Source organism: Solanum lycopersicum, chromosome 1 (assembly GCF_036512215.1).
Source record: "Solanum lycopersicum chromosome 1, SLM_r2.1".
In the NCBI taxonomy this organism is placed as follows: Eukaryota; Viridiplantae; Streptophyta; class Magnoliopsida; order Solanales; family Solanaceae; genus Solanum; species Solanum lycopersicum.
The window spans coordinates 81,531,505-81,671,788 of NC_090800.1; the positions used below are offsets into that span (position 1 = coordinate 81,531,505).

At 33.1% G+C, this 140,284-nt stretch overlaps 16 protein-coding genes, 1 long non-coding RNA gene and 1 pseudogene across 36 annotated transcripts in view; 11 read left to right on the forward strand and 7 right to left on the reverse strand.

Moving 5' to 3' along the window:
- Positions 1-525: 525 nt before the first annotated feature.
- On the reverse strand, positions 526-2,194 carry LOC138337617 (uncharacterized). Its single transcript, XR_011210948.1, has 2 exons — positions 2,057-2,194; positions 526-886 (listed from the first exon to the last, which is right to left on the reverse strand). It is a non-coding gene; the product is annotated as an uncharacterized lncRNA (long non-coding RNA).
- Positions 2,195-4,101: 1,907 nt separating this feature from the next.
- LOC101258305 (digalactosyldiacylglycerol synthase 2, chloroplastic) lies at positions 4,102-9,664 on the reverse strand. 2 transcript variants are annotated; one of them, XM_004229871.5, is made up of 5 exons: positions 9,343-9,664; positions 8,384-8,683; positions 7,374-7,637; positions 6,462-6,811; positions 4,102-4,922 (listed from the first exon to the last, which is right to left on the reverse strand). In XM_004229871.5, exons 2-5 carry the CDS (start codon positions 8,663-8,665, stop codon positions 4,442-4,444), a joined length of 1,377 nt encoding a protein of 458 aa, XP_004229919.1. In that variant the 5' UTR covers positions 8,666-8,683; positions 9,343-9,664; the 3' UTR covers positions 4,102-4,441. The 2 variants fall into 2 exon arrangements, with proteins under 2 accessions (XP_004229919.1, XP_010326168.1); XM_010327866.4 differs by lacking the exon at positions 9,343-9,664 and adding an exon at positions 8,958-9,339.
- Positions 9,665-10,988: 1,324 nt separating this feature from the next.
- On the forward strand, positions 10,989-15,141 carry LOC101267268 (uncharacterized). Of its 2 annotated transcripts, none has more exons than XM_004229902.5 (7): positions 10,989-11,195; positions 11,721-12,047; positions 12,128-12,221; positions 13,240-13,361; positions 13,540-13,653; positions 14,237-14,335; positions 14,567-15,141. In XM_004229902.5, the coding sequence occupies exons 2-6, from the start codon at positions 11,967-11,969 to the stop codon at positions 14,249-14,251; spliced, it is 426 nt and encodes a 141-aa protein (XP_004229950.1). In that variant the 5' UTR covers positions 10,989-11,195; positions 11,721-11,966; the 3' UTR covers positions 14,252-14,335; positions 14,567-15,141. The 2 variants fall into 2 exon arrangements, with proteins under 2 accessions (XP_004229950.1, XP_025887622.1); XM_026031837.2 differs by having other exon boundaries at positions 11,754-12,047.
- A 14-nt stretch (positions 15,142-15,155) lies between these two features.
- Positions 15,156-19,713, forward strand: LOC101260376 (uncharacterized). Of its 3 annotated transcripts, none has more exons than XR_003247373.2 (6): positions 15,156-15,744; positions 16,329-16,488; positions 17,774-17,961; positions 18,538-18,661; positions 18,771-19,233; positions 19,446-19,713. XR_003247373.2 is itself a non-coding variant. In XM_004229879.5 (6 exons), exons 1-6 carry the CDS (start codon positions 15,511-15,513, stop codon positions 19,581-19,583), a joined length of 975 nt encoding a protein of 324 aa, XP_004229927.1. In that variant the 5' UTR covers positions 15,156-15,510; the 3' UTR covers positions 19,584-19,713. The 3 variants fall into 3 exon arrangements, 1 of the variants encoding a protein (XP_004229927.1); XR_003247372.2 differs by having other exon boundaries at positions 18,900-19,233; XM_004229879.5 differs by having other exon boundaries at positions 19,103-19,233.
- A 3,232-nt stretch (positions 19,714-22,945) lies between these two features.
- On the forward strand, positions 22,946-33,781 carry LOC101246962 (NAD-dependent malic enzyme 59 kDa isoform, mitochondrial). Its single transcript, XM_010327881.4, has 20 exons — positions 22,946-23,082; positions 23,195-23,332; positions 24,598-24,694; positions 26,495-26,613; positions 26,712-26,879; positions 28,023-28,151; positions 28,628-28,688; positions 29,406-29,509; positions 29,587-29,670; positions 29,782-29,888; positions 30,011-30,104; positions 30,417-30,530; positions 30,714-30,779; positions 31,476-31,548; positions 31,632-31,718; positions 31,886-31,940; positions 32,016-32,087; positions 32,245-32,307; positions 33,122-33,236; positions 33,356-33,781. Exons 2-20 carry the CDS (start codon positions 23,204-23,206, stop codon positions 33,422-33,424), a joined length of 1,806 nt encoding a protein of 601 aa, XP_010326183.1. The 5' UTR covers positions 22,946-23,082; positions 23,195-23,203; the 3' UTR covers positions 33,425-33,781.
- Positions 33,782-34,010: 229 nt separating this feature from the next.
- Positions 34,011-36,639, forward strand: LOC108281193 (carbonyl reductase-like). Its single transcript, XM_019215996.3, has 5 exons — positions 34,011-34,347; positions 34,542-34,785; positions 35,463-35,522; positions 35,778-35,954; positions 36,034-36,639. The coding sequence occupies exons 1-5, from the start codon at positions 34,313-34,315 to the stop codon at positions 36,409-36,411; spliced, it is 894 nt and encodes a 297-aa protein (XP_019071541.1). The 5' UTR covers positions 34,011-34,312; the 3' UTR covers positions 36,412-36,639.
- Positions 36,640-42,014: 5,375 nt separating this feature from the next.
- LOC101260280 (carbonyl reductase-like) lies at positions 42,015-44,706 on the forward strand. Its single transcript, NM_001329555.1, is given in 5 exon segments — positions 42,015-42,075; positions 42,295-42,541; positions 42,634-42,705; positions 43,599-43,778; positions 44,224-44,706. Coding segments are annotated over 5 exon segments (903 nt in total). The 5' UTR covers positions 42,015-42,052; the 3' UTR covers positions 44,605-44,706.
- Positions 44,707-46,377: 1,671 nt separating this feature from the next.
- Positions 46,378-56,541, forward strand: LOC104649154 ((+)-neomenthol dehydrogenase-like). Of its 4 annotated transcripts, none has more exons than XM_069287616.1 (10): positions 46,378-46,688; positions 47,330-47,399; positions 48,153-48,272; positions 52,168-52,300; positions 53,031-53,329; positions 53,803-54,338; positions 54,424-54,673; positions 55,403-55,510; positions 55,627-55,812; positions 55,914-56,541. In XM_069287616.1, the coding sequence occupies exons 6-10, from the start codon at positions 54,157-54,159 to the stop codon at positions 56,289-56,291; spliced, it is 1,104 nt and encodes a 367-aa protein (XP_069143717.1). In that variant the 5' UTR covers positions 46,378-46,688; positions 47,330-47,399; positions 48,153-48,272; positions 52,168-52,300; positions 53,031-53,329; positions 53,803-54,156; the 3' UTR covers positions 56,292-56,541. The 4 variants fall into 4 exon arrangements, with proteins under 4 accessions (XP_069143717.1, XP_069143718.1, XP_025887634.2 ...); XM_069287617.1 differs by having other exon boundaries at positions 53,140-53,329; XM_026031849.2 differs by lacking the exon at positions 52,168-52,300.
- Positions 56,542-59,146: 2,605 nt separating this feature from the next.
- LOC101261456 ((+)-neomenthol dehydrogenase-like) lies at positions 59,147-61,082 on the forward strand. The gene is made up of 5 exons (XM_019216006.3): positions 59,147-59,350; positions 59,456-59,714; positions 59,791-59,892; positions 59,990-60,175; positions 60,282-61,082. Exons 1-5 carry the CDS (start codon positions 59,316-59,318, stop codon positions 60,657-60,659), a joined length of 960 nt encoding a protein of 319 aa, XP_019071551.2. The 5' UTR covers positions 59,147-59,315; the 3' UTR covers positions 60,660-61,082.
- Positions 61,083-68,263: 7,181 nt separating this feature from the next.
- Positions 68,264-74,143, forward strand: LOC109118691 ((+)-neomenthol dehydrogenase-like). The gene is made up of 5 exons (XM_019216009.3): positions 68,264-68,584; positions 68,684-68,942; positions 71,321-71,422; positions 71,536-71,721; positions 73,625-74,143. The coding sequence occupies exons 1-5, from the start codon at positions 68,550-68,552 to the stop codon at positions 74,000-74,002; spliced, it is 960 nt and encodes a 319-aa protein (XP_019071554.2). The 5' UTR covers positions 68,264-68,549; the 3' UTR covers positions 74,003-74,143.
- A 1,219-nt stretch (positions 74,144-75,362) lies between these two features.
- LOC101263847 ((+)-neomenthol dehydrogenase) lies at positions 75,363-78,822 on the forward strand. Its single transcript, XM_019216012.3, has 5 exons — positions 75,363-75,520; positions 75,777-76,029; positions 77,173-77,274; positions 77,604-77,783; positions 78,267-78,822. Exons 1-5 carry the CDS (start codon positions 75,486-75,488, stop codon positions 78,642-78,644), a joined length of 948 nt encoding a protein of 315 aa, XP_019071557.1. The 5' UTR covers positions 75,363-75,485; the 3' UTR covers positions 78,645-78,822.
- Positions 78,823-80,813: 1,991 nt separating this feature from the next.
- On the reverse strand, positions 80,814-84,549 carry LOC101258003 (bifunctional protein FolD 4, chloroplastic). Its single transcript, XM_004229870.5, has 5 exons — positions 83,975-84,549; positions 83,083-83,408; positions 82,091-82,327; positions 81,780-81,947; positions 80,814-81,491 (listed from the first exon to the last, which is right to left on the reverse strand). Exons 1-5 carry the CDS (start codon positions 84,177-84,179, stop codon positions 81,321-81,323), a joined length of 1,107 nt encoding a protein of 368 aa, XP_004229918.2. The 5' UTR covers positions 84,180-84,549; the 3' UTR covers positions 80,814-81,320.
- A 123-nt stretch (positions 84,550-84,672) lies between these two features.
- LOC101246664 (K(+) efflux antiporter 2, chloroplastic) lies at positions 84,673-95,774 on the reverse strand. Of its 2 annotated transcripts, none has more exons than XR_011210956.1 (21): positions 95,492-95,774; positions 93,641-95,303; positions 93,313-93,475; positions 93,122-93,212; positions 92,774-92,910; positions 92,624-92,683; positions 92,390-92,509; positions 91,941-92,009; positions 91,673-91,738; positions 91,376-91,465; positions 90,861-90,965; positions 90,631-90,759; positions 90,067-90,276; positions 89,468-89,617; positions 88,374-88,427; positions 86,336-88,253; positions 86,052-86,118; positions 85,805-85,981; positions 85,521-85,577; positions 85,245-85,319; positions 84,673-85,132 (listed from the first exon to the last, which is right to left on the reverse strand). XR_011210956.1 is itself a non-coding variant. In XM_004229832.5 (21 exons), exons 2-21 carry the CDS (start codon positions 95,233-95,235, stop codon positions 85,010-85,012), a joined length of 3,597 nt encoding a protein of 1,198 aa, XP_004229880.1. In that variant the 5' UTR covers positions 95,236-95,303; positions 95,492-95,774; the 3' UTR covers positions 84,673-85,009. The 2 variants fall into 2 exon arrangements, 1 of the variants encoding a protein (XP_004229880.1); XM_004229832.5 differs by having other exon boundaries at positions 88,195-88,253.
- Positions 95,775-97,352: 1,578 nt separating this feature from the next.
- On the reverse strand, positions 97,353-98,783 carry LOC101260583 (U4/U6 small nuclear ribonucleoprotein Prp31 homolog; annotated as a pseudogene).
- A 9,133-nt stretch (positions 98,784-107,916) lies between these two features.
- Positions 107,917-110,439, reverse strand: PLIM2a (LIM domain-containing protein PLIM2a). Of its 2 annotated transcripts, none has more exons than XM_019214881.3 (5): positions 110,067-110,439; positions 109,112-109,211; positions 108,993-109,018; positions 108,794-108,883; positions 107,917-108,375 (listed from the first exon to the last, which is right to left on the reverse strand). In XM_019214881.3, the coding sequence occupies exons 1-5, from the start codon at positions 110,199-110,201 to the stop codon at positions 108,058-108,060; spliced, it is 669 nt and encodes a 222-aa protein (XP_019070426.2). In that variant the 5' UTR covers positions 110,202-110,439; the 3' UTR covers positions 107,917-108,057.
- Positions 110,440-113,515: 3,076 nt separating this feature from the next.
- Positions 113,516-120,138, reverse strand: LOC101260881 (uncharacterized). The gene is made up of 14 exons (XM_010327916.4): positions 120,014-120,138; positions 119,666-119,732; positions 119,368-119,569; positions 119,144-119,218; positions 118,922-119,023; positions 118,769-118,797; positions 118,425-118,538; positions 117,321-117,435; positions 116,814-117,004; positions 116,591-116,704; positions 115,894-115,974; positions 115,541-115,773; positions 114,551-114,590; positions 113,516-114,337 (listed from the first exon to the last, which is right to left on the reverse strand). Exons 2-14 carry the CDS (start codon positions 119,717-119,719, stop codon positions 113,759-113,761), a joined length of 1,929 nt encoding a protein of 642 aa, XP_010326218.2. The 5' UTR covers positions 119,720-119,732; positions 120,014-120,138; the 3' UTR covers positions 113,516-113,758.
- Positions 120,139-128,005: 7,867 nt separating this feature from the next.
- Positions 128,006-133,510, forward strand: LOC101248139 (acetyl-coenzyme A carboxylase carboxyl transferase subunit alpha, chloroplastic). Of its 11 annotated transcripts, none has more exons than XM_010327920.4 (11): positions 128,006-128,296; positions 129,189-129,641; positions 129,873-129,947; positions 130,212-130,319; positions 130,411-130,571; positions 130,887-131,001; positions 131,098-131,252; positions 131,553-131,604; positions 131,673-131,741; positions 131,878-131,955; positions 132,303-133,510. In XM_010327920.4, exons 2-11 carry the CDS (start codon positions 129,285-129,287, stop codon positions 133,308-133,310), a joined length of 2,178 nt encoding a protein of 725 aa, XP_010326222.2. In that variant the 5' UTR covers positions 128,006-128,296; positions 129,189-129,284; the 3' UTR covers positions 133,311-133,510. The 11 variants fall into 11 exon arrangements, with proteins under 11 accessions (XP_010326222.2, XP_010326233.2, XP_069143731.1 ...); XM_010327931.4 differs by having other exon boundaries at positions 128,010-128,296; positions 129,228-129,641; XM_069287630.1 differs by having other exon boundaries at positions 128,017-128,296; positions 129,189-129,796.
- Positions 133,511-134,407: 897 nt separating this feature from the next.
- Positions 134,408-140,284, forward strand: part of LOC101253227 (DEAD-box ATP-dependent RNA helicase 8) — a 9,708-nt gene continuing 3,831 nt past the window's right edge. The window contains exons 1-3 of the mRNA XM_004229855.5: positions 134,408-134,994; positions 136,821-136,881; positions 138,239-138,473. Coding sequence (XP_004229903.2) covers positions 134,711-134,994; positions 136,821-136,881; positions 138,239-138,473 — 580 coding nt within the window. The 5' untranslated portion in view covers positions 134,408-134,710. The remainder of the gene's footprint in view (positions 134,995-136,820; positions 136,882-138,238; positions 138,474-140,284) is intronic.

Consider the following 140,284-nt stretch of genomic DNA (forward strand, 5'->3'; position numbering starts at 1 on the left):
GTGAAGGAAGAGATATTTTAGAAAGAAAATTTTTAAAAAGAGATATTTTAGGGACAAAACTTGATTTTTTTTGGATCCCTTTATTAAGTTTGGTTTTTTTTTTCATTGTTGTATTTTTTTTTTTTTTTTTGCTCTATTTTGTCTAAGTCGGTGAAATGTCAAACTATAATTAAAAGTTAAATTGTATAATTAGGTCCTTCCCTCTTTAATTTCCTTACAGATCTCCATATGCATTTGTTTGTTAATCTTGATAGGTTTTTCTGAATTAGGAAAAAAAATAGGAACAAGGGAAAGAGAAACGGGAAGGGGACAATTAGGTGCGGAACTGTACTCTTGTTTTTAACATGCGAGTTCAATTAGCTAATCAATTAAATTACTTAGATTTTTTTAATTTTGATAGATTAAAATTTTTTACTCATAATTTTAGTTAACGATGCAAGAAAAAATAAATGTTCACCCACTCCCTAACCCAAAAAAGAGAGGTTCACATTTCCATCACTATATATAATTATAAAAGTATCCGCCTTAAAAAAAAAAATATAAAATAGTGTTCATAAATTTATTGTTGATAATTACATTAAGAAAAATAAACTCTCACTCTCTAGTGAATTTATATTACTAAATAGAGTGTTTAGCGACCTTTTATTACAAATAAATAATGCTCCACTTAGATAAGTAAAAACAATGAGAGTTAGATGTTTAGAGGAACTTTCAAGCCGAGTTCTTTACATTGTTCTTCATCAGATTGTGAGCTCAGAAATCCAATCACCACAAATTGAGCTAATGTTGATGCATCTTCGAGTTTTTTTACTTCAGTTCAGCGATGTAGAGAGAAAAGGCTCTGAAATAGTATTTCTTTTTCTCTCTAAATAAGTGTTTTTGACCTCTAAGAACAATTAAAAAATAAATAAAAATTTGTTTGACATTGCTATTAAGAGAACAAAACTCTTGTTTTGAGAAAAATATTTTTTTTTTTAAAGAAAGTTCATAAAGTATAAACATTCTAAGCAGATCCTGTCCTTAAAAATGCCAAAAAACACTTTAGGTAAGAAAGCAACATAACTTTCTATTTTATGTGGAGTAGAAATTGCAATTATCATTTTTTTCAATTGAATTAGGTGAACTATTTATTCTTGGTAAAACATGTGCTAAATCTATCATCGATCAATTTTGTTGCAAGCAAAATCATCAATTGAGTGTTCTTCAATTGTAGGATGACAATTGAAAGAATTTGTGATCACAAAAACATAAGTTGTCAAATAGATATTGTCTTTTCTAATGTTTTGTGATCACAAATTTTTCCATTCACATCCTATAACTTGCTCAATGATTGTTTTACTTGCAAATATCGATAGACGATCAATCCAACATTTTATTTATCAAAAATAAATGATTCATCTATAAGGAAATAATAATTACAATTACAATTTCTTTTCCACACAAAATAAAAAATTCCTGCACTCTCTTATATAAAGTATTTTGCATTTTAAAGAATGTGGTCTACTAAGAAACTTATATTTTATAAATTTCTTTTAATTTTTTTTAAAGTATTTTTTTTGCATTTAAGAGATTCTTTTGTCATAATTATTACAATAAGATATACACTATATAAACTCTTATTGATGAGTGTTTGAATCCAGGACCATCTTCAAAAGTTTAGGGGCATAATCCAAACTTCATAAAAAAAAAAAATTAGTGCACATATAATTGAACTACTAATAAAATTCTATAATTGAGATCTACAAAGGATAGGATGTATGAAAACCTTATTAAGTAAAGGTATAAAAAAATATAATTTTTTTAAGAAAAAAATAATATATAAATAAAATATAAAACTTAACTCAAAAATTTATATATATATCTTTTGACAAAAAATTGTGGGCACAAAATAACTGAGATCCCAAGAGATTGCTTCGGAGGTTTATGATCGAGATGGTCCGATATAAATCTCAAACTAAAGTGTGTGCAGAAAAGAACATATAATAATACAAGGGAAAAGGAAAATTGAGATAGAGTGAACAAATTACTACACCAGTGGAAAAGTTAAGGGACTCACATATGAACCCCAAAGCCTGTAATAGACTTGTTGGTATTGGTGGATTGCTTCTTCCCATTGTATTCTAGGTTTTGTTTTGTAAATTTTGATATTCTAGGTTTTGTTTTGAAGTGGAGAAATGTATAGAGAAATAGAGAATGTATTTGAGGAATGAAAAATTATGGAACAAAGGAAGGGCTTTTATAGTTGGTGTGAGGTATTTTTTCAAGATAAAATATGGAAATATTATAACTAACTTTATATATATATATTTATATTAAATTTGATAAGAAGTCAAAATTAAAAAAATCTACCAATCTTGAAAACATACCAAAAATAATAAATAATTTTAGCAAGAAAATCATTATTATAAAATAGGCAAATAAATTATTATTATTATTACTATTACTATTATTATTATTATTATTATTATTATTATTAAGTCAACTTTTGTCCGGTCAACATTCAAATACCTTATAGTGGTTTTTTTTAAATCTCTATATTTCATACCATATAGTCCTTAATATTAATCTTGAAAGTTTAGATACTTTTGACTCACATTTTAATTATGATTTCAACATTTCACTGGTTTGTTTTGATTGAATTATATAATACCTTAATTTTAGGAAGACTATATATCTTATGTGATTGTCCTTCTATCTTCTTGTAAATATATATAAGTTACGGAATTTTTTTTTTTAATTTAATGATTGTTGTTCAAATTAAATTTAAAGATAATTAATTAGTAATAAGTTGTTTTTTTGAGCCAAATAATTTATACATATATTGCAAACAATAAGTAAACTTATATGAATAAGAAGTTAATTTTATGTATATATATATAGAGAGAGAGAGATTTTAAAATACCAAAAACCGGTAGAGAGAAGAGAAGTACGTAGGACTTAAAAAGAGGTTCTCTTCACTTCATTCTCTTAATTTTGATCCTTACATCGCTGGAGTCAAATGCCTACCTTTCCACTTTACATGAAATTCTAAAGGAAAAGAACCTACCAACCTCGTGACTTAATTCTTATATTGACCGAGTTGCACTATTTTTTATTGTAATTGATTCCTCTTCATTTGTTTGCATGACTTCTCCCCCCCCCCCCCCCCCGACTTGCAAGTATGCAGTAATCTGAACCACTTAAATAAGCAACACTATTACAACCTGTATCAACTTGATAAATAGAAAAATATAGGTCTTGGTGTTTCTTTTTCCTAAGTTAGGGTTGGGAAGGGGAAATGGGTGAGGGGACTACGTCACTACAATGTGGGGGGAATCGAACCCTCTCACCAATAAGATGAGAGTCGAGGTAGTCAACCAATTAAACAACTAAGATTTTCCGCAATTCTTGGGTTGACATAAACTTACTTTTGAAAGTTAAACAACTAAGATTTTCCGCAATTCTTGGGTTGACATAAATTTACTTTTGAAAGTTAAATTTCTTTCATGGCTAAATTCGTTTGATTTTTTATTCGTCCAATATCTCAAAAATATGTTAACCTTAATTTTTATTCCTTATCAATCTTCATCTGCATTCGTTTGTTAAAAACTCATTCCCTAGCTAGTAGCTCCTTTTTAATCTAGTTAAAGTATTAATCACGATAGGGTTTTTTTGAAATATAATAAGTTAGGGGTAGGGAAAAGAGTAGTGGGAAGGGGATAAGAAGGTGCGAAGTTAAACTCTCACCATTAACATTGAGGTTCATCTGGCCAAGCTACTAAGATTCTTTAATCTTAATAGATTAAATTTATTAACTCACTATTTTAGTTAAAGAAGGAAGAATAACCCACCCTACACACTCACATATCCTCGTCAAAAAAAAAAACATTTTCATCATTAATTATCCACCTTAAGAAGAACATAATAGTTTTTAAATAAATTCCTTGTTCGTCGTTACATTAAGAAAAATATACTCTTTCTCAGGCAAATTTATTCAACTAAACACATTGTCTAATAGTCTTTTATTACAAATTAAAAAAATCCTCAACATGGATAAGTAAAAACAACAAGGGCTAAACATTATCTTGTCAATCTTAATAAGGTAACAAGGTCTCTAAAATGTAATTCCAAAGAAATATTGTTTGCATCTAAACATTCAGTTATCTAACATTGAAGACATCATAAGACCAACAATAATAGTTGATTTGTCCTTTCTCCCAAATATAAATATAAGCCACCTAAATAGTATGTACAAGAGAATAATATTTCTTACTATCAATCGTCAGTGCCTCAAATCCCAAATAAGTTTGGAATCGGCTACTTAATATACAACACCTAACACCTTAAACCCTTCATCCCAACAACAAAAGTTACTCCTAAATTATTCCTGGCAGCCAAACACAAACAGTACTACAATCAGTAACGACGAAATTATCTGCCTTGCCAGACTGTGGACTCGGTCTTAGATCCATTTTCCAGAAGAAAAGCCAGTTCTCTTAGGAGGAACTTTCAAGCCAAGTTCTTTACATTGCTCTTCATCAGGTTGTGAGCTCAGAAATCCGGTCCCTACGAAGTGAACTAATGCTGATGCATTCTCGAGTTTTTTGGTTAAGTTGAGTGATGTAGAGAGAAAAGGTTCTGAAGTAGTAGTCTTTGGTTGATTTGTAGGCAGCTCTGCTGCTTTCAGAAAGCGCTGGGTTGCTGCTTCCCAAGAAAGCGCATGCCTTTGTGCATTAGTCAAGGGGGCAGGCTCATCAGACAATGCCTTGATTATAGCTTTAACAAACCCCTCACCATCATCATATGTTAGACAATTTGGGAACTGCATGAAAAATTCATTTGACGGATGGTTGGCGCATACAACTATCTTGCCCATAGCTAATGCTTCAGCCGAGGTTGTACAAACTACATCTGTGGTACTTGGATTAACGAGTACCCTATAACTAAAACCAAAAGAAGAAAAAAAAGAATCAGAAAACAACGAAAGAAAGAAAATATTAAGCTCCCTACAGTGAAAATACAGACTTTACTAACGAATTTGTCAAATTAACTTATGCCTTGAGAGTTGAGATAAAAGAATATCAAAAAAGAATAGGAACGACAAGACAGGATCTATAGACCGCTGATTTTAGCATGATTCATATTCATCAGAAAGTTTCTGTCCTTTGAATAAGTTCATCTGAAAGTGAATGCATGCCTTTCCAAGTCCCAAAATATGTCATCTTCGTTACTCGGTCATAAAAAGGATGGAGGTTCTAGGTAGGTTTTAACCAACATTCGAGAGATCCTATGATACAAAAGTTAAGGCTCAAAATAATCTTTAAGATGACAAAAGAAACCATGGACTCGCTAAATCATTAATGTATATCCAACTGTCACAGAAAATAATGATCTAACTATATAATCTTCATCTCAGATGTGAATAGACCAGCCACATTTATGTCTCACTCCACATTTCTAAATATTTTTGGAGAGAAAGGAAATAAAAGCTTTACAATAATAACAAGGTAGACAATCATTGACGAAGACCAATGCAAGGAGTGAAAGCTTATGGCTATGCCTTAATTCTTCGTCAATACTTTAGAAGAACAAGGAAACACTAGGGAAATATGATTAGCAGGATGCGGATGTATCCTTTTTCCTAGATTCTTTAGCTTTTCTGATTTTCATTTCTAGATGTATTTATTTTATTAACAGAATTCCAGAAGAAGATTGCTATATTTATTCTTTTTCTAGCTCTATTTTAAGAAGGAAAGTTGATCATTAAAGGTTGTTGCAGTTCTGTTATGTAGTAAGATATACCAGTTAGATATCCAATTCACTACTTGAAACTCGAGGAGGATGCCAAGTGGAAGGTATTCAACTTGTGGGATACACTTTACTTTGTCTATAAAAGAAGCAAAGTAAGGAAAGAATAAATCTGTTAAAACATGCATGACAAAAACCGTGAAGCCTACATTTTTTATGGTAACAAATGCCAACTTCTATCATCATCTTCTTCCATTACGTTAAAGAGGTCCATGCTGTTTCAACTATGCTTTTGTAACAAAGACACATACGATTGATAGAGAGTAGATTAGCAATCAACTTTCATTCACTAAATATTCCATAGCCTATTTAGCTTCTATGAATAATAATTTTTGACTATTCGTTTTATCCTTCTTTTAGATTTTCTTTAGTATATGGAAGGACACTAATTTATCAAAGGGACAGAAAAAAGAAAACGGAATCAACAAAAAGTTGAGTCCACATTTCGTAGGCCTCAAGTCCATACATAATTATTTATGGGGCATGTGCTTCCCTCTGCAAACAGCAAATTGGGTCAGGCATGATAAACTAGGTTCTAGGAACAAGAGATGCACATGCATACCCACCCACCCACCCACCCAGAGAATATTTACCATTCAGGACAAATGATATATATAACAAGTGTGGACAAACAGTTATAACAGTACAAAGTGGATAGCTCTGCAGGTACTTACTCGTGAAACAAAGGATCTGCATGATCACGTCCAGGATGAACCCTAACTGCCAATTCCAACTTCTTAGCTGCCATCTCAATTTCAGCAGAATCCTCACCACTGCCATATAAATCGATCTCAAATCCAGGAAGTTCCTTTTGATGATCACGTAAAAGATCAAGTAGTTCCTTGTACCCTTTGTTCCACAACTTCTTACCAATGTAGTAGACACCTTTGCTGAAAGCTTGGTCATCATTTTGCTGTTTCTCTCTAGTTTTCAGCCCAATCTGAAGGAACTTTGGATTAACTCCATGCACATTGCAGACCACAGATCTCGGTAGATCCTGGGTTGCAGCAGAAAGCCGGATGACCTGCCATTTAATGCAAGCAACTTCTATAGGTCAAGGCATTATACATATAATACCAAAAGATCATTTTTTTTTCCTTAAATCATAAATGATAGCTTTATCTATTACCAGCAATAGGAGTATGCTAGGCAGTATGTATAGTACAAGCTATTATAGGTTTGTGTGAAGAGCTCAAAAGGTCAATCATGGGTTTTACATCATTAAATGAAGTCATGTTGCACCAAAAAAGGAGATAACAGAAGTTTGTGGTTGATAATTATAGTACGACAAATCAACCCAACTAAGTGATTATCATTTCCTATATAAGTCTGAGTGCGCCAAAGCATGTAAAACGAACTGCACAGTTTTCCAACTCTTGAGCTTATCAATGTTTGGAATGGAAACTAATATGTAAGCATGTTTCCACAATTCAAACTTAACACGGTTAACCAAAACAGAGAGGAAACATCACTACATTAAAGTGCCAAATGTTAAAAAGTGTTTCATTTCCCCTCCCCGCAATCAAACTCCCCCAAATAGATCCTCTAAACAAACAAATAATTACCAAAGAATAGTATCATCATACCTTGTGGCAATATATATCGATTACCCAGCCATTAATGTACTTTATCAGGAGGGCTACCATTATGTTCCTCTCTCTCCTGACAATCTCCCAATAATTGGTGTGAACAATTCCAACAACCAGACGAAATTTTTCTTTCCATCTCTTTCCATGATGATACCATGTAAGATGCTCGGGCTCCTCAAGGACTGCAATATCTGCTTCGTCATCTGGTATAATTACTGTAATATCGCCCAAAGCAAGAATGCTCCTTTTATCTAGAGAGAACTGCAATATAGAAATGCAACACTTCATTTCTAATACAGCACTCCAGAAGCATATCCATTGTACAAAATACAAGTATCCATATACTAAAATAAGCTGTGCGATATTTTTCAACATGAGAGGAATGCCCCTCCAAAGACTTCATATTAAAATCTTACCGTTGAAGAAATGACTGTAATTCAAGAAGTAGATTAAAAGAGAGCTGGAAGGTCCTTACGACTGGGTTATCCCTCTCTTTTCCTGAAACTTGTTGTTATTGCACTTTAGAAATGATTATTAATGGAGTTCAGGTTCACCATTCCATGAAAAGGGAGGAAAATATACGAACCATAGTTGGGAAATTACTATTTGTTTTCAACCAATCTAAGCAAGTGAAGACAAAATTGTTATTTTGAGGGATACACAGAACTTTATTAAGTAAATAAATGACATTCTAAATGTATACAGAGCAGGTTCCCTCCGGCACACTACAAATCATCCTGGTGAGGAGGGAAAGTAGAGCAGAATAACTCATAAAAAAAAAAAGCAAAGCATAATTATTTGGTTGATTTCCATAACAAACCAAACTATCAGTAGTCATTGATGGTCAATCGCATAAAAAAATTCAATTTACATGGTATAAATATTTGCTCCTGAAGAATGAACCTCCCATTAGTTGAAGCATGTGATTTGCTACACTCCCACAATTCTAAGAGAAAAGAGTTTTCGGTGAAATAATTTAAGACGGATTATTTTGGAGTTTGAGTTACCTTTCCGGGATAAAAACGTATATTAAAATTTGACTCAAATCCAGTCCTCTCTTCCACCCATTGACGGACATGCTTTTCCTGCTCCAAGTGTGAATCAAACGTGATATTATTGGGAAACAAGTGTTCCTGATCTACCAGCGGCAGCCAGGGAACAACCAACGTGACCTGCATCCTACCATCTTTTGCAAGATAGGCCGCACGAAACAGAGGATTGACAGCTGTTCCAGTTAGCCATGGGATGCTTGCAGTAGTAAATATGGCAATGTGCTGGTTCTTCTCCATCTATGGATGTCAATGCAGCTGTATTCACATAACATTCAGAGTCAGGAAAAGCCACCTGTGCAGACTAAGCTATTTATGAATTCCATGAAATGCATACAGACACATAAAAGTGTTTTCAGACTGTTTGTTGCTCAGATCATCCAAAAATGTCGCAGCACCCATGTCACATCACGCTGCAACATAGTTTTCAAATCGATTTCTTTTTTTTACCGGGGAAATGGGGGAGAGGATTACAAGGCGAGGAAGAATCACACGCTCACCAACAAAGTGAAAGTTTTAGCTAGTCAACTACCTGAGCTACTACCACGAAAAAATTCAACTACAGGGCTTTGGGTATTGATCTCATTATGTTGCAGTTACACATCAAACTCCAGCAACAAGTATCTCAAATCCTAGCAGTACATTTCATGCTTGACATATTTAGTAAACAAAAAAGTTGATAACAGAAACAAATTGAATAAAGTTTAAAAACGGTTCACATAACAACACAAAACACCCATTCACCACAATTAAACTTGCAAAGAAATGCTCAAATTTGAACAAAGGGTGTTGGAATTAACAGTAAAAATTGAATCTTGATGAGTAAAAATGGCAAAAAAAAAAAAACCCAAAAAGTCAAGAAATAGAGAAACCCCTATGAGATTGTTTGAGTAAGCAAAGATTAAGAGAAGGCTAACCTGAATTTTCTCCAACGCTAAGTTTGAAGATTCCACACTTTCTTAAAGAAGAAGAATAATCAGTGCTTAAATAAATAATTATAAATGCGACTAATTCTCATAAAAGGGAATAATCCATACTCAATAGTAAGATAATGATGGTAATTAATGAATAATATTGCACTTAAAGACTGTAATGTGCTGGAAATGGGTTGCAAAGCAAAGATGAATCATATATAAAACAAATTTGTTTTTTTTTTAAATTTTTATGATTATTCTTATTAGTAGTTCTTTTATTTTCATAGTTGAAAAAAAAATAAAAGAATATAAAGACAATTTTGCTAGCGAATAAACACTTGATTGGTTAGTTGGTATGCTGACGAGGTTCTGGAAGCTTCCATTGGCTTAAGCAATAGTAGGCCCCGCTGAGTTGCTGGATTCATCCTTTCTCGTGTGCTAGATTCCCTCTGTATTTTCTTAAACAATAATTTAAGATCAAATTAGTAAAGATTAGTGAATTTTTTAAATCAAATTATTAATTATTGTTCAATTTGCATAACTTAAAAGGTATTATGGATCCTTTTCCCTTTAAACGATTATTTCACCCAATCATTTAATTTAAATTTAAATTAAAAACAAAAAGGCCAATAATATGTTGTTAATATATTCAAAATAGGTTATCTAGTTGCGAAGCCAAGATTTTCAATAAGAAGGTTTAAAATTCGTAGAAATAGACACAAGGAATAGCCGAGGGGAATTTGACATCTACATAAAATATTATTTTAATCATGTATAAATAGTATAATTTTCCGTCGAAGGGGGTGAGCTTATCAATACCCTTTATTATCTTCTGATCAATAAATATTTTTTCTCATTTTCTTTGCGTTATAAATATCCTCCAAAATATTAGGTGATTTTTTTTTCATTTATTCTAGTTTTGATGGATACCGGTATATGGTATATTTGTTGCTAGTGAAAGATAATATGTAGAATTCTATGAAATTAATTGAGATGCTAAAAAGTTTTTCTCAATACATGACCTGAGACCATTTTTTTTTAAAAAAAAGAAAAGGCTCAAATATGTGATCGAACTTTCAGAAAAGACTTATTTATGATATTCATTAAAAGTTTGGCTCATTTGTGTCATTATCTTTTAAGAAAAAGCTCGTTCATGTCATTATCTTTTAATACTAGTTTTGCAAAAACCCTTTGTGACACATGACCAATTATAATTCGGTAAGTCATCAATTTTTTAATTAAAAAAATTGATTTTTTAATTAAAAAATTGATGATGTGATCGAATTATAATTGACCATGTATCATAAATGGTTTTGCAAAATCACTGTTAAAAAATAACGACATGAATAAATATTTTCTAATATAAATAAGCCAAATTTATAACTGATAGAATAAATGAGCCAAACTTATAACTGATAGCATAAATAAACATTTTCGCTTTAAAAAAAAGTACATGATACATTAAAAAGCTTGACACGTGTAATTTTCAAAATTAAAATTTTGTAAAAAAATAATTCGGCCTTCTCTTAAAACAGTATTTAAAGCTGAGTCTAACCGATCAACTAACCCGAATAGCAAAATAATCGGGTCGGATCATCCGAATAACTTTTTTTTTTTTTGGTTGCGGGTGATTTGAATGTTCGGTCAGTGTCAGTCAGGTGCAGCAATTTTTGGGCACACTGCGAATTTTATGAACAGTTGCAGCCAGCATTCCTAAAATCAAACCCTAACAAATTGGATCAAAAAAATATACATTAAATCACATACTCTTAGCAAAATTACTTACATTTGTACTAATTCTGTAATCTGAAGCTGCGATAAAGGAAGAAACTTTCAAATTCTTGTGTATTACTCAGGTACTATAAAGTATTATGATTCATTTCTTGTCTGTGTATATGTTACCTTTCCCCGACCCTAATTGTGTGAAAATTGGTTGTATCTATCATAATAAAGAAAAGGAAAAAAAAAATAGTTTCTTTGTGTGAACATTTTCTACTAGTTGCAGAATTTGTTTTTGTTTTTTTGAACATCCTCCTGCTGTACACTAGACAGCAATAAAATTTTGTTGGTTCATTGGGGAACAAGCGAGAACAAGACTAGGAAATGGAAATGCAGCTAAGAATGAAGGTCTTTGATTGTCTTTTAGTAGTTTTAGTCATTCGGCTTTACTAGAACAATAAGAGAAATGAAATGAAACTGATTATCCATCTTAACGTAATCTTTTCTCATAAGACATGCATTTCACATGACCCTAAGTTCTTTGACGTGGCGTCAAGTTTGGTGACTGAGTGTCGTGGATTAATCATTGTAATGGAAGCTCAACTTTGACTTGTGTTGTATTTGCTGGCATGTTTGTGTTTATGTTTTTGAACAATATTCAGGCTTGAACTGGAAAATGTTGATGGGACATGCAGAAGGGGTTCCAAAACTTGGTTCGTCGACAAAGTTGTTGCTTTCTGACCCTGAATTAGATTCAGATGGAGATGAAGAAGTTGATACTCCTGAGAAGATACTATATATGGCTTCTTTTGATGAACTTGGAGAGAAAAGTGTTCAGTATGACACTATAATATGACTCTCTATATCATTGCTTCTGGTTTTAGCTTGGGGAATTGGAATACTTATATATGCCGATGCGAAGATATGTGCTTAAAAAGGAAATTTCATCACGCAAACTTTACATTACTCCAGATGAAATAGTTTACAAGGTATGGATAGCTTGATCAAGTCATGCTGTTTCCTTAAGAGAGAATAGAGCTGATACAGCTGCTTTTTGTGTCAATTGTAGGTGTCAAGACCTTCATGCATACCATTTTGGAAAGACATTAAATTTGAAAAGCATGTTCCTCTTCCTTTTGTGATAGATATCATTATTGAGCAAGGTATCAATTGCAACTTCTCATATCCAGTATCTTAACTTCTTTTTGGTTTTTTTGGGTACAACCTCATTTCAAATTTTTGCATTGATCGGCCATCCATTGCTAAAGAGGCTGTAATGTAGGGACGTATGCTGGACATGAATCAATTAACTACACCTCAATTCTGAAATAGAAAGCATAACTTTCAAATGATTTGTGTTCCTAATTAAAGGTGGAGTTTTCCATCCAGAGTTTTGGGCTAAATTCTAAATAATACTATTCTCCAGTTTCATTGAACGCTTTTTACCCTTCTAGTTGCTACTATTATCTATCTATAGGCAGCCAAAATCACATAATTTCATCTCTTTCCTTTTCCTCAAAAACTTATAGAAGTGATATGGAGCAGCAACTTCTCAACCTGTTCTTTCTGGCAAATCTTACATTATCATGAACATCTACTAGTAATTCATGAAAAATATGTATCCCTGTTCAACTGTCAGGTTTGGATAAGCAGATCCTTGTTGCCACATCTTTGAGAAACAATTTAAACTTGTCATTTCGAGTTTCACAAGAGTTGAGCTTATGTATGTCTTTCTCTGATGTAAAGAGCTGTAGAGATGGTATAGTATCCAATCAGGAAAAAATAATCTTTAAAGAAAAAAGAGAATTACTTGATAGCCTTGTGGTGTATAAAGTAGTTGATTCTCTTTACTGCAATAGTAAACAGTTCCTTAGAATTTTGGGTAGGAAGAAATGGAAAGCAAGTTTAGACATAAGCAGATGGGTATTAAGCATACCGTAATGCAACTAATAGACACTAGATTGGCAATTCTCTTCCAGTTTATAACAGTCACTATTACTTCCACCTGTTTTTGTGTTCTTTTTCCAATTCATTATCTTCTTGAAATCCATTCATTTAAATAATTTTTCTTTTGTTCTTTCAATTGTTTTACTTGATAACTTTTTTTTTATTCTTTGTAGTACCTCATGATGATCTCTTGTGCCCTATTGCTGTTAAAACTTTACCAATTTAATTTTATAGGTTGCTTGCAGTCAATGCTTGGACTGCACACCTTCAGAGTTGAAAGTATAGCACGTGGAAGAGCTGCACCAGTTGATGAATTACAGGTGCAAGGTATGCATAACCCTGGACTCCTAAGGAAGGTAAAATATCTGTTATGTGCTGTGAAACTCCCCCTTTGTTCTTTTTCTCCTTTTTGCATTTGGGGTTTGTCACTCAGTTTATTAGTTTCGCTGCTCTCTGATTTACTTTTTGTGGGCTCCTTGGCAGACGAGAACATTGATGATTCTGAAGTCCTAAGTGTCATTACATTATTTTCAGGTCATCGTAAATGAAGCATCAAAGGTCATACATGTTGGAAGGAGTTGGAGACCTGTGGTTCAAGGTGGTGATGGTGCTCCAGCTGTTTCGAAATCATCATCTAAAACTTCAAGGGTAAGAACGATTACCAACATTTTAGCATAATCAAATCCTTAGAAGTAGTATCTCTATATTTCTTTTTGTCACCAATAAATATTTCCCATGGGGTCTTTTTGAGATGTCGTTTAGTACGGGTTGTTTTCAGGAGGCCACTTTGTTTAATATATTGTTATGGGCTTAATTCATTAAAAGAAAAAGGGAAAAGTTACTGCTATGCACTCAACTTCTTTTCCAAAAATCTCTAGACTATTTTTTTCCTTCGAGTGCATGATAATAAAATACTAAGTTGTACTAAAGATCCCGATCACTATAATGTACTGCAGAAGGGAAAATTTGATTCTTTGTTTCGGGCAATGTTGTGTGGAAGACATAATCGAGAAGCATAATGAAGCAGGGTCACCATATCTTGTTCTTTCAAATGATGTCCTTTTTGCCTATTTCATTTCATCTGAACTGATTATATGCAGAGATTCAGTGTTACACAGCATCAATGATCCATCATTATTATGGATGGACGATGTAAATCAAATCCTATCAAAATGCTTCATTCTGCCTCATTTTATTTTAATATTTGAACTTGCATCTATCTTTTATGCAGCTGACAGGCCCCTGACACCATTCTTCACTGGAGCACAGGGGTCTTGTACCTTCTGATTTTCGGCTTCACAAGCTTGACGAAGTTAATAAATCAGTGAAGGTGAATACACTGTCTATTGCTGATTGTTGCTTTCTAAATACTTGGCATTTATCTCCTTGAATACTGTTTAAGTTTTTAAGATGTTCTGCTAGGCAAATGAACTGGTTATGATCTTATTAGAAACTGTGAACATAAAAGCAATGAGTTAGATTTCCATTTCATTCTAAACATATTCTTTGTGCCATGTTTTTTAAACTCTCACACATAACAAATCTTCTCTTACATGATCAGAAAATCGAGTTGCTTATTGAGAAGTCCCCAGCCACTCCAGGAAGCAGCTAACGGAGTTTGATATATGTCTTGGTCTCAACTACATCACAGCGCTTATATGAACCAGAAAAAGTTGCTTACCTAGAATCTTTAAAGCAACCCAGATAACAGCTATGGGTGGCTGGTTTGTGCCTCAGTGGCTTTTCTTCTCAAGAGTCTATGTATTTTGAAAAGAAAATATGGCATGCAACTCCAGGATGCAACTATTGCCTTTGAGCCATAAGATGTCATCATTTGTAATGTACATAACCGGTTTACTCCATTGTGTGTGAAGCTTCCCAGCAGTTTTGGTCGATGCATATATATAGTGGGGCATTCGAAACATGAGCCTACATCAAAGTTTTATGTTATAATTGGAGGCCAGAAGAGGCTTGTTGTTTGTTATAATGAAATAGTACTATAAAAATTCATACTTTGTTGTTAGCTATATATCCTTTTAGAAATTGTGAGTATTTACCAACTCTTACAAATGTTATGTGGGATATTGAAGATGGTATATTTTATTAATTATTAATTTAATAAAGCTTATTCCTCAACTTCTGTAGAAACTACACAATTCGTATGTAGTTTTAAATTGTTTTGTAATACACAAAACATCTACGCCTTATTTGGATGGTTATTACATAGTTTTGACTTTAGATAAATATGTATTGTATGATATTTCACCGTTGCGAATCAATAATTTGAATAATAAACTTGCATAAATTTTAGTTACTTAGAATATCTAAATTTTATTTTCAAGATCTCACCCTGTCCAGTGGCACGCTGCAGTCCAACGAACTGTGACTCTCATCAGTAGGCACAGCAAACTCCTTGGCCCCATAAAAACTGCATTGCTTTTCCAAGATACGAATTACGATTGTAGAAATCAGTGGAGAAGCTAAGAGATCTCACAGAAATTGAAAATGAGTAGCAAGAAGATATTGATAGTTGGTGGCACAGGTTACTTGGGTCAGCATCTTCTGCAGGAATTCACGGCAACCCAAAATACTCTTCCATATGCTCTCTCGTTAGCCTTTACCTACCACACCAATCCCCCACCTGAGCGCCTACTGGAAGCCATTCCTCATGCCCTACCCTTTCATGTAGATTTACGAACCGGCAATGGCTTTGATGACATCTCACAAAATTTTGGGCAGGTATGAATTTTACACTACAAAGTTACTAGAGATTCCATCTTTCTCTTTTAGGGTTTCAAGAATTGCAATTATTTTGCTTGCATTTTCAGTTTTGGTGATTGATAGCATCTTACGAATTGTTTGTCTAGTTTTTTGGGGTGGAAGTGTAAAACTTATGGTTCAAAGGTTCAACTAGTAATAGATTTTGAACACATAAATCCAATGGGTAATGGTAGAATTTTGATTTCGAACTCGAACTCATGAAGTTTACATTTTGAATTTCATGGTTTGCATTTTACTGTACACACTTACTAACGATTACGTTTTTCTTTTTCTCACTTGTATTTTGGTGATTGAGATTTGCATCTTCATATATATGTATATAAGATTTGAAGAAAGTTTTGGTATTTAATAAGAGAACTTATGTGTCGACTGATATCACTCAAGGCTGTGAATTTATTTAGGTGGTCTTTGCTGTCTGTTTGTTGTAATCTCGGATAAATACCTGAAGTGGCTGGTGGATTGTATAGTAGGTCAAATTTATTACTGAACCAGTTAAAATGACCATAATAGCTAATACCAAGTTTTGTAATGTGAATGAGCAGCCTGATGTTGTGGTTAATTGTGCTGCACTTTCTGTTCCACGTGCCTGTGAAGTGGATCCTACTGCTGCCATGGCTATTAATGTGCCTTCTGCTCTTGTTAAGTGGTTGTCAAGTTTTAGCAATGGCGGTACTCTTCTGATTCACTTGTCTACTGATCAAGGTAACACACGAGGAAATCATTGTAGTGACAACAGCTAATTTTTCACAAAAGTTAGAGAGTTTCTTGCTTCTGTATTGAGCTGGTTATGCTTCTTAGGCTAACTGTGTTGGTTTCTAATGTGGAGGAGAATGATAAAAGTCGACTTACTTTCATTGGTAGGGTTTGGTCATTGTTTCATTTATTTGGTACCGTTGGAAAAAAGTAGATGATGAAAATAGTAAAATGGACGTACTTCATTCCTCTGTAGGACTTCTGAGAGTGAAAAGTTGCATAGCTGATTACACAAGTCCTCAGCTATTGCCACACTCCACTTCTGCTTGGTTACCTGGCAGCCAATTCTTCCCTCATCTTACAACTCAGCTTCAATGTTGCTTTAGAGCCTTCGAATCCGTCTCCCCACTGATCTCCTTTTTCTTTTGTTAAAAAAAGGATCACCTATTTCATCAGATTTTAAAGTTTATCCACTCATTTAACTTTTGAGTTAGACGCAAAGATGCAATTTTTGGCATTTCTTAACAATTGATATAGCACTTTGCCAGTTTTATTTGTTATTTAGTTACACACTCTTCAAGATAATATAGCCAATGGGCAATGAGGTGCATGTCTTAGAGCTTTTGTGCCTGCCCGTAAGTGTCTCCTAAGCGAGATGTTGCGCCTAACCTGCCCTGCACCTAGATTCTTGGTGTAAGCGTACCTCAATTGAGTATTTAACAACACCACTGGCTATTAATATCATAGGAGCTAAACTCTATATACTTATTAACTCCTTGTGTTACCTCTGCAACTCTTGCCTAACAAACTAATTCTGGCACAAGGATGAACTGATCCTTCTAACACATGGGTAAACTTTTTAATGTTAAGGAAAATATCAGTAGGTTTATGGTATTTTATAACTCCTTCAGGTAGGTAAAGGTAAGATGCTTAAAATTTATAGCCACTTGGATAACGAAGATGCTGACTTGATATCTGGTGCATAAAATTTTGAGAAATAGGATGTTAGCTTATGTTCAGCAATTCCCCTGATATATTTGTTGGTGAATGCTTCATAATATTTATTGGCAGTATTCCTCTCCATGAAAGATTTGAAAAAGCTGTTTACAACCTTAGCATTTATAGATCAAGCAAGCTCTCTCACCTGTGATGTAATTTTATCAAATTGTTGAATGTTCTCATGTGGCTGTATGGACAACCATTTAATTATTGATTGTTCTCATGAGTCGTATATTTTGACTGATGCAAACAATTTTCTTGAGACTATGTGATGCTAATTAAACTTTTATCTCAGTTTACGAAGGGACCAAATCCTTCTACAAGGAAGATGATGAGACCCTTCCTGTGAATGTTTATGGAAGATCAAAGGTAGCAGCAGAGCAATTTATATCTGCAAATTACTCAAATTTTGCAATTTTGAGGAGCAGTATTATTTATGGACCTCAGACTGTCTCCCCTGTCCCAAAATCACTTCCAGTTCAGGTGAATACAATGAACTTCACCTTGTACTTGCACTTGTCCGACTTCATTAAAGGGCTGTTATTGTTCAGTAGAATGAGTGGGGGCAATAGTAGCCTCCGTGCCTTTTCTTTTGTGTGATTTGCAATTTAAACACGATATATCTTTTTTTTTGAAGCTTAACCTAATCACTTCATATTATGTCACGCTTTCCTGCTGTTTGGCCTGTATCTAGATTTAAACTTGATGTTGACTTTATTTTTTTTTAAAAAAAAAACAAAGTTGATATTGAGATGTATTCATGCTTGCAAATTATATTTAGCATTCTATATGCGATTACTATTGAATTCCATCTATTTATCCCCTTTTTTTGGACTCAATGGTCATACCATGGGGGTGAGTGGCTCTATTGAGCTTTATAATATAGTACTGTTGTTACATCCAATTGAGCATAAGATTGAATGTTACTCATGATTCTGTTATGATACAACAACAGAAAAAATTGTATCTAAATCCCAAGCAATTCTATTATGATATATGACACATTAAATCACTCGACTACTGGGCTTTGAGCTGATGTTTCACATGAAAATCATGCAGTGGATGGATAGTGTTCTTGCAAAGGGAGAAGCCATGGATTTTTTTCACGATGAATTCCGTTGTCCTGTCTATGTGAAGGATCTTGTGACCATCATATGGACCCTGACAAATAAATGGATCTCAGGTTTGACATGCTTTGACCCTCTAGACTGATTTGCCTTGATCACCCTCTGTCTGCATTATCAAATACGGGATACTTAACAACCGTCTGAAATTTCACTATGATCTTCTAGGATTGGTTCTTTCTTTGTGGTAGTTTTCCACATATTTAATACAACATTTCTTGCTGCGTGAGGATTTGATTCTTTTGAAGTATTATGATTGAGTTAACTGGAATATAATCCAAAAAACAAATAATTCAGCTCAATGTTCAATGTGGTGGTTCACTATGACTCGAGATAAGTTCTACAATGTGACTCTATCAATGCTCATGACCGGTTTATAGTTGAAGTTATGTCAGACTTTTTCCCTTTAAAGCCTCTAGTAAAGTTTCTGATACAATTTACCTGATTTTCTATCTCTCCTTGACTTTTCCGTTTTATCACATGATATGTGTTGTTTCTAGAGAAGGAGCCAATGCAGTTACTTCTGAACGTGGGTGGACCTGATCGAGTTTCCAGGGTTCAGATGGCTGAAGCTGTTGCACATATTCGAGGTTATAATTTGTCATTGATCAAATCAGTATCCTCATCAACTGTAAGTAACATTGGTTTAACATTACATTGACATTTGCATGCACGCGCACAAACAAATTTTCAAAAAAAGTCTCTTTACTTTTTTCATTTACCTTCTAGCTTCTGTTGTGTTACACTACAAGCACAACAAAGTCCAAGAAAGTATCATCACTACTGTTTTTTTCCTTAAAACCACATACCTAACCTATGTGTGTTATTATCTGAACATTATAGGTTAACCGCGGCGTTAAGTCTCCAGCAGATATATCCATGGATACCAACAGATTAATTCAGACACTCAATATGTCACCAACTTCATTTAGGAATGGTGTTAAGTTAACACTTGAAGCTGAATTTGCTTCTGCATCATAGTAGTTTTTGTCTTGCTCTTTTCCAGAATGCTCATCTTCATATGTATTCGTTTTGTCAAATTATGTTCATTTTTTCAAAAATATAATTTGACTTCAGAATTTATCAAAAGAATTTGGACCTTCGCACTCAAGGGCATGACCTAATGGTTTAGAATCATGATGTTTGCATTCAAATTTAAGTGGCCGAGTTACAAACTGGCTCAGACATCTTCTTTATCAAAAAATAAAATAAAGTTTAGCTTCAGACACAAATGTATCATAAAATGTCAAAGATTACAAAATCTATATTTAGTGATTTTAATGTCAGTAGAATCTTAATTTTCGTAGAAAGTTAAAACAACCGACGCACATGTATGCATTGGAGGATATTGTCACAAACTCACAGTATACTCGCCGTCATTGGTTCTAATCATTTTCGAAAAAAATCATGGGTTTTATTCTTATCATGTGTCTTGTATTACGATAATAACATACTGAGTGAAATTCGACAAACTAGGTTTGCTTAAGCTAGAGTATATATAGACCTTATCCCTATCTCGTCGAGGTAAAAAAACTGTTTTCACGGTTTGAATTTTTATGATTTTTTTATCACATAATAATAACTTTACCAGTTATTTGAAAACTCGTATTTCAAATTGCAGCTGAAAAAGTAGACATCAAAACGCGAAAGAATCAACATTTTACGCGGAGAACACTGAAATTAATGGTCATTTTCCTTTTAGAATCAATTCCAAAAATCCAATTTGTGTTGATGACTTGTCAAAACAGAAATAAAAATCAATTTCTATTCCAAAATTTCACTTATTTGGTTGCATTTGCATGTCCACCATTCATAATAATTGTGTGCTGCTTTAATTTATTCTTGTTCTGTAAATAATACACTACGTACGAAAATAAAATTATTCCATATAATATATAGAAAACTTTATTTAACATGATAAGTAAATGCTAGCTCCACTTCGACTAGTACATATGTCACTGTAATTTTGAAGAGATTAAAACTATACCAGATAATTAATATCAAATTGAATTCAATTTAATGATGAAGTAATTTAGTAACAACAATAATATCTAGAACAATTTACGCGCAACTTGACTGATTTAATATAAGGGATATATGCTACCTTCCAGCGTTGCATATATTATCTGGTTTATGTTGTTCATCAGTAATAATCGTAAATATTTAGAACGATTTCATTAGTATAAAATTAAATTTCTAAAAATATTATAAGTGAGTAATTTTTAGAAGAGATTTTTAATTATATCCGTTTGCTGGTCATAGGAGAACTCAATAAAGAATGAAGTGTAAGAAAATAGCATTTTTTTTAGTTATTGTTAAGTTTACTTATGAGTTATGCAAAGCATATTTGGAGAATAAATTCTCGGTGGCAAAAGAAATTAAATAGAAATATTTGGAACATACAAAGCATGTATCTATATTGAAATTAAATTAAATTTGAATTTGTATTCAAAAATTTCATATTATGACTAAAGGCAATTATGTACCCTAGATGACTCGAATTCAAAACTTTAAATTAAGAATGAATGAATATTTATCACTTTACCACTATCGGAGTCTGATTAATATAGAAGGTAGTACCTTCACCAAGTAATAAGTATTGCAAATTTAGCCTCTCAGCAGAATCAAAATATCCTTAAATTTCCAAATTATTCGAGTAAATAAATAAAGTACAATTTAGCCTCACACTTCCAAAGGAGAATCTTCATAAAGAACATGGGCACATATTAGACCTACGTAGGCATTGGACTAAATATTTAGAAAGTGAATGAAGCAATATTTTCAATACTATCATAACCAACTTTTGAATTTAAACTCTATCAATAAATTTATTTTTTGAGATATTTTATGATTAACGTTATTATACTTTTGAGATTGTGAATTCATAATATAATAATTTTGATATGTTGGTGATATATATACAATGTATATCAATATATCTAAATTGATGGGTTCATTTGAAACCATTAACTTCAGTACGCATTTGCTTTTAACCATCGTTTATGATTTACATCATATATATTATGTGTGTGGAGTAAGAAAGAAAATTATTTCAATCTTTTTCATGTTTGATTAGACAAATTTGGACATATTTTTTTTGTAGAACAAACTTTCTTTGAAACGAGCAAAATATTTCCCTAGTAAAAGTAGGAAAAACTTCCACAAATAACATTTCACATTTATTGTTCCACCCGGGTATCCCTCTATCGACCCCCACCCTCAATCTCACTTCACGTAATAATTGTTTAGATTACATAAAAATATTTTTAGTGTAATATGTAAAAATGTATGTATTTTTTAATTGTACTTAAAATGACATCTACGCCTTCAACTTAGGTGTAGACAACATAGATTTGAACAAGTGAAAATATACATGCTACGTGAGATAATAAATGTAAGATTCCACATAGACCATTAAATTTTGTGTATGTTATATAGGATGTGTCTATTCGTTTAATTTTATACAAGTTAAAATATTTATTTATGCACATTTAAAGTTAAAAAACATAAATATTAGTTAAAATTATATTAAATAATACATTTATTCAATATTTCTCGTTTACATACTCAAACACAAAATATAAGTAAAAAAATTCTATTATTTTTCATGAGCAATTAAATTTAATAAATAGAACTAACCCAAAGTACTTTGAAGAAAATAGGAAAGACAAAAAAAAATCCAAACAATAAATTACCAAAATTAAATGTTGTACGGCAATGTTTACTCAGATTTGGCTTACTGCCCAATGAGAAGCAATAATCTATTATTGGCTTACTCAAATTTCCCATTTTACCCTCTTACTGCCCGTGTGGCAGTATACTGACCGTTCACTAAAAACTCTCCAATGACGGGCGGGCAGCCCCCTCTTTACCCTCTGCCCGTCAACAGCCTCCAAAAATAAAAATATTTCTAAATTTGCAAATATTTGAATTAATAATACCAACAAATTTAATGTGCTTTAAACTTATGATTGACAATGAGAAATTCACATATTATAACTTATATATTATAGGCATTGCTAACATTTAATAAAAGGAAAAGAAAAAAAAGTGAATAAATCATTCTTTATTTCGCATAATAAAAAAATAAAATTGTGTTTAATTGGACCAAGTTTAATATGTTAATTTAGTTTATGTATTACATTGATAATTACGATAGAAATCATAAATTAATTTCAAAAAATTAGAGAGGTGTTTGAATTAGCATAAGTATTGATTAAATCTACTTTTAAATCAGCTTTAATTTTAGAAATGACCGATAAATTTAAAAATAGCTCAAAATAATTAAAAAAATTCTATTAATATTTATTGAACATTGACAAATATGCCAACAACTAATAAGACGATCTTAACCTTAAAAGAATGTTATAAAGATTAATATAAAGGGTGTGAAAATTAACCCTTTAAAAAGAAAGTGTCAAAAAAAAAAAAAGTAGAAGGAATATAAGCAGCAGCATTGAAGGAGAGTATAAATATCTGGGTACTTGACTCTTTCACATATTCATGGAGTTGTAGTGTTCTTCATCTTCAACTCAATTCTAAGTTTTTCTGATTCAATTTTTACTCGTTTTTTTTTTATTTATTTGTATAAGGAGCGTGCAATGTGGAGAGTGGCTCGATCTGCGGCGTCGACTTTCCGCCGTACGCGGCGGTTATCGACGGCGATTTCAGCTCCATGTATCGTACACAAGCGCGGTGCTGATATTCTTCATGATCCTTGGTTCAATAAGGTAAGTTTTTTTATTAATTTTGTTTTCAACTGTTAGCTTGAAAATTAGCGTGTAGTCATGATCTGTTTTTTTTTGTTTTTTTTTAAAAAATTATTCGAGATACTGTTTTGGAAAGTTATTCAGCTACTATTAGTTGAAATTATTGCAGTGAAAAAAATAAGTTTTTTGGTTAATCTAGAGGTACACCAATTTGTTTGGGACTAAGGCGTAGTTGTTTTTGTATGGAGGTTTAATGCTATACTGGATTTGCCAAATACTGGTTACATTTTGTTGGTTTGTGTTGATGTACTCTATAAACTGGGATTATGTGATATGAGTCACGATATGCTACTTTTGAAGTACTGTGTCCACCGACTAAATTTTTCACCTAAATTTTGATGTCTAGTTGGGAATTTTATTGAGGAAATGGATGTAGAGGGTTCATTAAGCCAACTGAACTATGGTTTGTGACTTTGTGTTATTACTGGTGTAGTAGATGGGGTAATTATTAGTTAAATTTTGCTTGTAAATTGTCCTATAAGTTACTCTTTAACAGGAGAAAATGCGGTGCTCTGGCAAAATGAAAGTTGGTGTGATTCCAGAAACTGAAAGGAATTATACTGAAATTTCATAAGCCAAACATAGAAGCAGAATAGAACACATATTACGGATGACCTCATTAGGATTTTTAATCTTCTGTGTGCTGTAGCATGAAATTTTATGAGTAAAACATTATATAGAGATATATACAGTGTCATGGTGTTTAGGCTGTCCAAGACTGTATTTTTCTGAGCATCAACCTTTATATGGAACATGTGGTAATAAATTAACCACAAGATAAAAAGTAATTTACGTTGTACCTTCAGAGTCCAGAATTATGCTTTATGTTTCTCGAGAGACCATGATTTATACAACCTTAGTAAAGTTACCAGGATTGATACAACCTTAAGAATAGTACAATTTTCTGATAATGGTACATACGAAGGAAAAAAGATTACAATACGACTGATTCCTATTAAATTGTGTAAAATATCTTATCTAAAAGCTTAAACTGTAGATTCCTTTTTCAAAGGCCAAGTATTTGTACAAATTGTTGTTAATGGGTAGTATTGAGACAGGAACCCAGAATCTCTGCCTAACTCTAATACCATGTTAAATTATGTGTACCTTCTCATCTAAAAGTTTTAAATGTTAGAGAGAGCAGACTTTATTTACTCAATTATGCTTCCAAAGTTTGTAATAGTTGAATGTTATTGATGTTATTATCTGCAATAAATAAAAAACAGGACACAGGATTCCCAATGACAGAAAGAGATCGATTGGGTCTGCGCGGTCTCCTCCCACCTCGTGTAATATCATTTGAACAGCAATATGACCGCTTCAGTAAGTTGGCTATTTTATGTTTGGCCCTTGTTGCTTGCATGAAAGTTAATATTCGACTCTTTATAGTAACAAAAGGGGACTATGCTCAATTTATTTAGAAGAAATTTCTTGTTCTATATCTCTCTCTTCCATTGTTTTTGGCTTCTAACTTAGATAGAACCTGGTTTTAAAGTACTTGTGGGTTTGGTTCGAAGTACTATATATTACACACAAGTACTTCGAAGTATGTCGAGAACCAATATGGACAATGAGAACTGCCATGAAAATTGATGAGAACATCAACTTAGTTTGGTAGTAGTATTTGTGGGTTTTTTCCATTATCAATCTTTTGTCCTTTTTCTTTGGCAGGGTGGAGATTTCAACCCCTTAGGAATTTCCTAAAATAAAATTATGGTTGTTATTAGTTTTCACAAGTGCTTTTAGAGCGTACCGTGTTGGTGAAGATTCTTGAGCATGGGTGAACGGTTCTGTTAGTCTTCACCAGACTATCTAGTAATAACTAGAAGAAAATGCTTGATTGAATGAAGTGCTGGAAGAGCTGTCTAAGTTGGTTTGACATGTTTATTACCTACCAGTGTTTTTTATGAGGTGTCAACATTATGCTCTCGAATTCCATATATTCCAAAACTTGTGGTGGAATTCGTATGAGGCTTGAATACACCATCTATTTTGACTTCTTTTTTCCCCTAGCGCTTTGGTTTAATGGAAAAGGTAATACGACATGGAATGTATAGTTGACGCACATCATGAGTTTGGATCCTATTGTAAACCAAGTCTGGTGTTTAAGTTTACTTATAAAAAAAAAGTCTAGCATTTAAGTGGCCCAGTGTTTTGGGCTTGAGACTTCCATGTTGGAGGTCTCAAGTTTGAAACCCCTTGCCAGCGAAAGCAAGGGGTTGGACTTCTAGGTCGAGCTCGTCACACGAGGCTTTCCTAGTGCGGGTTACTTCTCCTATGTGGTTTGTGAGCTATTGCATAGGAGCGGGGGTTTTACCCAGTGCGCACCCAAAAGATAGCGGTTGCGGGTTTCCCTTGTCATAAAAAAAAAGTCTGGTATTTAAGTGAGTAAAGGGTGAAGCCATTATCTACTGAGTTTCAAAACTGGAAGCAACAGATTTCTTGGTTATTGGAAAAAGTAGTTTTGAGATGTCAGTGTATGGTTCCTGCTGCTATTTTTTGGTGCATCTGGAATGAAAGGAATTGTAGATGTTTTGATGGGATTTCAATTCCTAACCATATTCTTAAATACAACTGTTTCGTCTTCTTATCTAGCTGGTTCAACCAGGACCCTGTAACCACTGTTGATGTTTTTTTGAACTATGTTTGCTCTTTAGTTATTTAGTAATTTCTTGTACAGGAGCAGACCCCTTTGCCTTGCATCTTCTTGATGCCTTTTAATGGAATCTCCTTACTTCATTTTTAAAAAAAGGCATGTAGCGTGTCGGCACCAACATGTATTAAAAACTCTATATTTAGTTCCTCCCTGCTGAAAAAGAGAGGAGGAATTTCTGGAACATTTGGATCTTCCTTTTTGAGAAAGATTTCTGCAACATTTAAATCTAATCTTGCTGAGATTAAAATATTTAACTTTCTGTTCCAATCATCCATTTGACTGCATTCTGTCAAATCTTCTAGAAAGCTCTTTATTTTTTTTGTCTATTCATCTATATATGTATCATACTCAAGCACGTTATATCCATCAGTGTAATGCTATATCTTCTGTTTAATAAGTTTGTTGTAAGATATACTTCGCGAATTGTGTTGTCTGATACCATATTCTTTCTTTTGCTGTACCTCTAGTGGAGTCATTTCGGTCACTTGAGAAAAATACTGAGGGTCAACCAGAAAGTGTTGTCTCGTTAGCAAAATGGAGGATCTTAAACAGGCTGCATGACAGGAATGAGACACTGTACTACCGAGTAAGTCTGGTGGTTGCAAATCATGCTTGCAAATGCTAAGTAGCAAATAAACTATTTCTACCTGAAGACTGAAGTTAAATCCTGAACTTGCTTCTCAGGTTCTAATTGACAATATCAAAGATTTTGCTCCCATAATATACACTCCAACAGTAGGATTGGTTTGCCAAAACTACTCTGGCTTGTTTAGACGTCCACGTGGCATGTATTTCAGTGCCAAAGATAAGGGAGAGATGATGTCAATGATCTTCAACTGGCCTTCCACTCAGGTACTATGTGATTTCACAACTTTCTGATTTTTCAGCTGTCCCTTCTGTTGTTTCAACTATCTCGAAGTTTCAGATATATGGAACCCCTGTTTGTCTTCTGCATTCGCCTAATCTCTGTGTCATTTACAGAAACAAAATCTCACAATAGTACATCTTCTTTTTCTTAAATTGTATGCTGTCAAAATAGCATTTGTCACTTTCCATTAAAAAATGGCCTTCTACCTTGGCACCTGGAGCTCTAAGTGACTATCGTACGGGCATTTAGTCACCTCTATGAGATGACTATAATGTGACTTCACCATGAAGCATTTCAAGGATGACCCTTTCAAAATCAGGACACTTCAATTCCTCGATAATATAAAGTTCTCCTAAAAGAATTTTTGCTACGGTAACAAACTCATAAACTTTTTATTTGTGACAAAAATAAATTAGGTGTCACAAATAAATTAGGGTAGTCTTCTCGCGTGTGATACTTTTTTTTCCTTGATAAAAATAAAGTACCACACACCATAGTCAAGCCAAGAGCGGATAAGGTCCCCCCGAGAACCTCATGAATTTTCACCAATCTGTTTTTTCCCCTTCAAATCCTCTCTACAAGAGCCATGTGAAGCTTTGTCACTTGCACAGAACCATCCATATTGATCTGCACCGTGCTTTACTTACTTTACTTTCAAATAACTTTCTTCTCGTATGTGAATTTCTAGAGCCATATTCCCAATTTCCCATCAAAACATGGTTGTATTTGAATTTTCAGATACCCAATCTGCCGAAATGTGCTACCTCCTTTATGTCTTCACAGGAAATATCTCATTAGCCCTATGAGTTGTGCAGGAATTTGTGATGTTTTGTTTGGATGATGAGGAGTTAAGTTACTGGTCATTGGTTTATTTTTAAGTACAGTGACAATTTCAGACCCAAGTTATATTATTCCTTTCAATTTTCCTTTCAGAAATTTCTGTGAAATACTTGGGTACAGAAAGTTAAATAGTTGATATTTCGGAATAATGCAAAACTTAAAGCATAGTGTAGCTGAGAAAATCTTCCTGACTTTAACCTCTTTGATATGGATTCTCTTTTTTGAACAAAAACTCACAACTTTGTTGAAATAGAATCATCCAATGCATTCTCTTCTTTTGTTTGCAGGTAGACATGATTGTCCTGACAGATGGAAGTCGTATTCTTGGCCTTGGCGATCTTGGAGTTCAGGGGATAGGTATACCAATTGGAAAACTTGACATGTATGTAGCAGCTGCTGGTATCAACCCACAAAGAGTATGTATGAGAATAACTGTTTGTTCAGCAATTTGACATTCATGAGCTATTATTATCAGTGTGTGGGTTGCATATGTTTTGTATCTTTTGCATATGCTGCTTTGGAAATCTGAAGTGCTATGACACATAGACGTTTCTCATGGATTTGACAAGGATATCAATCTGACTAACTAGCCTATCCAAAAAGACATAAAACAATATTAAATAAAGATGTGACTCCAGATTTAAAATGAGATTTGGTTTAAGTGTTAAGTAATGACTGCTAACACTGATGTTTGGTAAGTCTGCCTATGTCGTTTCTTATTAGTGTCTTGTACAGTTTAATCAAAATTGATAACCACTCAATCTGTTCTTTGAATAATAGAACTGGTGATTGTTATACTTCCCAAAAAAACAATTAACTCTTCCGTGTTATGATGTGCCTTCATGTTTAAAATATGATGTCTGCCAGATTTACCTATGCCTATGCTTTACAGGTGCTCCCAGTTATGCTTGATGTCGGGACAAACAATCAGAAGCTTCTAGAAGATCCTCTTTGTGAGTAAGATTTTTTAATGCATAGTACTTCATCCAAAAAACGTATCAGTAATTTAATATGCTCACACCTAATTGTTTTTGGCTTCTTACATGCTGGTGGACTTTCTGGTCCTTGCAGTTAATCCTAAAAAATTATTGTCTTATAATTGCTAGCTGTCTTCTATCTGCACATACTGTTGACTCTCTAATAATTACTGTTCTGTAAGTTGCAGTCTTTATGACTAAACGTATCAACTCCAAAAACTTGCTTCACCTTCCTCTTCTCTTGGGGGAGTTCACATATATGATCTTTGAGATTAAGTCAGGGCAAGGTCCATTTTCTTAACATGTCATCAGAGTTGGGCCATACTTATTCTTGGCTTACCCAATGTTGGGTCCCATGTTATATTGTCCATGCATCAAATGTTAAGTTTTGGGCGTGTAAGAGGGTGTTAAGTGTCTTCGAAAGTTCTCATCTTATGAGTTAGCTTTTGGATTGAGTTATGCCCAAGGGCCACTTTCTTAACACCAAATACTTGAGTTAGGTCCAATGTCCATTTTCTTAACACCAAATAGCAAACGACATAGTGGCTCTATTCAATTTATGTTGAGTAAGGATGCAACTATCAGATGATATACAGTTCTAGTTTTGAAAATCAGCCCTTGTCACCCCTCCTCATTCTGTTCTCCAAGTTGGGCGCAGGGGTTTCTGCTTCTTACAGGATTTTGATTTTACAGATCTTGGACTGCGACAACCTAGGTTGGAAGGGGAAGAATATTTGTCAATAGTTGATGAATTTGTGGAAGCTGTTCATGCTCGTTGGCCAAAGGCTGTTGTGCAGGTCCATTTATTATTAAAGAAAGATATGTGATACTATTTTATTTCTATTGCACTGATATATCTTAATAATGCTAGTAGTTTGAGGATTTTCAAGCAAAGTGGGCTTTTGAGACGCTGGATCGCTATCGGAAAAAGTTTTGCATGTTCAATGATGATATACAGGTAGTTTGCTTGGTCCCCTATTTTTTCTGGAGGTTATTTGTTGGCCCTTGTTCTCCTTTCTGCAGCCACCACTGACGGAAAGAATTATCTTCTGCTCTTCTTGTTCAATAGGGAACAGCTGGTGTTGCTCTTGCTGGGCTATTAGGAACTGTTAGGGCACAGGGCCGGCCACTGACTGATTTTGCCAACCAAAAGATAGTGGTAGTTGGAGCAGGAAGGTAATGGCAAAATTAATTTTGACAATCTATCCTAGGTTACTAATAAATTCTTGTCTTATTTAGATGCCTGTTTGAGGTGACTTAATTGTGCGTTCTCTTCTTTATTAATTTATGGATTTCAGTGCGGGGCTTGGTGTTCTTAAGATGGCATTACAAGCCGTTTCAAGAATGGCTGGACCATCAGCAGATCCCCACTTTTTTCTTCTGGATAAAAATGTGAGGTTTTGTATATATACAGATTGTTTATATTCCATGTTGATTCAGAAAATGTAAATGTGTTCCCTCTTTTTGCATGTGTCTTTTATCAAATATGTTTAACCATGCTAGCATTTTAGATTGGGAGACAAATCAGCATCAAATATAACTGTATTATAGGTGAAAACAATGTTTCATTCACTAATCACATGAATGGGCCTCTGGGCTTTGTGACAAGTACCATATGTTTTTCTGTCCATGACATCAGTTGGTGTAAAAGATTTGCTTCCCTCCAACATGATCGGTAATGGTCATTGGTGATTGTTGATGCAGGGTCTTATCACAAAGGATAGGAAAGATATTGATCCAGCAGCATTACCATTTGCTAAAGCCCATCACGAGATTGAGGGGCTAGGACTACAGGAGGGAGCAGGACTTGCTGAAGTGGTAATGTTAATAGAATCTGTGGGATACAAAACTAAGTTGCTCTTAGTAGAAGGATTTCCGTGCTTTGTTAAAATTTGTTGACCTTCTTGATTATTGGGCTGTAGGCGACTAATAATTTCTATCTTCGTCTTAGTTCTTTTTATGCTTTCCAAGACAATAAGGCTGGCGTTAAATGTTTGTCAGGTCAAAAAGGTGAAGCCTCATGTACTTCTTGGTTTGTCAGGAGTTGGAGGCATATTTCATGAGGAGGTGGGTCATGTACTTTGTTTTTTTATTCTTCTTTAGCATTTATTTACGACGCTCAGAGATAAGAACCGTGTCATTGGATCAGCTATTTTCAATTGTGACATCTAGCTTATCGTGAAACTTTATGGAAATGATTGGATCTTTAATTCTCTAGCTGGCCAAAGTTACTTAGCACATTTAATCATTTACTCTATATTTAACATGTAGGACAGTATGTTATTTGAATTTTTTTTGTCATATATCCACATCCGACTCCTTTGCTCTACCATAAATTACATCATGAAGTTATAGCATATTTATTCCTTATTTTCTGATCAATTCGCTTGCTTCATTACATACTTGTGAAGCTTATGCCATTGACAATCATATCTAATCTCATCTACCAATTTGCTTCCTATTCCTTTGCCTACCTTTAAGCAGGTTCCTTTCAGACATTTTTTTCCCCTTTTTCATCCCTTTTCAACAAACTAGTATTTCAAGAGTTTTCTAGGATAAATCATGAGAAAGAGATACATGCGACTGTTGAAGTGATCTCTTATTTTCTGGAATTTTCTTATTGAAGTATGATGTGGGGTGTTATTTTCTCTTTGGATGAAATCACTTGAACATTCTTTTTGATCAGTTAAGTCACTTGAAAGTTTCTTGCAGTTAGTCTGTTCCGTCGATATCAACTTGTGTTTGTCTTGGTGTAATGTTCAGGTGCTGAGGGCCATGAAAGAGTCAGATTCTGTTAGACCTGCAATTTTTGCCATGTCAAATCCTACAAACAATGGTTTGTCTTCTCATCCATCTTTTGCTTCCTCAATCGGCTGTTTGTCTTGATCTTGCATTTAAATTGTATATTCTGTTCAACAGCTGAATGCTGTCCTGTTGATGCTTTCAAGCTTGCTGGAGAAGATATTGTTTTTGCTAGTGGGAGTCCCTTTGCAAATGTTGATCTAGGTAGTTTCTGGTTCCTTGAATGCATTTTTTCTCTGTATCCTTTATGCACTTGTTGTAGTCGATGAGCAACTCCTCTTCATTTGTTCATCTCCCCTTCCCAGTTTAAGCCTCTTTTGTGCTTATTGATGACGTATTACCTCATGAATCCTATTCTAATATGTTCTCAGGGAATGGTAAGATAGGCCATGTAAATCAAGCGAATAACATGTATCTCTTCCCTGGGTAGGTGCTGATTGTAAACCTATGTTAACTGTTTGAATGTGTTGCACTCATCTAAGATTATTGTTGACAATTCAGCATAGGGCTGGGAGCTCTTCTTTCTGGCGCTCGAAACATAAGTGATACAATGTTAGAAGCTGCTGCTGAGTGGTATGATCTGACAATCCTGTCTCCTTGTACTTGATTTGACCATCAGTGGTGTGAGCTTTTCAGTTTGTATTGTGTGTTTAGTTTAAAGCATGTGGTGCAACAGAAGCTTTTCTTATCTATACATTTACTGATTTGTATATCTATTTTGATCGTGCAGCCTCGCTTCTTACATGTCCGATGACGAAATCAATAGAGGAATCTTGTATCCATCCATTGACGAGTAAGTTCTTGGTTTTGGAGAAAGTATTCTTTGCTCATAGAGTTTTATTTGGAGATGTGAAATCTTAAGCACTAAAATTAGCTCCACCCTGTCCCTGCAATGACTAGATATGACTTGACTGATTGTTGCAACTTACAAATTTGATATCATTTTTTCATTCTGTTAGTTGAACATATTAGCAACTGGTTTTGGCCTTATAGGATTTCTAGGTCACATGCTTTTTGCTGTCCCCCTTGTTACTACACCATTTAACTGTAATATGCATATTTGAGGGAGTCAAATTAACAATGTACAAAATTTTGATGACAATGATGCTTCAATTTCAAGGCGCAGCTTTATAAAGCACAAACGTCTAGGTTTATCTCTCCTGATTTTGATTCTCTCTGTTACATGACAAGGAATGCACACTTACTTTGCTGCTATAATGCAACATTAACAGTAAAGTGACCACTCTGATGAAATGCTGCTACACCCGAATCTTGTTAGTTCACATGGGCAACACTTGATCACTCAGCTCATCCTTAGTTGCTCTTTTATACATTTGTTTATCTTTTTGTACACATGCATTTAGAGATCTAATCTTTGAGGCTATGAATACGTGCTACTAGTTAACCATATAGGTTGTGGTACTATTGATGCTGAATCATTTTGTTTTTCTTTTCCCACGCTTATTAATTTTCAGACTTAGTGAATAACCTTTCTGAGGGCATTTTGGATGTAATTTGCACTTTCAAAATGCATTCACTTAGATGTGGCAAAGGAAAAATTGCTTCCTACAGGTAATCGTATCTAATATCTCTTTTTGTGTGTGCAGTATTCGGGATATTACAGCAGAGGTGGGAGCTGCTGTTTTACGGGCTGCTGTGGCTGAAGACCTGGCAGAAGGTCACGGTGACGTTGGAGTGAGAGAGTTGCAGCATATGTCAAAGGTACGAAAATGTTACTAGAATCTACTAAACGAAATGAAACAAGAATCATAACGTTATATACAGTTAAGAAAAATGTGTTTCCGCCTTTTTATTTCAAGAGCTTCATTCGATGGATGCAGGAAGAGACCATTGAACACGTGAGAGAAAATATGTGGTATCCTGTCTATGGCCCTCTTGTTCACGAATAGTGAAGCACTTCCTGGGTTGAGATCACAGGTCCACGAGAAGTGGAGTATGGTCTGGTGCTCCAAATTGCCTGTAAAGGTCAAAAAGTTTCACAAACTTGACTGTATTAGGTGTACAATTACAAGGACAAATGTTGCTGAACCACGAAAGAGTCTAGGGCTCTTCAAATATTTCATTTTTTTGTTGTAAGCCATTCTTGTTTATCTCATGAAGCATATGTAACCTTTAAATTGAGGAGTAGGAGATGTATTTGTTATCCCTGAATAAAAGCTGATACTTTCTCTCAGCAGCACCGCCTATTGAACTGTATTCATTTTTTGTGGTTTTTTCTTCTTAAAATGAAATAGCATTTGAAACAATTTGATTTTGGCTCGAAGGAAATCGGCACAGAACGGAAAATTCACTTTCTCATGTTTGATTGGTCAAAATTTTTGAAAAACTTTTTCTATGTTTCGAGTACAACTCCCTACCGGAGGTGGAGGTGTCATTTCAACATTCAACACACCTCAAGTTCTCTCCTTTTCATTGCATCATACTCCATCTCCCATGATATTTATCTTAAAATTATATTCAAATACTTCTGATATAATATTCTTTTTTTGCTAGATACCGAACAAAAAATATAAAACATTGCTAATAAGACTTATGTGGTCCTATGAACTTATGGCTATCATTTCTCTCATTTAACAACCACACTTGTGTTTCTTGACAATTATTTTCTTAATTATTCAATAATAGTGACGCCTTCTTTTTCTTTTTTCTTTTAATTATATGACAAAAACTTTTCTATCAACATATAAATATATTCAACTCTCAAGTCTCACCTATACACTAGTGTATAATTTTTCTCTCATTCTTTTACACATTAAAACACACAAAAACTTCATACCATGGCTGAAGCTTCCAACTTCCTAGAAACTCAACGGTAAGTACTCAACTTCACTACTTTTTTAAAGCAGAATCTACCACACCAAATTTGGATTGATTTGTTACATGGTCACTCAACTAATAATTATTATCTTATTACCAGCTTTTTCTCTTTTGACTTTTTAAGATAATATAAGTATCGGAGAATGAATTAATTTCTTATGATTTGGATTAATTTGTTGTTATCATCAGGATTGCAGTTGTGAGTGGAGGCAACAAAGGGATAGGATTAGAAATATGTAGACAACTAGCATCAAAGGGAATATTGGTGATTTTAACAGCAAGAGATGAGAAAAAAGGGAATGAAGCTGTTATTAATATGGATGAACACTCTAATTATAATATCATTTTTCATCAACTTGATGTGACTAACATTTCTAGTATTGTAACACTCAGAGATTTCATCAAGAATAGATTTGGCAAACTTGATATCTTGGTATTTCCTCTTCCACTCCTTTTCAATTTTAATTCTTTCTATAGAATTGAATCCAAAGCTAAAAAAAAAAAAAAAAAAAAAAAAAAAAAAAAAAAGTCTGTCGCTAATCCTATTTAATAACGAATTCACGATTGAAAAATTATATAACTATGATGTGCTATGAAGAGACAGATAAAAAAAAGTGTTTTCTACCGGCTATTTAGAGATGGATTAGTGATTCATTTTGTATTAAAGGAAATTTTTCGTTTGAAAAATGTTTTCTAGAAAAATAAGTGGATATTTATTTTTATTTTCTCGTCTTTGGTTGATTAGCAAACAATATTTCCTAAAATTATTTGTAAATGATATTTTAAACAAATACTATATATGGTGGGAGTGAGGTGTAAAACCATTTGTGAAATTTGTTTTCCTTACTTTCATTAGAAAAATTAATTTTCTTTTTCTTTAAAGAGTTCTTTTTGGCATAAAAAATATTTTTAAAATTATTTGACCACTCGAATATGATAAAACCCGAAAAAGGTTTCTTTAATCAAGCTTTATGCATTAATCATAATTGATCTCAATTTTCTTTATAACTTTGTGTTTGCTTAATAGATTCATGAATTTGCTTAACCGTACTACGTGATGCAAATATAACAAATCATTATTAATTTGTAAATAACATATAATATAAACAGGTGAATAATGCGGCAATTCTTGGAGTGCTTTTAGATAAAGATTTCATTATAAACCCACAAGTAAGTCACTATATATCACATGGATTTCTCATTTTTTTTTATTTATTTTTTCGCCCTACGAGCTCCCAATTTTTTACTCCCTTTGATATAACTCAAACTCAGCACCCTCTTGTCATCGCGTCCATTCTTTCGTTCGTTTATATTATCAATTTTTCTAGCTTTCACTTTCTTTAAAAAAAAAAATCAATTTTATGGTTGTGTAAATTTTTTTGAGTACATTTGAAATGAAATAACGTTGTGATGGTCATGTTGTAGCAAAATTTATTCATTGAGAAGATGAAAGTAGCAACTCAAACTATTGATATAGGTGAAGAATGCATAAAAACAAATTACTATGGTGCAAAATGGATGATACAAGAATTATTACCTCTACTTCAATTATCCGATTCGCCACGTATTGTCAATGTCTCCTCCTCTACTGGAAAGCTCCAAGTACGTACATATTTTATCCAATCGTTATATTATGAACATCTATTTTTAATACAGTAACTGACACGATGTTTTGTTTCAGCATGTACGCAATGAATGGGCTATAGGAGTCTTGAATGATTGTGACAATCTAACAGAAGACAAAGTGGATGAGGTTTTGAATGTTTTTCTCAAAGATTTCAAAGAGGATTTGTTAGAAAGCAAAAATTGGCCTCTAATAGTATCTGCTTATACACTATCAAAAGCAGCATTAAATGGTTACACAAGAATATTGGCTAAGAAATATCCAAATTTTCTCATAAATTGTGTTTGTCCAGGTTATGTAAAAACTGATTTATGTTACAATTCTGGCATATTGACTGTTGAAGAGGGTGCTCAAAGTCCTGTTTGGCTTGCTCTTTTACCTCAAGGAGGTCCATCAGGGAACTTCTACAATAGGAAAAATCTCTCACCTTTCTAATGAAATTAAGAAATCTTGATCACAGCTATGTTGCTCGAATTTTTCAAAAAATGTTATTGTATTTGTGTTGGATTTTCAGTAAACATATAATACATAGTTTGCAGAGAATTCGACCATATTATAGGTTCATGGACAAAGTTCCTATTATAAGGTATAAATTGTAAATTGTAATACATAAGTTAATAATTATTGGATTATCGTCTATGGCATATGGCTTGATTTTGCAAATGTTTGGCTTATTGTATTTTTTTTAAAAAAAATGGATATATAACATATTATATAAAATTTTATAATCTTACCCTTATATTTGAAGTAAATAAAAAATATAGAATGATGTACGATATCTTTATATTTTGACTCAGTTTGTCAGTTGGATTTTTATATATATCTTTGTCAATTAAACATTTAAACTCACTAAAATGCAATACTGTAAGCCCTTTCTTATTTTATATGTGTGAGTGTAACACAGCCGCTCACACATGAAATTGTACATTATTTTATGAAATTTCATGTCATTTTGAATGCCACATAAGAAATTAAATATCACCTAAATTTCAATCATTCAAAAATAAAATTCAAAAACCTAAATGTTAGAAGTGTATAAATCGACTAAGATTCATAAAGAAGAATTTGAATTACAAAAATTAAAGAAACTAAAATGATTTGGGATAAAGTGATTTGGTTGGGTGAGGGGTGGGGGTGTGAGTGAAGAAGAAGGAGAAGAAGGGAGTGGTGTAGGGTGGTGTGGTGCGGGGCTGTAGGAAGAAGGAGAGGGTGGGGGGCACAAGGAAGAAAAAAGTCATGGGCGAGGGAGGGGTGAGATAGTGGCTGAAGGGTTGAGAACTTTTCGTAAAATGGAAAGACTAGTTTTGTAAATAAATAAAATTAAAAAGAAAATTTGATTTGTGGTGGCGTCAGCCGTCACGTATGCAAGCATAAGGTATTCAGTAATATTATTGCTACATAAGCTCAGTTAATGGTTATATGTGTTCAAGATATTATGTTTTAGTAAGTTTAAGGATTCAGTTGATGAAATAGTGAGTATAAGAGTTCAACTGACAAATGAACCCAAGTACAAAAACCTCTTAGACTATTCCGCCAATACAGAATATCTGAACATCGTTTCAGTTTCACAACTGTTTTTATGAAATCGCAGCCCGCTAGGGCGACCTCCTTATGCATGGACATAGAGACAACTAAAGGAACACGAAAAAGAAGTCCCTTTAGTTGCCGGGTCTGTTCAAACAGACCCCGCCAAGAGAATTTTTATGTTCTTTCGACCGCACTAAAAAAATGCATTATTATTTTCATAATAGTGTTAATACAAAAAATAGAAAAGATGATCCCAGTAAAGTTAATTCATGGTTGTTGTTTTTTTAATGAAATGAAAGAGTATTTGAAACAATTTGATTTGGACTTGAAGGGGAAAGGAGTTTTGCTTTTTTAGAAAAAAAAGATATGTTTGGTATAGAAAAAATTTCAACTTTCTCAGGTTTAGTTTAGTTAAATTTTTGGAGAATTTTTTAAGTTTCTTAAAGTGGAGAAATGTGACTTCTATAGGGGAAGTAGAGAAAAATTTCACAAGTGTCATTTCATATTAACTGCATTTTCTCCGACATTCAACACATCTCATGTCCATTCCTATTTTCACCATACCACATTTTATCTCCGACAATGTTAATTGAGATTATACACAATATTATATATATATTTATGTGAATGTCCATAAATTCAGGTGTAATTAACCATAACGTATAGCAACTCCTACTACCTCCTTAACTTTCCCCCTTTAATATTCCTTCATTACTTGGATGGTTAATGTCACGTTTATAACTAACTTTTTGTATGCCTCTAATATTATAAATAGAGACATAAGGTTCATATTAGATATTTGAAAGAGTAAGAAAAATTTTCATTGTCTCTCTATGTCTATTGCTCTCATCTTTTATATTTCTCATTCTGTTTTGTTTTAATTTTTCAATATAAATAATTTTAAGATAATATTTTTTTCAAAAAAAAAAGAGACTTGTATGCTCGAAGAACTCATGGCTGGCATTAGGCCCAATAAAAAGACTTGTATGGGCCAAGAACTTATGGCCGGCATTGGGCCTAATTTTCCATGATGGTGCAAAAAGTGGACTGGGCTCTAAGTTCAATAATAGTGGTTCAGTGTCAAATTAGTACACTGTTTCAAAAAACGTTTTTGGGTGAGTCCTGAAGCGAGCACACCAAAAATATTTTGATACATAAATTAAAGACGTAGATTCATAAGGTATAAGCCTTAAAATTTAAGGCGTAATAGTATATCCAGGCATTTTTAATTTATTTTTAAATTCTGTTTTTGCTTTAAATTATATTTTTATTATTGGTGTAACGATTTTTCTCAAATAGTAATTATTATACTTTTTTCTATATTATTTATTATGAATACTTATCTCAAAATAAAAATCATGAATCATGAAAAGGTTTACTTTTACTTATTTTCTTAGTAATAAAACTACTGAACATACATGAGACTTACTGTTTCTCGAGGCTTACACATCGCTTTTTACTATAAAACGTCGTGCCTATGCCTTCGCCTTTTGATACACTCTATTATTTCACTATAATTCATTAATATTATATATTTTTAAATCATGTTAAATCACTTGACAAATATAAATTAAATGAATTAGTTTATAGATACCGATAAGTATTTACCTTCTTTTCTTTTACGACTATACGCCAAAAACTTTTGTATCAAAAATATAAACTCTCACCTATATATACTTCATTATTTATTAATGAAAATACTACTACATAGTTTTTCTCACATTTAAACGCAAAAACACTTCATACTGTGGCTGAAGCTTCCAACTTCCTAGCAACTCAAAAAATCTACTTTCAATTTTATGGTGCTGAGTCTCACATTTGTGGGATGAGATAGACTTGAGTATCCTCCTCTCGTCATGAGCCAGCTTTTGAGGTTAAGTTAAATTAAATATTGTTGGATTATCTATTGAATATCTTGTTTTTGTAATCAAAATATTTAGAAAACATATTTTTCTTAGGAAAGTGCATGACTTTTCAATTGAAAGTGTTAAAAAAAAAGTTCCACTATTAACATTTCATATTGATCTTCTATCAATAATTATTCAGTCAATATGAGTCGATTGGAAGACTAGGTTTATATCTGTTGTATTTGTATAATTAATTTTATTATTTCTATTTCGATTATCGTATTATTTATTATTACTTTTATTTATTTTCTTACTTTGTTTGTAGCATGATTTATTTAGTACTGTATACCTGTATATGCTTAGGAAATAGAGCCAAATAGAAACTGAACAATCGAACTCCAGTGGACACTACTTGAGCCATCATTTTGCAATAATTAAGAAAAATCTCAAAATTAAGGTAATTTATTTAACACTACTTGAGCCATCATTTTGCAATAATTAAGAAAAATCTCAAAATTAAGGTAATTTATTTAACATTTAAATATTATCTTATACTTTATCATGACTAATTTATTATTATATTTCTTTTCAATACTTTTTATTATGCTTCTCTCATCCTAATTAATATCGAGACAAACTGCATATATATTATTTTTTCAAATTTCATTCAATACATTATCATTATTTACGTTTATTTATGACTTTCTGTCAACCTGCTTGTAGTTGGGATTCGGTTGCGCTAGGGAACTTTTTGTATAGTTTGTAAGTAATATTAATAAACTAAAATAAGAAGTAACTTTATGAGTCCCACATTACAATCATGATTATAAAATAAATTCTTTTGATCTTATTTAAATAGAAAAATGGTTAAATATGCCGCTAAACTATTTAAAAAGGTCTAGATATACCTTTCGTTTAAAGTTTGATTCACTCATGCCCTCACCATCCAACTTTTGGTCTGAATATGCCTTTATGGGTTTTAGTTGCCATGTTGGACATATCTTACTCATTTTTTCATTTGTTTAAATGTCACATGGAATTGTCATGTTATTTTGACCTAATCACACGACATTTATATGAAAATGAAAAGATATACGGACTCATAAAAACCTAATCCGACCCATAAATCAACTCGTTTTAAATTTACTATTTGACCCATTTTTGACAATTTTGCTTAGTTTTTATTTTTTCGGTAAGTCCCGAAAATGAGTAATTGATTTAATAAAAAATAGGAAAAATACAAAAAAAAAATTAACGCAAAAAAAAATTCACAAATAAATATAGTAACCTTAAATCTAACATTTTAATATTTTTTTTAAAATTTTTTATTTTTTCGGTAAATCTCGAAAATGAATAATTTGATTAATAAAATAATATGAAAAGTATGAAAAAAATATAAATTAACGCCAAAAGTTCACAAATAAATATAATAACATTTCATTCTACAATTTTTTTAAATTTTTTATTTTTTTTGATAATCCCAAAAATGAGCAATTTATTAATAAAAAGGGGAAGATATGGAAACAAAATAAAAAATTTACGTCAAAATCCACAAATAAATATAGTAACCTTAAATCAATAATTTCAACATTTTTTTTTATTTTATATTTATTTCATATTTTCCTATTTTTTATTTTGTGAATTTTTATGTAATTTTTATATTTTTTCATATTTTTTTTGTTAATAAACTCATCTTGGGATTTGCTGAAAAAATTAAAAATTAAAAAAATATTGAAATTGTTGAATTTAATGTTAATGTATTTACTTTTTAATTTATGGCGTTAATTTATATATTTTTTTCATATTTTTTATTAATCAATTACTCATTTTCGGAATTTATCAGGAAAAAAAATTAAAAAAATGTTTAAATTGAATTTAAGGTTACTATAATTATTTGTGAATTTTTGGCGTTAAATTTATCTTTTTTCATATTCTTTCTAATTTTTTATTAATCAATTATTCATTTTTGGAATTTATTGAAAAAATAAAAATTAAACAGAATTGTTGAAAATCAGTCGGATAATTTATTTAAAAGTGGGTTGATTTATGGGTCGGATTAGGTGTTTATGAGTCCAAATATCTTTCCATTTTCATATAAATGTCATGTGATAAGGTCAAAATGACATGACAATTCCATGTGACATTTAAATAAATGAAAAATGAGTTGGATATGTCCAACATGTCAACTAACGCCCATAAGGACATATTTGGATAAAAAATTGAACGGCGAAGCCATGAGTGAACCAAACTTTAAATGAAGGATATATTTAAATCTTTTCGAATAGATTAGGGGTATATTTGACCATTTTCCCTATTTAAAATGACAACTTCCTACATTGAAACTAGACAAGAATGTGAAAAGTATCTTTAAATTCCTATCCATCATTTTCCCAACCTATTAGAAAAAAAGTACTTGAATACAATGACTCTTTATTTACCCTTTATTTCATTTTTGGACATAAATTTATAAAGGAATTGAATTTTTTTTTAATGAAAATCAATCTAAGTTAAATTTTAATTCTTTACAAGAACCTTGTTTCATTTTTTTTAAAAATAATAATAAAAATACTTTACCAAATTTCTGTTACCTAGATATCTACGTGGATATCCATTTTGCCATATTTTTTCAGATATATAATAAGCTCACTGGAACATAATCCCAACAAAGCAATTAGCTAAAAAGATAACCAAAATTATTATCGATGGCAGAAGGCAGAGCAACAAAGTAATTTACTATACCCTATTATCTTATCTGATTTTATGTGTTATATTTTCCTTTTATTTGTTTACTTTATCTTATAGAGAAAAAATATATATAGATGTTTCTAAGTTTCAAATAATTAATTTTCATTTTCTATTTTATCATAACCTAGGTTTTAATAACTACATAAGCAATTTGAGTCGATTCAAATTATGTCACATAAATTGATCGATATGCGCGCAGGTATGCAGTAGTTACAGGGGCAAATAAAGGGATTGGATTTGAAATATGTAGGCAGCTAGCTTCTAATGGAGTGTTGGTAATTTTGGGTGCTAGAAATGAGAAGAGAGGGATTGAAGCTTTGGAGAAACTTAAAGGCTTTGGTTTGGCTGAAAATGTGGTGTTTCATCAGCTTGATGTTGTGGATAATTCTAGTATTGATTCTTTGGCTGAATTTATTAAGACAAAATTTGGCAGGCTTGATATCTTGGTATAATGTTCTTGATTTTAAGTTTCTTGTTTTATGACCTAAACAATATTTGGTAAAATAAGCTGTTGATGTTTGTGGTGTTTTTTTATTAGGTGAACAATGCAGGAATAGCTGGAGTCAGTGCTGATGCTGATGCCTTAAGAGCTAAACGAGAGTCCAGTGGGGTAACCCCTTATAACTTGAATCAATTACTCCATCCGTTTCAATTTGTTGCGCTGGTGCTGCACCTGTGTTGGGTTCTCCAAAATTACACAACTTTTGGAGAATCCAACTCGAACTCATTAACATTGTTAAGAGTTTGAGCAACCTAGCTTAGCTTATGATGGAGTTTAAGAAAATAAAAAAGACTTTTGAATCTTGTGGTCTTAAACTAAAGATACTTAGAAGGTACCAAAATGACATTGATCTTGTGGTTAAACATGTCACATGGAAAATTAAAATTAAAGAGCTGTCAAACTATGAAAAAGAGCAAACACATTGAAACGGAGGAATAACTATATATGTCTTAATACATAATTGATTGTTGTATGACAAATATGAAGTGTAATATAGCAGTTTTGTTACCATTTTCATCAGGCTACTAATTGATGCTTATCATAGATATTTGCTTGTAACTTAGTGCCTAATTGATTGTGCAAGAAGTTATCAATTGATGCTTATTATAGAGATTTACTTGTAATTAAACTTCCCTGTAATTATAGTTACCGTCATTGCATCATATCATAATGTATGTTCTGTGACGCGTCTAAGAGAATTCACAACCCCGAAAGTTTCTTAATTAGGCACGCAATACGCTCAAAGCAACTATACCAGATCTTTCATTATACTACATGTTTGATCAATTTATGTGCAACTTGATTTGGATTGAGGTTTCTGCTGTAGCCCTGTACATAGTGATCTAGAAACAGAACAGGTCCTGTTTAATGAGTCTATTAGGTTCAACAATCAAGCAAATCAGTAGCCATAACTCTCGCTCGTTCTCTCTTTGTGGAAAATTAAACTTTTGACACGTAACTTCATCATTAGCACGCTTTATTAATCTTTCTCTGTGCTATAGACAGGAGGATCTCAAGTCAATTGGAATGAAATATTGAGTCAGTCATTTGAGTTGGCAAAGGAGTGTCTTGAGACAAACTATTATGGTGCGAAGAAAATGACTGAAGCATGTATTCCACTCCTCCAATTATCTAAGTCGCCGAGGATTGTGAATGTATCATCCTCTATGGGAAAGCTAAAGGTATTAACCTGGCAACATTTCTTCAGAGTTTTGTAATTTTTTCAGTTTACTGTGATTTAACTTCTAGATTTTTATGTTTATACATGCTTGACTGGTGCAAATGATATATTCTGAAGTAAAAGTATTGATTAAAAGTTTGAAACTACTCAAATCTGCAATTGCGTACTAAAGAAATGCCGTTAAAGCAATTGATCCAGGAAAAAACTTTTCAGATGTGGATAGGAGGACCAGAACATGTTTACTAAGCCTTAATCCGACATCCGGAGGATAAAAATTATGAAGGAAATGTTTGTCTGCGGAACACTTAACAATCCCAGCAAACTTAATATACATATCTTAAATGATTAAGGTTCTTTATCAGCAAATTTGATAATTTCAATTTTCTTGTATGTTAATTAGATAATATCCATGAGTAGTGAGTGAAAATTTCTGTTTGCATTTCCAGAACTTGAAACATGAATGGGCTACTGGAGTATTAAATGACAGCGAAAACCTGACAGAAGAGAAAATAGAAGAGGTGATAAATCAATATCTGAAGGATTTCAAAGAAGATTCACTTCAAGCCAAAGGCTGGCCTTCTTTAATGTCAGCTTACATAGTCTCTAAAGCAGCAATGAATGCTTACTCGAGGGTCATGGCAAAGAAGCATCCGTCTATACAGATCAATTGTGTCTGTCCTGGTTTTGTGAAAACAGATATCAATTTCAATAGTGGGATATTGTCTATTGAAGAAGGCGCGGAGAGTCCTGTAAGGCTTGCTCTACAGCCTGATGACGGTCCGTCTGGTTTGTTCTTTGATCGAAATGGAGTTTCATCATTCGAATGAGAGTATGTTGTTAATTGTGAACGCGCAGCTGATGATATAAGCTTAGAATAACATGTACTATGAATAATCTTCAATGAAATGCAATTGTGTGTTGTATCAACATTTTGTATGGATTATTCGTAATTCTGTTTTTAGCTCATTTATCATTATCATAATATATAATATATTCGTCTAGTATTTGAAAATTTTTATATAATATATTCGTCTAGTATTTCAAAAATTTAGTCGAGTGATACTAATACTGAACGATCCAGATCAAAATGTATTAGAAAAAAAGATTTTTTTTAAGACGACCATGGAGGAGATGCTGTACTTGTTGAGTTGTTTGAATTCGATTATCAGAGAGAGAATCCTTTTGAAAATCAAATTGATATGAAAATTATAACGAATTATAGAGTGAAATCAGGGAGAGACAAAATGAGTGAAAAAAAGAAAGGGGAATCGTGGGTTAAGGTGGGAGAATGAATCTGGCTCACTTGAGATTTTGGAAAAAATAAGAGATCTCTAATTTTCCCTTCTTTTTTTAAATATTACATAATTCCTTTTTTCTAATTTTAGTATAAGTTTATAGATACATAACATTCTCTCTTCTATAATACACAATTATCCAATGCCTATTTTTTCTCCATTAAAACACTCAACCTTTTAAATCAGTTTTTGGATTTTAAATTTTCTCCATTAAAACACTCAACCTTTTAAATCAGTTTTTGGATTTTTAATTATTAATTTTAATTAATTTTAAATAAAAGACCCAATTTTGAATTTCAAAATTCAAAAAAGTTGAAATTTCAAAAATTTGGACAATTTCTCTCTTACTCCATCACGTTTTCAGATCTTCTTTCTCCATAATCGTCTGCTTCTTCTTAACCCAACATATTTTATTGGTTTCTTCCTTTTCATCTTAATCCATCATCGTCTTTTTCTTCTAAATCCATCATAGTCTTAAACCAGCATCAGGTAAATTAGCTCAAATGAAGTATTCTATTTGCACTGCAACACTTCAACAAAATGGAAGAGTGAAAAAAAATGATTATTATGAATCAACGTGGTTGCAACGCAGTAAGTTTGATGATTATCCCTAAGATTATTAATTATCCATGGTCCATCAAATCGATTATTTTTGGGAAAAATAAATTGATGATACATATACAATCAGTGTGTACAGTGTTTAGTCGATGTACTGATACATGTATTAGTTATGTATCCCATGTTATAATGTTTAGTCAATGCACTGATACATGTAGTAGATATGTATCACATGTTTTTCATGTAGTATGAATTTCTGAAAACTGATATAATGTATCAGTAAGGTATTAGTTGTTTAGTTGATGTACTGATACATGTTTTGAAAATTGATGATATAATCTTTGATTTTTAAAATTTAAAATTAATATCCGTGCTGATTTTATGCTGATTAATGATCTGTTATCGTAAATTATGCTGTTTTAGTAACAACATTAAATGTACCGTTTTTTCCCCTTTTTTTCCTAACAGTTTAAACTTACTATGTATCATTTACCATATATCACTAGAGCCTAAAGTATCACGGCACAACAAATTTAAGAAATTTTTTGTAGATACTAAATTTGTCGGAACAAAATGTAATTATTGAATTACACTATGGGATTCCTTAAATTTTTACTATAAATAATCTGTGAAAATAAATTAGCTTTTGTGTCTTCATATAATTGGTCCTCTGAAGTCCAATTCAAACAGGCCCAACCTTGACCGCTCCTAACGGATATCTAAATCGAATCTTGAGGTATATGTATTACTTCAGATTCAACATTTTTCACAATAACGACTTTCTTCTTCTTCTTGTTTTCTTAAGGAAGAGGGTGATGAAAAATTGTTGATTAAAGGGTTAATTTTTCGATATTTTACATTAGAAAGAGGAAATGACGGTCAGTTTCGAGTGCGGTGACGAAGAGACAAGCAATGGTGGCGAATTCATCTGGGTTGGAGAAATAATCAGGCCGAAAAATTGAATGCTGGAGCGGCCAAGAAACGACTGAAACTTTTTAACATCTCGAATTCATACAACTGTATCTGCTCGTAATGCGATTTCTCACTCCTCCAAATTTGTGAGTGTTTCTCTGTTTTGGTCTCTGTTTATTAATGTAGGAAAACAATTGAATTATACTGGGTTTTATCTTCTTTTTTTGATTACTGGTTAGATAATTCACTTTTTTTGTATGATGGGTATGAGTTTTCTTGGTTAAATTTGTGTATGTAAGGGAAATGTAGGTGGGTTTTGTGATTTCTTTTTGGGGGTTTTCTTCTCGGTTCATTAAATAAGTAAAATGGTTAATGTTTCATGAAAAAATGATTGCAGATAGTGGTTAAGAATTTAGTGATATGAGGGTTTTGCGGGATTTTTTCTTTATTTGGTCAGACTTAGTGATATTTTGGAAGTTGAGTTCTTTGTTTATTGACTTCCCTTGTATAAATAAGTTCACTAGCAGGGAATGATTTAGTTATCAAGGGATTTGTTTAATCTTTTTTATGGTTAAAGAGTATTATGAATGAAAAATTTGGAACAACTTCCCCCAATTCCTGCTTTTTTGGTTTTTTCCTGTATTGTACTGTTCCTTCTGTTTATAACTTGAGTTATAATGACCTTAAAATATATTCATTTTTCACTTCAGTATGATTCATAGGACTGCCTTTTATGGTCTTAGACAAAAAAACTAAAGAGTTTGGTTGTGCTGTTGTTTTTCTCAAGAAATACGGAGGTTCCAGATGCAATGGAGATGATATTTCAATCTGCCCTAGCTTTGGGTAGAAAGGGAGTTGTAAGTGTTCTTATCTTGGTCTATCCTGGTGTTTTTGTTGAATCGAATTCGAACATAAACAAAGTGACTTTATTATAGAATTTTAGGACAGAAGAAATCACATAGTGATTAGTTTGTACACTTGAATCAAGTTAAACTTTCTCAGCATCTCACCCAAAGAAGTAGTGAACGAGAGCACAACTTTCTAGTCCTCTAGCTCTCATGCTTCAAGTGCCTGATAGTTGCAGCCACCCGAGTTTCTCTCAAATCTTCCAGTCGTTCCCTCTTTTATCTTCTAAATGTATTCCTACAATAATCTCTCATTCACTGGTGTGTAATTATACTCCAGTAAATGACAGTAGATGCCTGATTCAGCGACTTTTTGCCACAGAAAAATCCAAAAGGAGGATATATACTTCTCTAATTCTTCTGTTTTTAAACTAAATAAGGGCATCAGTCTGACTTGTCTAGTGCACATACTCGTTTTGATTCACTCTATTACTTCTGGTACTGTCAAAATTTTCAGCATTGCTCACAGAATAGTATATCAAACACCCAGGAGTTCACATGTTTTCTTCCTTCCTTTGTTTACAGTATCACTCTTTATGGTGTTCTCTTCATCTTATTGACAATTCAGCAGTCCTGTTTGTTTGAAGCTCTTCTAGTTCAACAAATTTTTGTCTGCTCTACTAAAGGAAATTTCTGATAAGTTTGCATGTGGAGAGAAATTTTTGTTTTTATATTGCAGTTATATATGTCAAACCTTATTTGCAGGTACATGCGTTTGTTGCTCCCAAAGTTATAGATGGGAAAAATACACCCTCTCCAGTTAGGGAACTTGGAACGGGAGAGATAACCCAGGCTCTGGAACTAATTGATGTTTGCTATGAGCAGGTTTGATAGACTTCTTCTTAAATTTTTCTGATTATGTGCATAGTAGATGCATGTTTTGCTGTTACTTATCCTCAACCACCCCCTTCACCCCAACAAAATAAAAGAGGGAAAGAGAAATGCATTTAGTGCTGTCTGGTCTCCTTAGTTATGTAGTGTGTGTACAAGTTACAAACTGTGCATTTTTCTCCTTTTGGCCTTGTCCAAATTTCTGGTGTTTTCTTATTTGAGTGTTGTGCATTGTCTTTAGTCTTGGTATCCTTTCTGATAAATCCACTGAAGTATAAAAAAAACCCTTGGTTTTTCTCAATGTTCGATTAAACTCCCTTTTATAGATGCTAATTACACTTAGTCGTTGAATGTTGTTGAATATCAGTAATTACAAGAAGTACCCAAACTTGTGTATAAAAGTGGAGCACAAAAATTGACCTTTTCTAAGAAGATGAGTCACTCCTATAGTCCTTTTAGGTTTTTAAGTACTAGCAAACTCAGAAATTTTAAAAAGTTTTCATGTTGGTGGAAGACTCTGCATGTGGAAGTTTCACAAAACAGAACGATATCAAAGTCAAATGAAGTAAAAGGCTGCAGTAGGTTAATGGCTAGTGTGACATAGTCTAAGGTTGATGAATCATTTCAACTGAATGTACTCAAAGGATTCATGTAGCCGACCTTAACTAATTTGTGATTGAGGCATAGAGAAGATTATTTATGTTGATTCTTACCTTTAAGGGAACTTTAGCTATCAAAATGGAATAAGTTAAAGAAAAAGCAGTCAGAATTTCAGCTTTGTAACTTCTGTCTCTTTCAAATAAATAGCTTAAAAATAACTCCGTTAGGTTCCTCATTCAATGACCATGTGCCCTATGCTTGCATTCCAACTACACTATCTTTCTTTCTCAATCTCTCCTTCACTTGGTAATGCTTACATTCACTTCTGTTAGTGTGTAAAGGATTTTGTTTAGGTGTTTTCACGCGCAAACTTTCGCACCCTGTTGCTATTCCGAATTTTTGAACTCTTTTTAGCTACTGTTGGGTTTACTAATAAGCTTGTTTCATGCAAGTACCATGGGGGGCCTCGGGGCACAGCGCCTTGAGATCTAGGGGTGGGTGACGGGCCTCAAGGCACGACTCATCGAGGTCTGGGGGTGGGTGACGGGCCTCGGGGAATGGCACCTCGAGTTTTTTTTTTTTTTTGGGGGGGGGGGGGGCGGGCTCGGGGCACGGCGTCTCGAGGTTGGGGGGTGGGGGACGGGAACAGGCCTCGGGGCACGGCGCATCAAGGTTCGTGGGGTGCGGGGACAGGCCTTGGGGCACGGTCCCTCGAGGTTCTAGGGGGTGGAGGGGATGGGCCTCAAAGCAAGGTGCCTCGAGGCTGGGGAGTGGGGGAGACGGGCGAGGGGCACGACGCCTCAAGGTCCGGGGGTAGGGGGGACGTACTCGATGCACGACGCCTTGAGGTTAAGGGGGAGGGGAGGACGGGCCTCGAGGTCTGGAGGATGGGGGGGAGGGGCCTCTGGGCACGACGCCTTGAGGTCCGGGGGGAGGGGTTTCGAGGCACAGCACCTCGAGGTCCGGGGTGGGGGGTGGGCGGAGGGGTCTCGGGGCACGGCGCCTCGAGGTCCGAGGGGAGGGGGGATGGGCCTCGGGGCACGGCTTCTCGAGGTCCAGGGGTGGGGAGAGGGGCCTTGGGCCACGGTGCCTCGAGGTCCCCGGAGGTGGGAGGAGGGGTCTCGGGCACGGCGCCTCGAGGTCCGAGGGGAGAGGGGGATGGGCCTCGGGCCACGGCTCCTCGAGGTCCCGGGGGTGAGGAGAGGGGCCTCGAGGCACCACACCTTGAGGTCCGGGAGAGGGGGCGGGGGGGGGGGGGGGGGAGGGGCCTCGGGGCGCAGCGCCTCGAGGTTCGGGGGAGGGGGCGTGGGGGGGAGGGGCCTCAGGGCGCGGCGCCTCGAGGTCCGGGGGGGGGGCCTCGGGGCGCGGCTTCTTGAGGTCCGGGGGGGGGGGGAGGGGGCCTCGGGGCGCGGCTTCTTGAGGTCCGGGGGGGGGGGGAGGGGCCTCGGGGCGCGGCTTCTCGAGGTTCGGGGGAGGGGGAGGGGCCTCGAGGCGCGGCGCCTCGAGGTCCGGGGGGGGGGGGAGGGGCCTCGGGGCGCGGCTTCTCGAGGTCCGGGGGAGGGGGCGGGGGGGAGGGGCCTCGAGGCGCGGCGCCTCGAGGTCAGAGGGAGGGGGCGGGGGGGAGGGGCCTCGAGGTTCGGGGGAGGGGGCAGGGGGGAAGGGCCTCGGGGCGCGGTGCCTCGAGGTCCGGGGGAGGGGAAGGGGCCTCGGGGCACGGCGCCTCGAGGTCCGGGGGAGGGGAAGGGGCCTCGGGGCACGGCGCCTCGAGGTTCGGGGCGCGGCGCCTCGAGGTTCGGGGCGCGACACCTCGAGGTCCAGGGGAGGGCGCCTCGAGGGGGAGGGGCCTCAAGGTCTGAGGGGAGGGGCCTCGGGGCGCGGCGCCTCGAGGTCCGGGGGGAGGGGCCTCGGGGCACGACGCCTCGAGGTCCCGGGGGAGGGGCCTCGGGGCACGGCGCCTCGAGGTCCGGGGGAGGGGCCTCGGGGCACGATGCCTCGAGGTCCAGGGGGAGGGGTCTCGGGGCACGACGCCTCGAGGTCCAGGGGGAGGGGTCTCGGGGCACGGCGCCTCGTTGGGTGGCGGGAGAGGGGCCTCGGGGCATGACGCCTCGGGGCATGACGCCTCGTTGTCTGGGGTTGGGTGGCGGGAGAGGGGCCTCGGGGCATGACGCCTCGAGGTCTGGGGTTGGGTGGCGGGGGTGGGGCCTCGCACGGCGCCTCGAGATCTGGGGTTGGGTGGCGCAGGCGGGCCTCGAGGCACGACGCCTAGAGATCTGGGGTTGGGTGGGGGTGGGGGGGGGGCATGACGCCTGGTTTTTCCTTGAGGAAGTTTTAAATTTGATGTTTTATGGTTATAAAGTAGGTGCCGTGTTGGGCAAACATTTTAAAGAAGTGGTTTAAGGTCCCTTTTCCTTGTATTTTCTTGACATGAACGGGATCAAGAAAATGCTTGAGGGTTTTTTAGTTGACAGCTATTGCTACATATAGATAGTGTGATGCTTAGGTATACAGAACTCTGGAGGATCCCATTTACACAAACAGTGAGAAATATCTCCTAGTGGACAGAGATGATGCATCCACTTTCACATTTATGACGAAAATCTAGGTGCATCGGTTAGCCAGCCACATTGGAAGCATTTAGTGTTTGTTGGAAAAAGGCACCGACCAATGTAGAGTAGGAAATACAGAGCTTTATTGACTTTTGCAAAGTACTGATAATTGCCTTTAGTTGCTGAGGCAGACTGAATGATTGAGAACTAGTTGAACTCTCCTAACTAAATAAACTGTGTTTCTTGTCTGATGCGGGTTGTGCTCAAGTGGTGGCTTGATTTGGCTGGCATGTGTCTTATCTCCTTACATTACAAATTCCTTTAAGCTGTTAAGTTTCTCATGTTGAGGTTGATGGTTTTATAGTTAACAACTGTTGTTAAGTTTAGCCAATAAATGTAATCATGTCAAAAATATTCCACATGAAAATTCTGGAGGATCCCATTTACACCAACAGAGTAAAGTATCTCTGTGGTTGATGAAGATAAATCTGTAGGTGCATGTGTGTAATCAGCCATGTTGAAATTGTTTACTGATGGAAAATGAACATTGACCTATGTAGACTGGAAATGCAGAGCTTAATTGGCTTTCCAATATACTTTTTATAGCATTTGCTAAGGTAATCTGAATAGTTGAGAATTAGTCAAGTCCTCCCAACTAAATAAACCAACTCTTCTTCTTGTCTAATGTGAGTTGTGGTAATTTGGTAGCTTGATTTATCTGGCTTGTGGTTATTCTTGAATAGAGATGATGACAGAGGGGATCGGAAGGCAGGACAAGGAGGAGGACAGATTCTTCTCTCGTTTGATCGGGGGAATAATGAGTTACATGACTTCACTGTTCTCCTTCGAAGAACAAATCTAAATAAGCTGTTAATAGTAAGTCTTTAACCAAGTTAACTAAGAGAAATGAGATTCCAATTATGTTTTCTTAGTAATTATACTACTTTAATCCATTCAAATTAATATCTTAAGAGAAAACTATTTATTTAATCAAAGATAATTTAAAAGTATATAGATAAATGAGAAGGGACATCCAAATTTGTTCCGTTTCCATGAACCGAAAACTTATCCATGATTAAGTTACACCACCTGGATAGTGGCAATTAGAGCTGATAGTTGTAAACAAATCAGAAAACTTGATAAAAAATGAGGTGTTTTCTTAAATTTGTAACCTTTTAAGTTCCTTTTTGATGTTTAGTTAATGCTTATGCTAAAGACATTTTAAGCTTCTGTCTAGATTGTGAAACTGGTGAACACTTGACAGTTTAAGAATTCAGATGTTTGGGATGAAACGTTTTATTGAAATGTTATCATTTGAAGAAGTTAACCTGATAAATCATGCTAGATAATTGCTCAGTCACCTCTCACTTCTCTGAAAAAAGACGTTGACCATTGAATGTCTTATATCTAACTTGAGGATGTGAAAAAAGTTCATCTGCAAGTCCCCCTTCCTTCATTTGGGAATTTCGTTTTTTCGAAATTGAGTATATTTAGCGGATTTGCCTTTTGCTCAATATAACTTCTCCCTTGCCAAAATGATTAATTCTAGTTTTTATTTTTCTTTGGTTGTGTGTCAGATTAGTCTTGACAGACTTTTTTTTTGCAGGATGTCAAATCCCCAGAGTCAACAATATTGCAATTCATTTTGTTGCATATGCCTTATTTGTCACTGTGCATTTTCAAAGGCAAAGCTTTTCTAACATATAATTTTACAGATATTTGATGGTCAGAGGCTGCAGCTCATGTGAGGAAAATTGTACTCTCATTATTATTTACAGACACCAATTTTCCTGAGACTTCAGAAGTTGATGATGCATTTCTAGAAGGGGTGGAGAGTTCTCTTAGTAAGAGGTTTCTTCTAGCTGACCTCGCTTTAGCAATATTAGCAGCTCTTGTGTTGGGAAGGTAAGATCGTGATTCATCGTGATGCACCTATTATAAGATTAAACATTTTATTTTATCATTAATTCGCTAAAAGATTGTGGGAGACAAGGGAGAATGATTTAAAGAATTAATGGTAAAATAAAATGTTCAATATTATATTTTACTAAATTTTAATGAAAAAACAATTAAATAGGTTGAGTGACTTTCTATGCAAAATGACGTTTGAGTTGAAAATGAAAGTTGAGTGATTTTCTGTGCAAAAGCATTCATAGTTGAGTGACTTTTAAGTTGAAAATGAAAGTTGAGTGACTTTCTATGAAAACAATCGAGAGTTGATTGACCATCCAAGTTATTAACTCCGACTATTTCGTAACCATTTCTACTGAAAATGAAGTAAGACAAATTATTTCATTTTCAAAAAAAAATTATCATATATTTGCGATAACATAGATTAAAGTTGATTGATACGTAAAATAGTTTAATTAATTGTGCAGGAAGAGGACGAAAGTGTTGTGGAGAAATCAATTGATGGTATCGTTACAAATTATGAGTTGACAAAACAATGCATAGAGACAAACTTCAACTCTTATTCACCAAGGATTGTTAATGTTGCTTCTTTCTTTGGAACTATGACCCTTAACTATGAATGTGCACAAGTAGATATTTAAATTTGTATAAAATTGATTAAGTAGACACACGTGTTCTACATGGCATGATACACTTTTGACGCAAATTTTCCATGTAGGACGAATGTGGCACTTTGTTCAATTTTATACAAGCTCAAGTGTCTACTTGTGCATACCTAAAGTTAAGGATCATAACTGCTAACTGACGTCAAGTTAAGGATCATGTTTATATATTATGCCAGAATAAAAGTGATATGGGCAACTTGCTTTTATGTAAACCTAGGAGTAGTATATATACAATATATAATGGTCCTAGTCGCACTAAAAACCAACCCAATACACTGTTGGACAAAAAATATCCTTTCAATAATGGCAGAGAAAATCACCAGCCTCCAGAGCACAAGGTAATTTTAACTAATAACTATCGGTGTATATGACTTAAATTCTCGTGAGCGTAAAATCGATCTAAGAAATATGTGGTATGATTAGGTATGCAGTAGTGACTGGAGGGAACAAGGGAATAGGATATGAAACATGCAAGCAATTAGCAAGCAAAGGAGTAGTGGTAGTGTTGACATCAAGAGATGAAAAAAGAGGGATTGAAGCTATGGAAAGGCTTAAAAAGGAGTTAGACATTACTGATCAGATCTTGTTTCATCAACTTGATGTTATGGATACACTTAGTATTTCTTCACTTGTGAACTTCATCAACACAAAATTTGGAAGGCTTGATATTCTGGTAACTACTATTCATATCACTGATGACTTATTTTTATTAAGATTAAGATGTTTAGAAGAAATGATATACCTCTAGTTTGAGTTACGATTCAAATATATTCCTACATTATTAAAAATATTTTAATGAATTGTCTAGTACAAAGATCGATAATGTAAGAATTAGTAAAATAGAAGTTAGTAATGCAAAGATTATCTTTTAATCAAATGTTGATTCGGGAACCACATACGATAAGCAATATTTTCAATAAGTAAAGTCTACCACAAGAAATACATCCTACCAAATTAAACATGAAAATACCAAAATATCTCTTGCGTCGATCCTCAATTTTGTGGTCCTTTATAGTAATTCCAAAATTAATACTCCTTCCGTTTTATTTTATATGAGATAATTTAACTCGATACGGAGTTTAAAATAGAAAGGAATAGTTTTAAAACTTGTGATACAAAAATGACTCATAGAAATCTATGTGGCTGGCTGTAAATCATTTTAATTAAGAGTATGAAGAATATTTTATAGCTAAATTGTTACTTAATATAAAATATGTCATTTATTTTTAAACTGACCCAAAAACAATAAAGGAAAATTGCATAAATTAGAACATAGAGTATATACATCAAACTCTCCCCTAATTTGAGGGGACATGTATGATTGGAAAACGTGTATTCTTTTTTTCTTTTAGATTTTTTGACTTTCAAAAAAATGAGAATTTATGAATGCTTTAATTTGCAGGTTAATAACGCTGGGGTTGGTGGATCAATGATGGAAGAAAATTGTAATATTCTTACAATAAAAGATTTAATAGAAGGAGATTTCGTAACCATTTCTACTAAAAATGAAGTAATACAGATTATTTCATTTTCAAAAAAAATAAATTATTATATTTATGTTATAACATAGTAGTACACATAGATTAAAGTTGATCGATATCAAAAATCGTTTAATTAATTACGTAGGTTGTGGACGAAAGTGTTGTGGAGAAATCAATTGAAGGTATCGCTACAAATTATGAGTTGACAAAGCAATGTGTAGAGACAAACTACTATGGTGCAAAAAGAATGATTGAAGCATTTGCTCCTCTCCTTCAACTCTCTAATTCACCAAGGATCGTTAATGTTGCTTCTTCCTTAGGAAAATTGAAGGTAATTAACTAAACACTTTATCTATTTATTTTTACTCATCTACTATACTATTTTGATATTGTACGATTGGTATTGAGTAATTTTCGATTTCCTATGTACAGTTATTGTGTAACGAATGGGCTAAAAAAGTGCTAAGTGATGCAAAAAGCCTAACAGAAGAAAGGATAGAGCAAGTGTTAAATGAATTTCTCAAAGATTTTAGAGAAAACTCAGTTGAATCCAAAGGATGGCCTACTTACTTTGCAGCTTACAAAGTGTCAAAAGCATCGTTGATTGCCTACACAAGAGTTTTAGGTTCAAAATATCCGAATTTTCGCGTTAATTCGGTGTGCCCTGGCTATTGTGGTACATACATGACTGCATATACTGGAAGCTTAACTGCTGAAGAAGGTGCTGAAAGCTTGGTGAAACTTGCTTTGTTGCCCAATGATGGACCTTCTGGAGTCTTCTTTTACAGAAAGGATGTCACCTCTTTCTGAACATTTGGCTAATTCAACTTTTAAGTAATAACTTATTATCAATCAACTGCTCCATAAGAAATAAGTCGAGTTGGTTATATGAATTATTTGTCTATTCAGCTAGATTATGTTTTATTCTTAATTGTACTACTTCCATTGCAAACAACAGGCCTACTATAAGTGTCATGTTGCTCAGACACTTCTAAAGAAAAGTTGAACTTGTGTCAAAATCCAAAAATAATAGTATGGTGCTTGTGTTTGATACTCAAAAGATATTATACTATTGTGCTTGTGTTTGATCCTCAAAAGATACTTATGATCGTGTTAGAAAAATATAATCAATTTGTGCTCTAAATTATTTTTTAGTCCAATCAAAACATAACTATTCAAGGTGTTCCATAAGACTGCCACATAAGACAAAAGTTATATAAAATTACAAAAATAAAGTTCCAGGGGAATAGGACCTTAGTTTAGTTAAGTTGTGTCCTCGGTAATTTTGGTCATATAGAAGATACTTGTGCATTTTTCTTAATATTTATTAAGTTTTTTTTCAACTAAAAGTATAAATATCTAAATAGAAATATTAGCCTAATTGTTTTGATTTTGGACTCTCTTTATTTGTAAATTTTAATATTATATTATACTTTTAAATTAATTTTTATTGGTCCACGCCGGCCCTACCAATATTTCTTAAGCCTTCCAAATGAGCAGACTTATTCAGACCGAGCTAAAAAACTTTTTTCTTAAATGAGATTCAAAATTCTTAATTCAATCCTATTAAATTCTGAATTAGATCAGGCCGACCTAACGAACCTTGCCCATATTGACGGCTCTAGTAAAAACATATCTTCCAAACCTATTTAGAATTAGAATAGCTAAAACGTGTTGCTATTACCTGTACCACAGAATTTTGTCATATTTCAGAATATTTCAGAACAATGAGTTAACAGGTGGAGATATCATTGATTACAACATCTTAATTAACACCAACAGTCAAGTTAAAATTTTGTGAATGCGTGGCTTGTAGCCATTATTACTCCCTCAATTCATTTGTAGTTGTTATGTTGTATTTTTCTTCTTAATTTGGTTGATTTTTAAAATGAAATTAAATTATATTAATTTAATATTTTTTTAAAAATTAAAAAGAAAATTATGATAATATAAAATAATAAGAAAATATGATTTAAAAGTAGAAGTAACAGTCTTCTTGTTCATTTTGCGTGCTTTTAATATTAATTGATGAGGCTGGGACCTGGACCTAACATATATAGTATAGCTCTTCAAGAACAGGAAAATAATTTAAGTATGGAACCTGCAAACATATGGATTTGGCCTAATTCATTGGAGGCTTTCTAAAGTTGGTATTAATTTTCAGTTAGATACCTTAACTAAGTTTTGTTTATTTTAGACATCTCATCTCATCTCATATCATTTTTTTTTGTGTCATTTTGACACTTTTTACTGACATGACATAGTGAATATAATATACTCAATAGCAGCGGTGAAAGACTTATTTAATTATTTTTATTTTGTTTTATTTTCATTTTCTTTCTCATTATTCAATCACCATCTCTCAAAACTTGAACTTCTTCAATGGAGAAATAATGTTGACGATGCTATAGACAAAAAAAAGCGAATTTTAACATGAAGAGAATTCACAAAAGATAAATTTCAACCCGTTAGAAAGTCATGATTCATGTTGTCGCAAAGAAAAAAGGACAATGAAAAACTTTAAAAAGACCACGGGTGGGATGGGAGAGGGGTAGAGAAGACGATATGGGTGGGGAAGGGATTGGGGTTAGGGTGGGCAAAGATGTAGAAGATGTTGGGTGGGTGGGGAACAATAAAGAAAACGATTTGAGTGAGTGGGCAGAGAAGATGACCTTGGTGGGCTTGGTTTTTTTCTTTGAATTTTTTGTGTAAAAAATTTCACATGTCATTAGTCATTAAGATATGAGTCTTCTTTTTAAGTTTGTTAAGAGTATGTTACAGCTCTGATTCATTCAGATATATTTAAATTCATTAAGAGACTTATAAAGAAATAAAACAAACAAACTTAATAAACTGAATCTGAAAAATAAAATTTAATTCTCAAAAATTACACTCTTTAATAAAATAAATTTGAATGACTAAGATTCACACTCGGTAATTATAAACACCGGAGGCCTAACACAAACAAATGAGTAATAGTCTAAGAGCATATAGTTTGAAAAAATTATTATACATTTATCTAAAAAGGAATGTCTGACTTGTCAAAACAAAACTCTAACCAGTAGTTGAGTAACACCAACAAGTTCTACTTGGAAGACTTGGATATAGAATTCATCTAAGTGACGTAGGGTTAGGAGTTTAAAGAAAAATATTACAAGGTACAGTGGGTTCGAACTAACAATAATAATGCGAAAATATTTTTACCGTCAACTTTTATTATTAAGTTGACAATCAATTTTATTATGAAATTTATAAAATGCTTGTGAATTTTGTCCAAACCCATCAATCCCTATCTAGCTCCATGTTTACGTGCTGATGAAATATCCTTTGGAACATCATATTTGACTAATAAATTCTACGATTGACATGGACATGAGGAATAGAGCAAAACATAGTTAGCTGGCCTCTATTATTATATATTATAGGGATAATGCCCAAGTACCCCCTCAACGTATGCCCGAAATCTCAGAGACACACTTATACTATACTAAGATCCTATTACCCTGAACTTATTTTATTAATAATTTTTTACCCCTTTTTAGTCTACGTGGCACTATCTTGTGGGCCCAGTGATGGTTGACTTTTTTTTTCAAACTAGTGCCACATAAGCTAAAAAAAGGTAGAAAATTACTTATAAAATAATTTCAGGAGGTAATAGCACCTTAGTATAGTATAAGTGTGTCTCTGAGATTTCGAGCATAGGTTGAGAGGTACTTATACATTTTCCCTATATTATATAATTGTATCTTCTGCACAAATTGTACCAAACCAATACACTGTTAGACCAAAAGGGTAAATATCAAGAATTTAGAACTAACAATTATCCTTTAAAAAATGGCAGAGGAAATCAGCACCCTCCAAAGCAAAAGGTAATTTAAATTATGAGTAGCTAATCTTTTTACTATTAGTGTATATAATTTAAATTTTGTTACGCATATCTGAGCAATACTAATACTGGTATATGGTATGATCAGGTATGCAGTAGTGACTGGTGGAAACAAAGGAATAGGATATGAAACATGCAAGCAATTAGCAAGCAAAGGATTAGTGGTAGTGTTGACATCAAGAGATGAAAAGAGAGGGATTGAAGCTATTGAAAGGCTTAAAAAGGAGTTAAACATTACTAATAATAATGATCACATTTTGTTTCATCAACTTGATGTTATGGATCCAGCTAGTATTTCTTCTCTTGTGGACTTTATCAACACAAATTTTGGAAGGCTCGATATTCTGGTAAGTAATATTTATCACTCCATCACTTTCGTATTCTTTAAAGAAATGAGAAATTGTGAATACTTCAAATTTGCAGGTTAACAACGCAGGGGTTAGTGGATTAATGGTGGAAGGAAATCTTGTTATACTAAAAAATTTAATTGAAGGAGATTTCGAGACCATTTCTACTGAAAATCAAGTATGAATTTTAATTTCTATTAATAAAATTACGTTTTCAAAAGTTATTAAAGTTGATCGATACGTACAATGATTTAATTAATTACTTGATTGCGCAGGAAGAGGAAGAAAGTGTTGTGGAGAAATCAATTGAAGGTATCGTTACAAATTATGAGTTGACAAAACAATGCATAGAGACAAACTTTTATGGTGCAAAAAGGATGAGTGAAGCATTTATCCCTCTCCTTCAACTCTCCAATTCACCAACGATTGTTAATGTTGCTTCTTTCTTAGGAAAATTGAAGGTAATTAACTAAAATACTTTATCTGTTTATTTTTACTTGTCCGCTGTACTATTTTGATATTATTTGTACAATTGGTATTGAGTGATTTTCGATTTCCTATGTACAGTTATTGTGTAACAAATGGGCTAAAAAAGTGCTAAGTGATGCAAAAAGCCTAACAGAAGAAAGGATAGAGCAAGTGTTAAATGAATTTCTCAAAGATTTTATAGAAAATTCAGTTGAATCCAAAGGATGGCCTACTTACTTTGCAGCTTACAAAGTGTCAAAAGCATCGTTGATTGCCTACACAAGAGTTTTAGGTTCAAAATATCCGAATTTTCGCGTTAATTCGGTGTGCCCTGGCTATTGTGGTACAGACATGACTGCATATACTGGAAGTTTAACTGCTGAAGAAGGTGCTGAAAGCTTGGTGAAACTTGCTTTGTTGCCAAATGATGGACCTTCTGGCCTCTTCTTTTACAGAAAGGATGTCACCTCGTTTTGAACATTTGGCTAATTCAACTTTTAAGTAATAACTTATTATCAATCAACTGCTCCATAAGAAATAAGTCGGGTTGGTTGTATGAATTATTTGTCTATTCAGCTAGATTATGTTTTATTCTTACTTGTACTACTTTCATTGCAAACAACAGGCCTACTATAAGTGTCATGTTGCTCAGACACTTCTAAAGAAAAGTTGAACTTGAGTCTGAATCCAAAAATAATAGTATGGTGCTTGTGTTTGATACTCAAAAGATATGATAGTATTGTGCTTGTTATGTAGTGGAGCCTGATTTATTTTAGGTTTTCCTATTTATTCTCTATTTTAGGTTTTCCTATTTATTCTCTGTAACCAAAATACTCTGATTTATTAATATAAATATACCTCACCGCCGTGGAAGTTTACTCACGGGGTTTTACCACGAAATATTGGGTTTTCTCTCTCTCTCTCTCTAGATTTCTCATCTCTTTCTCTAGAAAGTTCTTGTGTTCTTCATTCATCTAGTGCGTGTGCGTGAATTCGATCCTAACAATTGGTAAGGAGATTCAACATGATCACTGAAGATGGATAGTTCAAAGCTTGGAATCGAGAAGTTTGATGGATCCGATTTCAGTTTCTGGAAGATGCAGATCGAAGATTATCTATACCAGAAAGATCTTCACGAACCGTTGACCGGGGTGAAGCCGAAATCCATGACGGAGGAGAAGTGGAAACTCAAGGATCGCCAGGCTCTAGGGTTGATCCGGTTGACTTTGTCAAGAAACGTGGCGTTCAACATCGTGAAGGAGAAGACTACGTCCGGTCTGTTGAAGGCACTGTCAAGCATGTATGAAAAACCATCGGCTATGAACAAGGTATATTTGATGCGTAGATTGTTCAATTTATAGATGTCTGAAACTGGATCGGTTTCTGATCATATAAACGAGTTCAATATGATTGTGAGTCAACTTAATTCTGTGGATATTAATTTCGAAGATGAAATTAAGGTGTTGATTTTGATGTCATCTCTGCCCGATTCTTGGGATACTGTTGTTGCTGCGATTAGCAGTTCCCGTGGATCTGAGAAACTGAAGTTTGATGAAATCCGTGATGTTGTTCTTAGCGAAAGTATTCGCAAACGAGAAGTGGGAGATTCATCGGGCAGTGCTCTCAGCGTTGATTGAAGGGGGAGAAGTAAGACGAAAGGGCAAAATCAACATGGTCGATCAAAATCAAAGAATCGAGAAAAATCCCTGAACAGATCAAACGTGACTTGTTGGAACTGTGGAGAAAAAGGGCACTTTCGGACGAACTATACAAAGCCAAAGAAGAAACAGAATCAGAAATTTGGAGATGACAATGATTCTGTAAATTCAGCAGAGGACATTGGGAATGCTCTAATACTTAGTGTGAACAGCCCGGTTGAATCATGGATTTTGGATTCTAGTGCATCTTTCCATTTGTCTCCAAGCAAGGAGTTGTTCAAAAACTTCAAATCTGGAAATTTTGGAAAAGTATATCTTGCTAACAATAAAGCCTTAGAGATTGAAGGAAAGGGGGATGTTTGCATAAAGACCACCTCAGGAAACCAGTGGACATTAGAGGATGTCAGATATATTCCTGGGATCAAGAAAAATCTGATCTCTGTTGGACAGTTAGATAGCACGTGATATGCAACAGAGTTTGGGAAAGGTTCATGAAAGATCGTGAAAGGTGCTATGGTAGTAGCTCGTGGCACCAAATCTGGAACCTTGTACACCACTGTCGGGTGTATAAACATGGCCGCTGTTGCTGAAGGTGCTTCCGGTTCATGTCTGTGGCATAACAGACTTGGACACATGAATACTAAAGGAATGAAGATGCTGGTTGCAAAAGGAGCATTAGAGGGTCTGAAGTCTGTTGATATGGGTCTTTGCGAGAGCTGTGTTATGGGCAAACAGAAAAGAGTAAGCTTCACAAAGACTTCTAGAGAGCCAAAGAAAGTGCGGTTGGAAATGGTCCATACAGATGTATGGGGACCATCTCCAGTATCATCACTTGGAGGATCCAGATTCTATGTTACCTTCATTGATGATTTCAGCAGGAAGGTATGGGTTTACTTCTTGAAGCATAAGTCAGATGTGTTTGAAACTTTCAAGAAGTGGAAAGCTGAAGTTGAGAATCAGACCGGTTTGAAAGTAAAATGCCTAAGGTCTGACAATAGAGGAGAGTATGACAAATTAGAGTTCAAGGCATTCTGTGCAGCTGAGGGAATCAGATTGATGAGAACAGTTCCTGGTAAGGCAAGACAGAATGGAATTGCTGAGAGGATGAACAGAACATTTAATGAGCGTGCAAGGAGTATGAGGATACATTGTGGGCTGCCCAAAACACTTTGGGCGGATGCTGTGAGCATAGTTGCATACTTGATCAACAGGGGACCATCAGTTCCTTTAGGGTTCAAGATTCCAGAGGAGGTGTGGACAGGAAAAGAACTCAAGTACTCACACTTGAGGACTTTTGGTTGCACTGCTTATGTTCATGTTGATCCAGAAAAGAGAGACAAAGCTTGATGCCAAGGCTGTGAAGTGTTACTTCATATGATATGGTTCTGATTTGTTTGGTTACAGATTTTGGGATGACAAGAACAGAAAGATCCTGAGAAATTGTGACGTGACATTTGATGAGTCTGTCTTGTACAAGGACAGAGAGCAGAAGGTTCTAGAGATTACAAAGCAAGTGTGAGTTGAGGTTGAGTTGGAAAAAAGTAACCCCAGAGATGTCGAAGCAGATACTCAACCAACTCCTACTGAAGAATCTGAAGTGCAGCAAGTTACACCTGAGCAGGTGTTAAGGAGATCATCCAGATCCATCAGGGCACCAGATAGGTAGCACCTTCATTACACTATGTATTGCTGACTGATGAGGGGGAACCAGAGTCTTTTGATGAGGCCCTACAGGTGGAGGATTCGATCAAGTGGGAGCAAGCCATGGATAATGAGATGAGGTCACTTGAGAAGAATGACACATGGGTGTTGACTGAGTTAGAGCTTTGCTGAACAAGTGGGTGTTTAGAATCAAGATTGAACCAGATGGCAAAAGAAGGTTCAAGGCTCGTTTAGTGGTTAAAGGATATTCACAAAAGAAAGGTATTGATTATGCTGAAATATTCTCTCATGTTGTGAAGTTAACCTCTATTCGAATTCTATTGAGTATTGTTGCATCGGAAAATTTGCATCTAGAGCAAATGGATGTAAAAACAGCATTTTTACATGGAGATTTGGACAAAGAGATCTATATGCAGCAACCGGAAGGATTTGTGGTTCCAGGCAAGGAACACATGGTGTGCAAGCTCACCAGGAGCTTGTATGGACTAAAGCAAGCACCAAGGCAGTGGTACAAGAAGTTTGACTCCTTCATGACCAAGAGTGGATTCTGCAAAGCTGAAAAGGATCCTTGTTGTTACTTCAAGAAATACACTGATTCATATGTCTTTATACTCTTGTATGTGGATGATATGTTGATTGCAGGATCTAGTATGAGGGAGATTAACAATCTGAAGACAAGGTTGTCTGCAGCGTTTGAGATGAAAGATTTGGGTCCAGCAAAACAGATTTTGGGGATGAAGATTTCTCGGGTTAGATCTGCTGGCACTTTAAATCTATCTCAGGAGTTGTACATTGAGAAGGTGCTGAGCAGATTCAGGGTTAATGATGTTAAACCCAGGACTACTCCATTGGCAAATCACTATAAATTGTCAAAGGAGCAGTCACCTAAGACTGCCGAGGAGCGTGATCACATGGCACTTGTTCCATATGCTTCAGCAGTTGGTAGTTTGATGTATGCTATAGTCTGCACTAGACCTGATATAGCACATGCAGTGGGAGTAGTTAGCAGGTACACGGAGAACCCTGGGAAGAGCATTGGGAAGCTGTGAAGTGGCTTCTGAGATATCTGAGAGGTACATCCAGTACTTCACTTTGTTTTGGCAAAGGCAAGGTGACTCTACAAGGTTTTGTGGATGCTGATCTTGGTGGGGATGTTGACTCGAGCAAGAGTACATCCGGGTACATTTACACCATAGGTGGAACAACAGTGAGTTGGATGTCCAGGCTTCAGAAGTGTGTTTCTCTTTCATCTATTGAAGCTGAGTATGTGGCAATAGCTGAAGCTGGGAAAGAGATGATATGGCTGGCAGATTATCTTGAGGAATTGGGCAAGAAGCATAGCGAGAAGATTCTTTACTCAGATAGCCAGAGTGTCATACAATTGGTGAAAAATCCAGTCTATCATTCGAAGACAAAGCACATCAGAAGGCGATATCATTTCACTCGCAGGGCAGTGGAGGATGGTGATATGTGCTTGGAGAAGATAGAGGGTGCAAAGAACCCGGCAGACATGTTGATGAAATGTGTCGATGTTGGGAAACTGAGGTTATGTAAAACCTCGGTTGGTCTTCTGTAATTGTTGCTACAGATGTTGCGGTGGGGTAAAGATTTTGATGATGAAGAGATTTTTTTTGAGAATGTATTTTTTGGATGACTGAGTCAGTCTCCAAGTGGGAGAATTGTTAGGTAGTGGAGCCTGATTTATTTTAGGTTTTCCTATTTATTCTCTATTTTAGGTTTTCCTATTTATTCTCTGTAACCAAAAATACTCTGATTTATTAATATAAATATACCTCACCGCCGTGGAAGTTTACTCATTGGGTTTTACCACGAAATATTGGATTTTCTCTCTCTCTCTCTCTAGATTTCTCATCTCTTCCTCTAGAAAGTTCTTGTGTTCTTCATTCATCTAGTGTGTGTGCGTGAATTCGATCCTAACAGTGCTTGTGTTTGATCACTTTTAGAAGGATCATGTTGGAAAAATATAATCAATTTGTGCTCTAAATTATGTTTTTAGTCCAATCAAAATATAACTATTCAAGGTGTTCCTTAAGAAAATAACACATTATATGAGATAAGACGAGTGTTGAATTAAAATATTCAATAAAAAATAATAATGAAATTGTATGAAATAAATATTATAAATTAGTAAGTTATAATATGAAAATGATCATAATTTAAAAATAGTAAATCATGCTAAAATAAGTCTAGTAAGTATTGTTTACATGATTAGACATTAAAGAAAAAATAAAATTAGGTTATGTATATACAATGTCCAAACCATGTGAAATTAAGGATCAAATATTCAACAATATTGTCATCCTTAGTGTTGTTTTTTTGGTGTTAGCATTAGTGTTGATTTCATTTTAAATTGAGCTTAATTAGAATCACATTATGGACTATATGTAACATTTATTGAACCATACAAAATTTTAAGTCTTAAAAAAACTCAAAAAAATATTTTTGAATATAAAATAAACTATAAAATTATATATAATATATCGGATTGATTTGATCTCAAATTAATTTTTTAGTCGAATCAAAAGGAATTCAAACATAATCCTTTTTTTTTATTATTAATTTGTGAACTCGAACAAAATTGATTGACGGTTATGAACGAAATTTAGAATCCCCAAACTCTTAATCAAAAGGCCGGCCTAATCATAATTTCGCATATGATCATAACAACTAGAAGTTGACGGGAAATATGATTTTAAAATAGAAATAACAGTCGTCTTGTTCAATTTGTATGCTTTAATGCGTCGGTTGATAAAGTTTATAAAAATAATGGTCAATAGAATATATTAGCATTACTTGCATGATTAGTAATGTTTGCATTAGTTATACTTGCGCTAGATATGCATAGATTATTTCTTACGTATTGTTTGATTTTCTATGTTAAAAATGATATGCATCGCATAAAAATATTTGTTTACAAAAGTATTTTCACGATTATGATGGAAAAGATATAAAAATGTTTTGAATGGTAATTGAGTCTTTAACCATAATAATGCATGTATTATATCCTGTGTTCTAATACTTAAAAATCCATTTAGTAATACACTCCTTAATATACAATAGTAGCATGAAAAGATACACCAAACAAAAAACTACTAATACGTATAACTAATGCATATATTATTTTTGTTAATATACTCTATCAAATGATTCCTTAATATTAATCGATGAATTTGTAGCCTGAACCCTACCTAACATGCCTATTTTTAAAATAAAAGAATTCGAGCAACAAATATAACATTAATAATTAAGCATAAATTAATGAAATTTAGTCAAATTGTGCTTTAACATGGCAGAGCTCTCCAAGAAAAAGACTTCATGTAGGCAATTAGTATTTATATTTAAAATAATACTCCGTAAACGTAAACCGCAAACACATGCATTTTGAAATTTGTGAATAAGCATGTTAGAATAATAATGGTAACAGAAAATAGTGATTTGGTCAACTTGCTTTTTATTACTCTATATGAATAAATAATAGTCAAAGCGTATATAGTTGAAAAAATTAATAATATATTTATTTTATCTAAAAGGAAATATCTGGCTTTTTCACATCGCTTAAGGCTTAATTAGTAGTTGGAGTAACACCAATATAACTATAATTAAGGTTCTACTTTGAAGACTTGGATATAGAATTAAGAATGTGAAAAATATTTTCACATTCTTTTTTTTATTATTAAGTTGTTAATCAATTTTGTTAGTGAATTCACTAGTTTTTATATATAAGTTTCTATAATTTATACAGTCTATAGAAAAGCTTGTCGGTTCATCCAAATCCATAACCTCCGTCTAGCTCCAAAATCTGTATGAGTGAAATGTCCTTTAAGGCATTTCCAACTCTACCCTCTATTTACTCTCCAAATATAGAGTTCTATATTTTACAGAAAATCAATTTTAACTCAATTTTCTATTTTACTTTTTTTTAAATAAAAATTCTCTCTTCTCAATATCATAGTATTATTTCTATTTCATAATATAATTTTTTTTCTTTTTTTTTCAAATAATCACTTTGTATAATTTACATGTAAAATAAATTTTATTTTAATTTTCAAAATTTTTATTTAGTTTAAAATTTTATTTTTATTCTAAATTTCTAAACAACAGGAGTTGCAAATAAATATTAATAATATATAAATTAGTGGACATAAATTGCAACAAAAATTGATGTATAAAACTATCATATTATGTATAATTTAGATGTAAAATAAATTTTTATTTTTAATTTTCAAAATTTTTATTTAGTTTAAAATTTTATTTTTATTCTAAATTTCTAAATAACAGGAGTTGCAAATAAATATTAATAATATACAAATTAGTGGACATAAATTGCAACCAAAATTGATGTATAAATCTATCATATTATGTATTGTGTTATCTCGTATTTAAATTATTATATTATGTATTATATTTTTAAATAAAAATTTAATCTTATCATTTTAATATTGTGCATTCATCATAGTGACAATTAATAATAATATAAATAATATTTAAGTGACGAAATTTTTGTAAAAAAAAAGATAAAATTTTATTAACTCGAAACGAAAATAGTATATGTTAAATAATATAATTTCTAAATACTATATTACATTTAAAAAACATATATTAAATTTTTAATTAATGGTCTTATATGAAAAATAATATATAAATTATAAAATAATAAAAATAATAATAAAATAATCATGAGAGTGTGAATAGTATTTCTCCAAATTTAAATCTATATAAATGGAGAATAAAGAGTGAAATAGAATGTGATCGGAGAGCTCAATTTATTTTACTCTCTAAATATAAAAAATGGACAGTAATATAGACGTGGATCAGAGATGGTGTTAGAACATCATATTTGACTTGCCTCAAACTAATAATTGTACTATTGTTAATCTAGACATAAGAAATAAAGTAGAATATAGTTAGCCGGCGACCTCCATTATTATATAATTCTATCTTGTACATTACTTGTACCAAACCAATACACTGTTAGACCAAAAGACTAAATATCAAGAATCTAGATCTAACAATTATCCTTTCAACAATGGCAGAGGAAATCAGCACCCTCCAAAGCAAAAGGTAATTTAAATTATGAGTAGCTAATCTTTTTACTATCAGTGTATATAATTTAAATTTTGTTACGCATATCTGAGCAATACTGGTATCTGGTATGATCAGGTATGCAATAGTGACCGGAGGAAACAAAGGAATAGGATATGAAACATGCAAGCAATTAGCAAGCAAAGGATTAGTGGTAGTGTTGACATCAAGAGATGAAAAGAGAGGGATTGAAGCTATTGAAAGGCTTAAAAAGGAGTTAAACATTACTAATAATAATGATCACATTTTGTTTCATCAACTTGATGTTATGGATCCAGCTAGTATTTCTTCTCTTGTGGACTTTATCAAAACAAAATTTGGAAGGCTCGATATTTTGGTAAGTAATATTTATCACTCCATCACTTAGACAGACGACTTACTTTTAAAAAAATTAAAGTGTTTGAATTTAAATACATATATTCAAATATTGAGATATACATTAACATATAAGTGTCTGGATGTTAAATAACAAAAAGTATATACTTTTCATCATTTGAATGTATAAAACCTGTTTTTATTCGAAAATTAGGAAATTTTAAAATTAAAATAAGCTACTAAATTGATGTGATACTAATTCAATATTTTAAGGAAATTATATGAGCAGTGGTGATGGTAATTGCTAGCCGTGGTGATTGTGGGTATGATAATTGACTAACCCATAATAATAGTTAACAATGGCTCATATTGATGAATAAAAATACTAGTGAATTGTGACTATGATGATTGACTAACCCATAATAATGGTTAACAATGGGTAATATTATATTGATAACTAAAAATACTAGCAAATTGTGACTATGATGATTGACTAACGTGATGTGTGCTTGTGATTGAGATTATGATAGTGATAAATGATGAGAGTTGATAATAATAAATCTTAACAATTAAAAGAGAAAGTATCATTAAAAAAAGTGAAAATAAATGTAATAGTGATAAACGATTTGAATATACATCTTAATTTATAATATCAAAAAGTTGTTGTAAATCTTAATTATTCATCTTCATTGATTGAGCGGGTTGGGAATAAAAATAATACAAATATAACCACATTTATTTATTAAGATTCATAAAAATTAACAAATTCAAAGTGGAATGATAGTACGAATATGGATAAAATTGGAGAATTTTTAGGGGAATCAAATACTTAAAGTTGAGGTATGGATAAAATAGTATTAATATTATCCCCAATAATTTTTTTTATTTTTTATTTTTGGATGTGTCAAGTCAATAGTGAGAATATCTCATAATAGTTGTTCGTTATTAATTTTTACATACTTCTTAAAAATTATTCTCTCCGTTTAAAAAAAATGTTCTAATTTAATTTGTCACGGAATTTTAGAAAATAAAAAAATTCTTCATTTTTGTGGTTCTAAATTAAAGTTATGTCAAAATATATAAAATTGTCATTTAATATTGTGATATTAAACATGTCATGTGAAAAATTGAGAATAAAGTATTATCAAAAAAGGAAATAAATCATTCTTTTTGAAACAAGCTAAAAACAAAAGAAAATCATTCTTTTTTAAATGCAAAAAATATAAATAAAAGAATAATTTTACTATATTACCTTTTAATATATAAATATATTATCTTAAAACACGTAAGAGAAAAATTATTATAATTAATAATAAAAATAAATTATAAAATTATTTATTAATTTAATAAAATAAACAAATATTATTAAATATCTTAAAATAATATAACAGACCACTAATATGGAACGGAGTGCGTATAATATTATTTTCCTGATAGGGTGTAAAATATATTGTCCTTGTCCTTGAGATCTACAAAATTAAGTGCAATTTATTTTAATAAACATTCTTTTCCTAGTGGAGATCAAGCTCATCGCATGTAACACAAAAAGACAGTCAATTTTTTATATAGTGGCGGTAAAATATGCAACCAAGATTTTTTAATATTATTCTCATAAAACTATGTCATGAAAATTTAACTAATATAAAAGTTTTATATAACTGATTTAATTTAATCTTTTCAATTAATTTTTACTTAAAATTTAAATCAAAGTTATTATGCCAGTTCTAAAATTTTTAAATCAAATAACTAAAAAGAATATCAACTTCTTTAATTTTCTTTGAATTGATTTGGTCTTCTATTTTATTTGATTTTTTTATTTCCTATAACACCCTTCAATAGTAATTGTCATTTTCTTATCTCTCATTTGTCTGATAAATTGACTCTATTTTAACCACATAAAGAAAAAAGAGAGATTATTTATTGTTTTCTCAAAATTCTACTTACATTATTTAATGTTTATGATAAAACATGAAAAAATATAATTATTTTTTATTAATATAATAAAAGTGACAAGTAAAAATGAAAAAATATATATGTTAAAAATAAATGACAAACAAAAATAAACAGAGAGAGTTACTTCGGTTGATGAGTATTGGTTGGAAAAAGTATTAATCTCTTCTAATTTAGAAATACTCCCACATTTAGCGACATTTTCTCGATAAAAAATTAGACCAAGAAATAAATTTTTTAGTCCTAATTAAACAACAAAATTAATATGGAGACTACTTATTATAAAAATAATTCAGAAATCTATATGAATTATTTTACCATGATAAATCGTGAATTATTCCACTAGTTACACTCTTTCTGAATTAAGTTCTTTAATTTGATTCCTTTCGTTTCATCAATCAATTTATATTCGTTAAAGAAATGAGAATTTATAAATACCTTAATTTGCAGGTTAACAACGCAGGGGTTGGTGGATTAATGGTGGAAGGAAATCTTGTTATACTAAAAAATTTAATTGAAGGAGATTTCGAGACCATTTCTACTGAAAATGAAGTAATGCAAATTATTTCATTTTAAAAAATAATAATAATTATATATATGTTCTAACATAGTAGTACACAGATTAAAGTTGATCCATACCTAAAATCGTTTAATTAATTATGTAGGTTGAGGACGAAAGTGTTGTGGAGAAATCAATTGAAAGTATCGTTACAAATTATGAGTTGACAAAACAATGCATAGAGACAAACTTTTATGGTGCAAAAAGGATGAGTGAAGCATTTATCCCTCTCCTTCAACTCTCCAATTCACCAACGATTGTTAATGTTGCTTCTTTCTTAGGAAAGTTGAAGGTAATTAACTAAATATTATATCTGTTTATTTTTATTTGTCTACTATATTATTTTTAGATGTTCAATGATATTTATCTAGTATATAAAATCAACGGATAAATTGTTATTTTGTGTTTATTTTGCCCTTACTATTAAATAGGAGTATTCATTTTTTAATGCTTAGATGACCTATATTTAAAAAGAGAGATTTGGTAAAATTACTCTTAAAATTTACTGCTTCTTAATTCTCGTATCCTGTTCTTGATTTATAACAACTGATTAATTTCCACTATTTTTTGACTTATTTAATATTCTTTGAAATTGCCTACCCTATCTTACCTTTGTTAATTAGTTTTTGTTATTATTTCACTAGATATATTCTATTCTAGTTTTTTCTAATTATTGTTTTAGAATTTTTTTTAATTGAAAACTTGACATCGAAATTAGTTTGTTTTTTTTCTATTTAAAAAATGTGACGAGGTCGACCTTTTAAAGATTTTAGCAAAAAATTTATTGTGCTTTTAAAATAATTGAATTGACATCATGACATGTAATTCTCAAGATACGTCTTGATGAGTAGGCTATAAATTAATCATGCCAATGAAATAATGACATTAAAATATTGAATTGACATCATGACATGTAATTCTCAAGATACGTCTTGATGAGTAGGCTATAAATTAATTATGCCAATGAAATAATGACATTAAAATATTGAATTGACATCATGACATGTAATTCTCAAGATACGTCTTGATGAGTAGGCTATAAATTAATGATGCCAATGAAATAATGACATAATACATGTGCTGGATCTTAAACTTGACTTCAAATTTTAATTTTGACTTTTAATTTTCATAATGTACAAACAAACACTTTAATTATTCAACTTTTAAATAAATAAATACATGAGTCCTACATGACACAATACACGTACTAGGACACCACGTAGGACAAAAAATGACATGTAGGACATATATGTCTATTTGTTCAACTTTATATAAATTTAAGTGTCTATTTGTGCATATCCAAAATTGAAGAATATAAATGTAATTTGAAGTCAAGTTAATGGACATATTTATATATTATGCCTTTAATAATTGGCGTTGAACCTATATCTTTGTCTATTCAAATTTGCTGATACTTTTTTGTTGACTTTGGGTTTATTTTTACATAATGAATTATATACTTGTTCTTAGTGTATACGAGTTTCATTAACCCCAATTAGAAATAGATTTAAATTTCATTTTTCATATACTAAATTGTCTTATATATCATAAATACTCTCTTTTTTTTTCACTAGCTGCACTAAAATGATATACACACTGCTTTTTTCATATTTTTTTGAAAAGTTACACTAAATATACTGTTGTAAACGAGCTTATATCCAACTTTATTGTAGCCTAAATTAATTGACACTCATCTTAAATAATTTATCTCTGACAACACAAGATTAGGTATTACTAAACACAATAATGTAATGACTGAAAAATCAACAAGATCACCAACAACCTTACACATGATAAGCTATTTAATACATTTCATGATATCAATCTGAGATCAAATAATAAAGTGAATCTTAATTTAATATATCTCTAGGGAATTCATTTTCATATTTCTAACTACTATATTATATATAATATTGGGGATTTGTACTTAAATCACTATTAGTTCTTACAATTATTTACTCTATGTTAGTCTTAAAAGTGAAAAAAAAATGCACTCATCATCAATCATGTAATTTTAGTATTATTTTCGAAGGGGAGTATGATCGAGCGTAACTGGTAAAATTGTTTCATATGATTAGGAAGCCACCCTGTCGAGCTATGTATTAGAAATATAAGATTGTGGACAATAGATCATTGAACAGAATTGCTAACTATAATTAACTTAGTGATTTTCAATCTCCTTCTTTTCTCTACAGTTATTGTGTAACGAATGGGCTAAAAAAGTGCTAAGTGATGCAAAGAGCCTAACAGAAGAAAAGGTGGAGCAAGTGTTAAATGAATTTCTCAAAGATTTTATAGAAAATTCAGTTGAATCCAAAGGATGGCCAACTTACTTTGCAGCTTACAAAGTGTCAAAAGCATCGTTGATTGCCTACACAAGAGTTTTAGGTTCAAAATATCCGAATTTTCGCGTTAATTCGGTGTGCCCTGGCTATTGTGGTACAGACATGACTGCATATACTGGAAGTTTAACTGCTGAAGAAGGTGCTGAAAGCTTGGTGAAGCTTGCTTTGTTGCCCAATGATGGACCTTCTGGCCTCTTCTTTTACAGAAAGGATGTCACCTCTTTTTGAATATTTAGCTAATTCAACTATCAATAATTGTATCGATTCAAAAATCATAACGTTTAAATTCTTGTCAAATTTTTTTTCATCGTAACATTGTATTGCACACATTGAATTTTGTGAAGAAATGTTTGAAATTTTATGCTTTTAGCAGCGTGCTTTTGTCAACGCGCGCAATGACACTAAAAACAGGTTCAAAACTAAGAATTACTTCCTTCATTCGGTATGAATATTTGTCATTTGTACATTGAATTATTATATACAAAAACTGATCAATGTATTTGTGTTGTTATATTCATATTTTAAGTTTTTGAATTACTTTAATAAAAATTGATACAATTATTTGTATAATAATTTATTTAAAATCACAAATTTTCTGTATTTTACATTATTATATACAAAACTGCTTGAGCAATTTGTGTATATACAAGTACTATATTTTTATTTTTATTTGTACATATACAAGTAATTGTATATGTATATAATAATTATTTTACAATTTGATACAAATCAAACAATTACATTCGTATATAAATTTGTTTATACATATACAACATTTTGAATATATTTATATTCATTTTATTTACATTCGTATATAAACTTTGTTTATGCATATATAAATTTTTTTATATTCAACTAGTTATAATATATGTATATAATTGATTATTTTAAAAAATGTGATACAATTATTTGTATGATACTTTGTTGTTTTTTTTGTATTTTACGTTATTATATACAAAACTGCTTGAGGGATTTGTGTATATATAAGTACTATATTCATATTTTTATTCATACATATACAATTATTTGTATGTGTATATAATAATTACTTTACAATTCGATACAAATTAAACAATTTATATTCAATTTATTTACCTTCGTATATAAACTTTATATACACTAAAGAGTTAAGTTTTCCGGAAACAAGTTTTATGGTCTTTCAGTCGCTATAGAATTCTTTTTTGAGAAAATATTTGATTTTGAATGTTTTTCTTAAATAATGGGATTATGTAAATGTTTGTTACCGTATTTAGGGCTACTGTTATTATTTAATAGAAAAGTAAAGTATAGTACAAATTAAAAATAATGTTACGAATTAAAAGCTACATAACAAACTAAACTATACTCATAGAATGTAATTATCTAACTATACCCATATAATATTATTTCATAAATTCAGTTTGTCATAAAATTTTCCCTTTAGGAAGATGCTTAGTGTGTGCGCGCATAAAAAATACGGAGTAATTATAATCATAATTATATATATATATATATAGCAAGTTGAATATATAATAGAGTAATGATTAAGAAATGCTTAATAATAATTTTTAGGCTTTTTAGTAACGTGCACTAAAAACAGGACAATACACTAACATTTCATACATATATAAATACACACACTCCGCCTAAATAAAAAGAACACAACATATAGCAATTAGCAAAGAATCTCCACATCTAAATTAGCTAGCTACTTATACTGCAACTTCCAACAATGGCAGAAAAAATCACCAGCGTTGATAGCATAAGGTATATATATAATCGCGTAGTTATTTTTTTCTGTATGTATAATTTTTTGGTAAGTTCTGAGAGCACAAGGTATATATATAATCGCCTAGTTATTTTTTTCTATATGTATACTTTTTTGGTAAGTTCTATGTATTTGATGTTGTAACTAGGTCATCTAATGTGTCATCGATCTATAAGATCTACATTGTTAGTGTAGAAAATATTATAGTATCGATGTATATAATTTAAATATTTTCGATATATATGGTATGGTCAGGTATGCAGTGGTGAGTGGGGGAAATAAAGGACTAGGATATGAAACATGCAAGCAATTAGCAAGCAAAGGAGTAGTGGTAGTGTTGACATCAAGAGATGAAAAAAGAGGGATTGAAGCTATTGAAAGGCTTAAAAAGGAGTCAAACTTTACTAATGATCAAGTTTTGTTTCATCAACTTGATATTATGGATCCAGCTAGTATTTCTTCTCTTGTGGATTTCATCAACACAAAATTTGGGAGGCTTGATATTCTGGTAACTACTATTTATACGAGTTCGGTAAAATTCATTAGCTTCAACACATATTTTATCGATGTTAAAAAAAATTACGATATAAATAACTTATATAAAATTTCGTAGCATAATTTTTTTTAAGAGTTTGTAAAACTGATAAACTCAAAATCTCATCATCCAATTTGTGAAATATTAATTAAAAGTATGATTTATAATGGAAATATTACATATTTTGGAGTATTAGTTAAATCATACGTTTAAGAAGTAAATAAAAATACAGACAAATAATCTTATAATTAAGTTTATTAAATGTCTTTCTAAGAAAATTGAACATTACAAGTTTCATAGCCGTGTTGTTAATTAATCAAGTTGCAATGCATTTAATACTCTCTCTGGTCAATTTTACTTATTGTTTTTATTAAAAATAAATAGTTTAAAATCAACAGATAATTAACTAGTATTATTAATTTTCGTATCTTTTCTTACTCAATAGACGTGAAAAGAAAAGATTAATATAGTAAAAATAGAATAGTATTAAATTGAAATCAAAGAATAAATATGATAATCTAAGCAAATTTATTCATTTAATTAACATCTTTTGTAAGGGACACGTAAATGTTGTACACTATTCAGTTTTGTTTAGGTCCAAAATGTTTATTATGTTCCTTGAGATCTTATAACATACCCAACCATATACTATAGTATTTTTTAAAAAAAAATAAAATAATTTTCCTGGTGAGGAAAAGATATAATATCTTTAAGATCCACAAAAATAGGTAAATCCATGTGCAATATTTTTAAAACATATTGGTCAAGTTTTTAGATGGGTCGGGCATGAATTTAAAAAGAGAATGGGTTATGAATTTTGGTTAATTTAAGTCAATATGGATATTTCCATCAACAGAGGGGCATAAATGATGAAATTAGTAACGGCAGGGGCAAAAATAACTTCATTTTAACAGCGAGGGCATAATGAACTAATAGATCAAAGGTAAGGGATATTTTTTACCCTTTTTCCTTTTATAATATACGGAAATGATACTGACAAAATTATATTCTCAATTTATGTATATATTAAAAAAAAAATTAATCTAATAACATTTTTTAAATTTTTTCCTAATTATTGTTGAGAGAAATAAGAAATTATGAATTTATGGTTTGCAGATTAACAACGCAGGAATTGGTGGATTAATGGTAGAAGGAGATGTCCTTGTACTAAAAGAGATAATAGAAGGAGATCTCTTTACCGTTTCTACTGAAAATGGAGTAAGATATATATTTTCCAATTCTAATATATTCTGTTACTCCCTCCGTTTCATTTTATGTGACATCATTTTTTTTTTAGTCAGTTTCAAAAATAATATCACATTTTCTTATATGATAAGTATTTAAAGGCTTAAATATTACTTTAATACATTTATGAAGATAGAGAAAAGTGAGTCCATTTTTAAAGAATAATTTGATAAACAATTCAAAGTCTTCATTTATTTCTTAAATTCCGTGCGAGTTAAATGGTACTATATAAAATGAGACGGAGGAAAAATTTAAATGCTAGTCACAATATCGATCCTTATTATTAATTAATTACTATGCAGGAAGATGGAGGTACAATGAAATCATATCCTGAAATTACAACAAATTATGAGTTGACAAAACAATGTGTGGAGACAAACTACTATGGTGCAAAAAGAACGATTGAAGCATTTGCTCCTCTCCTTCAACTCTCTAATTCACCAAGGATTGTTAATGTTGCTTCTTTCTTAGGGAAGCTAAAGGTAACGATAGTTTCGCTATAATTTTATGGGAAAAAATAACAAATATATCCTCAAATTATTGTAAATGATATGTATCTTTCGTTATACTTTTAGGACATTAGTGCTCCTATCATTCAAAAGCTAAAGCATATGTGGCCTTCACTCAACTAAATAGGGACACGTGGTGCAATCTTATTCGTCGATTTGATATTTAATAAATGTCAGGTCGGTGGATAAGATTATGACAAGTATCTATCCGTTAGTATAAAGAGTATATATATATATATATATATATGCTCTAGTCTTTTAAAGACAGAATATCAATGTCCTAAAAGTATGACGGAGGATATTTGCATATGATTTACGATAGTTTGAGGCTATATTTATCCTTTTTTCCTTAAATTTTGTTCTTATATTCTTCTTTTGGACTGTTTTTCCGCTAAGGTTTATTAGAAACAAGTGATCCAATTTATTGTTTTGGATATTAATTGTTATTCTCTACAGCTATTGCGCAACGAATGGGCTAAAAAAGTGCTAAGTGATGCAAAAAGCCTAACAGAAGATAAGGTGGAGCAAGTGTTGAATGAATTTCTCAAAGATTTTACAGAAAATGCAATTGAATCCAAAGGATGGCCAACTAATTTCACAGCTTACAGAGTCTCAAAAGCAGCCTTGATTGCCTATACAAGAATTTTAGCTACAAAATATCCGAATTTTCGCGTTAATTCGGTGTGCCCTGGCTATTGCAAAACAGACGTAAATGCTAATACCGGGAATTTAACTGCTGAAGAAGGTGCTGAAAGCTTTGTGAAACTTGCTTTGTTGCCAAATGATGGACCTTCTGGCCTCTTCTTTTACAGACAAGAGGTCACTCTTTTTTGAACATTTGATCCATTCAAATATTTTTAATTGTTCGTGGATTCGATAGAATTCAATATTTCGATATTTAGTCCTTAAATAAGGATAGGGGTTCACCTTAGAACTCACTCTATTGTTATGTTTAATTTGGTTTTAAAGAATTGCATTTCTTCTTTCTAATATATGGGATTACTTATTTTGATATAGCTTCTTATATATTATTATTTCATTATGTTTTTTTAGGGATGATAAGTTAATTAATTCCACTAATACTATTGATTCGGTTTCGAATACATTTTTCAATTGGTCGATCTTTCACGAGTGGTCTTTAAAATTAATGAATGTGAGACCATTGTATTAAAACTCTGTTACGTTATGTTCTACTTCTCACACTAATCAACTTTTTAAATTATGTTTTTTATGAAAAATTTTACGATGAGTAAGGCGTAACTATGAATATAATCTTTTTTTAGATCCACATTATCTCAAAAATGAGACTCGTAAAATCTTTTTTCGATACAAAAATTTTTGAGTCACGAAAATTTAGAAAGTATTAGAATATTGAGTTCAAATCTTCATAATAATATATTATTTTTTTTATATAATATCCAAGGTAATATATTGCACATACATTACTAACATTTTATTAAAATTTTATGATTATAAATAATAATGTTACTTTAACGATAAATGCAGTAGGTCTATAAGAATACCACACTAATAAAAATAACAAAAATAAAAACTCTAAATTATAATATTTATAATTATTTTGATATTGAGTACTCTTATAGTAAAAAAAACATCATTTATTTTTTTTGTGCTAATTTTTTTTTATTTGGTTATGCTACGATCGCTATGAATCAAGAACTACATTTTCCTTAAGGTTGCTCAATCTTTATTCGAGAATAAATGCATTAAAAAAATTTTAAAAAATGAAATTGTTTAAAATTTTATTAACATAATCAATAATAAGAGCTTTGAAATGTGAACTATAAATATATTTATATTTAACTATGTAAAGAAAAGTAAATGAAATTATCGTGCCGAATATTTTGTCAATACAACACTATATGAGAAAGCAATAGAAAATTGTATGGAAGGAGCATAGCCCATAACATAGGCCGTAAGAGGGCCTTGTACAACATATATATCTACACAATATGTTTGTCCAATGAAGAATGTTGAAGGGAAGAACACATTGGTTACATTTTAAATCACAAACTCACTAAATAGTAGAACACATTGATTACATTTTTAATGACACTTATTGTAAAGTAACTCTACAATAACAAATGAATGTGTAAGCAAGTGAATTCAAAATTCTTAAATTACTATCCAACCTAATCAAAGTTTTAAGTCATCGACATTATGAGATATGAGTCCTAAATTGTCTACATTAGCTCGGTTTGAAATACCTTAAAAAAATATTTTAGTCTTATCAACTTCTTCATACATGAAGGGTATATTTGTTGGCATAATATGTTAACTATCACAAATTGAGTAAAGTACGACAAACTCAAAAGAGATCTTGTTTTTTTATATTACACCCTCAATATTTTGTTACATCGACTATTTGTATTTACGCTACTATAATTTTACAAAAGCCTAAAAATTATATATTCAGTTCCTCCCAGTCAAAATATGATGTCTAGACCGGTTTTCTATTTGGGTATGATATTAGATGGCACCTTTCATTTCCATGTTTCAGAGTTTTAAGTTCGAAAAGAAACAGAAAAAAAATTATGCTTGTGATGTTCGAATGAATTTTGAATTGGTAATGTCAATGATATCTGTATGTAATATTCAAAAATTATATTTTACCTATCTGAATTAGATTTATAACAAAAACACAGCAAATTCACTATAACCAGAAAACAAACTTTTGAATCAGCTGCACCCCTTTCATTTACTATTTATCCTTGAAAAGGACATAAGAAATACACATTAAGGAATGGGTACGTCAATTTTTATGTTCATTCTATGATTAGATGTAATAAATGTAACAATAATATCAATTGACTCCAACAGATACGTATGTTGTGCTACGCACTAATCGGATATTCAACTCGGAAAAAGAAAAAATGCATGTTAAATCTGATCATAGGTGAAAATATAGGTAAAAAATAACAATGAACATCCCTATCATATATCAGTAGAACATTTTACTAAAGGAATAAAAGCACTGCAAATGAATGGATGTAAAATTAGTCAGCGTGCCACATTCTTGAAAGTTGAAAGAAGCGTTTTTACCAGAATCATGTTATGCTCAACTGATATGAATCTGCATATATGTTGAACAAACCTTACAGCTAATAGCACATATACAATTGTTCCGAGTACAAGAGCTTCAGACAGACCACTCAACAACTGAAGACAACATTCCAAAAGGAAAAAGGGTTTAAAATGTGCAATCAAACCATGGTGGGCGAGCTTGTTTCACCTCAGACTTGATTTCCGCCATCAGACCTTATTCCCTACCAAACTCTATAAAGAATGTCATGGCATCCAGCTTTGACTGCACCTCTTAGGTAGCTTATCATTGTCCCTCGAGTTGAAGATTGTTTAGATGCTTTGTTCCCTAAAGTTAGTTTTTCACGCTACAAGTTCATAACAGCAGATACATGCTGACTAAGGGACAGGAAAGACAGCTGAGAAGCTCAACAATATGGCCCACCTGGTTAGACTACTGAACTTCAAATCTCACTTGAAGTTATTAATTCGTTTTGCTGATAACAAAGTATTGGAGAGAAGCATTGCTATAGTCATGGGCCCAACTCCTCCAGGAACAGGAGTAATAGCTGAAGCAACCTTGATGGCCTCCTCATAACAAACATCTCCAACTAGTCGATAGCCTCGAGGATTTGTAGCATCCTGTTGGACAGAATAAAAATCAGCAATCAACTTGGTAAATCAGAAGGCAAACATGCATTCCACTATACGGAAATTGTTTCTGTTTTTTCTTTCTTTTGGGGATGTATCACTGTGATTGGAATATTGTTAAACAAAAAATAATAATTACTACATTCTTTAAGTGGTCCTTGAACTAGCAATTCTATCATATTTATTTGAAGAGCATGCTGGGAAAGGCACAATGAGACACAAATTACTGCTTAATCACGAGGATGACAATTAGAAGAAAACAGTATATAGCTTTCACACCTCCACAGGATTAATCCCGACATCAATAATTACTGCCCCAGGCTTGATCCAGCTACCTCTAACCATATTTGGTTTCCCTACAGCAGCGATTATGATATCTGCTTCTCTTGTGATCTCCTCTGGGTTAGTGGTTCTGGAATGAACTATGCTGACGGTGGCATCTTCCCTCTAATATAAGAATAGGAAGAAACATTGGAAAGAACAAAAGCAATAAACAGAAAATTATAAGAGATGAAGAGCTCAATACAATGCTATCAGAAAAAAAGGCTCTATCACAAGAAGAATAAGATCATTGTTTATTAGACTATTACCTGCAGCAGCAGGGCAGCAGGCATTCCAACTATATTGCTCCTGCCAATGACAACCGCTTTTTTCCCCTTAATTTCCACATTGTACCGATGAAGAAGCTCAATGCATCCTTTTGGTGTACAGGGGATAAATAAGGGCTCTCTACCTCGCATCGCAAGCTGGCCAATATTTAGTGGGTGGAATCCATCCACATCCTTCTCAATGCAAACAGCATGTAGGATTTTCTCCTCATCCATATGCTGATCAAAAGTTGATGAAGACGCAATTCAAATTAGAAGATAAAGGTCTAGAAAGATATCAACTCTATCAGAAGTGGAATAGCTTTGAGATATATCATTGATCTATAAACTCATCCATAACAACAGCACTAGTTGAGTAGAGTACTTTCTCTTATCATAAGGGAACATGATCGGATAACTTTGACTACTCTTACTTCAAGGGATCATATCTGTTGGTGATTGGCTTTATGAAGCACCAAATTAACAATCTGATTAACTTTGGTTATCTCTTAATATTTTTCGAGACAGTACTTGTCTTTCTCAATATAAGCATCATATCTTTTTACTCTTGCATTCCTTTCAAATCATGTTCTTAAAAATGATTTTCTTCAGCTGGGGTCTATCGAAAACAACCTCTCTATACGACAACAGTTAGGTAAGGTCTGCGTACACCCACCCTCCCCAAACCACACTTGTTGGACTATATGGGGTATGTTGTTGAATAGCAACCACAAATGATGTCATGATGTACTATCTGATAAACTGAACCGATATAGACCAGTAGTTTCTCTCTCTTAAGATCCAATTCATTCAACAGTAACAAAAATATGACAAGGGAGATCCAACGACCAATAGTAACAATTTAGACATGATTCTGGGAATATAACTCATTCATATCCATCTTGGATAAAACTAATCCAGATAAAGTCACACGTTAAACATTCTTAACTCTATGAAAATTCAGCAATAAAAAACAACAAGGTTTAGTAGCATACCGAAGGCAATGGTAGCTGAACAAGAATTCCATGAACCATAGGATCATCATTGAAGTCTGAAATATACTTGAGAACTTCTTCCTCTGTTGAGTTCTCAGGCAAACACACTTCATAGGATTTGATCCCAGCAGTTTCACAAGCTTTTTTCTTGTTGCGAACATAAGTTGCAGAATCCTTCCTATCCCCAACAAGTATAACTGCAAGGCCAGGAACAACACCAATCGAATCTTTCATCCTAGTTATTTCAGCATTTATTTCATCTCTAACATCTTTTGCAACTTTTTTCCCATCAATCACTTTTACCGATGCCTCATTAGCCATCGCAGCTGCACAGCAAGGCGAATAATTCAAAAATTCTTAAAAGGTAGGTCTGTCAAACCAAACCAACAATGCCACAAAACCAGACAGTTGGGGAACACGCAAGAAAAAATCCAGAGTGAAACAATTACATTAAAAGGAAAAAGTCCCAATTGCGAGCCAAGGACCAAACACTTCAAGTCCACGAAATTCTCAACCAACTTACTTAAGAATACTGAAGTTCAGAAAATTGTAGACATATCACTCTGACCAATTTAACAGCTTACAGAGATGGTTTTTATAGTAAAGCTCTGAACTTTTAATACCTATACCATCAATTAATCCCATTTTAGATCTCTGAATCCTTGTTTGGTCATCTTCTAGCTAAAGATTCTTAACATCACGCCTAAAACAGCTTGCCAATATTATAACTTTACTCAAAACATAGATTTTATGTATTGTCAATTACTCAATATCTAGTTCATTCGCCAAAAAAAATATACTACCTTCACCCTTTTTAAAATCCATATTCCATACAAAGATATACTTACAAAGCAACTTAAAAGCTTGGGAATTGCAAAGTAAAAGAATTTACCGGTGATGATGGAGGAGGAGGAAAACGTTGGACGAGTGATGATGGTTCTGGGGAAAGATGGGTTGTAAAGGGGAGCCACAGAGGAACGGAAGCGAATTTGGTGGGGCCCAAGAAGTGGTAAAAACCGAGCTGCGGCTGCGGCGGTTGACGGCGGTGAGCAGTTGTTTAACTTCATCTTCATCATTGTTATCGGAGATGACGCCATTTTCCGACAAAGAAGATGAAGTTGAGCTCTAAGTCTCAGCCCTATGCTTGCACCGTTTTTTGTGTTTGGGGTTTAAGATTTTTTGCCGTAGGGTTTTGGACTATTAAATTTTAAACAGAAAAAAGGAAATTCATTTCAGATTTGGCTTAATTGTACTGTTGGTCCCTCAGTTATAGGTAAATTTAAATTTAATTCCCATCATTTTTTATCAAATACAATTAACTTTGATCTTTCTTGCTTAATATTTTGAAAATGTTTGATAAGGCTAAAATAACTTTAATTATTTAATCTGATTACCGGAAGAAAACCTATGATAAAAATTAGGTTTAGGAAACTTATACATCTATAAGGTAAAAAAAAATTCAGAACATAAAGCAGAACAAAGTTAAAAGAAATCTAAAGGCTAATCTCCTCCACAATTATTTTGGACAAAAACTTTTTTTCTTTTAAATTTTCAGTGGTATCCATCATATACTTGCTTGAAAAAAAAATATTTCAGAAAGGCATCCTTTCTTTTTCATATGCAAGAACATTCCACGTAGCTTTTGCATACATTCAACTATATCGATGCAAACTACCTGGATGACCTTATATCCTGAAATGCAAAAACAACAACTTTTCGAACCAAAGCAATTAAAAGGTCTATCACCTAGTGGTTATTATGCCATAAAAAAAAATTGCTCTCCTGCATAGCTTCTTGCTTGCTATAATTCTGTACATTCTTTTAAAAATGGGGTTAACTAAAAACACTATACACTTATAAGGACTATCTTCCCTTCGTTTTGGTTGTAGGTCCAAGCAATGCAGATTCGTGTTTCTTCTAATGGCTATCATATTGCTAGTGTTCCTTCACCGATTTGGTTCTCATCCGATGAGTCTGAGGCCTGAGCTTTGGCTTTACTCACAACACGAGAAAAACCATAGCCTAGAGAACTTCCGCTAGTTTCACATAGCTGCAAAACAAAATCAAGTATTATTTGTATTAAATATCTAACAAAATCTGAAACGGATGCAAACTCTAGCAACACTCCAAAACCAAAGACAAGTAGTGCAAGTATAATTTACCTCAGTAAGCTCAGAGAGGTGGCGGGACCTGAACTCGTTGATTGTTGCTGCTATCTCCGACATTGGCAGCTTAGCCTAGAAGATATAATATATACTCAGAATTTTATTTGCTACACTCAAGGAATGGTTGAAGAATGTCAAAAGCCAACTACAAGGAGATCGAGATGCAAAGGTAGCGTGCAGCTAGATTATTGCATCAGAACATCCAACAACCCATCAAGAATACTCAAGTATACAGTAGAACAGATCTCTGTCCAATCTATCAAATCTACTTACTTGTGCAAGGACAGCAGCAGCCAACTGCAGGCTTGGTTCCAAGGTCTCAGGCACAACCTGTAAAAACATTTATCCATTGTTCATCATTTATCCACCTTTTCCTCTTTCATGCATAATATGTTACAACTAGAAATGTCACGGTAGCAGAATGCTAATACAACAGCAAATGTATAAATATTTCAAGGCTCAGAATCCTGATTTTATCCAGAGAATCCTAAGTGCAACCAATATGAACAAGTTCCCAACAAAAAGATCAATAGCAAACATTAGAATAAGAAAGATACCGCTGTTGCTCCAGCCTTCTCTAAATTAAGGCCATGATCCACATCATGAGCACGTACAAATGTTTTCACATTGGGAAAGTACTTGTTCAAGGCCCAAACAGTTCTGTAATTTGCACCAGGAGTGTCTAATGTTATTGCGGCAGCACATGCTCTTTCAGCTCCAACTTTATGAAGAACCTAGAAATCGAGAATCAGAATGTCAAAATAAAATACACACCATATTTGTAAGTTCAGAAATTTGTTTTACCTCTCGGCTACCAGCATCACCAAAGTATACAGGAAGATCAAGTGCACGACCAACTGCAACACGCTCACTGCATTTATTGTAAAAAAACATTTATTAAGACAAGCATCATGATAATAATTGGATAATACAAGTGAACAACACCTCTTGCACACCCCCTTCCCAAGATTTCTTTAGATACAATAATAAAGTTAAAATCAGCTTGTTGATGCTCTTATAATCAACTACTGAAAATATTCAAGATCCAATCACAATCAAAACTCCAACATATAAGGAAAGTGTAATACCCTTTTATATTTGCTCAGGGACAGTTGCTTCTACATCTTCTTTCATGGTGGTTTTAGTTGTGGAAGTGAATTTTTTTTTTATTTTCATATCCTCTCATAGACTTACGCAGTTCATAAATTCATTGAAGGAATTCAAGGATTCGTTGGTAATTGACTTCAGCCACCATGGTATCTTGGTTGCTTTGTTTTTGCTCAATTAGAATCTTCAGCTTGTAGCCTCAAATCTCCTTTACTCTCTGGTTAGATTAGATTGGTTTCCATTCAAGGTAATGATAGATAATTTTGGTTGAAATTTACAGCAGAATTGCTCAAACCAACTCTGACGATCTCTATTCTCCCTTCTAACCTCTCACACTTCTTTTCCTTTTTTAAGTTTCTTTCTCATGGTGGGGTTTGGTTGCAGCCGGTATAGTGAGGAGAGAAGGCAGAACGGAAGACACAAATCTGGTGTGGAAGTGGTGGCAGAAGGGGAAGGGGAAGAGTAAAGGCATTATCGTGGTGCTGGGATGGGGGAGGAGGTGGTGGCAGGGAAAGAGAATGAAGAAGAGATTTATTTTTATTCAAAATGCCTTTCACGCTCTTAAATATGGATCATGCCATGTCAAAATGCCTTGCACACACCATGTCATGTCAGCAATGTGTCTAATAGGACAGTTTAAACATGGATCAAATGTTCAATAGGTACAATTTTACAAGCCTTACTCCAGGTGTCTTATGAAAATTTGTGACAAGTTTTAAGGGGCTATCTGTGTGGCCTTTGATTAACATTCAAATAATCAAATCTGATTTGTAAAATAATCTAATAGTTCAATAAAAGACTACTACAATCTAGTTCAATTTCCTTAATTCTCCGGCTTGGCACTGCGGCACTCTTTTGGGAAGCCATCATCCTCTTCTCTTTCATTGTTCTTCCTTTGATGCATGCATGAATATGAACATGTATATATATACAGAAAAATAAACTTTTACATTCAAATCCTAAAAGCGGATGATGACTGATGACTCACAATTAATAAACTATATAGTCAAGTCAACTGCTTGCTTTCATGACTGAATTGTTGTACCACCTAACAAAACTTCCTTCTACCTCATTTTGTATAATGATGTCTGATAGGACACCAAGTTTAACAAGTCATTTTTACATGAGTAACAACAACATACCCGATGTAATCCCACAAGTAGAGCCTAGGGAGAGTAGGATGTACGCAAACGCTACCTTTGTGGGGTAGAGGTAAGATGTCATTTTTACTTGAGTATTTTAACAAAATAGTCAAGTGGGCAGAAAATTAGTTTGATTAATAAAATATTACATCAAGGTTTAAAATTTAACTAGTGTATTTGAATTCCTGAAAGTTGTATAGAGTAATAACGGAACATATCAAACAATTTGGAATGTCCCAAAATAGTAATATTGTCATATAAGCTGGAGGGAATAACAAATTGCAAAGAATAAATATTTTTAAATAACAATTCTAAAAAAAAATAGGCATCTTCTGATTTTCAGTTGTTCAGTATCTATTTCCACATTGCACTGAGATGCTATATCATAAAAAACTTGCAAAAGAATATCACGACTCATATATAATGAGAATAACACAAACCATTGGGAAGTCATGAAACTTGATAATAATTACTCGCTGGCTCTGTTTCCTCAGGGGTAACATTCTCTACAGTATAATATCTTATAAAGGAAAACCATTTTCTTGCATCTGGTTAGATATAAAGGTTGGTGGCTTTTAAGAGTAGTTGATAGTGGAGGTGCTGTAGAGAGATAAGTTGTGAAAATATATAAAATTCTAACCTTCACTGAACCCACAGGAACTGAAACCAGTTCAATGTGAGCAAAAAGAGAATCATACCTTCGCACATCAAGTGCAACAAATGGAATCAGTCGCTCGGAGAGAAGTTGGGCAATGATCTGTTAAGATGAAACTAACTCAATAGACAGAAGATGGGATGGATAGCTTCATTTTTCCAGAGTTTGACAATGATTTGTCCAATGATCAATTAACTAATTTATGAAAGCAGGGGGCAAAACCTGGCCAACGCGACCAAATCCACAAATAATGATATGATCTTGCAAATCATCTGTCTGGAAAAGAAAAAGGGAACTATTAATTTATATTCTTTTAAGCAACTGATTGAAGTCAGTGAAATCTTCTTTACATTTATGCAGGTAATAATCCATAGAGATATCATTACATGATGTAGTCCTTCAAGTAATGAACTTTGGTAACAAAACATCTGTTACTTCTCATACCAATGATCTCCATAATAAATGCTAACGATAACAACTTACATAGAGCAAAGCAGCAATGAGTTAAAAAAGGTCAGAAGGAAAACCAAGTGAGGCATTAGATTCAGTTGAAACCTAATCAGAGATGAGATGGATCTATAATTCCATAGATGATTACTTTTCAAGGCAAGAATAATTCCTTGCAAAAAATAAAATTGTGCCAAAAGTAAAACGGCAGAGAAACTAAAAGGGTTCAGAAGGCTTAGTACCAGTACCACAACACTGAGGCACGAAACTTAAGTAGCAACAAAAAGTACAGCACAAAACTTGAGAGATGAACCAGGATAAAAGAAATGCATTGAAAGGAGAAATTTGAGAAAGGGAAGGACAGCCAGGGATGAAGAAATTTGGGAAAGGGAAGGGGAGTAAAAGGAAATGTTTTCTAGCACCGAAATTCCAGCTTTCCTCGTCTCCAGAAATACGTTATGGTTTTCTTAACAACAGTACTGTGCCCCTAAACCTTAGCCCTTTAATTTATACCCTGTAACTATTGACAACCTGAATCCAAACTATTTTGTGTTAGCTTGCAAGGTCCTGAACCTGAAGTACAGGTCTAACTGTATTTTTCTGTGATCAATTCACAAATCTAGCACCACAACAAATAATCATGTGACATACACCAATTTTTGGCAGCTATATTTTGCTTGAAGTAAGATGTAATCAAGTAGGATATACTAAATGTTCGAAAATTTTAGAAACGAAAACAGAGGCTTTAGTGTGATCCGTCTTTAGGTGTCAAAATATAAGAATTGGCAAACATCTACACGGTTCATTAGTTTCATCCTTGCTAAAAACCACAGAAGAAAACTAGTGCCACCAAAAGTAGGAGGCAGTACCTCACTTTCATCAGGCAATAAACTTCGCACATCTTGCAGCTCAAAACGAGATGCTATTAATTGACCTCCAGCAGCTAGATATGGTGTGAGAGCCATTGAAATTCCAACCACAAGAAACAGCAGAGATGACAATTCAGGAGACATTATTCCCTGGAAAAAAAAGGTAAAACCATGAGGAATCATTAAATAAGCTGATACTTATCCTAAGAAGATGTATTTTTTTCATGGGGCAAAATTCCTCATAGATCTTAGCACTGCACTGTCCAGATAAGTTGCAGCTTCAAATTTATTTAAGGGTAGATAAGGGCGAACAAGCCTCATGAAATAAGAGAAATGTAAGTAGATATAAGATGGCCGACGTAGATAGAAACTGGAAGGATTGATGGTAATTAGTCTCCACTTGCCCAACAACAGGATCAGATAAGCTCCATATTTGATTTCAGTACATAGGTCATTTGTAAAATAGGTCCACAATTCCGTGACAAAGAAACAGAAGCTGTTTAAACAGCATCGCAAGAGAGGGAGAAAAAATGGAATAAAAGAATTTTATTGACGGATATGAATGCTTGTGAAAGGTTAAAGCTATCAAAGAAATAAACCTGATTGACAGCTTCACCAAAGGCTACGAAGGCAAACTCTCCACCCGGAGCAAGTAGGAGACCCACTCTTACTGCCGATACAATTGAAATACCAAACAGTTTACCAATTAATGCAACCAAGATAGTCTTGCCACCTAATAGAAGTCCCAATGAGCCCATAATCACTGGAAAGTTTGAAAGAAGAAGCTTGGGATCAATGGACATTCCAACCTGCAAGCCAGATAATACTTGTTCAGTTGTAAAGACGCAAAGCACCCAAAGTCATAATAAATATATTCATGGAAAACTCTCATTTCAGCCTTGATAAAAGTTGATTAAAATAGATAAAATTTTGTTTGCTAAACAGCTGAAGTGGTATTACAGAATGCAGAAGTACAGTCATTCAATGAGAACAACTCAGGAGAGACAGTTAAGCTCTACAAGCTGGCGAGAACACTAGAGCAAGAATTTTAAAATGTAAATAGAACCTTACCAAGACCTATCCTACCTTAACTCCAATTGACTAGTTGTAGGATCACAAAACTGCATTCACATTGTACACCAAACAAGATAATTATCACCTACCGTCATGAAAAAGAGACCCAGCAGGAGTCCACGATATGGAGCAATATCTGATTCAACTTGCAACGAAAATTCAGTTTCTGCCAGAAGCAGACCAGCTAAAAATGCACCCAAAGCCATTGAAAGGCCAGCCTGCATTAATTCACGTCAGTTAACACATCGTAGACTCCACAAATTAATGGTTCTAACAAACATGGGCAGTACAGATGGACCCGTAAGAGTTTTGTAAGTACCCTGGCAGTCAGAAGACTAGTCCCTAGGATAACAAGGAGCGTATTTGCCGAAAATATTTCTGCATTTTGATTCTCTGCAATCTGCTTATAAATAGGCCGCAACAGCTGAAATCAGAACAGAGAATGAACATATTAGTGTCCTCAGATTTAACAGCAAAATATCTTACGAGACTTGTAAAATGAAAAGTCTAATTAGTACCCCAATCAATATTGGGATTTTTACACTAATAGCCGGACAGATTTACTGTTTACTCTTTTCTAACCGGTATACATAGAATCCTTGGATTTAACAGAAAAATATCTTACAAGACTTGCAAAAAATGAAAACTGGATTTAACACCCTAATTACCTTTTGTAACAGTCAAAAAATTAATTTTAATAATCTATAGACAATAGAAAATGGAAGACCACGGTCAAATGTCACAAGAGATGCAGTTTGGACTTAAAAAACTATACACTATTAATCTGAAGCATTTATAATATTGGAAGAGATTCTACACGAACAAACAGCTTACCAGACGTCCTCCGGCAATAATGGCAGTGATAGCTACAATTGCCTTTACAGCAGCCAAACCAAGAGCCTCAGCTATTGCTCGGAAACCAACCTAATAAGAAAGTTCTGTTAGAACAAGGCAATTTGGAAAATGGCAACAGTGTGTACTCACAGCTATCAAAAGGAAAGAATGTTGTTTTTGCATGTGATTTGAGGTCCAGAACCTCATATAGCTGGAATCGTAAGTATAAAAAGTTCAAAACAAACAAATTTCAAATTATTTTTAGAAGACAGGACGGTAATGTAAAAGATTCTATACCCCTCCTTTTGATGAATTTGGTGAAATTAGTGGTATCAGTATGAGTAGAACAACCACCGCCAGATCCTGGGGGATAAAAGGAAAAAAATTATTAAATCATATCACAAGGAAAATTCTAAAAGTGTCACAGCACAAGTATATCATTTCAAGTGCATAACGGCACCTATACGGTGATGGAAAGTACATATATGTGAGTTGTGTGTATGCCTTGATCACACCCATATCATGAGAAAGATGTGACAGCTTTGTACTGTCTATATGCAGATACCTGAAAGAGTAATACAGAAAATGTAGCTCGTCCATGTCGTGATGTGCTCTCACCACGCTCCTGCAATACCTGCAGATATGCAACATAATCATTAGTTACTAAAGTTTCATTTTACGATGAGCAAGAGTCACAGGCACATAGACAAACCATATATAGATAAACTACAATGCCTTGGATTGTAGAAAACATGTTGAATCAACAAGGAAAATATCAGGAAAACTCCAATGCTGATTTGATGTCTCAGCATAAGCCATTATCAAGAATAACTGTTTCTGGATTTGGGGGAACATATCATAATAATGTTCCCTTTTTAAGCATTAACTTTGATTAGAGTGTTGAACTGGTCACCAAATCAACGTGCTTAATGAGTATACAAAACCATTTAACTGCCAAATCTTGCCCATCATTCATTAGCAAGGAAGACCTGCTAAAGGTATAGAAGGATTTACCTGGAGGACGACAGCAGTGGAAGATAAGGCAAGCCCATTTCCAATCACAATTGCAGCAGGTCCAGCCTGCCCGGCAACCAAATTAGCAATTAACCCGACCACCACAGCTGTCACTAAGACCTGCATTCATTTATTGAAATTACTAATTAGTGTGAAAAGCTTATTCGTTGAGAACCTCTACTAAGCAATATGGTGTGGGTTAATAATACCAAGTGCTCAAACTTTTGCAATTACCTGAGCACTGCCCAATCCAAAAACGTATTTCTTCATAGAACTTAGTCTCTCAACAGATAGCTGTCGAAGAAAATACAAACAGAAGTTATTAAGGCAGTACTTGTAACACATTCAGAAAGAAATAAACTAGTCAATTTTCCTAGAGTATACCTCTAAGCCGATGTTAAATAGAAGGAAGACAACTCCAAATTCAGCTATAGCCTTGGTCCCATGTACATGACGTATGATAGAAAGACCATAAGGTCCAATCAAGATTCCAGCAGCCAAATACCCAAGGACAGGACTTCCTATACGTTACAGCACAGAGAAGATGAATCATTAATAAAAAAACGGGAGTACGTCTACAGTCAAAGATCATGTTTCAACCTTTAGAACATGTTCAAGAAAAGACCTAGCAGGAAACTTTTACATCAAGAACAAGTTTGGTGAAATTATCATACATAATAAGCTACAAGTCACTATCCTCATGCAATAAAGAAGGTAGCAAAGTTCAATTACCTCCTGGAATTTTCTGGAAGATGGGCACAAAGATAACACTTGCAAGCAATAGCCATAACATGTCAAAAAGAGAAGCTTCTTCCTCATTTATCTGAAATGAGAAACAACACCATTAGCAAGTAAAAGTAAAGCCCCATCCTAACAAAATGGTGATGGCAGGCATTAAACTAGTGGGAGTTTAAGAGGCATGCCTCTTGATGAGGAAGCATCTCCATTAGTGTCTTAAGTTTCTTGGGCAGTTTTCTTATTTGTCGAACCAGAGGTCTTGCATTTGTCGAGACCTCATCAATGCTTGTGGTAATTATGTCTGGCTGCTGAAAAACTCGCTCTGATCGATTGACGTAAAAGGCAATTCTGTGACAGATGTCAGAAGCATATCAAATGCCATAACCACAACAAGCTATATCAATCTAATGATACAAAGATTGTATCCTAACGAGGCACTTATACATGCAGCTACTGAGATTAGCTTCATCTTCTAAAAGAAACAAAGAATGGATAGTGTTATAGTAGTTGTACCCTGCTCCCATCAGTAATGAGCCAACCACCAGCTTGGGCAATTGATTCCTTGCCGACTCAATGAGACTCTGGAAAACTGAAGCAGGTGTGAACTCTTCACCATCTGAGGGAAATGAGAAGAAAGATGCAGGCAAGAAACGGGATGATTTCTTCAATAATGTTTTGGGAGCACTAAGCGGTGAACTGTCCCTGGCTGATTCCTTGTTGACCTCCTGCCTCACAGTTTGAACACTTTTTGGTTTTTCTGCATCAGAATCAGAATCTTTTGAGGAGTCTAGAACTAACTTTCTATCTTCATCGTCACTCTCATCAGACAAAGGCCCACTGGCCACCCAAGCATCCTCCAGTTGTACCTCCCGATCTTTATCAATAACACTCTCAACTGAATTTCTAGGGAATACCTCATCCTCACAAAGTGTCCCATCAACTGATACTTGGCCTAGAGCTGATGATCCATTCTGTACGACTGAAGTTTCTGCAGTGTCAAGAGGTGATACAGCTAGGTTCTTCTCAGCTTTCTGCAAAGCAATCTCCGCATCATTCACCCGTTGAGTAGCCTCGAGCTCATAAGCAACAGCTTGTTCGGCTAAAAGCATTATGTTTGAAACATCTTCCTCGGCTTTTAAAGCATTGATTTGTGCTTCCTCAGCTAGATCATTCAACCTGTCAGCCTCTTTTTGCAGCTCTTCTTTTTTGTTCTGCAGCCGCCTCAATATAGCCTCACAATTTTCCAACCGGTCCCGACACTCCTCCATATCTTCCTGAGCAGCTGAAAGTGCTGTCTCTTCCTCCATCAATGAAGTTGATTCTTCCCCTTTGCTTTCGTCAGAAGTTTTTGAAGACATACGTCCTTGTTTTGCAGATTGTATTGAATCAAGAGCAACTAGAAGCCTTGCCTCAGCCAAAGAAAGGGCCATTGTTGCTTTTTGAACTGCATCTTTAGCAATCATCTCTTCAACTACCATCTCTTCAATGCTTTCAAGTTGTTTGTTCACATCATCCCATGCATTAGCAGCTTCATCCTTTAATGCTATAGCAGCTTCTGATATCTTCTGGGCTTTTTCCTCAAACATTGTGCTGTTGAGCTGTGCAACTTCCAGATCCTTGAGTGCCTTCTGCAACAACTCCCTTAGTTCATCCAAATTATCCCCTTCCTTTTCTTCTCCTTTGTCTTCCTCCAATTCCTTAGCGCTGCTAATTTCAGCGATGCCATTAGCACTAACACTCACAGATCCCTCCTCAGCACTCTCACTGGACTCCACATTTCTACCATTACCATCAATGAAAGCAAGTGAATCATTCTCCTGACAGCGAAGCAACTTTACTCCCCTAGAATCCTTCACACCCGCCAAATTCCCACTCGAATCAGATTTCCACAAAGCACAACTCAATCGAATCCTCGAATATGCTAAACTACTATTACTACATCCCACAATCCGTTTCAACCTTCTCCCCGGCCGATTCCTACAAATAACCCTAGCATTTCCAAGCAATTTATGCTTCAATCCTACATCACAGCTGCTTTTCTTACTGTAGTTCAAAGTTTCACCACAATGCGAAGCATTCGGCTGCCATAAACAGTAAGCAAATCCCATACTCCTCTCCTCTAATTCACTAAACGTCAAAAAAACACCAAACCGTAATTCTCATTACCTCAAATCACCTAACAAAAAAAAAAAAACAAGTTTTTATTCCAATCAACAAACAAATTTTTAAAAATCAATTCACACTACCACAAATAATAAGCTAAAAATCACCATAACAAACTGAAAATAGATTTCGCAATCAATCAACATTCCGCTTCAATTCACATATTCAACAAAGAAGAGTTAAAGAGAAATTTGAATTTACCGATACAGAGAAGTGACAGTGAGAGAAGATATCGATATCTTCAGTACGGCGGAATTTGAGAGAAAAATTAGGTCAGATAATGATAGATTGACTTTGCTATTGGCTCTTCCTATCGATTTTTTATAGCTTTGTCCGAAGAAGAAAGAGCCTTTCGTTTAGCGACTCTGTGCTTACTTGAAAAGTTGAAATGATGTGAAGAAATATATTTTTCTTCTTTTTTTTCTCATTTTCAGTTGCTATTTATTTTTTAATTTATTTTCAGGTTTTTGTTGTCTCCCTCCCATTTGGGGAATATGACAAAATTGGATTAAAGGGTTTATTGGTGGATATTCCAATTTTCTGCATTTACATAATTATCCTTCTTGCTATTGTTTGATGGAAAATTCATTTCACAAATAGATATTTAGTCATGTGATAAACAATGGGTAACGTACCTACCTGAAAGTATTTTCTAACTTTTCTATAAAAAAAAAAAGTTTTCGATCCGTTACTCTTCGAAGTTCATATTAAATAATCTGATTGGAGTTGACGTTTTTCTCCATATTTAAGACTTGAACCCAAAATTACTGATCAACTTTATGTGAAGTTAATCAATTATAGGAAATTATCTCCTTTTTATATGAATAATAATTTTTTAAAATTATTAAACCAAATTAATTGTCTTCAGATTTTTAGATTTATAAATTAAATAAAACCAAACAAAATTAGGATATGGTCGATCGTCTCCTTCCGTGCATGAATCCTCCATGGACCGAGTCCACTGGACATCAAATTGATCCCTTTGCATTTCAAATGGGCCATAAAGGCCCAAATCTGTATGGCCTTCAAGTTTCTTTGCATTTCAAATAGTAGGCCACAGAGGCCCAAATCTCAATGGAATTCAAATTAATCCCTTGACTCTCACTTTATACAAACACATATGCATAAATTGTGTTTTGTTTTTATAAAGTGAGAAAAAATTATATATACAAATACGAATACATATATTTTTGTCTTATACACTTATAATACAAATACAGACCTTCCTCTGCCCAGTTTTCTTTTGTCTTTCTCTCTTTCTCTGTTTATACAAACACAGGGTATACAATTGATTCGTATATATATACCAAAATATACATATTAATAACCATATTCGTATATGTACATTGAAATACACATGTTAATAGTCATCCATTTATATATAGTGAAATATACATATTGATAGTCATTTATATATGTATAGGGAAATATACATATCATAGTCATAGCAAACATAAAGTTTGTTATGAAGCACAATTATACAAACTATAGCTATAATATACAATGTAGTGACATGACTTTTGCAGCTTGAGAATATTATCTACATCATAATTAAGTGTTGCACCAAGATGAAAGAAGTTGACATTATTTTCCTTCCATATGGAACTTTGAGCACAAAAAGAGGTAACAGGTTTATTCTCCAATATTTCTAGAGGAAAGTAGGTTTTGAACGAGGAATCATACTCCTCTGCCTTCGTTTATATATACTAGGAAATATTTGTGTGATTATCCTTTCCTAATGTTAATGAAAAACGGAAAAGTAAAAAACATTCAAGTTCTTAAATTGAACGAAGAGAGAAATGTTTTATTATCATCAACTTGGTTGTGTACTGAAATGTTTTATTGTCATCTACTCATGCTTTCAGACTGCTGTCTTTAACCTTCAAGTGTGTTTCTGTTGTTTTCTCTATATCTGTAAGCTGTGTAAAAGATATCCAACCTAAAGAAGAGCGCTTTTATTAAAGAATTGACATGTAAAAATGAAAAAATTGTTACATTTATTCTAGGAGTTAAATATCAGTAGTGAATACATCTAAAGAGTATTTGCAAGAAGGTGAAAAAGTTATATTCTCTGGTGCATTCTGCTAACTTGTATAGTAAATGCTCGATAAGTCCAGACAATTCACATCGCAAAAAAAGAAGAAGCTAAAAAGGCAAGAAAATTACTGGACATGAGTGGTTTGCTTCATTTTTTCTTAATCTTGGAAAATGTTGCAGTTTCAGAGAAATAATGACTTGTGGTTGCGTGCTTGGCCTGATCAGGATTTGATAGCTCGATCCCTTGAATTGGGGTGAAGGCCAAACTTGAAGTCAATCCTGAGTATACACGAGTACTAGTAGTGCTGCTTTTGAATTTCTTCTTAATAGCTGATAGACGTAACTTGCCAATTCCATCTGCTTGACTAAGCATACCATAGCCCTGCCCTAATCCATCCCCCAAGGAGCTACTCCAAAATTAATCCTATTTACTAGCTTTTGCCTCTCGGTGATCTCATATCTCTTATTCATCTCTCTTTTTCTTATAAGCATTAGAATCTAATGGAACTGGAAGAGGCTTTGCTGGAGGTAACTCTTGCAGTTTCTCCATCTTCTTAAGAATAATACAATACCCTTGAGAGATGTTCCATATTGCCCAGTTGGATCTCCTCTGGCTGAGTCCACACGGGCTGCTAATATACATTTATCTGCCAACAGTCCATAGGCTTTCTTCCTTAAGGAAGGAGGTGTACTCTGAATTATATCAGTTTCCTCAATAGAACAACCTCCTATATGATGAAACATGGCTGTGGAGAAGGAGAACCCTGCTAAATTATTAATATTCGTTTTGGCACCAAGAAGGTTGATGCAATCAGCGGGGATGTTTACCAAGGACGAGAGAACACCAGCAGTAGCTATAAGTTTAGCAGCAACCGCACTCCCAACTACAGCAGAAAGATTGGGAGCGATAAATCCCATTCGACTCTCAACAAAATCAACTACTTTTTTCTTTGCTGAATCAATAGAAAGAGCTCTGTCACATGCTTCCAACGTCCTGTGGCAATGGCTTGCCACTGGTAGTAGATGCGGTAACAGAGACAACCATGATAACAGCTGAAGGTAATAATCCTTCCAAATCAACTAAGGTCATGTCCATTGCATTCCCAATCCTTTTAACTACCCCGGCATAATCAATTGGGTGATTAACAAGTGACTCCAATTCAGGAAATTTCAATCGGTACTGGTCGCGTATAAAATTGTGGATTGTAGAAATTTCATTCTCAATATCGATTAATAATGCATTACAGTCCATTATCAAAGCATCATATTCTGAATCACGCTTACGATCACAACTTCTCAAGGCATCTTCAACTCTGTGCATAACGTCAATGTAGCCATATGAATTTTGCAGTTTGAATATATCATCCAATTCTCCATCATGTTCCTCTATTATCCATGATGGACTCTCTTCGTTATCGGACAATTCTGCTAAGAAAGAAGCAGCAAGAGTAGCCATAAACAAGACTACGATCGATTCTGCAAACAAAGAAGAATGTTGTAAGTTGAATAGTATGCTGCTGCGGCCGTATACGGTATATATGGGGAACGTCTCTGTGATTATTCTTTTCCTAATCAAATTAGGAAAACCGAATAAATTAATAAATCCTTTCCTTTTAACTTCAAGGTAGTAGTATAGATAAATAGTTTTGATTTTATATTCTACATTAATAAATTAATTGGAGAAACTCCTTAATTTTCGTTAGCTTAATTTCAGAAAGTAACATTAATTGATAAAAAGGAATCCTAATAAGGAAAAAAGTTGTAAATCATTTTTTTTTTTTTTGATAAAAAAAGTAACAGAAGTTAGTAGACTGTTAATCTTTTTGAGGTTGGGTGGAAAAAAATAATAATTTAGCAGCTCTTTCTTGGTTTGCTTTTTCTTCTAGCGTACTCTTGTATTGCTGCTTTTGTGGTTGTAATTTTTTTTTTTTCCTCTTCAAAATCTTATTGGAGTGCATATTTGATCTTGCAAATATTATATATACCATAGGCCGCGTAGTAGTTATACTAACAACATTTCGATTACATAAGCATATTTTTTATTACCATTAGAGTTACAACTCTCCGACTTCTTTCAACGGAATAGGATTTTGAATCGATATGGAGACTTAATGGGTGAACATAAAATAAAGTTTGAATTGATTTTATTATAAGGTCATTCGATTATAAAATAAAATTACATATTTATTTATTAGGTCATTTGATTTAGAGTGAAACTTATTTTATAAAGATGTCACATGTAGAATGTGCTTTATTAAAAAAAGGAGTCCGGAGCCTAAATAGTATAAAATATTAACAAAAATTTTAAAACGGTATATATAAAATTTTATATTAATCAAAACGGCAAAATCGCTCGAACAACAGCGATTTCCTTCACCAAACTGCAGCGATTTTGCAAAATGTAATTTTTTTAATTTTTTTTTTCAAATCGCTATCTACGCATCGATTTTCAAACTTTTTTTTAGAAAATCGCTGTCTAGGCAGCGATTTTCTAAAAGAATTTTTTTTTAAAGGAAAATCGTAGGAAAAACAAATTTTATTGATTTTCAAATATTATTTTGAAATTCAAATATATAGCTTATAAGAAAATATGCATTATTTTTTTAAAAATAAGAATAAATAGGGTAACAAAAATATTTTCTTTCTAAAAAATTAAGAATAAGTAAGGTAACAAAAATATTTTCTTTCTAAAAAAAATTAAGAATAAGTAATGTAACAAAAATATTTTCTTTCTAAAAAAAGATACTATATTAAATTTAAATTTAAATGATGTTTGAGTTCAAATAGAATTCTAACTTTTTAACCTCTTTTATTTATATTTGCACAATATCATATAATGTTAATCATCATATTTTTTTCATCACCGATCATTAGTTTCATTGGTGTGTTTACTACCTTCTTCATATTTTTTATTTTATTATAGATCTTTTTGAAAATATTTTTATTTCTATATGCAAATGAGAGATTGTCCATTTTTAAAAAAAAAAAAAATTAGAAATCGCTGCTAGAAAAAAAAAAGAAAATTGCTTAATTTTAAAAAAATTGAAAATTGTTGCCTAGGTAGCGGATTTGAATATTTTTTTTTTAAAAAAAATTACATTTTGCAAAATTGCAGCGATTTTGCTTTTTTCGATGGAGAAAATCGATGTTATTTCAGTGATTTTAACGTTTTGATTAATATAAAATTTTAGATACCATTTTAAAATTTTTGTTAATATTTTATACTTTTAGCCTCCAAACTCTTAAAAAAATTACTTGCCTATACAAGTCATTACTGCCGATTCCTTTTTTATACAATGTAATCTAAATTCATGTACGTAGTCTCTCTTCTCTAGGCCACAAAGCCTTATTTCAATTTTCAAAGTAACGCACCTATACCTACAAAGGTGTGGATGACATCTTCGCGTCATAATGTATCTACATGTGATCAATATATGCCTTTCCTTCCACTTGGCAGTCTACTTTGTTTCACATTTTAAATTATTTCTTCAAATCATTTTATGTTTGAATAATTTTGCTCTATTGAAGGTGATATTACTATTTTAGGCACTTACTCATTTGCAACCGCAAAGTCCTACACCCTTAGGCGTTAATGAGATGCTCGATGGATGAAAATGCTTGTGTGTTGTTGAAAATGCTTCCAGTTACAAAAATTGCATTATCAGCAGTCAAGTGACACAAAATGCAATGATCAACAAATTTATATTTTCGATATTGCATTAGTATCAAAGCGGACTCTTACTCCCCATTATCGGGATCTAGTGATGCCAACAGGGCGGGATGTATTTAAGGCTATGTGAGGTTTAAAGTTATGTAGGGTGGGTTGAAGTAGATTTTTTTAAAAAAAATTATTGGGGTTCGGGGGAGGGGGCGAGCGGGTATATGTAATTTTATGTTGGTTCAAGCTTTAAATTTATACATTTTACATGTTATTAGTTGATATGACATTATTTATTAAGATAATTTCTTTAAAACTATCAAGATAGTAAAAAAATGACTCAATAAAAAATAATATAATTTCTTACCTGTTTTTCAATTGACCTCTAAAAAATAAATTTTCAATTCACTATCTTATTAAATTAATACAACTTAATGAAAAATGAATTTATTTGTCTAAATTTTATATTTAGTATCAAATTTAACTAGAAAACTATATTATAAAATTATGCCGGACGGGTTCATGCGAGGTAGAATGAGACGGGTTGCAAAATGAAAAAGAATATTTATGTGAGGCGGGGAGGGACTGGGCAGGACAAACTAAAAATTTTACAGATTAAGCTCAACTCACCTGATCGCCATTCCGTACCACTCCATTACCATTCCTATTAGGATTGTTATTGTTGTTATTATTATTATTATTTTAAAATTAAAAATGGATCCCGGAAACACTTTATTAGAAGAAAAAGAAAAGCAACAAAATCAGCTCATTTTGGTCCAAAAAACAAACACTCTGTCCAAAACAAAATACATAAATGAAAAAATAAAAAAGAAAAAAAGAGGTGTCGTGTTCAACATTTTAGGTTTTAGGCGTAACTTACACTCCAAAAGCTAGCTCAAAGGAAGGAGTATTGTCCAATCTGAGTCCGCCATCTCATTAACCACGAATGTGGTATTTTTGTCATTCTTTAACAAACATTGAGCTTCCATTGAAGATGACGAGGAGGTGCTTGCCTTGGAGTGAATCAAGTCATCACCTTTTGATATTTCTTTATCATCTATCTCTGGTCGTTCTTGTTTGTCTCAATTATTCAGGCCATGTACGAGTTCCATCTCGGATTGTTATTATTATACATATACTATTTTGTTTTTTATATAATTATTGCCTTTTTTATTGTTATCATATTGAAAAGAGGAGTTCGAGATCAAAGATGGAGCCGAATAGAACTTGTGTATTGCTAAAAAACTTCATTAAACGAAAATAAAAATTAAAAATATATTTTATAATATTATTGATTAATGAGTAATTTCTGAATAGGAAATCTTTATGATATCACAAAAAAAATATATATATATATATTCTTATAATCTTTATGATATCATAAAAATATACATAGATTCTTATAGTATCATTGACTAGTAAGTAATCTCTGAACAAAAATTCTTAATAATACCAAAGTATATATATACTAATTTATATTAGTTAAACGAAAACATCCGTCTTAATAATATCAATATAATATATGATACTGATTTAGTTCAACGAAAATAATCAACCTTAATGAATGGAGTATAAGTAGTGATTATTTATGAGGAAATGGTATTTCAAGAATTACTTTGACTTTTTATTATAAACTTATAATTATTTTAAATTTTAGTCCTATTTATATAGTTCCCTCAAATGAAATTTAGATCCTAAAACTTTTGAGCCACATCTTTATATTTAACAAAACTACATACTTTCTAATAGAAGTATAAAATTTTTGAGTTAAACTACACAAATCTTCGATATAGTAAATTATATTTTTATTATAACATCCAAGGTAATAAATTGTAAATACATGACTAACTTTTTATCAAATTTTTATGATTATAAATATAACATTACAAGCGAAAACTAATGCATTGTGTCCATAAAAGTACTACACTAAAAATAATAACAAAAATAAAAACTCTAAATTATATTATTTATAATTATATTAAAAAGTATCTAAAATATTTTGAACTATTAAAAATGATAGGCGGTAGATGAGCGGAAACTATGCCTGTTTACTAACTATATTTATATGTTGTGAATTTGGTTTATACCAACGTTTATTTATTGTAGATTAACTTTTTAATATTGCTAGTCCTTTTCTTTTGGTAAATTTCCATGGGGCATAGTTGGAGTAACAATACCTATCTATAAAAAAATTAAAATCTCATATTATTTACTATTATTAATATATATAGCGTTTTATTTTGAGTGATTATTAGAGCAGATTGTTAATCGATATTGTTTAAGTTACATAGTATAAATCGTATAATGACAATTCTGGTTGATTCATTCATGGCAGATTTGGAGGAGTTAGACAAATTTTCGTGATGTTCACAAAAAATCGTTTACTTGTGATGATATTGATGATCCAAATGATGCTTGGAAGTTGCAAAATGTTATAATTTTCACGAGAACTCAACTTCTCCATTACTTTTGTTTTTGAATTAAGATTTTATTGAGAAATTTGTTTTTTTATTGAATTTTTACAATTAATTAATTAATAATTGGCCTTTTGATTGATTGGAATTTGGAAATGCTTGTAAATTATGCGAATCTCTTGAAATTTAACCTCTTATTAATATAAAATAAATTTAAGTTTTATATTAATACTATTTTTTTATGAATATTAATCATTATTAAAAAAATTGATTGGTCTCATTATTCCTTATTTTATTTTTCTTCACCACATTTATGATCTCTCTATAATTGTTAAAGAAAGAGTACAAATTGAAAAAAAGAAGATTAATTCTCCCTTAATTTTCCAAATTAGAATGACAACTATTATTTTCAATTAAATGTTTATAGTAATTATGACAAGTAAATAATACTTAGGAATGAGTGTCAGTGGCGTTTATTGTCGACGAAATTTTTTGAATGCCCTAGGTTTTGTTTGGTACGGAGGGAAATAATTTCCATTTATATGTTTATAAATCTTTTTATGTTTGATTATTTAATTTTCTTGAATAACTAAAAAACATGTTTTTAAAAATAATGAATTAAAGTGTAATTCTATAACATGTGTTCTTTTCGTCCTCCAACACACCCATTCAAAAATACTTATTTATTTAAGAAAACATTTTCATTTATATTAAACATCCTAAGTTACTCCGTTTTTGACAAATCAAATAATCAAATAATGATTTTCAATAATTTTCAAACGATTTGTGTTGATTTATTAATTTGAAAACACTATCTATATTCTTCAACTATTGTTCATAGCTAACAACACTTCCATTGAAATTCTTAACAAAGACTTTTTCCGTCTTTTTGAATATAATTGACCAATATATTTACTAACTAATTATTTTATTGAACTAAATTTAATTTGTATTAACTCAGATACAATATATACTCGTGCAAAAATGCAAATAACTGGAGTTATTGACTATATTACTATTTTCCCAGTAAGTGTTGTTTTTTTTTGTTCAGTGACACACTTATATTATACTAAAGTCCTATTATTCCTGAACTTATTTTATTATGAGAGGGAAAAAAGAGGGAAAGTGATGATTGAAGTGAAAAAAATAGGGATGGGTGGAGGAAAGAAGAAAAAAGTGAAAGAAAAATAAAGATAAAATAACAATAGAGTGTGGATAAGAAAGAAAAATAGGTTGGGGTTGGAATGACTGAAAAAAGGTAGTGTGGGAAAAAAGATGAAGTTTTTTTCCTTTTTGAACTTATTTTTTAAAAAATAATTTTAATAACTTAAAAGTAAAAATTGAAATTTCAAATATCATGTTCACTAGCCTTTGCAGGCGTGTGACTACACTTCTTGCCAACTCATCTATATTAATGCCACATAAAGATGATCAATGGTCAAAGGGGTTTAATATATTGTTTTATGTTGAGTATGAGGGTCCAGATGACAAAAGGCTAAGTAGAAGAGTTCATAATACAATTCGATACAAGTACGAGGGTTCATCTGACTATTCTACCTTATTAAAATATATTGATTTACTGCATTTATATCTTTTATTTATCAAGAAAATATAAACATTTTAAATTTTTATGAAACGACAGTCGTTGAAAACTTTTTTAAAAAAATCTTCTCGGAAACCTTAATAGAAGAGCTAAGAATATAAGATATAAAACGCTATCTACCACTCTTTATGAGTAAAAATTCTGGTCTTCTAATTTATTGTCAAAATTACTAAATTACCCATTTTTTTAATTTTATTTGTCCACTAGTTTAAAAATATATATTTATTTCATAATATCTTTTATTTATTAAAAAAATATAAATATTTTATCTTTTAAAAAGGGAAAAATTATGCGGATAAGCAAACTTATACTATTTAATTACTCACCATAGCTATAGTTTGTTATAATTACCACTCGCGACTAACATTATACATTAATTACGTGGCTGACTTCGAGTTTGTATAATTAGTCATGCTTGTATATGTATAATTCGTCTAGATATACAAATAAATATGTATAATATACAATTTTTTTAGCCTTTATACATATACAATTCACCTCTCTTCCACTCTCTGCCCTCTCTCACTCGCCTCTCTCCTCCCTCTCTCAATCTCGCTCGCCTCTCTCCTCCCTCTCCCAATCTCGCTTGCCATTTATACATATGTATATGTATAATATACAGTTATATACAATTATATACATATACAGTTCACCTCTCTCCCACTCTCTGCCCTCTCTCGCTCGACTCTCTCCTACGTCTCTTGATCTTTCTCGCCACTCTCCTCTCTCTCCCAGTCTCTCTCGCCTCTCTCCTCCCTCTCCCAATCTCTCTTGTCATATATACAATTACATATGTATAATATACAATTATCCAACCATTATACATATACAATTCACCTTTCTTCCACTCTTTTCCCCCTCTCTCTCGCCTCTCTCCTCTCTCTCCCAGTATCGCTCGCCTCTCTCCTCCATATAACATTTAGCTACAAATTGTAATTATCAAACTATACCTATGGAGAGTAATTAATTATTTTTAAGTGGCTATATGTGAAAGTTTCTCTTTAAAAATGTCATGCCGTTGAAACTTGAAAAAGAAGCTTCTCAGATACCTAAATAGAAGAGTAGAGGATATAAGGCATAAAACGCCATCCACATATGAGTAAAAATTTTGTGTGTTCTAATTTATTATCGAAATTACTATATTATCCCTTTTGTTTGATTTTATTATTCCACTAGTTTAAACATATATTTATTTATTTCATTTATATCTTTTATATATCAAGAAAATATAAATATTGTATCTTTTAAAAAAACGTCATGTTGTTGAAAACTTTAAAAAACGCTTCTCTGATACCTAAATGGAAGAGTAGGGAATTTAAGTTATAAAACGATATCACCAAACGCGCTTTATGAGTAAAAAGTTTGTATCTTCTTATTTATTATCGAAATTACCATATTATTCTTTAGTTTAATTTTATTTGTTCACTATTTTGAATTTATATTTATTTCATTTATTACTTTTATAATATCAAGAAAAGATAAATATTTTATCTTTTATAAAAGTGTCATTTCGTTGTAAATTTAAAAAATTGCTTCTGAGATACCTACATAGAAGATGAGAGAATTTAGGCATAAAATGCAATCAACATATGCTATTTATGATCAATATTATGTGGTTTATTATGTATTATTGAAATTACTATATTACCTCTTCATTATAACTTTATTTCTCTATTATTATTAAAATATATTTATTCATTTCATTTATATCTTTTATATATCAAGAAAACATAATATTTTTATCTTTTATAAAACGTCAAGTTGTTTGAATTTTTTTTTTTAAAAAAACTTTTCTCAACTACTTTAATAGAAGAGTTGAGAATATAAGGCATAACACGCTATCTCAAACACGCTTTATGAGTAAAAATTCCATGTCTTCTATTTATAGTCGAAATTATTATATTACCTCTTCTGTTTAATTTTATTTGTTCACTAGTTTAAAAATATATTTATTTATTTCATTCATATCTTTTATATATCAAGAAAATATAAATATTTTATCTTTTAAAAAACGTCAAGTCGTCGAAAACTTAAAAAAAAAATTCTCAGATACCTAAATAAAAGAGTAGAGAATATAATACATAAAACGCTATCAACAAACACGCTTTATGAGTAAAAAGTTTGTGTCTTATTATTTATTGTTAATATTACTATATTACCCCTTCTGATTAATTTTATTTGTCCACTATTTTAAAAATATATTTATTTATTTTATTTATTAGTTTTATAATATCATAAAAGACAAATATTTTATCTTTTAAGAAAACGTCTTTTCGTTAAAAACTTTCAAAAAATGTTTCTCTGATACCTATTAGAAGAACTAAGAATATAAGGCATGAAATGCATTCAACCCAATGTGAGTTATGAATAAAATTTTGTGTTTTCTTATTTATTATTAAAATTACTATATTATCCTTCGTTCTAATTTTATTTATCCATTATTATTAAAATATGTATATTTATTTCTTTTACATCTTATATATATATATATATATATATATATATATATATACACGCTATAATTATAATTTGATGCTAAGTCACTACCAAAAAAATATCATCTTAATTATCGCTAAATATTTATTTTTAACGTCAATTAACATTTTTTATATATGTTCCTTTAGCTACATTGGTTCTAATGATACTTAACTAATACGCATAAACATTTTAGCGCTCTTTATTAATATCAATAGTTATTATTGTTAAAAGTTATTTTTGTTGTAAAGAACGTAGCTCCTTGAAAAAATTAAAATCCAATATTGTTAATGTGAAATATACATCTTGACACAACATTGCACAAAATGTATATATATTATATATTATATTAACAAAGGAATATTGTATCCAGACAATAAAATATAATTAATTACAAATGAGGGGTTGCCCTGGATAACTATATATATATATAAACAAATAGGAAAAATTTAATATATTATAAACACAAACATTTTAGCTACCAAAATAGATAGAAGGATCAATTGATCCAATCAATTAAATGTAATTATAATACTTAGGGAAGAGAGGGTACTTTTTTTTTTTTTCTTTTTTTTAAATATTATGATTCTTGTGATTCCTCTGCATTTTCAGGCTCTTTATTAGTATTATTATCATCATTACTATTCTCTTCTGTTGATGAATTTTCAACAGCATTATTTTCATCATCATTTAATGGTGTTACAGCAGCACTATTCTTTTTGTTATTTGCAGCTTTGAGGACATGTTGGTAATTTCCTTTTTCCATGAAGAGTTGAGCAAAATGATGCTTGCAATACAAGTTTCCATCAAGGGATGCATAGGTTGCATGAGTAAGTGCACAACCTCCATGTGCACACTTGAAACATGATTTGTGGAATGATTCTCCTTCCATTGTCACCTATAATTTTGATTTTAAAATAACCAGACTTTACGTTTTATACACTTATAATATATACGAAAACATAATGTTTTATACACTTATAACATATACGAGAACATAAGGTTATAAATTAACTTATAATAATACGCTAATATTTCATAGAAAATTGGATATAGTAACTAACTAATTAATTAGGAAATATAACAATAACATGTTATAGCCTATATATATATATATATTCAATTAGTTCAAATAAAGGAAGAAAATACTGATAGGTTGAAGCTAGGTCGATGAAATACTTTGAGGAGTTGAAAATTAGCATAGATTCGGAAATTTTTGAATTATGAATGAATTGAGATTAATTGATCATGAATAAAACTTTTTATTATATATTTTTTTTTAAAAAAATAATTAATTAATGGTTTAATATTTGTACCTTTTCAAGTGGGTAAACAGTTTTGTCACAAGCAGCACATTTATCTTGGGTTCCAGAGAACAAAGCTGAAAGTTTGCTTGGAGCTCTTGTCTGCACAAAATATATAATTAATTGTTAGCTAAAAATATTTGAGATACAAATTTAATTTTTTTTAAAAAGAAAAATATATATTTTTTGAAATGTGTATTTGTGAACATACCAATGAATTTTGCCTCTCAGACTTAGCTGCTGAAACGTTAATAAATTAAGATTATTAGTAAAAATTAAGATGAAAGAGGGTTAACGAAAATTAATTTTAAAAAAATTATGGTGTCTTACGATTCTGAAAATTCTTGCTAAAATTTCCAGATTCCTTAAATAGTTGTTCGAAATGAGTCTTGCAGTATAAGATTCCATCCATGGAAGAGTAATTGCTCATCTGCCAAAAAATTAATAATTCCAAATTATCAAATATATATAATGAATAATGTAATAACAGAAATAAGAAACACAAAAATAATAGATACTTAATGATGGTTGAAAATTTAATTTCTTTAATAACTTGATCTCTTATAAAGCCAAAACGTTACTCTCCGTCCGATAATGTTTATCATGGTTTCAATTTATAGAGTCAAACTATAAAAACTTTGACTAATATTTTAAGATGATTTTTTTCATCATATTAATATGAAAAAAATTGTAATTTATAATACTTTTCATATAGTTTTAGAATATCTAATTTTTTTGTTGAAAATATCGAATTAATTTGATCTAATTTACCTTTAAAAATTAATTAAATTGACTTTCGATAAGCACAATACGATAAACATTTCTGAACGGAGGGAATAACATAACTTGAATTTAAAAATATGTGCCTTCAATATATATAAAAATGATCTAATTATAATATCTCCTCTAAATGTTAATAAATAATTTATACAATTGATAGTAAATAAAATTCGATATTGTGGTATAGTTGATAGATTATTGTTCAGTGGAAGGGGAGGGTGAGGCCAAGTGAAATCAGAAATTTCATCCATGTATGTTAAAAATTTAATATATATACATAAAAAATAATTTTTGACAGATGTGCGATATTTTTTTTTATGTAATATATAATTTTTTGATTAAAGATATTTTACTTGTTACTTTTCTATATAGCTTGTAGGACAGAAACACGAGTGGAGTTAGATAGCTAGGGTTTGATTCAACTGACCATTCTTTGAATTTTTAAACTTTTTAGGATGCGCGTAGAATTAAATTGTAAATGTGTAAAGAAAATAGGGATACATACCACAAGAGTGCCTTTGCAGTGGCTACATTTGAAACATGATTTATGATAAGTAACACCATCAGCAGACAACAAATCAACAAAATAAACAGTTTTATCACAAGCTGAGCATTTATCCAATGTTCCTGTGAATGCCATTATTATATATGTATATATATATTTTTTATATTTTTTTAAAAAATATAAAATAAATAAATAAATAATTATATTCACAGAAGCCTGAAAATCTTCAATCTCAATAACTATTCAGAGTTAGAAATATGGCAGAATAAAAAAAGAAATTTGTACAACAAAAAGATGTTCTGCCTTTTTTTTTTTTTTTTTTTTTAATATTCTAACCTGTTTCGTTATTGAGATTAAAGAAACAAAAAAAGGCACCCTCTCTATCTCAGTTTGTAATAATACACAAATTTTGAGTTATTTTTCATGTGCAAAATAATTACTATAACCCCATAATTTAATGACACGTGATTGGGAGATCCAAATAATAGGAGTTTAAATTTTTTATTTTTATTTCTTTGCCTCTCAAATAGGATGGATGTAATTATCTTGGATTTGAGTGAAATTAGGCTCTAATTTGACTCTTTCCCATCACTAATTTAAATTTTTATCATCTTAGAAGTATTTACTCTTATTTATTTTTTTTAAAAAAATAAATTAAATGATATTAGAAAGCATCAAGAAAATGCAAAGTCCAAATAGAAATATGGAACTAAATCGGCAAAAACTCGTGAAATGATCTTTACTCTTACTTGCTTTTTCTATTAATATATTTTTTAGTCGAGGTCCGAAAACAATCTCTCTATAGCCTATAAAGGTTGAGGTAAGATACACTCGACCTATTCTAACTTCATTTGTGGGATGACAACGTGTGTGTTGATCATGTTGTTATCTCATTTTAGAAGTGTTTGTATAAAATTGAACTTCTCTTAAAATGAAATTCGAAGACTTTTAATGACCTTATAACTTAGGTAATTTGATTTAATAAATATTTTTTTTTTGCGTAATTTGTAACCTCAGCAATGCTTTGAATTTATCGAGTGATAAATAAATTGGTACAACTACCATTACTTGTGCAGACCAACAAGAGAAGAAGTAGAAATAATTGGTGTAACAACCAATTATACAACATTCTTAATAATTAAAATTACAGATAAGAGACACAACACGTTAATCATTGTAATTAATAATTATTAATTAATGGGGATTATATTATTGTTTAGATAACTGACAGGTATATATGTCTTGCCTTGGTAAAATGCTAAGTTGTTTTCAACGTGCCTTAACATCATTGACAAGAATTAACCACTGCCGTTAATGGCAAACTGCTTCACTTCTGAGAATTTATTCGACACTTAGTCGGTCTAAAAAAGAATGTATCGGGTCATAATAGGAGCTTACTAGGGTAGAAAATTATCTAATAGTGGTGTGAATTCAAACTTCTTAATTTTTTTTTATATAAAACTAAATTACTATCAGTTAAGAGTTAAAATATTCGAACAATTCGAGTTTTAAAAAAATAACTCTCGACTTTTCAAATATTTGAATATGTCATCTTCTTTTGGAACGGATGAAGAGAATCTAAAACTGTTTCCACTTGGTTTTATGTCTTTTTCCTGATTTTGTTTTATCTTTCTCACTCTAAAAGAATTTGATTACAAACCAGATTTTTTTTTTTATTGAAACTTGATGTCCCTTGTCAAATTCGAGTGGAGACAAAAACACTAGGTGATTCTTCCTATGTGTCTTGGCTTTGGTGGATTGAGTTACTTGATACTTGTTGCTAGTGAAAGGTGATAAATATCATGTAGAATTAGTCAACATACGTGAAAGCTGACCCAAACACCATAATTTAAAAAAAAAATAAAAAAAGAGAAACAGTATGCCCCTAGTTTCCAAAATACATAAAATGTTGAAAATGGGTCAAAAAGAAAATGAAACTTGGTCAAAAGGGGATTTGTTTCGACAAATTCCTAGGAACAGTTAGAAAAATATAGCCAAGGCCACAATTGTACACATGTTTTTCTGTGTGCATGCGTATATAAAGTAAAGGTAAATATACCTTCATAGATTATGTAGGAAAAGTGAAAAACTAGAAGCATATACCTACTGGCTACTAATTGTTTCATTACCAAAAGATAAACTTTGTACTTTATGTAAGAACACAACAAGAAGAAACGATGATAACTTCCCAATTTCAAGCAAGTTAGATAGTATGAATTCTCACAGACCATTTCGCTTCAATAAAGCTAATCTCCGGTCTAATATAATATAACTAACTGTATGGATAAAAAATAAAATGCTTTAGAAGATCTCTATATTTTGTGGCATGTATTCACAAGAACAAAAAGTTGGAAATAATAGCATAGAAAACCTCTAACATGGGCCATAGCGGAGTGTTACAAAATAGGTTTAATTTATTTTTCCAAATAATGAAAAGATATAGCTTTTAGGCTATAGTACAAATAACAACTCTTGAAAAGACAAGAAACAACTAAAAGTACCAAACGAAGTGATTAAATTATTCCCCCCAGCCTCATTTTTCTAGGTGAAAACTTGTCGTTTCTCTCTTTTTTCATAGACATGAGCACATTCTAAGTATCCACTTAGTTATTATAAAGCAGAGCCTGCACAAGATTCACTAATATCTTGGCTCATGGATGCTACAATTTCAAAGGAAAATGGTGCTAGATCAAGAAGTTTTCGTAATGAAGACTACAATAACAGAAGAGTGTTCCTGAGGAGCTATCCACTTCACTGGGGAGATTCAGTGGAAGATGGAGAAAACAAAGAAGAGGAGGCTGCAACAGTAATGCCAAGAAGTGAAGAGAAGACTTTCATCAAGAAAATATTTATAGCAGTTTTCCATTGGAAAGGAGAAAGAGCTTTAATCTTTCGAAGGCTCAAGCATAAGGTCACTGTTTACTTCATTACTTGTCTTCCAGTTGGATTCAAAGCTCCTCCAGCAATGATTTCAGCTTAATATCATTTTGTCTACCATAAAAAACTACTATCAATAGTTGAAATTCCATCTACTTTACTAAGCATATATCGACTATCGTTCACAGTAATGTGTTTAATTTCAGTACAACTGAAAGGCATGTACAGAAGAGTGGAAGTAGTAAGATGGATACTATATTGCTAACTTATATAGAAATGTGTACCTTGGTCTTATGTACCTGAAGAAGCAAACCTCCCATCTGCTTATAACTGACCTGTTAAATTAGTTCAAACTGCCACAAATAGCTTAAAAACTAAGAAAAGCGCCAAGTTAATTAGCATAGCTATAAATGCAACTGTGAATTATTTGATGCGTTGATCGCTAATTTCAACAATTATTATGTTTTTATTGGATTGCGGATCAACCATAAAAAAACTTTTGCAAACCTTTCTACTTACCATCCATGTTGTGCACTAACAAATTCTGATTCTGTACCTGTGACATTCATGGCTTTCACAAAGAGTGAAAAACTCTGCAACAGTAATTTTATTTCAGAATAAAGAGTTCGGATAGCTTGTTTATGAACATGTATTGGTACTACAACATACTTTATTTCAAAAACAAATCTTCAGTTTCTAATATACTCCAACTTGTAGCTAGGTTAGGAGCTTGTCCCCAACCCACTGTCAATATCACCTCCCAGGATAAAGAAAATGGAGCCAGTGTGTCTATTCCAGTCTTGCCATATGTTCAATTACAGAGGCAATAATACTTTCTGGCACAATATGAGATCGGATAGAGTCTTTCCATGCCTATCGATTCTCCTTGAGCAGTTCACACCTCCATCTAGGATATTACGAACCACTATATTCATAGAATGGATCCCTCTGACTTCATAAATCTCCACTTCAACATGTTCAGTGACCCATTTGTCTCTTCGTTCAATATCATCAGAAGTGGGAAACGAAGAGGGATTAAGAAGACATGAGACAACTTTTTTCACCCATTCTTGAGTTACAATCTTCTTAAGCCTTTCAATATCTGGAGGAAAATATGGGATAAGGGAAAAGTTTATATCATCTCCTTTATCACCAGCTCTGCTATGTGCAAAATCATAAATAGGAATCTTCCTGTCATGTGGAGCAGGGGAGATCAGCTCAATTTGCGGTGAGCCTTCTTTGTGATTCAAAGTAGTTTCCGTTGCAAGTGATTGCAAGACTGATTCATGGAATGAACTGGTCCGTATTACGTTTTTAGGGCTAGCCAGACCGTCTGATTGCATAATTTTATTTCTTGTTGCTGTCATATGCCACTGAACATCTTTACGTTTTACCTAAAGATAACAGAGAACTCTTTAAAACTTATTTATACAGTATTAGCAATATAGCATGAAGCAACCATCTATAGGAGAAAAATCTAATAAATTAACAACTAGCAAAAGTGAATGTCAATCTGTGTCATGCATAAACACACACGCTCACACGTGAACACACATACGTGAGCACACATATGTGCACAAACATGTATATATATGAGAGAGATATACCAGTGCTTTCTCAAGAATGATCTCTTTTTTGTGTCCAGTGCTGCCATACAATAAAAGAAGATATAGAGCATTAATACGTGTCAAAGAAATATGTTCTCAACATATAGAAGTATTAAATGAATTGAGGCAGGAATACTGAGACAGCTATCCATATTAAAAAGAAGATAATGTACATGTCATGGAAATATGTTTTGACATAATCAAGAAAGGGAATTAAGTCTAGCAAGAGGAAAACTGGGAGGGGGATATAATTAGAGTCAGAGACACATTCATTATTAACATGAAGTGAAGGATATTACAAGCCTTTGATCATTGCTGACCACGAAAAACAAAGACAGTTCTGCACATGGAAAAAATTCAGACATTATGTAGGTAATGGTTCAAGATACTCAGATTGATGCTGCATCGAGTTGTAGTATTCAAATTAGGTGCTTGAGTGAAGAAACTGCTCTAGTAAATGACATCCGACGGATATTACAACTTCCACATGGAAGACAACAGTGCAGATCAAATTGCTCATTACTATGAGTGCATATCAACATACCATGAAGTCCCTTTACCTGATGAGATGGATTCTCCACAAAAGAATAATCACTATGTAACAACAATCTATATGATAGGGTATCTATCGGAAAGAAAAGTTCCCAAATTTTCTAGCTATCTACTACTAAGAAATACTTCAACAACTTAACTATTTACAAATAAATATAACAGAAACTATCTGAGGCACCAGCAGTGACAGAGCCACAGTGCAGGCCTACGGATTCGGCAGAATCTAATAGCTTTGGCTCATACCCTGTAACTGTATTAAAATGCATTTAATATGTACAGATAATCGATTCCGAACACAGTAGGCAAACAGAATTGTGTTTAAGAACCAATAAACTAAAAAATCTGGTTCCACATCTACCGCACCGGAGAATTTACTAATAGCAGTTTTCATTTCAACAATTTTCTGATATAGGTCACAGTAAATGGTATGAATTAGACCTGATACCGCCCCCACCAGCAGGTCCATTTGTATATAATGCTATGAACTCTTTTGTAAAGTGCATTGCTTGTTCCTTATTCTCAAATAAACCATCCATTCGTAATCTAATATCTTGACTATCCCTTGGCAAATCTTCATCTATGCTGACAGCTTTCAGGCTATCCAGTCCAATGATATATGAAACTATAAGTTTGCTTATGCCAGGGTATACTTCTTCCATCCATGATCTTACCTGAAAAAAAAACAAATTAGAAAATTAAAACTGAAACACTACACTTCTTAATCTAGCATTCCAGGAGCCAAGATAAAACCATAATAGCAATCCAGGAAGGAGAAGTGAAGACTTGTTTACCAAAAAATCAGCAGCTTTAGCACGTTTAACACACTGATATCCACCATAGGATATCTCTCCCCAGCCCTTCCACCCCTTGTCCTAAATGAGGCACTCACCAAGTTAGAACAAACAGAAATATCCATCAATCCAGCTAAATAAAGTAAACCATTGTCCACAATTCACAAACAACACTTGCTCAAGGGAAATGGAAGGAAATGATGATGAGAGCAGATAGTGATCTTAAAAGTAAAATTCATCTTCCGTGAACTAGCCAGATGAAACTATAGTGGTGCTACTGTGTTAGGGAAATACATCCAATAAAAGATTGTACGGTCTAATAAGATGGTAAGCAGAGTAATAATATCATTATATTAGGAGGGTACCAAAACTCCAAATAATTGTGAATGGAAGTGTTGGTGAGGGTATTGTTCGATGATGCATGAATTCAAAAGTTCTATCTTGTCTTGGTTCATGAGATTAAGGTCAAAGAAGCAGATGGCATAAAAAAACTGGTTATCATTATAACTTTGGGCTCTTAAGATTTTGACAACCCAGAATCAAATCAAAATTTTAACTAGTGGGAGAAGGCAAGTGCTATGAGGTGTTGAGGTTAACAAAAGCATAATTTATTTAACCAAATGTTGCCTTTGGGACCACATGACAACAGAAAGGAAGAAATCTCTCCACTTTTTCTGTAAATGAACAAAGAGATCACCTTGGAGGCCAGCAGCAACAGATTATTAGGAGCTGATGCAGATGGCTTTGCCCCAGCACAGAGAACTTTACTTCTTGATAATGTCTGAAATGAAACATCTTGAAAATCTACAACCTGTCCCAAGGAAAACACAAGGTCCTAACGCACCTCTTCTCTGATTTAAGCTTCTCATGTACTTTCCCTAATCAATCGAGACAGCCGATAAAAGTTGCAAAACATTTACCACGTCTGGGGTTATGTAGCTACTAGGATTCCCCACTTCATACAGAAGCTGCTCAGCACACGTGCAGGGATTCAAAACCCCACCACTGCTTTCCGCCTTTGCTACACATACTTTCCCATCAAAGCTAACTTCCGCAAAAGGAAGAGATAAATCTAGGAGATCTTGAAGAGATATATCACGGTATTTATCTCCTACAGTGAGAAAATACAGTCAATGAGTTACAGGTGAAGTGACATAGAAACAGCATCAGAGTCAAAAGCTCAGAACTATAAGTAAAGCCAAAGATTAGTAGTACTAAATAAAGAGGAACTAAAATTTTTCAAGAACACGGTTCAATGGGTTTGAGAAACATAGAGAAAAATAAAGTTCTCAAAGTGCATGCTTACTGGAGCAAGTGGAAGGTAACTCCTCCAACCTCAAGACTCCACCATAATATACAGACATCATACTCCCTACGAAAGAAAGGTGCACATTCCTGAAATATCGCAATGCGAACGAAAGGTTCACCTGGATGCATATAGTATCCTCCAGTAAGTTGGCAACCACATTCTAGCAGGTGGCCAGCCAGTGAACCTTGGGCAAGCAGGTGCAAGTCATCCCAGTTCCAACCGAGCTCATACACCTGATCATAATAGGGACCTTCAGATATTTTTATAAAGAGAGTTCTAACTAATTTCAATATTATTGCATCAGCATAATTTTGTCAAAGATAGTATTGAAGAACTAGGAACTATCCCATAAAAAGTGACATAAATGTATAATTATGAAATGAATCCAATTGCACTTCACATTCAAAATAATCCAAAGGCAGTCCCTCGGAGGAGAGTTTTCTGCCTAATTGTTGTCTACTCCAGTTGGCAATTTTGTTCTCACACCACATTTAGCTGCAGTAAGCTTGTTTATTTTCCATCCAGCATCAGCACAAAAGAAATGTACTCAAACTTTAGTTGGATCGTTAATATCACTAGAAGGCATCCTTTTTGCCTGGTCTTTCAACACTGATTATCTTTCATGAAAAAAAAAACTGTTCCACCAACTTATTCCATCCAGTATATTATATTACAGTATAAGATCAGCACCAGGAAGAGGCATGTAGAGATGCTCAAAAGACTCAGAAACATGACCAAATGAACGTGAATTCAAAGACCTCATAAGGCTTCTGCTTCTTTCACTTATATGTTACAAGATGGCTTTGAATCATTTCCACCAGTAAGTGGTAACAAGAAGGCAGTTTCCACCTTATAATTCCGGTAGCTAATTTTATATAAGATGAAAAATGTCCCATCCTAGTAACACTTTTCATGTCCAAATGAAAAGTATCATTTCTAATGCTTCATCATAATAATAGATAAAAATTTGATGAGTTAAAGAAAATGATAAAGGAAAGCTAACTTTGTCGTACATGAATTTGACTTCTAAAACAAATTTCAGTAACTTGACATAATAGCAATTTTCAGTTGCTTAAGTTGTGGAAAGGTGAGTAGCTTTCATTAGCTGTTATTCTCAGAAAGGGAAGTCTCTAAATTATACCGTCAAAGGATTATATTTGGTACAAGTGAAAAGATAAATGTCATTGCCAGGAATATTTGAAAGGAAAAAGGAATATCATACCATTGGGGCTAAGAATAAGGAAGCATCAGCAACTCGAGAAGTAATAATTACATTCGGTCTGAAATTCTGAAGGCATTCAACAATAGGAGCTGCTCCTAGATACACACTGACATCCTGCAGAAAAAAAAGGGGAAAACGGTGCTACTATAATCGTAAATACTTATGTAAGCAAGGATCTAGAGAACGAGGATGAAATGATCACTCAATTGAGATTTAACATATGAACCCACCAAGAAGCATCAGAAAATTAAGAAACAAGACCTGCAAAGCATAATTTTTGTACTTGATGGAATAAATGAAGCTGACATGTACCATTGAAAAAATTGTATATTGCCAAATCTTACATCAACATGTTTAAGGTGCTCCTCCAAATCTGAATGTACCCCAAAAGAATTTTATAAGTATGACATGGTTGTTCAGCTCAAAGGAAGAATGAGGAAATGGAAGATATGCAGTTACTACATCAGCTTATTTCATCTTTCAAATTCAAGCTTCACCTGATCTGACAACAGCAACTTGATGAGCCAAACCAACAGTTATAGAGATGCCCAGTCCATTTGCAAGTCGAAGAACTTCATCCCGAGCGCCAAATGGATCATCTGTTCCCCGCATTTCAAAGAGAAAATATTTATTTGATGGAGAAAACAAAGACAATTTCTACAGAAAACAAAAAAAAAGTGCAAGAAAGACAGACAAGGTAAATCTAGCATATCACATACTTGCACCCATGTTTGTAATAATGCAAACTCCATTTGCCACAGCCAAAGGTAAGAGAAGTTGCATCCACTCTGAGACTATACCAAACTGCTAGTAATCAGTTATCACCAAACAAGCAAAATTATCACATTTCTATCAATACTGACAAATAGACAAACCAGATAAAGGAACTTGAAATGCTTCTCTGTAATGAAACAAAAGTAACTACTTAATAAGAAATACATACTACGGGGATCATAACCCTCGCCACCACATTTCATAGCCTGATAGCGCTCAGCCAGGGTGCGCTCTGCTAGGCATTCCAGCACTAAATAATCCAACTCCCTCACCCTCTGAAGTAACTTTAACGCTGCTATTGGTCGATCACCTCCAAATCCAGCACCACAACCTACGTAAACCTTTTCCTTTCGCCTTTGAGGATGCACCCTCTACAATTTCATGAAACATGTCATTTAGTTTCCTTTTCCCACTTTCCCTTACGATTGTACTTGCTATTGAAAAAAAAAACAAAAAAAAAAACTAACCAGTCTGATCTCACAATCAAAAGTATCAGGTGTGTCACCACGTAGTTCTTCCATTACAATCTGATAACTACAACACCATGAACAACAACGCAAAACGGGTCTAACCATTAGAATTTAGCACTACAGCTTAAATTACTAAATGTAAAATGTTCAGCATTGCAACTTCAATAAAATCAGACAACAAGAACTAACCCTAACAATCGTTCAATCAATTCATTCTGCTAAACAATTGATGCTAAAACTTTTTATGGATTCATCAAAGAAAAAGATAGGAACAATATGAACTTCTAAGCAACACAGTAATGCATAAAAAAAATTGAAATTCGATGGAATAAAAAGATGAATTACAGTTGAGATTGAAGAATTGGCAGTAGTATCTGAGTTTTTGTTGATCCCTTTCGCCGGCTCGTTAGAGAATTCAAAAAGAGTTTTGCCACTGCTGCTCTTCGTGGTCTAATAAGTAATATGGTCAGTTGTGGGCTGGCAATGCATATCGTAAAGTTTGTAGGACCACTTTAACAATTATACTATACCCGAGGGAGTAAAACAAAAATAACTTTTTATACGTGTATAAGGTATGATAATTTAAGGATAAAATGTGAAAGTTTGATTACAGGTATTAGATAGCATTTCAATTATTTATTTAGTTACTTTTGTTATAGTGGTAAGATAGATTATATAGTATATATGAATAACTTATCTTCAAATTGTTATTCTTACAATAACTTGTATTTATGAAGTTAATGAACAGAAGCAGAAACAAGATGAAGCAGAAAAAATTTAAAATACAAGAATTAATCCGAGTCCATAGAAACTACTGTGTGTCCTTAAGAAATTTAATCCCCTCACTGTACCCAAGGTTATGGATTAATTTCTCCCAAGATAAAACGGATTAAACCTGTTAAAGAAATAGCGGTACCTCAAACTTCTTTAACTTCAACGAACTGAAGAACAACAACAAGTCACACAGACTCAGTTGATCGACACTTTGATTTTATTTGAGAGAAAAATAAATGCAGAGAAAGAAAAAAATTTCAGTAATTAAAAAAATCAAAAATTGACTTCCTTTTATAGCCATTTTCAGCAAGGAACATGTCTGTTCAGTGAAATCTGTCCAGACCCATTTTATCTAGAAAGTTGTCTTTTGGAAAAAATAACAACTTTTCGAAAAATTGTGTCTGTTAGGAAAATAACTACTTTTTGGAAAGTAACGACTTTTCGAAAAGTAACGACTTTTCGGAAAGAGTAACAACTTTTCGGAATGTTACCGTTACCTGCAAATTTATAAGAAATGACTTTTCATTTGCACTTTGCAAATGACTTTTCATTTTATCTCCAAAGTAGTTCCCTCACTTTTGATATTTTCTCTTTTCTTTTCCCATTCACACTTGCTAAAACCCAACAATCCTCCACATGAATGGGGAAGACTATTGTTAAAACATATGCATGAAAAAACTTGTGTGTCTTGTAGGTAAAGGTTAATCGCATCTGGATAAGTAGGTTTTCCTTTAAACTTTCCGTAGTGAACATATATCGGATATACTCGGTCAATCGGTAGATTTAATATCTTTGAACCGTCGAGCTTTGGTGTATACCTAGACAACATATGTCACACAATCAACCCTTGAACTGTTCTTAGTTCTCATTGTTTTGTTCGTTTTAGCCATGAACACATCTTGGATAGTAAGTGCTTAAAGAACTGGCCTTACCGGATTCTCCTTGAAGCGGCTTACACTTCACACTTACATAGGTGATTTCTAAATGTGTTATCCCATAGATACACCATTTGATATTCCTTGTATCAAACTTAGAAACCATTAAAAAGTCCTTATGTCTTTATCCTAGTTAATAAACATTGTCTCATCATGAGAATGGACCATAAAATAATAATAATATTTTATTTTATTTTTCCTTTGACAATGTTGAACCGTCATCAATGACTTTGTTTTATCTCCTTGAACCTAGATCTTGGGATCTCCAGTCTTCTAGGTAGAGTTACCGCCACGATGACTTGTTCTCGGCCATAGTCCCATTCCCGTCAATGATTTCTCAACTCCCTCTCTATTTAGGCCTTTTGTAAGTGGATCCGACACATTATCTTTTGACTTCACATAGTCAATTGTGATAATTCCACTAGAGAGTAGTTGTCTCACAGAGTTATGTCTTCGTCTTATGTGACGAGACTTGCCGTTATACATAATGCTTCCAGCCCTTTCTATTGCAGCTTGACTATCACAATGTATGCATATAGGGGCCATTGGTTTGGGCCAAAATGGAATATCTTCTAAGAAATTCCGAAGCCATTCAGCTTCTTCACCTGCCTTGTCTAAAACAATGAATTCAGACTCCATTGTAGAGCGAGCTATACATGTTTGTTTGGATGATTTCCAAGATATTGCTCCTCCGCCAATAGTAAAAACATATCCACTTGTGGATTTTGTTTCAGTTGACCCAGTAATCCAATTTGCATCACTATACCCTTCAAGAACGGCTGGATATCTGTTGTAATGTAAAGCATAGTTTTGAGTGTCATCTAAGTATCCCAAAACTCTCTTCATTGCTAACCAATGATTATGATTAGGATTACTTGTGCATCGACTCAGTTTACTGATAGCGCAAGCTATGTCTGGTCGTGTACAATTCATGACATACATTAAGCTTCCCAATACGCTAGCATAGGCCAATTGAGACTGACTTTCGCCTTTATTCTTTGCAAGATGAAGATTTACATCAATTGGAGTCTTTTCCCTTTTAAAATTCAAAAATTTGAATTATTCAAGTATCTTTTGAATATAATGAGTTTGAGACAATGCTAGACTGTTAGGAGTTTTAAGAATTTTAATTCCTAATATCATATCAGCAACTCCTAAATCTTTCATATCAAACTTACTAGCAAGCATACACTTTGTAGCTTTTATATTAGCAATGTCTTTGCTCATTATAAGCATATCATCTACATATAGGCATAAAATAACTTCCTGATTTGGAATATCTTTATGTAAACACATTTATCACATTCATTGATCTTAAATCCATTTGACAACATGGTTTGATCAAACTTTGCATGCCATTGTTTTGGTGCTTGTTTTAGCCCATAAAGTGACTTAATCAGTTTGCACACTTTCTTTTCTTTGCCAGGAACTACAAAACCCTCAGGTTGTTCTATGTAAATTTCCTCTTCAAGCTCTCCATTTAAGAAGGTTGTTTTCACATCCATTTGATGAATTTCAAGACCGTATACTGCAGCTAGTGCAATTAACATCCGAATTGATGTAATCCTAGTCACTGGCGAATATGTGTCAAAATAATCAAGACCTTCTTTTTGTCTAAAACCTTTGACAACAAGTCTTGCTTTATATTTGTCAATAGTTCCATCGTCTTTCATCTTCCTTTTAAAGATCCATTTTGAACCCAACGGTTTGTTCCCTGGAGGAAGATCAACCAACTCCCAAGTATGATTGCTTAAAATTGATTCAATTTCACTATTAACAACCTCCTTCCAAGAGGTTGAGTCGCTAGACAACATTGCTTCCTTGAATGTTTGAGGCTCACTTTCAAGAAGAAAAGTTACAAAATCTGATCCAAATGAAGTAGATGTCTTTTGACGTTTACTGCGTCTTGGACTTTCTTCATTTTGTTCATTCTCTTTTGGTTCTTCTCTGGGTTGTTTAGATCCCCCACTAGATGACTCAAGTCTAGTTTTATACGGATAGATATGTTCAAAAAATTCAGCACTATCTGATTTCATTACCGTATTATCATGAATATCCGAATGTTCTGACTTATGAACCAAAAAACGACATGCCTTACTGTTTGTGGAATATCCAATGAATACACAATCCACAGTCTTAGGTCCTATTTTTACCCTCTTAGATATAGGAACTTGGACTTTGGCTAGACACCCCCACACTTTGAAATATTTCAAATTGGGTTTTCTACCTTTCCATTTTTCATATGGAATTACATTTGTCTTTGAGTGAGGCACTCTATTAAGTATCTGATTTGCTGTAAGGATAGCTTCCCCCCACAAGTTCTGTGGTAAACCTGAACTTATAAGTAATGCATTCATCATTTCTTTTAAAGTTCGATTTTTTCTTTCTGCAATTCCATTAGACTGAGGAGTGTAGGGAGCAGTAGTTTGATGGATTATTCCATTTTCTAAACATATTTCTGCAAATGGGGATTCATATTCTCCACCTCTATCACTTCTGATCATTTTGATTTTCAACTTCAGTTTTATATTGCCTAAATGCATCTATTGCTTCATCCTTACTATTTAGCAAATAGACATAACAATATCTAGTGCAATCATCAATAAAAGTTATGAAATACTTTTTCCCACCACGTGATGGTGTTGACTTCATGTCAAAAATATAAGTGTGAATCAATTCTAAAGGATTTGAATTCCTTTCAACAGATTTATAAGAATGCTTAGCATACTTAGATTCAACACAAATTTGACATTTTGATTTATTGCACTCAAATTTTGGCAAAATATTTAAGTTAATCAGTTTTCGCAAGGTTTTGTTATTAACGTGTCCCAAACGTTCATGCCATAAACATTTAGACTCAAGCAAGTAAGAAGAAGCAAAATCTTTATTCATATCAACTGCAATTACATTGAGTTTGAAAAGGCCATCACTAAGGTAGTTTTTTCCTACATACATATCATTTTTGCTTACTACTACTTTATCAGAAACAAATACACATTTAAATCCATTCTTGGTCAGAACTGGAATTGAAACTAAATTCTTTCTCAATTCTGGAACATATGAGACCCTATTTAAAGTCACCACCTTGCCTGATGTCATCTTTAATAGGACTTTACCAGTTCCTTCCACCTTTGCAACAGCGGAGTTTGCCATAAATAATTTTTCATCTGTAAGTGCTGGAGTATATGATGAAAATAATTCTTTGTTGGCACAAACATGGAATGAGGCACCAGAATCTATCCACCATTCTCTTGGATTTCCAACCAAGTTAAATTCTGAAAGCATTGCACAGAGATCGTTCATTTCTCCTTTGGATTCAGCCAAGTTTGCTTGATCCTTCTTTTTCTTGTCCTTCTTAGGACCCCGGCATTCATTAGCCCTATGACCATGTTTACCACAATTAAAGCAGTTTCCATTGAATTTCTTCTTAGGAGGATTGCTTTTTGGACCAGATGCTTTCTTTCTTTTCTTTAATTTTGTGGAATCTTCTTCAACAAAATTTACTCCAGATATTGCTGAATTACCACGTGACCTCTTTTCTGCAGCCTTATTATCTTCTTCGATTCTCAACCTTACTATGAGATCTTCAACAGTCATCTCCTTGCGTTTGTGTTTCAAGTAGTTTTTAAAGTCCTTCCACAATGGAGGTAACTTTTCAATAATTGCAGCCACTTGAAAAGCATCATTCACAAATAATCCTACATTAAAGGTTATGTGAGTATTAAGGGAAAACTTAATATTTCTAACATAGGCATTAAATAAATTTATACCTTCAGCAAGGAGATCATGGATTATGACCTGCAATTCTTGAACTTGGGTGACGACAGACTTACTGTCTATCATCTTAAAGTCCAGAAATTTTGCCACAATGAATTTCTTCATTCCGGCATCTTCTGTTTTGTACTTCTTTTCTAAAGCATCCCAGAGTTCTTTTGAGGTTTTTGCATTGCTGTACACATTGTACAGATCATCTTGCAGACCACTCAAAATATAATTTTTACACAAAAAATCTGAGTGTGTCCATGCTTCTGTTACCAAGAATCGTTCATCAGCCGGAGTCTTATCTGACATAACAGGAACATTCTCATTGATGAACTTCTGCAGACTCAACGTAGTGAGATAGAAGAACATCTTTTGCTGCCATCTCTTAAAGTCGACTCCAGAAAACTTTGCAGGTTTCTCAGCCGGTGCTAAGGCAGCATTTGAACGATTATGTGCAACCGTTGTTGTTGCAGCACTTACTGTTCCAACATTTGTTTGACTTGAATTAGTCTTTTTTTTGTCACAAATGGCAGATAAATTAAGTATTTAAAATACTAACAGTAAAAAACAAATCTTTACACAAATTATTTCTGATTTAACGATAAAGTTTTTATGTTTTTTTAATCGTTAATCGAATGTAAGCAGAGTAGAAAACCATAAAGGATTTAATCTCCAGAAACCTCAAATACAGAAACTGTTTAAATTTCTTAAGATTATTATTTTTACAATAACTTGTATTTATGAAGTTAATGAACAGAAACAGAAACAAGATGAAGTAGAAAAAATTTAAAATAGAAGAATTAATCCGAGTCCACAGAAACTACTGTGTGTCCTTAAGAAATTTAATCCCCTCACTGTACCCAAGGTTATGGATTAATTTCTCCCAAGATAAAACGGATTAAACCTGTTAAAGAAATAGCGGTACCTCAAACTTCTTTAACTTCAACGAACTGAAGAACAGCAACAAGTCATACAGGCTCAGTTGATCGACACTTTGATTTTATTTGAGAGAAAAATAAATGCAGAGAAAGAAAAAATTTCCAGTAATTAAAAAAATCAAAAATTGACTTCCTTTTATAGCCATTTTCAGCAAGGAACATGTCTGTTCAGTGAAATCTGTTCAGACCCATTTTATCCAGAAAGTTGTGTCTTTTGAAAAAAATAACAAATTTTCGAAAAATTGTGTCTGTTAGGAAAATAACTACTTTTTGAAAAGTAACGACTTTTCGGAAAGAGTAACAACTTTTCGGAATGTTACCGTTACCTGCAAATTTATAAGAAATGACTTTTCATTTGCACTTTGCAAATGACTTTTCATTTTCTCTCCAAAGTAGTTCCCTCACTTTTGATATTTTCTCTTTTCTTTTCCCATTCACACTTGCTAAATCCAACACAAATAACTTATTCTGAATAATTACTTTTCAAATAACTTGTTTCAAAATCAAACGATAAAAATAAAATGAGAAACTATACTCTATAGGAGCAGCGAAATAAATTTGCTACTAGCAAATTTTAAGTTTGTATTTATATTATTTTCTTTGTTTTAATTTATGTGACATAATTTGAATTTCAAAAATTAAATATATTTAATTTGATCGTAAATTTCGACATGCAATCTTTATATATTTGAAACTACATAAAAAATTATTATACGTCACAATAATTTACAACTTAAAATATTTGAACGAAATATGAAAAAATTACAATAAAAAAATTATTTAAATCTTAAAATTCGAAATGTGTCACAAAATTAAAAGAAAATATTACGATCAAATTTCAAAATTTACCGTAGAAATTCTGGGACATTATTTATGTATAGTTTTAGATTTTACAATTATAACTAAGTTTTAAACTTATGGCCAAAATAAGATCGTGGATATAAATATTCAATTAGCAATCTGAATCAAGTAAAGACACTCTTTAAGGTCATTCCGGTTAATACTTTGAAGTTTGAATATACAAAATTCACGGAAACAGATTACTAGAAAAAAATTAAATGACTATGTTAATTTTAAACGGAACATAGAGATAAACATTAAAATTTTCAATTTCAATCTTAAAAGTAAATTAATTATGCTAAATTTTAATAATTTTATTTATTAACTATTTAAATCAATCATCTTCTCCTTCTCATCCTCATTCTCCATTTCTAAAAAGATTAATTATAAGATGATAAACACTAAATATTTCATAATTTTGAATAGCAATCCTCCAATTGATTATTCGCGCAAAATGTCTATTGGCAATGTGTGTACATTTAGTCGAGTCATAAATGATAAATCGATTTACTCACGCAAATTCTAATTAATCTAACATATCAATTGCTAAAACAAATCACAACTCTAATAATTGTGGCCTATATAATATATTATAAATTAATAATAATATTACTTATTTTACTGTGTATTATTACGTATTTTGAATTTTATCAATTTTTTAAAATTAATTTATTTTGAAGGATATATTTTCTTATAAGTAGCAATTTGTTTTATAACGAATCAATTTAAAAAAATTTTTTATTGCTCCAACTTGAACTTTGAAAAACACATTTACCATAAAATTTCAAAAATTGAATGTTGATTTTTTTGTAGTATTTGAAAAAGATCGTATATTTATTTTTACTTCAAACTATAACTATAAGATATCATTTCACTTTCATCATTTTTTTTTGTCAAATACCCCTGGGTGTACGTATATTCATTAACTTGAGAAAGAATTATATATATATATAATTATATCTATTTTAAAAAATTAATAAAAATTAAAATATAAATAAACATTAAGCTAAAAAATCTTAATAAGCACGAAATTTTACATCATCTCCTAGTTTTTTCTTTTATAAAAATAAATTGTGTGGGAACAGTTTGGATAAACATTAGGCATTATGTAACAGTCAGCTCAACCAATATTTGTCTCCTCAAAAGGCAAAAACTTACTTGTCCATGTTTTGGCGGGGACCTCCATGGCTTTTCCAAATACTCCAACTATACTATCCATTATATCATCTACAGAAAAAAAAAAAAAAACTTTTGTTTGTATATAGATGATACATATATACTTAATCTCAGTCGTTCGTTCATGTTCTTCAACAACAAAGAGCATACTAGCTGATAAAGAAAGGAGAACCCCAGAATTTTCTGCTCTATCATATTTCATGGTAAGTCTTTTCGAAAACAATCTCCGAAGCTAGTGGTAAGATTCATCTACATTCGATTTTTCGCTCGTGGAATTTCACTGAGTATGTTGTTGTTGATATTTCTAGGATTACAGCATAGTCCTACATGCCTAAATCTTCTTTGTGTCCTGTATTGCATTTTTTGTATGTTTAATTTGTTTATCCAGTGTAAAATTCTCATTTGATATATATGCTTTGGTTTCTTACTATTAACCAAGAATTGAGCTCTGTATTGGCTTTTGTTGCTTATGTATGTGGGCTCTTCAGGGTGGTTGTTTTTTTGTGATGTTTAAGTGTAAAGATGAAATCTTTGTCTTAATCAATTTCAACAAATGTTTGGCAACTGGGTAATTGATGGAACGTAAATGATTAATTCTTAATAATAGAACTCTTTATGAAACAGTCTTTCTAGTTCATAAGGTAGGAGTAAGGTTTGCGTACACTTTAACCTCCTAGCTCCCACTTGTGGGCTCGCTGTTCTTGATGATAAAACTCTTTATGATTAGTACTATTTATTATTATCTCAGTAGATGTCTTCCCTAAGTACAGCTCCTATTAGTGGCGCAGCCAGGAATTTATATGAGAGGATTCAAAAATGGTCACATCTAGGATTTTAACCTATGACCTAAAGCAAATTTGGAACTCCCTTTGCCACTTTACTAGAACTTTTCATCACGTTGAGGGAGTTCGGTTTCTCACAATTTTCTAATTCCTCTCAACAGCTTATATATCACCAAAAAAGACTAGTTCTTTTTACCTGTTTGCACAGTGGGGATTCGATTGAACCCCTTTCTTCAAGCTAGCTCTGCCCTCGATTCCTACTCATGTCACCATAGTGGAATGAGTAATTGATGTTAATTTCTCCTTTTTGCAGGTTCATTGTTAATTTTGTTTCTTCGTGTGGCTATTGTAGATATTTGGGTTGTAAGGCATTTAAGTCGATTTTGCAGTTAGCAAATTCAAAGGGTAGATGTCCTCCTTATCTCTAGCAGTTGGGAATTGTGGAAAAGGTAGAAATGCAGAGAACCTGAGTTCTGAATTTGTGCCACACTCGTCTCTCGGGAGTGAGTTTCTTACCAAAAGGTTGTATGGTCTGAATTTGAAGGATTTGGGAAGTCCCAAAGTGAGGACGAGGAAGAAGTTTCGCATAGCTGCTGAAATAAAAAAGTGGAAGAAGCAAGATTACCCGTGGCATGGTGATATTGATCCAGACACTAAGACACCCTTAAAGTATCTTTCCTACTTTAAGCCTCTTGATGAGAAACCGAAACCAGTCACACTTGCCTTTGAGAAGCCATTGGTTAATTTAGAGAAGCAGCTTATTGAGGTGACTTGCTTACAAATGATGCTTGGTTAGGAACAATTGCATTTCATAATGAAATTGATCCACACTTATATTGTATGCCATGAACTTAATGTATTGCTGAAATAAACTAAGTATTTGGTGCAATGTGGCTACTTCACGATTATGGCAATAGAAAGGTAGAATCTCGTGGTACTGATAGTAGTTGCTAGAATCATAGAACTAATGCTTTATTCAAACTCATTTCTTATTCAGGTACGCAGAATGGCCGAAGACACTGGACTAGATTTCACCGATCAGATTTATGCTTTGGAAGCTAAGTATCAACAGGTAAATTCATCCGACTCTTACAAAAGGTACTTCGTTGTACAAGTATGTGTGTTTATCAAAATTTACGTTAGTTTGAACTAATATGATAAAAAGAGGGGAATTAACTTTGTTTTCCTTGTATTGCCAACTTATGATAATCAGTCTACTAAACATATAGTATTGTTCATTATGCAAAGCATCAGATTATAATGCTTGTACCTGTGCAAATATGATTATTTGACCAACACTTTCCTGTTCCATTTGATACATATGCCATACTTTCAGGCCCTGAGGGATTTGTACACTCATTTGACACCCATCCAACGGCTCCAAATTGCTCGACACCCTAATAGACCAACTGTACTAGATCATATACTAAATATGACAGAGAAGGTATACCTTGTGATTTTTTTCTCTTTTCACTATTGTTATTAGCAGCGTTTCTGACAACTCGAGGAATCTCACTCCTATATCATGCATGAAGTGGGTAGAGCTCCATGGAGATCGTGCTGGCTATGATGATCCAGCCATGGTGACTGGCATTGGGAGCATTGAAGGTAGAAGTTACCTCTTCATTGGTCATCAGAAAGGTAGAAATACAAAAGAAAACATCATGCGGAACTTTGCAATGCCAACCCCTCATGGGTATGCTTCAAGAATTCTCCTTCGTAGCATCATTACTAACTACTATCATTAAGCATTCGTGATTAATCTGTTCTGTGGACAATAACAGGTTAAATTGAAGTGCTCTTTTCATTAATCTAGCAATAAGTTAGGCTGAAGTTGTTGCTTGTTAGCCTTTCCACATGTTTCCAATTTAATTTTATTGCTTAGGTTATCAGGGTTTTGGAGAGTCTACGCAGCATTCAGTTGTTTAAAGGGGGAAATTATTTTATTTGATACCTTAAAGTTGGTTCAGTAAAAGGATGGATTGATAACTACTAAGTCTTTGCCTTGCAGCTACAGAAAGGCTTTGAGAATGATGAAATATGCTGATCATCATGGCTTCCCTATTGTTACATTTGTAGACACTCCAGGGGCTTTTGCTGATTTAAGATCTGAAGAGCTAGGTCAGGTGTGAGTTTTTACCTTGACGTTCAAATATCGTGTTATTAGATTGAGCTTAATTGGTCATGTAGAATCTATAATCACCTCCAATATTTTCATCTAGGGTGAGGCAATAGCCTACAATTTAAGGGCAATGTTCGGCCTGAAAGTTCCAATCATAACGGTTGTAACTGGTGAAGGTGGTTCAGGCGGCGCTCTTGCCATTGGATGTGCAAACAAGTTGTTAATGTTGGAAAACTCAGCATTTTATGTTGCTAGGTAAGTTTGGTTCATTTGTACTTCTTCCATAACTTTGTTTTGCTACTTATCTGACAATTTGAAGAATAAGAAAAGTTCAAGTTCAAAAGTAATTTTTGTGCCTGCAGAAATATAAGCAAGATATGAATTCTCGTCTTACTATATCGACCAAAAACATGTCGTGTTAGCTTAAAGACGCGGACACATTGTACATGTGTTGAGGCATAGATGTTGTAGTTGTTTCTTTTACACTTCTTGCATTAGTTCCTTGAATATATCGTCTTTGCTATATCTTTACAAAGTTTATGCTTCTCTGACCAGTCCTGAAGCTTGTGCTGCAATATTATGGAAATCTTCACAAGCAGCTCCAAAGGTATTCGAGAAAGTTGTTCAAGTTTGTGAAAAAAGTGGTTTAGCATTACTAAATTTCTGATTGAATAGGCAGCTGAGAAGCTGAGGATCACAGCTCAGGAACATTACAGGCTCCGGATAGCGGATGGAATTATTCCTGTAAAAACTCTCACCATCTATATACTTTTCACCTTTATACTTAATTTAATTTTAGGTTGGAAAAGATATAGAATCCATGATGAAGGTCCATTGCCATAATTCCATAAATGTTGGCTTTGTTTGTCATCTCTTGCAGGAACCGCTCGGTGGTGCACATGCTGATCCTTTCTGGGCATCTCAGCAGATTAAACATGCTATTCTCGATGCCATGGCGGTAATACCTTCTGTCTATGGAAACAGACCAAAGGCTAATTCTTTGTTTAGAAAAAAAGTAACTGTATTGACTTGTATGGAAATATCAGCAAATTACCAAAGGCCTTTCCACATTGTATCACGGATGGACTGGGGTTAGGCATTAGAATTTCACTTCTGTGGGATGAGATGGGATAGGATTGCAACGTATTGATCCAATGTTTGCTTGCTAACACTATCAGATGACAAATTTTAACATTTTAGGCCATTCCACTAGGTTAGGATTGACCTTAGTTGATTGATATACCAAATTCCAACATTTCTGTTATTCTGTATTTGACATGTTTTCACTATGGCTTCTTGATTCAGGAACTAGGAAGGATGAATTCTGAACAATTGCTTCACCAACGGATGCTTAAATTTCGTTCTATTGGAGGTTTCCAAGAGGGAATACAGGTTGAACCTGAAAGGAAGCGCAACATGAAGCTATCCGAGGCTAACACACCGCCTGCTGATTTGGAATCAGAGCTTGCAAATCTTAAAAAGAAAATTCTAGAAGCTAAAGGACCATCTGATCCTGTTACTATCCAAGTCCTTGAGAAGCTCCAAGAAGATCTTGACACCGAGATGACTAAAGCTTTCATAGCTATGGGCTTGGATGATAAGATTAAATCTCTTAAATTAGAGTTGCAAAGAGCTCCTATTCTGGATCAACCACTAAACAAGTCTTTGCAGGAGAAAGCCGATAAGATTATGCAAGAGTTTAAGCAGAAGTTGTCACAACCTGGGGCGTATCTTGGTTTAAAGCAAAAGCTTTACACCGTGAACATGGCTAGCAGGCTCATTGAGCTGAAGAACAAAAGTGAAAAAATAAAAAATGAAGTTAATCAGAAGATTCCAACAACTGTAAAAGCCAAGATAGACCGTTTAAAAGCAGCTTCAGAAAAGCTAAGAAATGGGGATTCTTTGGATACAAATCTTGTAGAGGAAGTAGAAAAAGCTAAGAAAGAGCTGAAGGATGTTCTAAGGTCAGCCAATCTAGAAATAGTCGGCACGCGCAAAAGGACAAATGTTGCTGTTCCTCCAGAATTGGAAGAGGAGGTGGCTAAGGTAAATGCAGAAATTAAAGAGGAGATGGAAAGAGCAGTGACTAGATCAGGTCTTAGCGAAAAGATTGAAGAGCTGAAGGCAGAGATTGTGAAGGACTCCAACTCAGAAAAGGTAAAAGAACTGGAAACTGAGATAAGGGAGGGTATTGCTGCTACCCTCAGTGTCACCCCAGTGAAGAAAAAGGTTGAAAGTTTGAGAGAGAAACTAGCATCACTCACCAAAGATGATGCGGAAAGTAAAGTCGTTGCAGAAAATGGAAGATGCTGAAACTAGCTCATGAGTGCTAGCTTGGATAGTAGTATTAGATTTTGGTTTTGGAAGAGTTTTTTCTGGTCCTCCTGAGATATTGTAAGTATTAGTGATTTGCACCTTGGAGTATGATTTTGTACTTATAAGTTGTAACATGTATATGGATTACAGATGTAAACTTTGTTAGCAGCAAAATATGTATGTCCATTTCCTTCTTATATATGCCTTTTTATTCTCTGAGATAGAGAATATTGACAAAGGAGCTATCCGCGGAGTAAGTTATCCACAATATGTATTGTTGGGAGATAGCAGATATTCGATGAAATAGTTGAGATGTGTACATGTACTCAAGCACGACCGTACTGTTTAGATTTTTTTTCTCCATGTCATTTCCACAAGATATGCCATGAACTTCCAAACATCTTCACAATTAATCTCAAAGTCATCTAAAGCTGCAACACCAATGCTTGCCTTCTTAAATTCTTTATGTATGCCTACATCAATAACAAGTACTACTATACTATGCATGGAATATACAGCATAGTAAAAATCTTACGTCGTGTGTTATTTTAGTTTATTTCACGTTCATTAGAAAAATATATATAAGGTATCATTTATTTATTAGATATTTTTGAATGAGCGCTATTAAGAAAAAGTAATTTCTATTAAGAAAAAGTAATTTCTTAATATAAAAAATGATTTTTATCTTTCTAATGCAATACTTATTTTGGAACAAATTTTATTTGCAGTAATATTTATTTTGAGACTAATGAGGTAACTCCTTTACTATTTTATTCAAATTTCTTACTAAAATGTTGTGGCCTATGAATAATGATAACCACTGCAAAAATAACCAATGTCTTTTCTAAGTAAAAGTTTTATTTTCGTCGTTCCATATTAGTCTTATAATTTGATATAAATAATTATATCAAATTATTTATTAAATTAAGATAGAATCAATTTTCTTTTTTAAAATACAAGGAAAATTTCAGTATTTATTTTTTTTTAAGAATAATCCAACAAATGTGTTTTCTTTTTATTCTTGATTTTAGAACAAAATCAAATAATATGAAACGGCGCGAGTATAATAATAAAGCGTCCACTGAATTCAAATTGAGTCCTATTTCAGTAAAAGGCCGGTGCTCAGTATATGCCAAATGCCCCGTTTCCGAAAAAAGCTATAAATACATTGACTGCTCTGTAATTTTAATAAATTTCTCTCTACGCCCTAGACACTTTTCTCCTCTTAAATCATTTTCCCCTTTTTCTTCTTCCATATCGATTTTTCCTAGAATTTTAGGTGGAATTTTCGTTGTGTTTCTCTATCGCCGTTGGTTGCCGGAGATCGTACATTCTCGCCCACTTACAAAGTTTTGTACATAATACTTCTTTAGTTTCTTCAGGAGACCTAGTTGGTGATGAATCCGAGACCAAGATTTCAATCGCCAGGGATGGGGGGCCGTGGAGGCGGCGGCGGCGGGAGTATGCATCCAAATACTAACCCAAACTTTCAACACAGAAATCCTCAGCAGTACATTCAGAGAGGGCCAGCACCCTATCAGCAGCCGCAGCCGCAACAACAACAACAGCATTTTCAGAATCAGCAAACACAGCAGTGGCTTAGAAGAAACCAGTTGCCATCTCCCGATTCCACCGTTGCCGAGGTTGAAAAGAATGTACAGTCCGAAGCCGTTGACCAGAGGTAGGGTTTCTTTTCGCCCTTCATTCTCACTTTCTTATGCATAGAATCTAGGAAAAAGTGTGAGATTTAGAGAATTTGTAGTATTTGAGAACCCTAATCTGTCTTACAACTCAAATTATTGAGTATGGTAATGAAATGAGCCCGATTAGAGTGCACGGATAGGGGATTCACATAGTCTCCCCTAACTAGTTTGGGATAGAGGCTAGTTTTTGTAGTTGTATCATGCATAGAATGTAGACTTTGCTGGAGGAGTTTAAAGTTATAGCTGAACTAGATTTCTGCTTCAGATCCAGACATCAGCTATTTTGTGGATTACTTTACAGCATGATTGGCACTTTCCACTGAATTAGGGAGCTTTTGTTTGTATATGAGTGGTAAGTGAAGAAATCTGTCAAGTTAGAGATATCGGTTGAATTGTTGTTTTGGTGGGTGCTGGTCATGGTATTATAGCTAGCTGACTTGCTTGTAAAAATCACCGTGTCTTACCTTGAGTCATCATGTGGGGTTGGATTATAGGGAACTTATTGATGGATTGAAAAAAGAAGGTTATAAATTAGTAGGAAAATGTTAAGAGGCTGTGATCGATTTTCTCCTAGTTTTCTGATTTTGATTTTTTTTGGGGTGGGGGGTGGGGATGAATATAACTAACCTCAAGCTAGAGTATTCAGCCATTTTGGTTTCTCAACTAGACTTAGTAGACCAGAAATCTCAAGATAATCAGAACATTGCTTGTTTTATTAGTTTAGAGGGTGCCAATGCAAGATACTGGCAAGTCTAATCTTCTTCAATGCAGTAATGCCTATTTGATCCGTGCAGCTATCTTATCATGTTGGCGTAGCAATAGGCTTGCGATATATTTCTTCCTCTTAGATTAATTTTATTCGCCTGTGTTGGACATAAAAAAGTTCTCTTGTTACATTGTGGTCCACATACACCAAATCAAATTATTGTGAGACTCAGTGTTATCAAAGGCAAAAAGCACTAAAAAGCTTTTAGGTTCGTTGGGGTTTAAGCCAAATAAAGTGTGGGCTTATATGAAAAAAGACGCAAAGGGAGAAAAATAATACAAATCTATATGTCTAGTCCAAGTCTAATAATTATAAGCATGACAAATATATGACAAAAGAACTTGAAATTTTTTTTTATGATAAAGTGAAATCTCAATTATTTAGTGTCGCTACTTCAGAAGAGGCTGATTGGCAAGGAAAAGTTTGCCTTAGAACCTTGAGGATGATACTGAAGCGCACATAAAGCGTGGCAAAGTGCTCAACATGTTTTGATCCTCGCTTCAGGGCTTAAGCGTGCCTTATACTACACTGATCTGAGACTGTCATCGCCTTCAACTGCTAACAGGATGTGCTAGCATTTTGTGAAACCAGATTATTCCTAGAACGACTCTAAGAGGACTGTGATTGAAGAGATTGTTGTGAATCTCATTATGATGACTGCAGACAATGTATTCAATGAAAGGGGACAGAGCCTTAGTTTCCTCATTTTACACAAGTTATTAATATTGGACCTTTCAAGGGGCCGGGGGACCAAAAGATTGCTTGCAATTTGGATGAGACTCTAGATTCGATATGGAAATGGATTGTTAGTATCTTTTTATTAATAGGGAAAGGAAGATTTATTTCTCCTATTGATGGCAAACGGTAAGTATCAAGGGAGGATTTTTGTCCTCTCAAAATTTACATTTGATTGGTAGAATTTGGACGTTTTTGAGTTTCATTTATCACGAGTTTGAATTATTTCATTTATTCTGTCGAACATTTCTTAAGCTGTAGTGGGATTAATGATCCTTTTCTTCTCTTTTCCCCTTTGTTCAGTTCACAAGAATGGAAGGCTAGATTGAAGATACCACAACCTGATACTCGATACAGAACAGAGGTAAGTTGGAATTGTTCTCTGTCCATGTAGTTCAATCCATTGTATTCTCTTTGTGACAGCATGATTGTCGACCATGTTTGTTCTGTTTCTTCCCAATATCAATTTTCATCCATCTGTATCATTCTCATACAACACAAGGTATCACATCCTTCATAGGCAGTTCCGTTACTCAATTGTTACCGAAAACTTGAAACCATAAGTTACATGCCATAAGAAATGAGGTGGCCTTCTAGCATTCTCGTAAACTATTAGCTTGAGACTTGAGCCATGAAATTTTGTCATAGAGAGCTTGCATATAAAAGAAAAAATCCTGCAAGTGATCTCCATTGTGATGGACCAACGAAGAAAGTAGGCTATCTTTTGGGACAAAGGGACTGATGTTTCTATAGCCGGGATTTTTCCTTAGTTAAGCAGTTCAGCTCGTGTCTGTCATTTTTCCCTTTTTGGCATTCCTTACCCATGACATTGTTGATCTAACTCTCTAACTTGAGGACCTCTTAAGCTCTCTTGTGCCTATAATTTAATTCATTAGGAGAACGAGATCATCTGACAGTTAACTGGAAATACAAAAACAAAATTGCTTATGTAGAGTTACTGAAGGATGTCTATTTCTCCCATAAGTGCTAGAAATTGACGATATTCATATGATAAGGTAGTCTACATTTCTCATCATCTACATGATTTAACAACCTTCACCTCTAGGAATCTCTGGTACTTACATGTCATGATTGTATTCTAGGCCGAGCACAACATCCTTATGAATTATTTATACAAGTGCTAGAGCCTATTAGGTTATTCGTTTGATGTGTAGCGTTGCATTTTAATTCCATTTGTATAAATCTATACATATTTTAACAGTAATTTGATGCACAATATGTACTCTCCCTCTCTGTCCCATTTTATATGATGTAGTTTGACTCGATTAAGTTTAAGAAAGAAATGAAGACTTCTTAAAGTTGTGGTTCAAAATGAATGATAGAAATTTGTGTGGCTGTAAATCATTTCATTAAGGGTAAAATAGACATTTATAGTTATAGTTACTTAATATAGAAATGTGTCATTCTTTTGGGAATTGACTATAAAGGAAAGTAAGTCACATAAATTTGGAAAGAGGGAGTAATTTTAGGCATGACATTTTGCTCACGGATTGTTGAGTTGTCCCTTATCAGTCCGCCTTCTTGATGTAGTTTGTTTACTCCCTGATTGTTTTTCTTTTCTTTTCTGGATCTGGGAGAACTGCTGTAATTATTTAATGTTGTTTATGAGGTTATTTCTGGTTGTTCTGCATTATTGATTGTCTTCACGGCTACTTACTAAAAAAATGATTTTTTTCGCTGCTACTTTTTCTTACTTACAGGACGTGACAGCAACTAAGGGAAATGAATTTGAAGACTACTTTCTTAAGCGCGAACTGCTTATGGGAATTTATGAAAAGGGATTTGAGAGACCATCGCCAATCCAAGAGGAGAGCATTCCAATTGCGCTAACTGGTAGTGACATATTGGCTAGGGCCAAAAATGGAACTGGGAAGACTGCTTCCTTCTGCATTCCTGCTTTAGAGAAAATTGATCAAGACAAGAATGTGATTCAAGGTTTGTAGCTAAGCATTTACTAGTAGTTATACTGTGACCTCTCTAGTGCTTGACTGCTTGTAAAACTGCAACTGAACTAAGCTTTGCATACTAGTACATGTTGAGTAGCTAGAAAAGCTTTTGCATAATCTGGCGTACAGATACTTTACTAAAGGAGTTGAGTACGTGAATTAGGCCTGAAATAATTTAGGCCCTTCAAGTAAGAGTAGTCAAAAGCTCAGAAAAATGCCAAAGTTTTTGATAACCAAAAAGAAGAATACGCAACACACTAGGAGAAAATGAAATATATAGGTAATGCAACAAAAAATAACTACAAACACAAACAACAACTAGTTGGACATAAGAATTGACATAACTATAATTAACACTCTGTTTGGATGGTTGTTACTTATTGCTTCATAATGTATTGTATTGCATTGTATTGTATCGTAATGTATTTTTTCAATGAATACGATGTTTGTATAGATTGTATCATTCTTTGTAGTTACATAATGTCGCACATCAACAGTTTGAATGATAAGCCTATAAGAAAAATAGAGTACATGGTAGAGCTACTCTGAAAAGGTAGGGTAAAAGATAAAATATGATTATTAAATAATAAGTAAAGATAAAATGAGAAGAAAATATGAAGGTAATGACATGATCACACTAAATTGTTGTTACACAAAATGAGACTTTTCGTCGTCATCTAACATTCTAACAGTAGATATAAACGACACGATACAATAAATTTAAGTAACAATCAAAACATACATTGTATTTAAACCAACAATAAAACACAACGGGTAACAACTATCCAAACAAGGTGTAAGTGAAAAATTCAGATCTATCAAGGTTAGAAACCGCCTTAAATTTCTGATTTAGATGAAAAGATTTAGTTCTATATTATTTGGAGCTAGTTTCTTATGCTAAAATTTTAAATTCTTAATAAGTACTAAAAATGTATTCATAACACTTTTTAACAATTTATATTAGCTTACAAACCATATGTATTGTCTATTATTTCATTCTTAAAAACAGAGACAACAGAAGTGAGGTGCAAACCTCTGATAACCTTTCACAACAAGTGGAATCCCATTTTTCCTTTTCATGGGAATTGCAGTGTAATGGTTTTCATGTATGCATATTACATTTAATCACCTAAAGTCCTGATTCAAAGATCCCTTTGAATCAATTCTATGGTGTTAATTGCACTGACGATTTACAGTTCTGGAAGATTAGTAATTACTTGTAAAAAATATCACAATTTTTTGAACTTAAATCCAAACCTATGCTTGTAAAACACTTGTTGTCAGAAAGAAGGAAAAAAGGTTCTTGTACATACATGCATATACTGTATGAAGTTAAGTTCAATTTTGTTTTGACGCTCAACAGTTTTTGAGCATAATCTTGGGCTGGCTTATTTACTGGTGATCTAAGTTAATGTAGAGCCATTTTCAGATTGACAGTTGCACGTTCCATGGCCTCATTAATAATGCAAGTATGTTACTCAGATTTAACAAGTGTAATTACTAGACCATATTGTCTCAACGCTAACCTGGTATGTCAAGTTTTAGCTTTAGAAATATGTGTTGCTGGCCTTCTCCTGTCACATATAGTCTATGTTGTACGTTACTTTGCTACACATGAAATATCGTGCTGTGAATATCTTGCTTTTATTTTGGTTAGGTGCAAGCTATTCTTTTGTATAGTGTGCTGTGATAGAGCTTATAATTGGTCCTAGCATAGTTTTTGCATTCCTGCAAATTAAGAGGAAATGTGTAGTATTTTCCCTAGTTGTGCAACTATAGTTTACTCTGTTTTAGTTCGTT

Excerpts from the sequence above, each read along its gene's own strand:
- LOC101258305 (XM_004229871.5), bottom strand. The coding sequence starts at position 8,665 with ATGGAGAAGAACCAGCACATTGCCATATTTACTACTGCAAGCATCCCA. Across the intron at positions 7,638-8,383 it reads TACGTTTTTATCCCGGAAAG|TTCTCTCTAGATAAAAGGAG; the intron begins GTAACTCAAACT and ends TCTATATTGCAG. Across the intron at positions 6,812-7,373 it reads TCGATATATATTGCCACAAG|GTCATCCGGCTTTCTGCTGC; the intron begins GTATGATGATAC and ends ATTAAATGGCAG.
- LOC101267268 (XM_004229902.5), top strand. The coding sequence starts at position 11,967 with ATGCCGATGCGAAGATATGTGCTTAAAAAGGAAATTTCATCACGCAAA. Across the intron at positions 12,048-12,127 it reads CAGATGAAATAGTTTACAAG|GTGTCAAGACCTTCATGCAT; the intron begins GTATGGATAGCT and ends TGTCAATTGTAG. Across the intron at positions 12,222-13,239 it reads AGATATCATTATTGAGCAAG|GTTGCTTGCAGTCAATGCTT; the intron begins GTATCAATTGCA and ends TTAATTTTATAG.
- LOC101260376 (XM_004229879.5), top strand. The coding sequence starts at position 15,511 with ATGAGTAGCAAGAAGATATTGATAGTTGGTGGCACAGGTTACTTGGGT. Across the intron at positions 17,962-18,537 it reads CAAAATCACTTCCAGTTCAG|TGGATGGATAGTGTTCTTGC; the intron begins GTGAATACAATG and ends AAAATCATGCAG. Across the intron at positions 19,234-19,445 it reads AATCAGTATCCTCATCAACT|GTTAACCGCGGCGTTAAGTC; the intron begins GTAAGTAACATT and ends TGAACATTATAG.
- LOC101246962 (XM_010327881.4), top strand. The coding sequence starts at position 23,204 with ATGTGGAGAGTGGCTCGATCTGCGGCGTCGACTTTCCGCCGTACGCGG. Across the intron at positions 31,719-31,885 it reads CTTTGCAAATGTTGATCTAG|GGAATGGTAAGATAGGCCAT; the intron begins GTAGTTTCTGGT and ends ATATGTTCTCAG. Across the intron at positions 32,308-33,121 it reads TTGTATCCATCCATTGACGA|TATTCGGGATATTACAGCAG; the intron begins GTAAGTTCTTGG and ends TTGTGTGTGCAG.
- LOC108281193 (XM_019215996.3), top strand. The coding sequence starts at position 34,313 with ATGGCTGAAGCTTCCAACTTCCTAGAAACTCAACG. Across the intron at positions 34,786-35,462 it reads TTGGCAAACTTGATATCTTG|GTGAATAATGCGGCAATTCT; the intron begins GTATTTCCTCTT and ends TAATATAAACAG. Across the intron at positions 35,523-35,777 it reads ATTTCATTATAAACCCACAA|CAAAATTTATTCATTGAGAA; the intron begins GTAAGTCACTAT and ends GTCATGTTGTAG.
- LOC104649154 (XM_069287616.1), top strand. The coding sequence starts at position 54,157 with ATGTTTATATATTATGCCAGAATAAAAGTGATATGGGCAACTTGCTTT. Across the intron at positions 54,674-55,402 it reads TTGGAAGGCTTGATATTCTG|GTTAATAACGCTGGGGTTGG; the intron begins GTAACTACTATT and ends TTTAATTTGCAG. Across the intron at positions 55,813-55,913 it reads CTTCCTTAGGAAAATTGAAG|TTATTGTGTAACGAATGGGC; the intron begins GTAATTAACTAA and ends TCCTATGTACAG.
- LOC101261456 (XM_019216006.3), top strand. The coding sequence starts at position 59,316 with ATGGCAGAGGAAATCAGCACCCTCCAAAGCAAAAG. Across the intron at positions 59,351-59,455 it reads AGCACCCTCCAAAGCAAAAG|GTATGCAGTAGTGACTGGTG; the intron begins GTAATTTAAATT and ends TGGTATGATCAG. Across the intron at positions 60,176-60,281 it reads CTTTCTTAGGAAAATTGAAG|TTATTGTGTAACAAATGGGC; the intron begins GTAATTAACTAA and ends TCCTATGTACAG.
- LOC109118691 (XM_019216009.3), top strand. The coding sequence starts at position 68,550 with ATGGCAGAGGAAATCAGCACCCTCCAAAGCAAAAG. Across the intron at positions 68,585-68,683 it reads AGCACCCTCCAAAGCAAAAG|GTATGCAATAGTGACCGGAG; the intron begins GTAATTTAAATT and ends TGGTATGATCAG. Across the intron at positions 71,423-71,535 it reads CCATTTCTACTGAAAATGAA|GTTGAGGACGAAAGTGTTGT; the intron begins GTAATGCAAATT and ends TTAATTATGTAG.
- LOC101263847 (XM_019216012.3), top strand. The coding sequence starts at position 75,486 with ATGGCAGAAAAAATCACCAGCGTTGATAGCATAAG. Across the intron at positions 75,521-75,776 it reads ACCAGCGTTGATAGCATAAG|GTATGCAGTGGTGAGTGGGG; the intron begins GTATATATATAA and ends TGGTATGGTCAG. Across the intron at positions 76,030-77,172 it reads TTGGGAGGCTTGATATTCTG|ATTAACAACGCAGGAATTGG; the intron begins GTAACTACTATT and ends TATGGTTTGCAG.
- LOC101258003 (XM_004229870.5), bottom strand. The coding sequence starts at position 84,179 with ATGGCGTCATCTCCGATAACAATGATGAAGATGAAGTTAAACAACTGC. Across the intron at positions 82,328-83,082 it reads TTCAGCTACCATTGCCTTCG|CATATGGATGAGGAGAAAAT; the intron begins GTATGCTACTAA and ends ACTTTTGATCAG. Across the intron at positions 81,948-82,090 it reads CTGCTGCCCTGCTGCTGCAG|AGGGAAGATGCCACCGTCAG; the intron begins GTAATAGTCTAA and ends TTCTTATATTAG.
- LOC101246664 (XM_004229832.5), bottom strand. The coding sequence starts at position 95,235 with ATGGGATTTGCTTACTGTTTATGGCAGCCGAATGCTTCGCATTGTGGT. Across the intron at positions 91,466-91,672 it reads CAAATTCATCAAAAGGAGGG|GTTGGTTTCCGAGCAATAGC; the intron begins GTATAGAATCTT and ends CTTTCTTATTAG. Across the intron at positions 90,760-90,860 it reads CTAGTCTTCTGACTGCCAGG|GCTGGCCTTTCAATGGCTTT; the intron begins GTACTTACAAAA and ends GAATTAATGCAG.
- PLIM2a (XM_019214881.3), bottom strand. The coding sequence starts at position 110,201 with ATGGCATTCACAGGAACATTGGATAAATGCTCAGCTTGTGATAAAACT. Across the intron at positions 108,884-108,992 it reads CTGAGAGGCAAAATTCATTG|ACAAGAGCTCCAAGCAAACT; the intron begins GTATGTTCACAA and ends TATTTTGTGCAG. Across the intron at positions 108,376-108,793 it reads CTGTTTACCCACTTGAAAAG|GTGACAATGGAAGGAGAATC; the intron begins GTACAAATATTA and ends TCAAAATTATAG.
- LOC101260881 (XM_010327916.4), bottom strand. The coding sequence starts at position 119,719 with ATGGAAGAACTACGTGGTGACACACCTGATACTTTTGATTGTGAGATC. Across the intron at positions 119,570-119,665 it reads TTGATTGTGAGATCAGACTG|AGGGTGCATCCTCAAAGGCG; the intron begins GTTAGTTTTTTT and ends ATGAAATTGTAG. Across the intron at positions 117,005-117,320 it reads AGGATACTATATGCATCCAG|GAGATAAATACCGTGATATA; the intron begins GTGAACCTTTCG and ends TTCTCACTGTAG.
- LOC101248139 (XM_010327920.4), top strand. The coding sequence starts at position 129,285 with ATGTCCTCCTTATCTCTAGCAGTTGGGAATTGTGGAAAAGGTAGAAAT. Across the intron at positions 130,572-130,886 it reads GCAATGCCAACCCCTCATGG|CTACAGAAAGGCTTTGAGAA; the intron begins GTATGCTTCAAG and ends TTTGCCTTGCAG. Across the intron at positions 131,742-131,877 it reads TAGCGGATGGAATTATTCCT|GAACCGCTCGGTGGTGCACA; the intron begins GTAAAAACTCTC and ends CATCTCTTGCAG.